Source organism: Zingiber officinale, chromosome 8B (assembly GCF_018446385.1).
Source record: "Zingiber officinale cultivar Zhangliang chromosome 8B, Zo_v1.1, whole genome shotgun sequence".
NCBI lineage: Eukaryota > Viridiplantae > Streptophyta > Magnoliopsida > Zingiberales > Zingiberaceae > Zingiber > Zingiber officinale.
In genome coordinates, this window is record NC_056001.1 from 90637408 (window position 1) to 90781586 (window position 144179).

The 144179-nt window shown below is 38.8% G+C and overlaps 2 protein-coding genes across 2 annotated transcripts; one reads left to right on the plus strand and one right to left on the minus strand.

Moving 5' to 3' along the window:
• The first annotated feature begins 32695 nt into the window (after nucleotides 1–32695).
• LOC122016611 (probable GABA transporter 2) lies at nucleotides 32696–79613 on the plus strand. Its single transcript, XM_042573974.1, has 7 exons — nucleotides 32696–32848; nucleotides 32965–33195; nucleotides 33292–33389; nucleotides 65603–65789; nucleotides 66590–66720; nucleotides 78728–78964; nucleotides 79110–79613. The coding sequence occupies exons 1-7, from the start codon at nucleotides 32743–32745 to the stop codon at nucleotides 79497–79499; spliced, it is 1380 nt and encodes a 459-aa protein (XP_042429908.1). The 5' UTR covers nucleotides 32696–32742; the 3' UTR covers nucleotides 79500–79613.
• Nucleotides 79614–80651: 1038 nt separating this feature from the next.
• Nucleotides 80652–88830, minus strand: LOC122015325 (CTP synthase-like). The gene is made up of 21 exons (XM_042572155.1): nucleotides 88525–88830; nucleotides 87345–87424; nucleotides 87087–87173; nucleotides 86870–86920; nucleotides 86663–86780; nucleotides 86489–86545; nucleotides 86329–86393; nucleotides 86136–86219; nucleotides 86003–86053; nucleotides 85840–85902; nucleotides 85702–85748; nucleotides 85545–85614; nucleotides 85390–85452; nucleotides 84469–84558; nucleotides 84356–84394; nucleotides 84009–84236; nucleotides 83836–83921; nucleotides 83676–83724; nucleotides 83513–83593; nucleotides 83340–83433; nucleotides 80652–81288 (listed from the first exon to the last, which is right to left on the minus strand). Exons 1-21 carry the CDS (start codon nucleotides 88640–88642, stop codon nucleotides 81095–81097), a joined length of 1815 nt encoding a protein of 604 aa, XP_042428089.1. The 5' UTR covers nucleotides 88643–88830; the 3' UTR covers nucleotides 80652–81094.
• Between the last annotated feature and the right edge of the window lie 55349 nt (nucleotides 88831–144179).

Below are 144179 nucleotides of genomic sequence, written 5' to 3' on the forward strand. Positions count from 1 at the left end.
GAAGCTTGGGATAAGTAAAATATTCTTTTCTTGCGATCCCTTATTACTTTGATCTCAAGAATATATTCATTCTCCCAAGTCCTTTATATCGAATTATTTGGACAACCATACCCTTACTTCTGACAACATTTTGATATTGTTGCCAACTACCAAAAATGTTATCTACGTATAATACAAGAAATACCACCACGCTTCCATCACACCTTTTGTATACACAAGACTTATCCGGTTACTAAATAAATCCATAGGTCTGAATTACTTTGATAAACCGGATGTTCCAAGACCTTGAAGCTTTGCCTCAGTCCATAGACTGATTGAGCTTTACACAAGATGCTCTTAGCCCTTTGCAATGAACCCTTCTGGTTGCTTTATATTGATGCTTTCTTCAAGACTTCCATTAAGGAATGCTGTCTTGACATCCACTTGTCAAATAGATAAAAGAATCCGGATAGACTTAAGCATGGCTACCAGTGAAAAAAGTTTCCTTTTTCATCAAGTCTTGCTTTGAAGGTTTCTACCTTCCTGTCTATCCCTCTTTTCCTATTATAGACCTTTTACACCCAAAGGCTTTTACACCACTTGGTGGTTCTACAAGCTTCCAGATTTTATTAGAATACATATATTCTAATTCTATTATTCATTACTCTTTGCCAAGATGCTGCATATTTATCTTGGAGTGCTTCGTCATATGTCCGGAGATCAGGTTCATGTCCTTTAGGGATCGAGTTCAAAAACTCTCCTAAAACATGAATCTTTTAAGGTTGCTTAACAACCCTCCCACTACGACAAGACATTTTCTGCAATTGTGTATCATTTGTGATACGTGTTGCAGTTTTTTTTGTGGTATCTCATCTTGTACAGTTGGTACTAGATTAGACATGTCTTTTATTATTTCCTTAAGAACAAATTTACTTATGAGCACGTGGTTCATTATATAGTTCTTTTAAAATCATTCATTGATGCTAACAATGACCTTCTGATTTTTAAGACTATAAACCTACTTTTTGTTTATCTAGGATAACTTACAAACAAGTGAACTACTATCCAACTTATCATTATCTCTCTTTAACATATGTGCTGGATTACCCGAATCCGAATATGCTTCAAAATAGGCTTACACCTATTCAGCAATTCTATATGAGTAGAGAGTTATGACTTTGGAAGGTACTACGTTCACTTCCGTTTCCAGAGCATATCCTTAAAACAAATTTGGTAAAATAACTCATCATCAATCTACTTATTTCCATAAGAGTCCTATACATTCTTTCTACTACACCATTCTGTAGAGGTGTACCAGGTGCAGTTTGGATTGAATCCCTACTTCTGATAAGTGACTCCTAAATTCTCCCAAGAGGTACTTGCCACTATGTTCTTACCATAGTGACTTTTACTTTAACATTTCTCCGCATCAGCCTTGTACTATTTGAACTAATCAAAGTACTTAGTCTTGCGGTACATTAAGTAAATTTATTTGTATCTTGAATAGTTGTCTATAAAATAGACGAAATATTCAATACTACCTCTTGTCTGGATAGTCATAGGATCACACAAATCAGAATGAACCAATTTCAACATATCTTTGACTCCATACCCCTTAGACTTAAAAGCTTCTTGGTTATTTTTCCTTCCAAGTAAGACTCGCAGGTTGGAAAGATTTCCACTACTAATGAACCCAAAAGTTCATCAGCTACCAATGAATCCTACTCAAGTATAACCTAGCTTTAGATGCCAAAGATATAATTGGTTCATTTCCGAAGGTTGCTTTCTCTTAAAATTAGAAGATGTGTTACTAATTTCCATTTGTTGCATCGTGGGAGTTATTGGATTATAAATTGTCAACCATCATACCAGAATAGATAACTTTCCTATTTTTCTTAATAACAACTTTGTTATCAAAATAGACATAATATCTATAATAGTTTAGAAACTGAAATCAGGTTCTTTCTAAACTTGGTACGTAAGGACAATTACTTAAAATCCATATTTTATTCTTATCAAAGATAAACATCTCCCACTGCAACAGCTACCATTTTTACAGTAGTGCCCATGTGGACAGTGTTTTAATTTTCATTTAGTTGCCGGGTTTCCTGGAACCCTGCAATGAATTGCAGACATGATTAATGGCATCTTGTATCTACACTCCAGGTTCTGGTAGATAACACCACTAGACATGTTTCAACTAATGAATTAAATACACCTAAATTGTTCTTAGATCTAAGAAGACAGTCTACCTTAATGTCCAAGTCCTATTTCCAATCATTACAATTGGGACTACTAAGTCTTTTTCTATAGTATGACTACTAGGGATTAACAAACATCCTAAGAATCACAAAAATATTTGGTCAAGATCAACTCCTTAAAATCTCCATGAATTTTGTGTATACAAAATCGAAGAGGAGATTTTATTCATTAATTTTATTATCTCGTCTACTTTACTTTATGACGAATAACATTAATAGTTGATCTGTCTTTGATCAAATATTTGGTCAAAACTCTTTGAATTTAAAATAACATTGATTCCTCAAACAATATTATTTAAATTCACCAACACCTCAAACACCGTGAATTTTGTATGCCACGTTAGTGTGGACGTATACAAATTCATCATTTGTAAGAGGAGGGTTTTACCCATTGACTATCTTGTCAATATAACTTTTTGACAAATAAAATTACCTCAAACACCATGAATCTTGTATGCCACGTTAGTGTGGACGTATACAAATTCAAACATTTGTAAGAGGGGTTAATTAATTTTATTATATTGCCAATCTAGTTTTATGACAAATCAATAGTTGGTTTCCCTTTGGTCACACAAGTGATAGTAGTGACTCCGTTGGGGAGGATACTATTAAATGTGTCTAAGTGTATACCATTACTTGACACTAAGTCCATTAATAAGATTATGCCCCTTCCGTTGGGGAAGATCACACGCTCTTAATTAACTTCCTATAGTCATCCAAAAATGGAAGTCTGTTCTAGTGATCCGCAAACAAGCTCATCCGTTATGGAGGAAGGCACTCAAAGCCAACGCGCAAGCTTGTTTGCATCACTTACAAACCAGTAATGGACACCATGGGATTTACTTAAAAATCCCTCTCCCACTTAGTTATTTATAAATGAGGAATTTTAACTATGCTAGCCTACTAAATATGTAAACCAACATGCACACACAGCACAATATAAAAGCAATAAATAGAAAATCTAATTTTCAACTATTATGGCTTTTATCTCTAGTTGTCCTCCGTGTGTTGTCATCCCAAGCTGCTGCCATATTTGGCCACCGCCACCGGGTCTAGCTGTCGCATCCATCTTGCTCCTAGTTCCGCTGCGCCTCTGGTCCTTAGAAGGTTCCACGCTTTGCAAGATTCGATCCGCGACATAAATAGAATTTTACATTTTGATCCTATATTCCATAAAAGGAATGTACATGTATCTAGAACAAAAATAAAATCCTAATAAAACTAAATACAGCTCCTGCTGTATTTTATAATACAATCATGCACATACAATAAAATGCCCTTGACATGTCCAAGGGTCCAATCACACACATAATAACTATAAGCCATAATAGTTGGATCCTGCATCCACAAAGTTAGCACATCCTACTATTATCCTCCCTAAATTATGTATGACATGTGCATAATTAAACTAAGACCAAATACACGGAGGCAAAACCCTAGCTCTGATACCAATTGTTGGTTGCTACTCGAAAAACCTAGAGGTTCCACTGTACAAAAATTTTGTACAAAGGTCTGAACCTTTTCCTAGCTACCATGTGTTCTTTTAAATTAAATTTTGGATCGCCTGCGGAACTTAACACGTTTGATCCAAAACTTAATCTATTTGTTCTTTTAGGTTTTGACTTGGATCTCCTGCGGAACTTAACACGTTCGACCCAAGTCACCTTAAGTTATTAATTCCATTAAATATTAATTTCCATAATTGGTTCCCAGTACTGACGTGGCGAGGCACATGGCCTTCTTGGATATGGGAGCAACCACCACCGACTAGACAAAACCTTTTATAGAAATCTAATATTTAATTTCCTAAAATAACTTTAGGTTAACCGAAAAGAACAATCAAATCACAAGGAAAAATAAAACAAAAGAACACAACTTCGAAAAACATATTCGAAATACTAGAATCGTAAGCCTCTTGTATTTGGTATTATTTCCATAAATAACTAGCATGATGCGGAAAGAAAAATTACTAGTTATACCTTTTAGAAAGACCTCTTGATCTTCTACCGTATTCCTCTTCTAACCTCGGACGTTGTATGGGCAACGATCTTCCGAGATGAGAAACCACCAAGCACCTTCTTCTCCTCCTAGCTAGGTTCGGCCAACACAAAGAAGCTTCACCAAGGACGAAGAACAAAAACACCAACCAAGCTCCAAGGGATACAAGCTTTCTCTCCTTCTTCTTCTTCTTCTTCTCCAAGTAGTATCCGGCCACCACAAGAGCTCCAAGCCAATAGAGAAGGTTCGGCCACCACCAAGAGGAAGAGAGGAAGAGAGATTGGCCGGCCACAACACCAAGGAAAAGAGGGAGAGAAATAATAGAGGTTGTTCTCCTTGAAGCCTCCTCTACCCCCTCTTTTATAATCCTTGGTCTTAGCAAATAAGGAAATTTAATTAAAAACTTCCTTAATTCTTTTTCCATGAAAAGGAAAATTTTATTTAATTAAAAACAATTTTCCTTTTCTCAATTTACATGGCCGGCCACACCAAAGCTACAAACAAGGAGAGTTTTAATTAATTAAAACTTCCTAATTTGTCTCCAGAAATTTATAAAATTTCTTCAATAATTTAATCCCTTCATGATTGGTTTATAAAAAGGAAATTTAATAAATTAAAATCTTTCTTTTAAACATGTGGATAAAAAGAAAGTTATCTCTAAAAATTAAAAACTCTTTTAATCTACAAATAAGGAAAGATATCAAATCTTTTCTCAATCTTTTGTAGAAACTAATAAAAGAGAATTATTAATTTTTAAACTTTCTTTTAAATCATGAACATGGTTAAAAAGGAAAGTTTCCTTAAAATTTAAAATCCTCCTTTAATCAACAAATAAGGAAAGATTTCAAATTTTAAACTCTCTTTTAAACATGTAGATGATTTACAAATAAGGAAAGTTTTACCAAAAAATTAAAACCATCCTTTTAAACTACAAATAAGGAAAGAGATTAATCTCTTCTCTTAATCTTTTGTAGAAAGTTATAAAAGGAAATTTTTAATTTTTAAACTCTCTTTTAAAATCATGATATCCACATAAGAAATAATTTTAATAAAAATCCTTTTAATATTCTAGTGGCCGGCCACCTAAGCTTGGGACCCAAGCTTTGGCCGGCCACCTACATGACTCATCCACTTGGTCTTGGCCGGCCCTAGCTTGGGTTCCAAGCTAGCTTGGCCGGCCCCATTGGATGGGTAAGAAGGTGGGTATGCGGTGGGTATAAATCTCTATATACTAGAGGCTACGATAGGGACCGAGAGGAGGAATTGGTTTTGGTCTCCCGATGAAATTAAGCATCCCGTGTTCGCCCCGAACACACAACTTAATTTCATCAATAATAATTCATTCCACTAAAGAACTATTATTGAACTACCGCACCAATCCCAAATTACATTTTGGGCTCCTTCTTATTATGAGTGTGTTAGTCTCCCTGTGTTTAAGATAACAAATGTCCACTAATTAAGTAAGTTACTGACAACTCACTTAATTAATATCTAGCTCCAAGAGTAGTACCACTCAACTTCATCGTCATGTCGGACTATGTCCACCTGCAGGGTTTAACATGACAATCCTTATGAACTCCTCTTGGGGACATTCTCAACCTAGATCACTAGGACACAGTTTCCTTCTATAATCAACAACACACACTATAAGTGATATCATTTCCCAACTTATCGGGCTTATTGATTCATCGAACTAAATCTCACCCATTGATAAATTAAAGAAATAAATATCAAATATATGTGCTTGTTATTATATTAGGATTAAGAGCACACACTTCCATAATAACTGAGGTCTTTGTTTCTTTATAAAGTCAGTATAAAAGAAACGACCTCTAATGGTCCTACTCAATACACTCTAAGTGTACTAGTGTAATTATATAATTAAGATAAACTAATACCTAATTACACTACGACCTTCCAATGGTTTGTTCCTTTCCATTATGGTCGTGAGCTACTGTTTATAATTTATAAGGTACTGATAACATGATCCTCTGTGTGTGACACCACACACCATGTTATCTACAATATAAATTAATTGAACAACTTCATTTATCATAAATGTAGACATTTGACCAATGTGATTCTTATTTCTAGATAAATGTTTATACCAAAAGCTAGGCTTTTAGTATACACTCTAACATTCCTCGCCTCGCCTTGGACGTCGTGTGGACGACGATCCTCCAAGATTAACAACACCCAAGAGCTTTCTTCATCCTCCTCTAATATTCGGCCACCACCACCACCAAGGAAAAGAGAGCAAGGGAAAAGAGAGAGAGAAGGGGTCGGCCACACCAAGATCTCCAAGCAAGAGAATAAGAATTGTGTCTCATGAGGCCTCCTCACCCCTTCTTTTATATTACTTGCTCAAGGCAAATAAGGGAAGAATTTTTACAAAAATTAAAATCTTCCTTTGTTTTTCCTTTTCCTTTTTTATTTTTCTTTTCTTTCCTCTTGATTGAATCAATCACTAAATCATTGGATGATGATTTTAATTTTATTTTTAATTTGGCCAGCCACCTTTCTTGGGCACCAAGCAAGGGTGGCCGGCCCCCTTAAGAGGAAGGAAATATATTTTTTTATATAAAATTTTACAAGAAGAAATCCTCTTATAAAATTTTACAAGCTCTCTTTCAATTTCCTAAAGTAGGAGTTAAAAAAGGAAAGTTTCAAAAATTAAAACCACGTTTTAAAATTTAAAACTTCTCTTATAAAATTTCCTTTTTTAACATGGTGATAGAAAATTTAAATTTTAAAACTTCTCTTCCTTTTTTCCTTAAACCATGAGGATGGTTAAAAAAGAAAAGTTTTAAAAACTTTTAAACTTTCTTTTAAAACATGTGGCCTAATTCAAATAAGGAAAGTTTTTAAATTTAAAATCTCTCTTTTAAAACTTGTAGTTTTCTACAAAGAGAAGATTTTAAAAATTAAAAACACCCCTCCTTGTTTGAATTATTGTGGCCGGCCCCTACATGCTTGGGCACTAAGCAAAGGGCCGACCCTTTAAGAGGAGATGTGGCCGGTCATTGCTTGGTCACCAAGCAATGGGCCAGGCCCCTTCTTGGACACCAAGATGGGTCTTTCTTTGGATGGACTTGAGGCTTTAATGAGGCTATGACAGGGACCTAGAGGAGAAATTGGTTTTGGCCTTCCGATGAACTTGAGTATCCCGTGTTCACCCTAAACACACAACTCAAGTTCATCGATAATAACTCATTCCACTAGAGAGTTATTATCGCACTACCGCACAAATCCCAAATTACATTATGGGCTCCTTCTTATCATGAGTGTGTTAGTCTCCCTGTGTTTAAGATAACGAATGTCCACTAATTACGTAAGTTACTGACAACTCACTTAATTAATATCTAGCTCCAAGAATAGTACCACTCAACTTCATTATCATGTCGGACTAAGCCCACCTATAGGGTTTAACATAGCAATCCTTATGAGCTCCTCTTGGGGGCATTCTCAACCTAGATAACTAGGACACAGATTCATTCTATAATCAACAACACACACTATAAGTAATATCATTTCCCAACTTATCGGGCATATTGATTTATCAAGCTAAACCTCACCCTTTGATAAGTCAAAGAAATAAATATTAAATATATGTACTTGTTATTATATTAGGATTAAGAGCACACACTTCCATAATAACTAAGGTCTAGTTCTTTTATTAAGTCAGTACAAAAAGAACTTACCTAAAATGGTCCTACTCAATACAATTAGAGTGTACCAGTGTAATTTATTAATCAAGATAAACTAATACTTAATTATACTACGACTATTTCGATGGTTTGTTCCTTTCCATCTTAGTCGTGAGCAACTGTTTATAATTTATAAAGAACCGACAACATGATCTTCTGTATGACACCACGCACCATGTTGTCTACAATATAAATTAATTGAACAATTACATTTAACAAATAAATGTAGATATTGACCAATGTGATTCTTTCATTTCAAATATAAATGTTTACAAAAGCTAGGCTTTTAGTATACACTCTAACAATCTCCCACTTATACTAAAAGACTAAGCTGCCATATCTGTTGCCATACATCTGATTCCCATCCCCTCCACATGCCGATCAAAAGCTTTCGCCGGAAGGGACTTAGTGAAAGGATCTACCAGGTTATCTGCTGATGTAATCTTGGCGACGACAACTTCTCCTCGCTTGACGATGTCTCATATCAGGTCGTACTTGCGCTCTATATGTTTACTCGCCTTATGGGCTCGTGATTCCTTCGAGTTTGCAACTACATCACTATTATCACAATAAATTGTGATGATTTTGGGCAAACCAGGAATCACATCTAAGTCTATTAGAAAGTTCCTGAGCCATACAGCTTCTTTGGCTACCTCAGAGACTGCCACATACACAGCTTCCATGGTTGAGTCTGAAACGCATTTCTACTTAACACTCCTCCATGCAATGGCTCCACCTCCTAAAGTAAACACATAGCCTGATGTAGACTTACTGTTGTCCCTATCTGATTGGAAATCCGAATCTGTGTAACCCATAGGGAGCAAATCATTTGCTTGGTAAACAGCATATAATCTCTAGTCCTTCTCAAGTACTTCAATATATGCTTTACAGCAGTCCAATGTCCTTGTCCAGGGTTACTCTGATATCTGCTAACCATGCCCATGGTAAAACAGATATCAGGTCTCGTACACAGCATTGCATATATAAGGTTTCTTATAGCCGAAGCATAAGGAACTGCCTTCATATCCTCCATCTCCTTTGATGTCTTTGGAGACATCTCTTTAGATAAGGCTACTCCATGCCTAAAAGGTAAGAAACCTTTCTTGGAGTTCTGCATGTTAAAACGAGAAAGGATCGTATCTATATATGAAGCTTGAGATAGGCACAACATTCTTTTCTTGCAATCCCTTATGACTTTGATCTCAAGAATGTGTGCACATTCACCTAAATCCTTCATATCAAATTGTTTAGACAACCATACCCTTACGTCCGATAATACCTTGACATTGTTGCCAATTAACCAAATATCATCTAGGTATAGTACAAGAAATACCACCACATTTCCGTTACACTTCTTGTATACACAAGATTCATCCGGGCACTGAATAAATCCATATGACTATATTACTTCATTAAACCGGATGTTCCAAGATCTTGAAGTTTGCTTCAGTCCATAAATGGACCGATTCATCTTGCATACTAGATGCTCTTTGCCTTTTTCAATGAATCCCTCTGGTTGCTTCATATGGATGTTTTCTTCAAGACTTCCGTTAAGGAAAGCTGTCTTGACATCCATTTGTCAAATCTTATAATCCATATGAGCGGCAATGGATAAGAGTATCCGGATAGACTTAAGCATAGCTATCGGCGAAAAAGTCTCCTCATAATCGATTCTCTCTTTCTGAGTATACCCTTTCGCAACAAGCCTTGCTTTGAAGGTTTCTACCTTCCCGTCTATCCCTATTTTCCTTTTGTAGATCCACTTGCATCCAACGGCTTTTACACCATCAGGTGGTTCTACAAGCTCTCAGACCTTATTAGAATACATAGATTCTATTTCAGAATTCATTGCCTTTTGCCAAGATACTGCATCTTTATCTTGGAGTGCTTCGGTATATGTTCGGGGATCAGGTTCATGTTTACCCGGGATCAAGTCCGAAGACTCTCCCAAAAACATGAATCTCTCAGGTTGCCTTACAACCCTCCCACTACAACGAGCCACTGTCTCTGGTTGTGTATCATGTGTGACACGTGTTGCAGTTTCTAGTGGTACTTCATCTTGTACTGTTGGTACTAAAGTAGACGTGTCCTTTCTTATTTCTTCTAGAACTATTTCACTCATGGGCTTATGGTTCATTACATAATCTTCTTCTAAAAATCGAGCATTGGTGCTAACAATGATCTTCTTATTTTTAGGATTATAAAACAAACCACCTTTCGTTCCCTTAGGATATCCCACAAATAGACAAACTTCTGTACGTGATTCCAACTTGTCAGTATCTCCCTTCAGCACATATGCTGGACTACCCCATATCCGGATATGATTCAGACTAGGCTTACGTCCATTCCATAATTCCATGGGAGTAGAAGGAACTGTTAGGACCAAAAGTAGCTAGAGGGGGGGGGGGTGAATAGCTCGTCGCGTTCGCTCGGTGCGCTTCGTTGCTTGGCGTTGCTTGTTTCTTCTTGGATGTGCAGCGGAAAATACAGAAACAAACACAAAACGCTAACACTAGGATTTTACTTGGTATCCACCTCACAAGAGGTGACTAGTCCAAGGATCCACACCAACGCACACACCCTCCACTATGAATAACACTCCTTTATGGTAACTACCAAAGGCGGAGAAGCCCTACAACACTCTCAATACAAGAAGAAGAAAGGGAAATACAAGTTAAGCAAAAGCTTACAAGATGTGCAGTAAAAACCCTAACCCTAACTTCTTCCTCTTGCAATAGATCCGCCTCTTGACTTGGAAAGCCTCCAAGAACCTTCAAGAACTGGCGATCACGTGCTAGAGCTGTGGAGGAGCTGAAATGAATCTAAGAAGAGCTCAAAGAGATGTCGAAGACAACGCTCGCCTGCGGCTTTAAACGCAACGGTCGGATCCCGATCGATTCGAATGTTCCAATCGATCGAGCTTTGATCGATCCACGGATCGATCCGGCGCTTATACTAGGCGCTCGGATCGATCCACGGATCGATCCGGCCACGAAGATCGCCCGATCGATCGGCCGATCGATCGGGACCTCGATCGATCCACGGATCGATCCGAGCTTTCAATGGAAGATGCGGATCGATCCACCGATCGATCCACGCCTGGATCGATCCACGGATCGATCCAAGACTTGGTTTTTGCCCAAACCAAGTCCCAAACCTCCCTAACCAACATCCGGTCAACCTTGACCTGTTGGTACATCATGCTTCGCATCTGGTCACTCCCTTGACCTGCCAGACTCCCACCAAGTGTCCGGTCAATCCCTTTGACCCACTTGGACTTTTACTCGTCGTTCCAAGTATCCGGTCACTCCATTGACCTACTTGGACTTCCACTAGATGTCTGGTCAACCTTGACCCATCTGGACTTCCTTCCTTGCCAAGTATCCAGTCAATCCTTTGACCTACTTGGACTTCCCAACACCAGATGTCCGATCATCCTTGATCCATCTGGATTTCCTTCCTTGCCTGGCTTCACTCACCAGGACTTTCACCTAGCTTCACTCACTAGGGTTTTCCATCTGCCTAGCTTCACTCACTAGGACTTTCATCTGCCTAGCTTCACTCACTAGGACTTTCACCTGGCTTCACTCACCAGGATTTCCTTCTGCCTAGCTTCACTCACTAGGACTTCCTTCTGCCTAACATGCCAGTTAGGACTTCCCAGTCAAGTATCCGGTCAACCTTGACCTACTTGACTCTTCTTCGATCAATATCTTATTGTCAAACATCTAAACCCAAACCAAGACTCAGCTTGGTTAACCAGGTCAACCTTGACCTGAGGGATGTTGCACCAACAGGAACTGTTTTAGAAGGTACCATATTCAGAATGTACACTGCTGTTTCTAAAGTATATCCCCAAAATGAATTTGGTAATTCTGAATAACTCATCATCGATCTAACCATTTCCATAAGAGTCATATTCCTTCGTTCTACCACACCATTCTGTTGGGGTGTACCAGGTGCAGACAATTGGGATTGAATCCCGACTTCTGATAAGTAATTCCTAAACTCTCCAAAGAGGTATTCGCCACCACGATCAGGCCGTAGTGTCTTGATACTTTTACCAAGACGTTTCTCTACATCAGCCCTATATACTTTGAACTTATCAAAGCATTCAGACTTACGGCGCATCAGGTAAATGTATCTGTATCTTGAATAATCGTCTATAAAGGAGACGAAGTATTCATAACCACCTCTTGCCTGGATAGACATAGGACCACACAAATCAGAATGAACCAGTTCTAACATATCTTTGGCTCTATACCCCATGGCCTTAAAAGGTCTCTTGGTCATTTTAACTTCCAAGCAGGATTCACATGTTGGAAAATTTTCCAACTCTAATGAACCCAAGAGTCCATCGGCTACAAGCCTTTGAATCCTACTTAAATTAATATGACCAAGCCTTAGATGTCAAAGATACGTTTGGTTCATTTCCGAAGGTTCTTTTCTCTTATTATAGTTAGAATATGTGTTATTAATTTCCATATTTTGCTTTGTGGGAGAAATTGAATTTAAAGTATATAAATTACCAACCAATGCACCTGAACAGATAATCACCTTATTTCTTTTTATAACCATATTGTTACTAAAGGAAACAAAATATCCATCCAAATATAGTTTAGAAACTGAAATTAAATTCTTTCTAAAACTGGGTACATAAAGACAATTTCTTAAAATCAAATTTCTATTCCTATCAAAAGATAAGTAGACGTCTCCCACTGCAACAGCCGCCACCTTAGTAGCATTGCCCATGTAAACGGTTATCTCTTCTTCAAATAGTCGACGGATTTCCTGGAACCTCTACAAAGAATTGCAGACATGATCAGTGGCTCTCGTATCTACACACCAGGTGCTGGTAGATAACACCGCTAAACATGATTCAACTACTAGAGCATGAGATATACCTTTATTGTTCTGATTCCTACAAGGACAGTCCGCCTTCCAATGTCCTGACTGCTTGCAGATGAAGCACTTGCCCTTCGGCTTCTTTATTCCAGCTTTCTGTCCTATACCCTGAGGTTTATTCACCTTCTTTGCTGAAAAGACCTGTTTCTTCTTCTTCTTGCCTTTCGACTTAGAAGTAGAACCATTTTCAGCATAGTGAATCTGAGAATTGTGACGAAATATTCCTTCTGCTGCCTGTAGTTCTGTCAGAAGTTTTGTCAATGTATACTCTCTTTTGTTCATGTTATAGTTCAGGCGGAAATGCTCAAAACTTCTGGGTAGCGTTTGGAGAATTATATCGACCTGGGTTTCCCCATCGATTTCTCCTCTAAGAACTTGTATTTCGTTCAGATAAGCCATCATTTTGAGGATATGATCCCTTACGGGTGTCCCCTTAGACATGGTGGCTATCATTAACTTTCTCATTGCCTCTTGCCTAGCAGCCCGACTCTGGTGCCCAAAGAGTTCTTTGAGATTGTTCATTATATCATAAGCCGTTGGTAAATCTTGATGCTGATGTTGCAATACATTTGACATTGAAGCCAAAATGTAACACCACGCCATCTCATCTGCTTTTACCTATTTCTTATGATACTCAATCTCCTCTAGGGTAGAGTCACCGTTAGGTGCATCAGGGCAAGCCTCAGTCAGTACAAACTTATAGCTCTCAGCAGTAAGAACAATGTCCAAGTTCTTTTTCCAATCAATATAGTTGGGGCCAGTAAGTTTGTTCTCTTTCAGTATAATGGTCAGTGGGTTGAAAGTCATCCTAAGAATCACAAAAATAAACTTTGGTCGGGACTCTAAATTTAGAATAATATTGATTCCTCAAACAATACTATTTTAAATTAACCAACACCTCAAATCATCGTGAATATTGCATGTCATGTTAGTGTGGACGTATACAAATTCAACATTTGTAAGAGGAGGGTGTAACCCATTAATTTTATTATCTTGTCATCCTAACTTTATGACAAATAAAATTAATAGTTGGTTTTTCTTTGGTCACACAAAACAATAGCAGTCACTCTGTTGGGGAGGATACTATTGAATGCGTCTAAGTGTATACCATTACTTGATACTTAGTCCATTAAATAGGATTGTGCCCCTTTAGTTAGAGAAGATCACACGCTCCTAAATAATTTCCTATAACCATCCATAAAGGAAGTTTGATCTAGCGATCTGCAACAAACTCATCCGTTATGGAGGGAGGCACTCAGAGCCAACACGCAAGCTTGTTGCATCACTTACAAACCAGTAATGGAGACCATGGGATTTATTTAAATCCCTCTCCCACTTAGTTATTTAAAATGAGGATTTTAACCTATGCTAGCATACATCACATGCACTTAAACATCACAGTAAATAAAAGCAATAAATTTGGAAATTAATTTTCCAACTATTATGGTCTTTTCCATCACTGTCTTCAGTATGCTCCAACCTTAGCTGCTGTCTTTTTTAGCCACCGCCATCGGGTTGAGTTGTCGCATCTATCTTGCTTCTTATTCCGCTGTGTCTCTGGTCCTCCAAAAGCACCATGCCTCGCTAAGATACGATCCACGACAAATATAGAATTTTACATATATCGATCCTATATCCCATAAAGGAGTGTACATGTATTCTAGATCGAACAAAAATAAAATTCTAAAAATAATACAGCTCCTGTTGTATTTGATACATACAATCATGCACACAAAATAATGCCCTTGACATGCCCAAGGGTCCAATCACACACAATATCTAAATGTCATAATAGTTGGAGCCTGCAACCACAAAGTTAGCACATCCTACTATTATCCTGTCTAAATTATGTATGACATGTGCATAATTAATTTGAAAACCAAAACACACAGAGGCAAACCTTAGCTCTGATACCAATTGTTAGTTAGTCCTAGGAAAATCATACCTGTTCCACTGTACAAAAATTTTGTATAAGTGTCGAACCTTTCCTTAAATAACCTATTGTGTTCTTTAGAAGTTAAATTAGGAATCGCAGACGAAACTTAACATCATTGATTCCAAATTTAATTTATCTGTTCTTAATGGTTTAGATTTGAATCGCAAGCGGAACTTAACACTATTGATTCAAATCCACCTATGTTATTAATTCCATTAAATATTAATTTCTAAAATTGGCTTCCAGGACTGCATAGCGAGGCACATGGCCTTCTTGGATATTGGAGCAACCACCACCACCTAGACAAAGTCTTTTAAGGAAAGCTAATGTTTAATTTCCTTAAATAACTTTAGGTTAACCAAAAAGAACAATCGAATCACAAATTCGAAAAATAAAGAAAATACAAACTCGAAAAACTAGATCTAATGCCTCTTGTGTTTGGAATTCTTACAAAAAGAAATAACTAGCATGATGTGGAAAACAATTGCTAATTATACCTTCTCTTTGTATGCTAATGACCTCGAGATCTTCTGTCGTATTCCTCGCCTCGCCTTGGACGTCGTGTGGGCGACGATCCTCCAAGATTAACAACACCCAAGAGCTTTCTTCATCCTCCTCTAATATTCGGCCACCACCACCACCAAGGGAAAGAGAGCAAGGGAAAAGAGAGAGAGAAGGGGTCGGCCACACCAAGATCTCCAAGCAAGAGAATAAGAATTGTGTCTCATGAGGCCTCCTCACCCCTTCTTTTATATTACTTGCTCAAGGCAAATAAGGGAAGAATTTTTACAAAAATTAAAATCTTCCTTTGTTTTTCCTTTTCCTTTTTTATTTTTCTTTTCTTTCCTCTTGATTGAATCAATCACCAAATCATTGGATGATGATTTTAATTTTATTTTTAATTTGGCCAGCCACCTTTCTTGGGCACCAAGCAAGGGTGGTCGACCCCCTTAAGAGGAAGGAAATATATATATTTTTTTTATAAAATTTTACAAGAAGAAATCCTCTTATAAAATTTTACAAGCTCTCTTTCAATTTCCTAAACTAGGAGTTAAAAAAGGAAAGTTTCAAAAATTAAAACCATGTTTTAAAATTTAAAACTTCTCTTATAAAATTTCCTTTTTTAACATGGTGATAGAAAATTTAAATTTTAAAACTTCTCTTCCTTTTTTCCTTAAACCATGAGGATGGTTAAAAAAGAAAAGTTTTAAAAACTTTTAAACTTTCTTTTAAAACATGTGACCTAATTCAAATAAGGAAAGTTTTTAAATTTAAAATCTCTCTTTTAAAACTTGTAGTTTTCTACAAAGAGAAGATTTTAAAAATTGAAAACACCCCTCCTTGTTTGAATTATTGTGGTCGGCCCCTACATGCTTGGGCACTAAGCAAAGGGTCGTCCCTTTAGGAGGAGATGTGGCCGGCCATTGCTTGGTCACCAAGCAATGGACCGGCCCCCTTCTTGGACACCAAGATGGGTCTTTCTTTGGATGGACTTGAGGCTTTAATGACGCTACGACAGGGACCTAGAGGAGAAATTAGTTTGGCCTTCCGATGAACTTGAGTATCCCGTGTTCACCCTGAACACACAACTCAAGTTCATCGATAATAACTCATTCCACTAGAGAGTTATTATCGCACTACCGCACCAATCCCAAATTATATTATGGGTTCCTTCTTATCATGAATGTGTTAGTCTCCCTGTGTTTAAGATAACGAATGTCCACTAATTAAGTAAGTTATTGACAACTCACTTAATTAATATCTAGCTCCAAGAATAGTACCACTCAACTTCATTGTCATGTCGGACTAAGTCCACCTGCAGGGTTTAACATGGCAATCCTTATGAGCTCCTCTTAGGGGCATCCTCAACCTAGATAACTAGGATACAGATTCCTTCTATAATCAACAACACACACTATAAGTAATATCATTTCCCAACTTATCGGGCATATTGATTTATCGAGCTAAACCTCACCCTTTGATAAGTCAAAGAAATAAATATTAAATATATATGCTTGTTATTATATTAGGATTAAGAGCACACACTTCTATAATAACTAAGGTCTAGTTCTTTTATTAAGTTAGTACAAAAAGAACTTACCTAAAATGGTCCTACTCAATACACTTAGAGTGTCCAATGTAATTTATTAATCAAGATAAACTAATACTTAATTACACTACGACTATTCCGATGGTTTGTTCTTTTCCATTTTAGTGGTGAGCAACTGTTTATAATTTATAAAAAATCAACAATATGATCTTCTGTGTGTGACACCATACACCATGTTGTCTACAATATAAATTAATTGAACAATTACATTTAACAAATAAATGTAGATATTGACCAATGTGATTCTTTTATTTCAAAAATAAATGTTTACAAAAGCTAAGCTTTTAGTATACACTCTAACAGGGTTTACATGATAATCCTTATGAGCTCCTCAAGGGGACATCATCAACCTAGATTACTATGACACAGTTTCCTTTTATAATCAACAACACACCATATAAATAATATCATTTCTCAACTTATTTGGCCTATTGATTTAACGAACTAAATCTCACCCATTGATAAATTAAAGAAATAAATACTAAGTCTATGTGCTTGTTGTTATATCAGGATTAAGAGTATACACATCCATAATAATAGGGGTTTTATTCTTTTATGTAGTCAGTATAAAAATAAACAACTCCAAATGGTCCTGTCAATACACACATAGTGTACTAGTGTAATTTTATAGTTAAGATAAAATAATACCAAATTACACTACAACCACTCCAATGGTTTATCCCATTTCATCTTGGTTGTGAGCTACTATTTATAATTTATAAGGAACAGATAACATGATCTTCTGTGTCACACCAAACACCATGTTATCTACAATATAAATTAAATGGGCAACTGCATTTAACTAAATGCAGACATGACCAATGTGATTCTCATTTCAAAATAAATATCTTATACCAAAAGCTAAGCTTTTAGTATACATCCCAACAATATCTCACTTATACTAAAAGACTATGCTGCCATATATGTTGTCATACATCTGATTCACATCCCCTCAACATGCCCATCAAAAGCTTTCGCCGAAAGGGCCTTAGTGAAAGGATCTACCAGGATATCTTCTGATGCAATCTTGGCGACAACAACTTCTCCTCGTATTAGGTGGTTCTTGTGCTCTATGTGTTTACTTGCCTTATGGGCTCGTGGTTCCTTCGAATTTAGTACTGCACCACTATTATCACAATAAACTGTAATAATTTTGGGTAAACGAGGAATCACATCTAAGTCCATCATGAAGTTTCTGAGCCATACAGCTTCTATGGCTGCCTCAGAGGTTGCCACATACTCAGCTTTCATGGTGGAGTCCGAAACGCATTTCTGCTTAACACTCCTCCATTGTTATGACTCCACCTCCTAAAGTAAATACAAAATCCCGAGGTCAACTTACTATTGTCCCATTCAGTCCGAATTCGTGTAACCCACAGGGAGCAAATTATCTGCCTTATAAACTAGCATATAATCTTTAGTCCTTATATGCTTTTACGACAGTCCAATGTCCCAGTCCTGGGTTACTTTGATATCTGCTAACCATGCCCACGGCAAAATAAATATCCAGTCTCGTACATAGCATCACATGCATTAGGCTTCCTACAGCCGAGGCATAAGAAACTGTCTTCATGTCCTCTATCTCTTTTGATGTCTGAGGAGACATCTCTTTAGATAAGGGTACTTCATACCGAAAAGGTAAGAAACCTTTCTTGGAGTTTTTCACGCTAAAAGGAGCAAGGACAGTATTGATGTATGAAGCTTGGGATAAAGACAATATCCTTTTCTTGTGATCCCTTATTACTTTGATCCCAAGAATATATCCACATTCTCCCAAGTCCTTCATATCAAAACACATGGACAACCATATCCTTACATCTGACAACACTTTGACATTGTTGCCAATGAGCAAAATGTCATCTACCTATAGTATAAGAAATACCACCACGTTTTCATCACTCCTCTTGTATACACAAGACACATCCGGTCACTGAATAAATCCATAAGACTGGATCACTTCATTAAAATGAATGTTCCAAGATCTCTTACTTCATCATATGTCTAGGGATCATGTTCATGTTCACCAGGGATCAAGTCCAAAGACTGTCCCAAAACAACCCACCCACTACGATGAGGCATTACTTATAATTATGCATCATTTGAGACACGTGTTGCAGTTTCTTGTGGTATCTCATCTTGTACAGTTGGTACTAAATTAGACATGTCTTCTCTAATTTCCTCAAGAATAATTTTACTCATGGGCTTGTGATTTATTACATAGTCCTCTTCTAAAAATCGGGTATTGGTGTTAACAATGACCTTCTGATTTTTTTTTTAGGACTATAAAATAATCCTTCTTTCGTTCCTTTAGGATAACCCACAAACAGACGAACTTTTATACGTGATTCCAGCTTATCAGTGTCTCCCTTCAGCACATGTGCTAGACTACCCCATATCCGAATATGTTTCAGACTAGGCTTACGCTCATTCCACAATTCTGTGGGAGTAAAGGGTACTGACTTAGAAGGTACCAAGTTCAGAATGTACACTGTCATTTCCAGAGCATATCCCTAAAATAAATTTTGTTATATCATGGGAGTTATTAGATTTAGAGTATACAAATTATCAGCCAACGTATCAGAATAGATAACTACTCTATTTTCTTTACCAAAAGAAACAGAATATCCATTCATAATTTTAGAAACTGAAATCAAATTCTTTCTAAAACTTGGTACATAAAGATAATTTCTCAAAATCAATATTTTATTCCTATCTAAAGATAGATAAACATCTCCCATTGCAATAGCCGCCACTTTTGTAGCATTGCCCATGTAGATGGTAATCTCCTCTTCATGTAGTCGTCGAGTTTCCTGGAACCCCTGCAATGAATTGTAGACACGATCAGTGGCTCCCGTATCTACACACCAGGTACCGGTAGATAACACCACTAAACATGTTTTAACTACTAGAGAATAAGATATACCTTTATTGTTCTCCTTTCTAAGAGGGCAGTCCACCTTCTAATGTCCAGATTGCTTGCATATGAAGCACTTGCCCTTTGGCTTCTTCACACCTGCTTTTGGTCCAGTCCCTAGAGATCGATTCACTTTCTTTGCTTGTTTCTTCTTCTTCATGCCTTTCGGTTTAGAAGGAGAAACATTCTCAGCAATGTGAATTTGAGAACTTTGATGAAATAGCCCTTCTGCTGCTTGAAGTTCTGTCAGAAGTTCCGCCAACGAATATGTCCTTTTGTTCATATTGTAGTTCAGGCGGAATTGCTCAAAACTTTTAGGCAGTGTTTGGAGAATGATATCGACCTGGGTTTCCCCATCGATTTCAGCTCTAAGAATTTCTATCTCATTTAAATGAGCCATCATCTTGAGGATATGATCCCTCATGGGTGTCCCCTCAGTCATGGTGGTCGTCATCAAGTTTCTCATAGCCTCCTGCCTAGCAGCCCGATTCTGGTGTCTGAAGAGTTCCTTGAGATTGTGCATCATGTCATAAGCAGTAGACATGGCCTGATGCTGATGTTGTAGCACATTTTACATATAAGCCAAAATGTAACACCGCTTCATCTCATCTGCCCTGACCCATTTCTTATGACACTCAATCTCCTCTTCACTAGAATCACTATTAGGCAAGCTTGGACAGATCTCAAAAAGTACGAACTTATAGCCTTCAGCAATTAAGACAATGTCCAGGTTTCGTTTCCAATCAATGTAATTGGGACCAGTAAGTTTGTTCTCTTTTAATATAACAACAAGGGGATTGAAGGTCATCCTAAGAATCACAAAATATTTGGTCAAGGCTTTAGAATTTAAAATAATATTGATTCCTCAAATAATATCATTTAAATTCACCAACACCTCAAACACCGTGAATTTTGTATGCCACGTTAGTGTGGACGTATACAAATTCAAACATTTATAAGAGGGGGATTTACCCATTAATTATCTTGTCAACCTAACTTTATGACAAATAAAATTACCTCAAACACCGTAAATTTTGTATGTCATGTTAGTGTGGACGTATACAAATTCAAACATTTGTAAGAGGGGGTTTTACCCATTAATTTTATTATCTTGTCAATGTAACTTTATGACAAATTAATAGTTGGTTTTTCTTCGGTCATACAAATAACAGCAGTGACTCTGATGGGGAAGATACTATTAAATGCGCCTAAGTGTATACCATTACTTGATACTAAGTCCATTAAATAGGATTGTGCCCCTTCAGATAGAGAAGATCACACGCTCCTAAATAATTTCCTATAATCATCCATTAAGGAAGTTTGATCTAGTGATCCACAAACAAACTCATCCGATGTGGAGGAAGGCACTCAGAGCCAATACACAAGTTTGAATACATCACTTACAAACCAGTAATGGAGATTGTGGAATTTAATTAATTCCTCTCCCACTTAGTTATTTAGAAACGAGGAATTTTAACATGCACACAAGCACACAAACACATCACATCATAGCATAAAAGGCAATAAATATGAAAACTAATTTTCCAACTATTATGGCCTCATCCATAGCTATCCTCCGTGTGCCACAAACCCTAGTCGCCGCCAATGGATCATGTCATCACGTCTATCTTTCTTCCTTTTTCCACTGCGCCTCTGGTCCTCAAATAGCACCACGCCTCGCAAGGATACGATCCGCGACAAAAAAATAAAATTTTATATTTATCGATCCTATATGTTGGAGGATCGGTGGCCGGCTTGAAGGGGGTTAGATAGCTAGGCCACCCCCGAATCCATTTCTTCTCTACAAAAGGTTAGTGCGTAGCGGAAATACCAAAACTAAAGCAATTAGAAACAAATAAGAATACAAACGCTAACACGCTCGATGTAACGTGGTTCGGAGATGATGCTCCTACTCCACGACGTGTCCTTGAGGTGGACGAGCCATTGATCCTTCGGTGGATCAGTCCCCGGCAATCTCCGGCTAGAGCTTCTCCTTCTCGGTGGAGCAAACCTCTCACAAGATGATCTCTTCCTCTTTACAAGATGGAATTTAGATTGGGAGGAAGAGAATTGAACTTGAAAGCTTTGGGCAAGACTAAGAAGGTTTACAATTAGCACCAGTAACCCTCTTCAAGCCCCAAAGCATTCCTTAAATAAGAGGAGAGAGTTGATCATAAATCAACTCAAACCCCGACACCAGTCGACTGGTCTAAGCACCAGTCGACTGGTGTGTCGTTGGATCCGGCCAACGGCTCTCTGCAGAAAGCCAAATTCCGCCAACGGCTATGTACCAGTCGACTGGTCCCCGTAGCCGACAAGCACAGAATGCTTCTGTGTATTCTGCGAAGCTGGATCAGTCGACTGGTCCCATGACCAGTCGACTGGTCCCAGTACATTCACTCCTCTCATCCTTTCCGGAGTCGCCTTTGAAGTCCTCTTCCTCGGCCTTCGTCTCTCAGATGTTCCCGAGCCCGCGGCTCCTCTCCGTGTCATCCTTCACGTTACCTTGAAGTCCACTTCCCTTGGCTCCACTCCATTACTCCTCGTCCTGTAGTCCCTCAGATGTCTTCAACACCATCCTTCACCGACTCAACGATCTGAGCCCTTGTATGAGCTTCCCACACTTGGACGCACCAAGTTCCACATGTATTCCTCCAAGTCCTGCAAGACTCAAACACATATCAAATACATATGAAAGCCTAACTTAAACTCTTTGACACACACATCAAAACATAGGTCAATTGCACCAACACTATATTCCACGAAGGAATGTACATGTAATCTAGATCGAACAGAATGTAAAATCCAAATAACTAATACAGCTCCTGTTGTATTTAATAATTACAATCATGCACACATATAAAATGCCCTCGACATGTCCGAGGGTCCAATCACACATAATCACAATAGACTATAATAGTTGGAGACTGCAACCACAGAGTTAATCTATTTGTACATCCTACTATTATTCTGCCTAAACTTATGTATGAAAAGTGCATAATTAACTGAAAATCAAACACACAGAGGCATAAACCTAGCTCTGATACCAATTATTGGTTGCTACACCTGGATTCCATTCTATTTCTCCTATAAAAAAATTTGTACAAGCACAGAACTTTACCTAGCTACCCATGTGCTCTACTGAAGTTAAACTTGGATTGCAAATGATGCTTAACATTATTAATCCAAGATGCTCTTCAGAAGTTAAACTTGGATTGGAAACGATACTTAACATTTTTACTCCAAGTTTAACCGATGTGATCTTCCTAAGTTAAACCATATTATAGAAGTTGATTAAATATCTATTTCAAATATTAGCTTCTAGGTTAAACATAGCGAGGCACTAGTCCTTCTTGGTTATGGGATCATCCACCACTTCCTAGACAAAGCCTTTCAAAAAAATTGGATATTTAACTTCTTACAGTAACCCTAGGTTTAACTATAGAGACCACAATAGAAACACAAAATCGAGACGCAAAATTGAAATACAAAATCGACAGCACAAAATCGAAACATAAAATCGCTAGCCTCTTGTGTTGGTGTTTCAGAATCCATGCAAAGAATCGGAAACCATTAATTAGTTATACATTTCTTTGTAACTAAAGGCATCTTGATCTTCTGTTGTATTCCTCTCCTCTTCTTGGACGTTGTGTGGGCAACGATCTACCAAGATGGAATCCACCCGAACCACTTCTTCTCCTCCAAGACTCTCGAGCCACCAAGAGATGCCAAAATAGGAAACTACCTTCTCTTCTTCTTCTCCTCTAAATAACCGGCCACCAAGGAGATGGAACTTCTTTGATGTGTTGTCGGCCTTAAAAGAAAGAAAACAAGGAGAAAGAAGAGAAGCAAGGGACAGCCAACAAGGATTAGAAGAAGAGGGTTTCGGCCACAATAGAAGAGGAGGCAAGGCTTAGGTTGTGTATCTCATGAGGCACCCTCTCCTTCTCTTTTATAATCCTTGGTCATGGCAAAAAAGGAAAATTTTAAACATAATTAAAACTTCCTTATTTGTGGTCTCTCATTAAAAAGGAAATTTTAACAATAATTAAAATCTCTCTTTTCTAAATTTCCTATTGTACATGGCAATAAAGGAAAGTTTTAAAATTAATCTCTCTCTTTTAAAACATGTAGACAACTACAAAAAGGAAAGATTAATTAAAACTTCTCTTTTTAAATCATGGTTACAAAAAAGGAAAGTTTTATCAAAAATTAAAATCTTTCTTTTAAACTACAAATAAGGAAAGATTTTAACAAAATTAAAATTTCTCTTTAATCCTTTGTAGATAGCTATAAAAGGAAAGATTTTAAAAATTTAAAAACCCTCTTTTAAAATCATGAGGATGGCTATAAAAGGAAAAATTTTACACAAAATTAAAACCCCCTTTTATTCTTATGTGGTCGGCCCTAGCTTGGACACCAAGCTTGGCCGGCCACTACTTGGCTCCAAATTAATGCTTGGCCGGCCCCCCTTGCTCCAAGCAAGGATGCATCCGACCCATTACTTGGGTAAGAAGTGAACTTTGTGGATACAAGACTTTATAGAGGCTACAACAGGGACCGAGAGGAGAAATTGGTTTTGATCTCCCGATGAGCTTGAGCTTCCTGTGTTCGCCCCGAACACCCAATGTAAAATACCAAAAATAGGTGAATATTAATAAGGGAATTTTCTGAAATATTTGGAAATTTTTCGGGAATTTTTCAGAGCTCGTACGGACGAGTTAAAGGGACAAAAATGGGGTCCGGGAAAGTCTGTTTAGGCTACCCTATTTAAGAGAGGAAATGTTTATATTTCCTTTTCTTTTGATTTTATTTCTTTCCCTTTAATAGTGTCGCCGTTCACTCCTTCTCCCCCGACACCCGACGCGCCTCCTCTTGCCCTAACCGCCCTCTTCTCCTCCGCCCGAAGCCGGCCGCCGAAGCCTTAACCCTCGGCCACTTCCCCTTCTTCTCGTTTTCTTCCTCCCGAGCCGCACAACCGAGACCCTCTTCCTCCTCTGGTACGACGAGACACCGCCGGCTGAACCCTTCTACCTCCTTCCTCGCGCCACTCCATCCGGCCGATTTCTGTGCCCTAGTTTGGGTTCACAGTAGCCGACGCCGACCACAGCAACGCCTGCTGCCGCCGCTGTACCCTGCCGGCACCGCTGTGTTCTCTCGACACGATCAGTGTTATCATCTTTGTGCCCTAGCGCCGGTTCACCAGCCATCTAGTGGCGAGTTCTTCTCCCTCTCGTGAGTTTCTTCCTCACTGAGTCGTGCCCTAGCCAGTCCTGATGCCACTGCCACTCTTCCTGTTTTTCCCCTGCGCCACGGCCGAACGACCGATTCTGGATCGAGCGACTCTTGCCTCTGTTGATCTCACGCCTAAGCGTTGCTGCCCTCTCCCGTGCCTAGTTTGGATCCACCGGGTCGCCGATGCCGATCACCAGCAATGCCGGCACAAGGAATTGGGTAAGACATTTTGATTTTTGGTTGTAAGTTTGTTGAGGTTTGGATGCAAAGTGTGTTCATTAAGTGAGGATTAACTCATTTACAGGATTGATGATGTTAATCTGTGCAGCTTGAGTAGTGAGTGATTAGTTGTTTGTTTCAGGTGATGGATCATGATTTGAGTTTTATGCTCAAGGGTTAATGTGTTGATTTTGATCCAGAGTGCAAATTTGGGAAATCAACAACTTCACCTTGCCAGTTTGCAACGACCGGCATCACACTCTTCGGCTGTGAGTCATTAGAAGTGGCTATGAATTGAGGTAAGAAGTAGAGGGTTGTATTCGTGTTGTAGATTGAGTTGGAATTAAGAATAGATTGTTATGTGTTGTTTAGGGTTCATTAATTGTGTTGGAAGGATTAGTTGGATCCAATTTAGAATTTCTTTAATTGGATTAGAATGTAGTTTGGCTAATTGTGGTGTTATAGAAATAGCTAAACTAGACATTATGTTTGCTATACAGGACCTTGACGCGAGACGAGTATCTCGACATCGGATTTGGACTGATTGGACTTTTCCTATTGGAGGCGGGTACTTTTGACGTATGTCATTTGATATACATAGTAGTGAATTTAACAAGTTGCATTAATTATGCCCTTTATTTCTTTCGGTTAGTCACTACCCATTATCTGATACATGATTGATTGATTACTTGATTTGCATCCCATGTATACTTTATTTGTTTATACATGCTTATAGGGGGTAGCGATATACCATGCTTCACCATGTTCAGGACCTAGGTTTTTATACCTTCTGTGTACCTTTAATTCGATATGATCCGTTGACCTAGGGTGCACTTTTCTATATATATGGATTAGGTCAGGATGTTTTTTTTTTTGCCATGCACCATTTGCATGATTGCATGCTGTGCGATAGTCCGCTCCATTATTGTTGAGCACATCGCCAGTTACATGGATCTGCACACACCACCACTCATGGGTTAGTGGTCGATTCAGGCAGAGTGTGTTGCAGCAGGGACTCTGTTAGGCACCGTTGGTCCACTCATGGATAGTGAGACACAACGTGTTATCCGGCAGGGATTCCTCCCCGTCACTGTGTACCGGGAGTTGAGAGCATTGCGCTCCCCCATTTATGATTTGGGGTAGGAGGATAGGTGTACTCCGACAGCATCCCGTCCACTCGGTCACTCATCAGGAGTAGTGACGACAGAGTGCACGGTTGTCACAGCCCTACCCACTCGGCCTCACTATTGTGTGAGATGATCGACTGGCGTGAGGGGTGACCAGGACGCATCATGGGCATCATATGCATGATGCATTTATTGCTTGTGCTTGTGTTTGTTGCATTTATATGCTGCATATTGTTTGGATACCTATGTTTGACATGCATACAGGATTTCCTTATCCCTCAGACTGTTTGACCTTATACTCAGGACCTGGTTAGTACAGTATTCTCCTGTTTACTTCAGAAGCATTTTTTTTTTATCTTTCTTGTCAGGAGACTGTACGCATGATTAGTGCTAGGTGTTGTTTCCCTACTTTGTATATCAATTGTACCTGCTGAGTGTTGGACTCACCCCGCCTCCATTGTTGTTATTTTTAGGTTGATGCTGTCCGGAGGGAGTTCCAGTCGCTAGTCCTCACTACACGTAGTGCTAGATCCCTGCAGACCTCGAGGATTTATTTACCATTTGGTTTGGTTTTTTTTTATTTGCTTATGTGTGTACTTGGTTATTTGGATACTTGGACATCGTATGTTTTCTTTTGATATTGATGGATGTTCTATTCGATATATTTTTTACTACATGCCTGCCTGGACGGCAGAAGAGGTGAGTTTCGTCGGATTTGAGTTTTACGAGTGTAGTGGAGTAGGGTGGATTTCGAGTCAGTATAATATTGTGATTACTATTATTAACTGTGTGGTTGTGACAGCCAGAGGCTGAATATCTATATAAACTGCATGGTGATTATTTTTTATTTATTGTTATTATTCCAGCCGCCTGTGGCTGAGGTATATGGGTTATGTAGAAATTTCAGATTGTCCGTCGTACAGGGGAGATGCTGCCGAAATTTCTTCGGACAGGGACTCCTCTGGGGCGTGACACCCAATTCAAGTTCATCAATAATAACTCATACCACTAAAGAGTTATTATTGAACTACCCCACCAATCCCAAATTACATTATGGGCTCCTTCTTATTATGAGTGCATTAATCTCCCTGTGTTTAAGATATCGAATGTCTACTAATTTAATGAGTTACTAACAAGTCACTTAATTAATATCTATCTCCAAGAGTAGTACCACTCAACTTTATTATCATGCTGGACTAAGTCCACCTGCAGGGTTTACATGATAATCCTTATGAGCTGCTCAAGGGGATATCATCAACCTAGATTACTAGGACATAGTTTCCTTCTATAATCAACAACACACCATATAAATAATATCATTTCCCAACTTATCGGGCCTATTGATTTAATGAACTAAATCTCACCCATTGATAAATTAAAGAAATAAATACTAAGTCTATGTGCTTGTTATTATATCGGGATTAAGAGTACGCATATCCATAATAACAGAGGTTTTGTTCTTTTATGTAGTCAGTATAAAAGAAACAACCTCAAATGGTCATGCTCAATACACACATAGTGTACTAGTGTAATTTTATAATTAAGATAAACTAATACCAAATTACACTACAACCACTCTAATGTTTTGTCTCATTCCATTTTGGTTGTAAGTTACTATTTATAATTTATAAGGAACTGATAACATGATCTTCTGTGTCACATCAAACATCATGTTATCTACAATATAAATTAAATGGACAACTACATTTAACTAAATACATGCATAACCAATGTGATTCTTATTTCAAAATAAATATCTTATACCAAAAGCTAGACTTTTAGTATATATCCCAACAGTATGATCCATGGTTCGAACCGAGCTAAAGTTATGGACATTTGAAATTAAGTCTGCGGTGTAGGCAGAGCATCACAGCTATGTTGGTTCGCATGGGTACCCATGTGAAAATGGTCGAACCCAACACGAGCCATGCCCAGCCACATAGGCTGGCCATGTGGGAGCTGTTTGGGGTCATTTTAAAACCATTTTATACCTAATTTCTTCCGTATGAGCATGCTCATGTCATGGGACATTGTCGGAGTGTGTTTCTTGATTAAAACTTTATTTTAATGGGTTTTTGAATCCTTTTTCTTTATAGGCACTTCGTGTGTTTAGCTCCTTACTCTACTCTACTTTCAATGATCCTTTTAAGCTCTAAATTTATGTCCTATCAGTGAAAATATATAAAGGGTAGTTCTTCAAACTAAAAGTAATAAAAAAAAAGCATACAAAGATAAAAACATAAAATATATGCATATAAAATGGGATAGGATGTGTTTCAAACTATGATAAAAAAACATATATGAAATGTACACATTAGCTATACCCTGGCTGTTATCGGGTGGGGAGGCACAGTTGTGCCTATGGGGCACGACCTGCCCTCAGGCTGGCACATGGTCGTGCCTCTGGAGCACGACCAGGTTATTGATTTTCTCTTTATTTGCTTCAATGTGCGTCTTTGCTCCATTTTCATTCCAAATTATGTCTTGTCAATTAAAACAAGCAAAGAACAGATTTCCTAACAAATAGAATGGGTGTATGAAATAATAATAAAATAGGATACAATAAATATAGATTATGTTCATGAAACACAAATAGATGTGTGTCCAACAATGCCTAGAAGCATATATAACCTATGCACATCAACTCATTAGGGCCTAGCTTCACTCACTAGGACTTTCATTGCCTAACTTAACTCACCAGGACTTCCACTACCTAGCTTCACTCACTAGGGTCTAGCTTCACTCACTAGGGCATCCCCTTGCCTAACCTCTAGTTAGGACTAGTCACTCAATAGACTTCTCACCTACCTAACCTCCAATTAGGAACTTACCCTTACCTAACCTCCAATTAGGACTAGTCACTTAGTAGACTTCTCACCTGCCTAACTTTTGCTAGTCATCTAGTCATAACTAGACTTCACTCTTTCAAACATCAAGTTCTATTTAAATTAACCCTTAGTCAACCTGACCCGACATTGATATATTATTAAACATAAAAACCCTAGAGGTCGATTACACTAATAATATATGTTCAAGCTTATTCATTTAGTTAAATGAGTTTTTCAAGCTTGTTCATTTAGTTGATCTTGTATATATTGAATGAACATAAACAAGTACTTACCAAGTCGAATATCAAGTTTGTTCACGAATGTTTAGTTCATTTATAGATCTACTATAAACTAAGTAAAACCAAATTATATTCTTATTTGCTTTATTTTATTATGTTGTTATAAGGTTTAAGTTAGAAACCTTAATTCTTTCCATTTGGTCAAAAGACTTATAAGTTGGGTTAAGTAATTAGTTTAACTTAAACATATTGTCAAACATAAAAAAAGGGATATTATTGGTGTAATCGACCTCCAAGTTTTAATATTTGTTTGACAATATGTTTAATGGAGTCTAGTTAGGTTTTACTAAGCATTATCCAAATATGACATGATATTTGAAAGTCTAGTCAAGTCAAAGTTGACCAAATGACTAGCAAGGGTGAGAAGTCTACCGAGTGACTAGCAAGTTCAAGCAAGTCAAGGTGACTAGATGTCTAGCAAGGGTGAGTAATCTACCGAGTGACTAATAAGTTTAGGTAAGTCAAAGTGACCAGATGTCTGGCAAGGGTGAGTAGTCTACCAAGTGACTAGAAAGTCTAAAAAGGTCAAGAGTAACCAAATGCTTAGTAAGAGGAAAATTCTATAGGAGTGAACCTTAAGTAGTGAGAAGTCTTAGAGGATTGAATTTCCAATAAAGGGAAAATCCTAGGAGAGTGAACCCTAGCAAATTGTGTTCTTATTTGGTTTATTTTATTTGGTTGTTACTTTGATTTAGTTTTATGAAAAGGAAACGATAAGTTTTAAACGCATGAGATTCACCCCCCCCCCTCTCTTGTATCTTTCGATCCAACAAAATCAAGGCAAACAATAGACACACACTTTAATAATAAAAATATAATTTTTATTTCTAAATTTCTCTTAGATAGAAAAATTTTACAGAAAAAATCTAAAAAATAAGCACAGTAATAAAATAAGGCAACACAACATAAATGAAAATGAATTCTTGATGTTGCCAATCAGAATTTAAGCGCAGTGTCACAATATGTTGCAGCATAAAAAGCACAAGAGCACTAGAGCATGAGAACAGAGAAGAATGGTCATGAATTGGTGATTGAGTGATTTGTAAGGTCAGCCTCGAACCTCTTTTTATAGTACTCTCTCAGTTGATTAGAGACTCTCTGATCGCCTGTATTTGTGCTAACATGGTTGAAACTTCTATTTGGTAGACAAAGTTAATTGAGCTACTCGGTCCATTAAAAGCCCTCCGGTCACCTGTAAAGGGGTCAAATCTGATCTTGACCCGACTCGTTTAGATTGCTGATAATGGTATCTATCGATCTCTTGGAAGCTACCCTAGTCGCTTGAACCCTCTGAAATCCCTTTGTCGAGAGTTATCACCAGCCAATTACCCCGCACTCCCTTTAATAGCTTAGAACCATCGAACATATTTTCTTGCAGTAGTTACCTATAATTAGTAAGATACACAATTTAAAGTTACTCACACGTACTTGACTATATTTTAACTCGTTTAGTTTGGGTTGCCAAGCAATCAGCTCCCAACTGATTCCACACACTTGGATTGGTCTTGTTTGTTTGATTTCCAACCAAGACTTAGCTCTTGCCTAATTCCAATCAGGTCTTCAGTTGGCTAGCTGCATTAGAATTTAGCCACTATTTGATTTCTAACCAGGAGTTCACTTGCCTAACTTCAATACAACTTTCCACTTGTCAAGTTACATACTCCTACATACTTGACATCAATTCATTAAATCTCAACAAATCTTCATCACCTCTGCGGGCCCCCACCGATGCACTTGCCAATTTAGTTTGTTGTTGAACTCCCTCTTAATGGCGTGGGACAGTCATAAAAGGGCTGCTAACATGACAGTACCATGTTAGATTTCAATAAATCTAATTTTAACTTTAGTCATATATCAAAATTTTGAATTAAATATTGTGCTCTCAACAATAATAGTCCTACTTTGTCAAGATTTTTCTCTTACCTAGGTCAATCTTGACGTATCAAAATTTCTTTCCAAACTGTCAAGTATTTAATCATACTTAGACTTTTCACTTACTTCAAGCATCTAATCAATTTTAACTTTCTTGAATACTTTCACCAAATCATGTTGTTTGCCAATCATCTCAATTTTAGAAGCTCATTACACCAATGGTATAAATTGAATTGAATCATCATTTGATTTAATTTAATTTAAACTATGTTTGGTTTGATTTCAAATAAATGGGTTGTGTTAGGACGGGAGCTTGGTAGAGACAAGAAAGAATAAAAATTTTAAAATTAGAAATAGTTTTAAAAAAATCAATTTTGAACTTAATATCTCTTTGTTTTTATTGTATTATTATATTTTATTTTTTTTTACTAAATGTTATTTCCTACAAAACTAACTTACAATTGTTTTTTTTCAAAAACACGACACGGTCACAAGATGCTAAATCCTTTAGTCCATAAATAAATGGATTAGAAGATAGATCATTTATAATTATCATCGTGATCTAATCATAAATAGTTATGATCTCTCTTTAAATTTATCATTCCCTATAAATTATAATTTGAATCGGAGCGGGAGATCCGAGGTCACCCAAAGATCACCCTCGCTCGGCGCTCGGTAACCTGGTCACTTGTCCACCGCCGACGACTTTCAATCATCCGTCTCGACTAAAATTATAATTTAAAGGATCAGGGACGGAACTAGAAAATTTTTTACAAGGGGCTGAATCCACCCTGCACAGGTCATCCGTCACTACCACCACCGATCGCATGCGTAGACGCGCTTCAACGTGTCCTTTTGGGTGGGAAGGACGGGGAGGAGACGGAAGGAGGAAGGCCTGGAGCTCAGGTTGACTCAATTTCTCCACCAACACCATCCGCTTCATCACCTTCTACATAAAAATTTGTCAAAGAAGAAAATTAGAGACTACAAAAGTAGCTCCCATAGTCAGGAACCGTCATACTAGATGGTTCGGTGAACTCGAGGAGGAGAAGGGAGGGCTAAAGTCTCCCTTAGCCCCTGTTTCAGTCCGCCCCTGTAAAGGATAATGAATCTAGAGAGATGACAATTAATTATGACGGATTTATGGTTACGATCCGATCATACGTCCCATAATTCTGGATTCGGATCCTAAATGGCACCACCCAACCCGTTTCAACTCCCTCCGACTCGAAGGGGCCCGCCGCACAATAGCTTGTGAGTTGTGGCCTGGTCGTGCTGTGGAGTCGTAGCAAATGAGCATGACATTTGGCCCTTCTGTTTAATTCTCTCTCTTTCTTCTTTCGTCCTCCTCCATGGGAGAAGAAGGCTCACAGAATTCCTATTCCATCGCTGTCAATAGCTCGACCGGCAGGGTTGCCCCCGTCGACGCCGGCGCTGCCTTCGTCCTCGAATCCAAAGGTGATACCTTTTTCTCCGCTTATCTCCACAGGAAGCCTATCCCCTCGCTGCTGGTGATTGCTTCCACCTTAGTTTGGATCAACTTTGCCCGCACTGTCTCTTAACTGGTTTTACAGGCAGCTGGTGGCATGCCGGATTCCACCTCACGACGGCCATCGTGGGCCCGACGATTCTGACGCTGCCCTATGCCTTTCGGGGTCTCGGCTGGGGCCTAGGACTGGCGTCTCTCACGGCTGTTGGCGCCGTCACTTTCTACGCCTATACTCTCATGTCCAAGGTCCTTGACCACTGCGAGAAGCAAGGACGGCGGCACATCCGATTCCGAGAGCTCACCGCCGATCTATTAGGTACAGGTGTAGTTTAACATTTCTTCTTCTTCTTTATTTTATTTTATTTTTTTGATCTCTTGGTTTCCTTATTGTTTAACCCTTTTTGTGCGGTAGGATTTGGTTGGATATTCTACCTTGTGGTTTTCTTTCAGTCGGCAGTTAACACTGGAATAAGCATCGGATGCATTTTGCTCGCTGGACAATGCCTCAAGGTAGATAATTTTGCTGTTACTTTCCCTTCGTTTCTTCTGCTTACTTTTTTTGTTTTCCTTTTGTCTTGTAGTTAAATATTGTGGTAGTTAACAAAGTGCTTATCGATTCATTCATTTAATTGAACTTTATATTGATAGATGAAGTCAATATTTAATGAGTTTCTGCATGTTCTAACTCGTGCACAATTCCTTGAGTTGACTTTAAAATTTTATTTATTTATTTATAATTTGTCAGCTTCTAGTTGTCATATTAAGGGATGCGAAGGAGCAAGAATGAGTCAAATAGGTGTTGGGATTTTTTATCTTTTTTCTTCCTGCTAAAAAAAGAGAAAGAATGAAGCACACCATATAGGGTTTTGCCTCCCCTTTTCATCAAAATATGAAGAATGGGTCAAACAGTTCTTAATGTTTATTTTCAGATGATGGTCAGTTACTTTATTGGACGAGTATAGTAGGTATTTTTTTCAATCGTTCAGACAATATTGTTTAATTTTCTTGAAATAGGTAGCTTTCATCAATCGTCATCCTCTTGCTTCCTTGTGTGCTATTTGACAGAATTTGCATAAAATCAAATGAATGCTCCAAATTCTGTGATTTTGTGATGTTCAAGAAAGTTTGCAGTGTTTCTTAATAATTCTCATGCAAGCCTAACATTCTGTTCCTAGGTAAGTTCGATCCTACCAGTAAAAATAGTGCTTAACCCACCCATTGGTCGCTATGCGTATATCAATTACTAACTTTTCTTAAAAAAGTTATTTGAATTATTAATTGATATACGCTATACCAATGAGTGGATCAGACACTACTCTTATTGATATGATGAAGATTGTCATGCTCTCATTTATAATATTGTTGATATTATATATATCATCCTTTATACTTTTCATGTTTTTCGTTGGTGTACCAGCTAAGGATTTTATTTTAATTTATTATGATAAATTTAGTTAGTCTCATTGATTAGTTCTGGGATGATCCGTCTAATCCTATAGAATTTTTCTATCGGCCATCAAGATAAATCGAGAAGCGCGCGCAGTAGACAGCCCAATATCCTTTGGTTGCACGTCTTATTTGGAGGAAAAATTCCTGCAAATATATCATAACTGGATATCGAACCACAGGTGCCTGGGTGATAACTTGGATATCCTATCGATGCACCATCGCCTCGGGGATATTAATTTTTTTTTATTTATTATGAGTTGCTATCGAGGTTGATAATTAATATTTTTGTAATCAATTAATTGAATAAGGACATTAATATGCTATTTCAATCATGGTACCTATCAAAAAAGTCAAAACATATCATTCCAAAAAAAATCACCGAAACTTAATACCATTGCAAAATCTCAAGTCATGTCGTAGTTTCAATCTTTACTTGTAAAGATATTGTTCTAGTATTATGTCAATGCTCCGATGTAGGTGCCAATGACAAATTAAAGGTTGAAAGAGAAAGGAGATAAAGTAAAGGAAGGAGATATTGGTTGTGCCTAGTGGTATTAAGTTTCAATAATTTATCAGAATTATATGTTTTAATTGTTATGCCTAGTATGATACAAGATTTAAAATTATGCTTGGCACAAGCAATGTCTCTTTCCTTTGCATCATCTCCTTCTTTCTTCAATTTTAATCTATTATTGGCACCATGCATCGACACAACGACACGATATACAAACAATATCGTTCCGGTCAAAGATCGAAATTTTGACACTGCTCGAAATTTTGACACTACTCGTTCGTTCCGATCATATCGTTCCGGTCTATTTTGACCTTTGATTCTAATTGACCATTGTAAATTACTTTCTTGGATGAACAAGCAATTAATGTCTCAAACTACTAGTTTGATGAAGAGTGTGCCTCACTTAATTGGACAAGGGCACGTGCTCATACATGAGCATGGTCTATGAATGTAATACTAACTTAAGTATGTGTGAATGTTAATTATTGTGGAACCAATTGTAAGTACCCCGTGGTGATTTTGATATGATCAATCAAGTCAAGTTAGGCTCTACGTATTTGATGTTTTGCGTCTGAGTGTGTAGGGACTTAGGAACGCAAGAAGTTAAGCAAAAGACACGGCGGCGCTTCCGAGGGATGAGAAGTCGGAGATGACTACTCGAGGAGAGATGGCTGGAGTTGAGTTCGGATAAGCTCAACTCTAGATGGCCGAAAAATCACCCAAGCGACCAAAGCAGTAGAACGGACAAAGTCAATGCTGAGTTGACTTTGTCCAGGCACCTGGATCAAGTCGAGGCATCCGGACTTCGGGCGTCCGGGGCTACTTCGAGCGCCCAGAGCTGGTTCGGGCGCCCGAACCAATTTGGTGTTGAACAGGTGCCCTGACGTAGACCGTTGTTGCGAATCATCTTTGGGTCCATGTCAGCAGCACTCCGGGCGCTCGGACTAGTCCAGGCGTCCGAACCGTGATAAAACTTTATCATCGCATTGTTACACAGTCGTTGCGAGCAGATAAGGCGCACAGCTAGGGCGCCCGGAGTGGGTCTAGGCGCTCGGAGTCGCCACGTCAACAAACAACTATTTTCGACCAGTGAGCTATAAATAGAGCCCTGGTCTTCTTCATTTATAAACAACACTTATACTCGAATTGTCTTATTATGTTTTTCAATTTATGTGCTTTCAACGTTTTGTAAGAGGCTTCTCTGCCTACGATAAAAGGAGAATTTTAGTGTGCTTCATTTGTCTTGGATTAACAACCTCCCTAGTTATAACCAAGTAAAATCCGATAGCCTCTTTCATTCTTGTGTAATTTATTTCTGTTTTAATAACAAGTGTTTATCAGCTAAAGTTAAAAGCCTTGAGAAAGGTATGTTTGTAATTTTAGGCAATTCACCCCTCCCTCTGCCGGCCATACCAGGACCAACAATTGATATCAGAGCAAGGATGTTTCAGAAAGACTAACCGCCAACTGAAACACATAAGAAATGGTTGGACCAAGCATCTATTCACCTAAATTCAAGGAGAAGTTCATGACTTGAAAAAAGAAGATGGAGGTATTATTCAAAATAAATTTTGAATTATTATTAATAATGAAATATGGTTTTGTAGCACATAAAGATCAGCAAGGAGCTAATAAAGAAGAATATCTGTGAACAAAGAAGGAGCAAGTTGACTTCGTAGCAAACGGTAAAGCAAAATTTCATTTGCTGAGTGTTTTACCACCACAAAAAGTTAATCGGATCGAAACCTATGAGTCAGCCAAAGAGCTCTGTGAGGTTCCTAGAGATGCACGAAGGGACCTCGGAGGTGAAACTAGCAAGACGAGATTTGCTCTAGAACCAACTTAGCAACATGGAGGAAGGTGAAACAGTCACACATCTATACTCAAGGATTAAGGAGTTGATCACCGGACTCATGAATCTCAGAGAAATGGTAACAAATTGAGATTCATTAAGGTACGCTTTAAATGTTTTTCCGAGAACGTCCAAGTGGACATCCATAGTTGACTTATTTTACATGTCTAAGGACCTTGAGGTTAATACATTAGAAAATTTGTTTTCTATTTTCAAACTTCACAAATCGAGATATGCAGGCTTAAGAAATACAGAAGAAAAGACGACCCATAACCTAGCACAGGGTGAACCAGATTCAGACACATCACTCGACGAAGACAAGGTGACATTTATGGTAAGAAAGTTTGGTAAATTTCTTAAGTCTAATAAGTTTAACAAGTCGTAGGCTAAGACACTTTTACGAAGCAAACGAAAGGTATGGTGCTATAATAGCCAAGAAGAAAGGCACATCAAGAACAACTACTCAAAACTAAAGGACAAGGACAAGAACAAAAGACCAACCGGACGAAGCACAAAAATCTAAAAGTGATGTGGAACGAATCATCGTCGTCAAAATCAAAAATTGAAGCCTACGCCGAACTTGCATTGATGGCAAGTCACTAAGAAGATGGCGAAGCAAGCTCATCCAAAATGAGCATCAATAGCATCAATGAAGGGGGAGCTACGTCAGAGGGAAGCAACAATGAAGGGGGAGCGTCGAATAACGAGATTGAAAGGTAAGTTAGATATTATTTTAAAATTTAAAATTTATTTACCACTATATTATTTTTTATGAATTTTTCAACAAATATTATATTTTTAAAATTAAAATTATTTCGCAGATTTATTTGTGAAACATTTCATTTTTCTGTGATAAAATATTATGTTTTTTTATAAAAAAATTATTTCAAAATTTTCTGAATGTTAACTAATTTTCTATGAATTTTTTGTCAAAATGATAAGTTTTAATATTGAAAATTCTCAAAAATGCAATCTTTAAAAATTTAATTTTTCTATGAATATACTTTTTATTTTACATACTTAGAAAAGTTACAAGATTTTTTAAGTTCGAAGTGTTGGTGCAACCTTAGGTCAAGGTTGACCTGGTTGACCCGACTCGAGTTGACTTGACTCGAGTTGTATTTTGATGTTTGACTTGGGAAGATTGTTGATGCAACTTTAGGTCAAGATTGATCTAGTTGAGTTGCATGTTGATGTTTGACACTCGTGAGAGAGTTCTATTCTTGATATGGGACAAGAATAGATGTTTGGGAGATTATTGGTGCAACCGTAGGTCAAGGTTGACCTGGTTGACCTGATTCGGGAAAAAGTCCAAGCAGGGAGCTTGGCACTAGAAAAGTCCAAGTATGGAGACTTGGCACAGGAAAAGTCCAAGTATGGAGACTTGGCACTGGAAAAGTCCAAGCAGGGAGCTTGGCACGAGGGAAAGTCCTAACTGGGATGTTAGGCAGTTGGAAAGTCCTGGTGAGTGAAGCCAGGCAGTAGGAAAGTCCTAACTGGGATGTTAGGCAGTATGGAAAGTCCTGGTGAGTGAAGCCAGGTGGAAAGTCCTGGGATGTTAGGCGTTGGAAAGTCCTGGAGAGTGAAACCAGGCAAGGGAAAATCCAGATGGATCAGGGATGATCGGACTTCTGGTGTTGGAAAGTCCAAGTAGGTCAAGAGAGTGATCGGATACTTGGCACGAAGAGGAAAATCCAGATGGATCAGGGATGATCGGACGTCTGGTGTGGAAAAGTCTAAGTGGGTCAAAGGGATTGACCGGACACTTAGCGGGGAGTGCTAGCAGGTCAAGGGAGTGACCGGATGCTAGGGATGATGTACCAACAGGTCAAGGTTGACTGGATGTTGGTGTGGAAGCCTTAGGTTTAGGGCTGAGAAGTTTGGATCGGTCTGGTGACCGATCCAGTGATACTGCGTTTGCCCTGATCGGTCTGGTGACCGATCAGAATCAGATCAGAGACGGGCAACGATCAGAAGCGGAGAAAAGAAGCTCCTGATCGGTCCCTGGACCGATCAGGTGTATGCCTGATCGGTCTCCACGACCGATCACGAGACGAGTGCGATTCTCTGTCTGTGAGAGAGCTGGGCGAGCTGGGATCGGTCCTCCGATCGAGGAATGTGTCGAGTGAGCACCGAATTAGGTGTTGTACCCCATGGGACCGAACAGGATCCTCCCGATCGGTCCACGACCGATCGAGCTATCGCGAGACCCATACAGGTCTTTTTGTACGCTTCTGAAAGTTTTGTCACTTCTTCGCAGGTATAAAGGATCGAGGGCATCTTCGTGCGACAACTCTTCTTCCTCCTTCCTGTTGCTAAGTCTGCTGTGCTTGAGTTTTGTTGAGCTCGTCCAAAGCTTCGCGTGAGCTTCACCGATCTACTGCTGTTAGAGTTTTTGAAGCTGCTGCTTCATCTGGACTCCAGTCGACGAGAAAGCAAGATTGGTAGAGTGCTTGTGTATTCTTATTGTATTTCTTGCTTACTCTTTGTTCTTGTACTCTTTGTTTGCTGTTGCAAACGTTTGTGGCGAGGTTTCTCCACCCACAAGGAGTATATTGTATTAGCCGGTTCTCCGGGGACTCATCCACCGACGGATTGACTGGACTCGTCCACCTTACGGACACGCCGAGGAGTAGGAGCCCTAATCTCCGAACCTCGTTACATCCTCGTGTTAAGGTTTGGTTTTCTTCTCTTTCGTTTCTTTGTATTTTCCGCTGCGCTAACGAATTGTAGGAAGAAACGCGAGAGATTTGGGGTCGGCTATTCACACCCCCCCTCTCTAGCCGTACGAAGGATCCTAACAAGTGGTATCAGAGCGAGGACGCTCTTCGTCGGATCAACACCCGTGGGAGCAAAGCTAGAGATGGATCAATTCGGAGAAGACATCACGATTCCACCCTTCTACAACGACAACTTCACATATTGGAAGGTAAGGATGATGTATTTTCTTAGGACTAATATGTTGAACTGGTTTTGTGTACAAGAAGGGTTTTCTCCTCCAATGGATAAAGAAGGAGAGCCTCTAGAGAAGAACAAGTGGACGAAGGAACAAGTCCACCAATCCACGATCAACAATGAGGTAACTAAAACAATTGAATTCTCATTACCTACTAATATTTTGTGTAAGATAGGTAAATACAACAATGCCAAGGAATTGTGGGATAACTTGGCCAAGTACCATGAGGAGAGCTCCACTTCAAGCCATGAAGAGGAGCCTAGTGAGCCAAGTAGCTCACATCATGGAGGGAGCGAATTGGGAGTTGAGGGCTACTCAACATCCAAGGAAGAAGAGGAGGAGAGTTCCTCTTGCTCAAGTTCGGAGCAAGAAGAGGAAGTTTCCACCTCCGGAAGGGTTGAAGAAGAAAGCTCATCTCCATCCACAACCCTAGGTAACTCAAACACTGTGATTTCAAGCAAATTACACATAATGTGTTTTGAGTGTAGGAAACATGGGCACTACAAGAGTAAGTGTCCAAGGAGGGTTAGGAAGACTCCACCGGCACCAAAAGTCAAGGGAGCCGGAGTCCCAACACGCAAAGGCAAGAAGCACGTGGTGTGCTTTCAATGCAAGCAAAGGGGACATTATCGGAGTCAATGTCCAAGGAGGAGGCAACCTCACAAGGGCAAGAGACCGGGCACATCGATAGGGGGAGCTAAGGCAAACCCTAAGGTACCTTTTAAGGTACACTATTGCAATTCAAATAAGAAACATGCTAGTAGTTTTATTGCTATTGCAAATAATGATGAGCATGTTAACACTAGAAATCAACACATGTGCTTAGGTGCTAAACATGTTAGCCTAGGTAAGGATAACACTAGAAATACCAACCCTAGGTTTAACGCTTCTAAAATTAAGGAAAACCTAGGTAGAAATCCCAAGAAGACTAGACACATGCTTAGGAATATCTCAAGAGAAAATGACAAATTAAAACTTGAGGTATTAGAGAGGGAAAATCAAGTCTTGAGGTCAAGACTTGATAATTTAGAAAAGGCTCTTAAAAACATGGAGAAGTCATCTCTAGGGTTTAAGGGTCAAAAACCAATGTCCAAGGACAAAAAGGGTTTGGGTCACAAACCTAAGTCCCAAATGGTCAAGCCCACTTATCACAATGTTCCATTCGATTATGGAACAAAACCTAGGGCTAGGAAGACCATTACCAAGGTTACAAGGAGTCACCCCTATAGTTGACCTTGATGAGACCCAAATGACCAAGGCTTCAAAGCCTAAGAGGGTCATTAGGAGGGTTGCTAGGGAAGTTATCCCTAGTGAATATTTAGTGAACCCAATGAGCTCTAATAGGTATTGGGTTCCTAGGAGCATTTTCTCTACCCCATAGATGGGTTAGAGAGTGTCAACTCCAATAAGGAGGGTAGTTAACCCAACTTTGAGGAAATTGACACTCAAGGAGCATTTTCAAGGTTTTGATAACCTTTGAAAATGAAATAGAATTATTATTTACTCCTTGAAGAGTAAATTGTGCCATATTTGAAAAATATCGATTTTAATCTTATTTGGCACAATCTTAGAAAACCTAGAGAAATACCATAATTGGGATTTTGGTTTTCTCTTAGGGACATATGGGCAATCTAGGGTTAGATTTTAAGTTAGCTAAGGCTAAGGATACTTAGATAGGGAATTTAGGTATTTTATTTGTGCTAACTTACCATGATTGGTTGCCATATGCCATGCCATGACATCATATTTATCTTATTATCATTTGAAATGTCATGATAATGCTTAGGTTATCTATATGTCATGCTCTAGTCAAGTTTCATACTTTATGCCATGACATCATGACTTTGGCACATGTTTTCCATTTATGATATCATTTATGCCATGTCATCATCTCTTGCATTAATAATCAATGAATTTGATTTAAGGATAAAAACACATTTTGATATTGAGATCAAAGTGTAGTTTAGCAAATGCATGAGAACTTAGTCTAAGATAACCTAAACCCATATCTCACATCAAAATTGACTTGGATGTGTTTGATACACTTTAGATGTGTGTGAGATATTAGGATCATGAGTTAGGATCAAGGTACATAGGTCTTGTACCTAGATGAGCCTAATTCAAGAAATGAAGGATCATAGGGAAAGCTTGTGTACAAGTCATATACATCTAGCCCTAAGATTATGGTCCTAAATTCAAATGGTTTTAAAAGCATTTTAAAATTGATTTGAAAAACCTTGATGAAGCTTTCCTAGTGATAGCATTCATCATTGGACATTGTGATACAAAATTGACTTAACTTTGAACTATTTCAAAGTTTTCGAATTTTGTATCAAGATTTGAAAATAGAAACTATTTTCATAGAAAACTATTTTTCTATGATAGTGTATGTTATGAGAAATGTATCCTCAAAATTTCACGATTTTTGGAATTTTCTGGAATTTATTAGGAGTTTCTGAATTTCCGGAAGGGGAAATCAGAAATTCTGATTTCAGTGGCTGGATCGGTCCGGGGACCGATCCAGGGAAGATCTGATCGGTCTGCGGACCGATCCAGATTGTGGATCGGTCACCGGACCGATCCAGGGAAGTTCTGATCGGTCTGGTGACCGATCAGTGACGATCCAGTGCGATCAGTGAAGCGTGGATCGGTCTGGGGACCGATCCAGGGGGATTCTGATCGGTCTGGGGACCGATCAGTGCGTGCCAGTTTCTGATTTTCAGCTGTTGGTCTGAAATTTCAGCTGGAAGTTGGGTTTTGTGGATTTCTAAAGGTTTGAAACTCTCCAAGACATTGTTGGTGCAATGGTCAAGGGGGAGTTGACCTTTAGGGGGAGTTTTTACCTAATTGTCAAGGGGAGTTGACTTTTAGGGGGAGTTTTTACTCTTAAAGACTTGAGTGATATGGAATTATCACTAAGTTGGTTGTTGAGTTTAGTATCAAGGGGGAAATTAAGAGTTTCAATGAAAGGTATGGGACTTTCATTAGGAAGAAACTCTTGACCTTGATATCCTCCTTTTCTTTTTGATGTGTGTCAAAAAGGGGAGAGTGTTCATTGGAGAATTATTGAAGAACCCAAGCTAGGTTATCGGGTTAACCTAAGCTAGGGGAAGAATGTCAAGGAATGTTCGAGGAAGAACATTGGAATACTTTTTGATGTGTGTCAAAAAGGGGGAGAATTATTGGAGAACCCAAGTTAGGTTATCGGGTTAACCTAAGGGGAGAATGTCCAGAGAATGTTCAAGGAAAGAACATTGGACATTGGAAGATGGTTGGAAAACCTAAGTTAGGTTATCGGGTTAACCAAACTTGATTATGGTTTTGTCAAACATCAAAAAGGGGGAGATTGTTGGTGCAACCTTAGGTCAAGGTTGACCTGGTTGACCCGACTCGAGTTGACTTGACTCGAGTTGTATTTTGATGTTTGACTTGGGAAGATTGTTGATGCAACTTTAGGTCAAGATTGACCTAGTTGAGTTGCATGTTGATGTTTGACACTCGTGAGAGAGTTCTATTCTTGATATGGGACAAGAATAGATGTTTGGGAGATTATTGGTGCAACCGTAGGTCAAGGTTGACCTGGTTGACCTGATTCGGGAAAAAGTCCAAGCAGGGAGCTTGGCACTAGAAAAGTCCAAGTATGGAGACTTGGCACGGGAAAAGTCCAAGTATGGAGACTTGGCACTGGAAAAGTCCAAGCAGGGAGCTTGGCACGAGGGAAAGTCCTAACTGGGATGTTAGGCAGTTGGAAAGTCCTGGTGAGTGAAGCCAGGCAGTAGGAAAGTCCTAACTGGGATGTTAGGCAGTATGGAAAGTCCTGGTGAGTGAAGCTGGGAAAGTCCTAACTGGGATGTTAGGCAGTTGGAAAGTCCTGGTGAGTGAAACCAGGCAAGGGAAAATCCAGATGGATCAGGGATGATCGGACTTCTGGTGTTGGAAAGTCCAAGTAGGTCAAGAGAGTGATCGGATACTTGGCACGAAGAGGAAAATCCAGATGGATCAGGGATGATCGGACGTCTGGTGTGGAAAAGTCTAAGTGGGTCAAAGGGATTGACCGGACACTTGGGGAGTGCTAGCAGGTCAAGGGAGTGACCGGATGCTTAGTATGATATACCAACAGTCAAGGTTGACCGGATGTTGGTGTGGAAGCCTTAGGTTTAGGGTCGAGTTTGGATCGGTCCGGTGACCGATCCGGTGATACTTGTTTGCTCCCGATCGGTCCGGTGACCGATCGGGCGTGCAGAACGATCGAAGCGGAGAAAAGCTCGATCGGTCCACGGACCGATCAGGTTATGCTGATCGGTCTCCACGACCGATCACGAGGCGAGTGCGATTCTCCGTGAGAGAGCTGGAGAGGATCGGCCCGGGACCGATCAGATAGCTGATCGGTCCACGCATCGATCGTAGTACGCATGTAAGATTAGACATCGCTGATCGGTCGGGGACCGATCAGCCTGATCGGTCCACGGCCGATCGAGCTCGATCGCGACACCGATCGGCCCGCACCGATCAGGTTCTAGCCGCGACGCAACGCCAGTTTTCTCGCTTCTTCGCAGTATAAAAGGATCGAGGGCATCTTCCGTGCGACAACTCTTCTTCCTCCTTCCTGTTGCTAAGTGCTGTTGTGCTTGAGTTTTGTTGAGCTCGTCCAAAGCTTCGCGTGAGCTTCCCCGATCGAACATGCTGCTGTTAGAGTTTTTGAAGCTGCTTCATCCGGACTCCAGTCGACGAGAAAGCAAGATTGGTAGAGTGCTTGTGTATTCTTATTGTATTTCTTGCTTACTCTTTGTTCTTGTACTCTTTGTTTGCTGTTGCAAACGTTTGTGGCGAGGTTTCTCCACCCACAAGGAGTATATTGTATTAGCCGGTTCTCCGGGGACTCATCCACCGACGGATTGACTGGACTCGTCCACCTTACGGACACGCCGAGGAGTAGGAGCCCTAATCTCCGAACCTCGTTACATCCTCGTGTTAAGGTTTGGTTTTCTTCTCTTTCGTTTCTTTGTATTTTCCGCTGCGCTAACGAATTGTAGGAAGAAACGCGAGAGATTTGGGGTCGGCTATTCACACCCCCTCTCTAGCCGTACGAAGGATCCTAACACGAAGTATATTTTTTTTGGAAAATTATATTTCTCTGTATTAAATAATTTATTATTACTTATATAAATCCTTGTTATTCGTGAAAATTTTATCACTATTCTAGATTATTATGTTTGATAGTGACAAAACTTTTCAGAATTTTTCAAAGAATAAAAATAATTTTAAAAAAGTTAGTTTTTAATTCATAAAAATTCAATTTTTCAAAAACAATCCCCAGAATTTTTTTAAATGTTAATAACGGTTTATATATCCATTAGAATTTTTTCCAAATTTATTTTTGATATTTACCCCTATTTTTAATGTGATTAAAAGGAGAGAGAAAATATTAAGTTTAGGGGGAGGTATAATATTAATTGTTTTAAATTTGCATATTAAATGTCTTTAATTTGCATATTCATTTATTTTACTGTTTTGATTTAACTGTAACTTAACTTAGGTTGATCCACGTCAAAACCCGTGGTGGTTTCGATGTGATCAACCAAGTCAAGTTAGGCTCTGTGTATTTGATGTCTTGCATCTAATTGCGCAGGGATTTAGGAACGCAAGAAGTCGAGTGGAAGAAATGGCAGACAAGAAAGATAGCACAAGAATTGAGTCGACGAGTTTAGTGCCTCCAAAGAACGAGAAGCTGCTGAAGAGTACGCCGATGGAGTGAGAAGGATGTGCACGGGCCTTTGAGGGACAAGAAGTCGGAGCGAAAGACTACTCGAGGAGAGAAGGTCGGAGTTGAGTTCAAGTGAGCTCAACTCTAGATGGTCAAAAAATCACCCAAGTGACCGGAGTTGAAGACCGGACAAAGTCAATGCTAAGTTGACCATGTCCGGGCACCTAGACCAAGTCTAGGCACCCGGAGTCTCGGTGCTCGAAGCTAGTCTGAGCGTCCTGACCAGTTTGGTGGCAAACAGGTGCCCCGACGCAGACCGTTGCTGAAGATATCATTGGGTCCACGTTGTTGATACAGTCTGACCTGGATGTTGTTTTGATGTTGACACTGATTTAAGTTTGAATCAGATATTAAATTAACTCAGATTAATTACTAATCAAGGTTGACTTGGTTAACCTGATTGACCTGAGTGGGAAAGTCCTAACTGGGATGTTAGGCAGTTGGAAAGTCCTGGTGAGTGAAGTCAGGCAGTGGGAAAGTCCTAACTGGGATGTTAGGCAGTTGGAAAGTCCTGGTGAGTGAAGCCAGGCAATTGGAAAGTCCTGGTGAGTGAAACCAGGCAATTGGGAAGTCCAAGTGTGGAAGCTTGGCATGTATGGTCGGAGAGGGTTCGGTAGCACGCTCTCTGGACCGTCAGGGGTGAGGGCAGCAAGCTTGGAAGCTTGACTCGAGACTCACAGCTTTGGATCGGTCTGCAGACCGATCCAGTGGCACAGTGGCACGGCTGATCGGTCTGTAGACCGATCAGGCAACACTCAGTAGCACACTGAGTGTATACTGATCGGTCCGGGGACCGATCAGGCAAAACTCAGTAGCACACTGAGTGTATACTGATCGGTCCGGGGACCGATCAGATAACACTCAGTAGCACACTGAGTGGATACTGATCGGTCTTACGGACCGATCCAGCTGAGTCCTGATCGGTCCACAGACCGATCAGGCTTCGGTGCCAGATTCGCGTGAAGGGGTGGATCGGTCTTGGGACCGATCAGACAAGCACCTGATCGGTCACCAGACCGATCAGTGACGATAAATAGAAGCGTGGATCGGTCTGCTGACCGATCCACAGTATGGCTTGTTTTGCATGCGCTTTCTCTTATTGTTTCTGATTCGCAATTGCTTTTACCTATTTCGTTTCTAACCATCTGCTGTAAGCTTTCTCGAAGTTACAGGTTACAGATTACTTGATGTTGGGTGATTTCAAATTAAGGATCATTAGTAGAAGGCGACGAAAAAGCTTTTGCTGTGTCTCGCTGCGGACAAACCAGTTTTGGTAGCAACGTCTCGTTTGCGATCTGCTGGCAGCCGTTTGGTCGAAATCAGCTTGACTTGTGCTGATAGGTTCAAGCTCAGAGGTACCAGTGGAAACGAGGATGCCATTGGTGGGAGCTGAGACAATCAGACAAGGAAGAAGCGTGATTGGCGACGTCGTGGACGGTTGCAGGGATTTGTAGGGATTTGCTGCAGGTTTGGCAGAGATCCATTACAGAGCAGAGAGGCATATGAAGGTGGAGAGGAGAGGCTCTCGTGACAATGCTTTTTGTGCTCTTGCTGTGAAAAACACTGTGGAGAAAAAACTCTCTGGAAGATTGAAGCAGTGTGCTTGTTCTTCGCTGATTGTGGCTGTGAGCTTCCTTTGATCATTTCACTTGAGCCACTACTGTAAGTCTTGTGCTTAATTTCTTACTGCTGTTAAAGACTTTGTGGAGAGGTTACTCCACCGAGAAGGAGAATCCTTTAGCCGGATAGCTTCCGGGGTGTGATCTACCGAAAGATCAAGAGGATTCGTCCACCTTACGGACACGCCGAGGAGTAGGGGCAAGTTATCCCCGAACCTCGTAAATCTCTGAGTTAGTGTGCTGTGCTTTCTTGTTTTAGTTTTCTAATTCCGCTGTGCTAACAAAGTTCTTGAAGAAATTTGTGTTTAGTGTTTTTCAAAGAGGCTATTCACCCCCCTCTAGCCATCTAAGGTCCCAACAAGTGGTATCAGAGCCTGGTGCTCTTTATTTCGGCTTAACAACCCGAAGAGCAAAACAATGGCCATGAAGGAGGGATTTAGCACCAACCGTCCACCTTACTTCGAAGGAGCAGATTTTCAATATTGGAAGGGCCGCATGGAGTACTACCTCAAAACCGACATAGCCATGTGGTTCTCAGTCAAGGAAGGTTTCACACCACCAAAGGATGAAGAAGGTAAGGAACTCGAGTCGTCAAAGTGGTCTACCGAACAACTCCGCAAAGCACAAGCCGATGCCAAGGCTATGGTCACCTTGCAATGTGGAATCGCCAAGGACCAACTCGTCAAGGTAGGTCCGTTCTCAAGTGCAAGAGACCTATGGAACAAACTCATCGAGCTCCAAGAGGGAACTCGAGATTCTCGGATTGCCAAGAGGGACCTATTCTTGAATCAGCTCCAAAATCTAACCATGAAGGACAATGAAACGGTGAGTGAACTTCATGGGAGATTCAAGGAGATCATCAATGGTCTCCACTCCGTGGATGAACGGGTAGAAAACCGTGACCTAGTAAGGTACGCTCTTAAATCTTTTCCTAGGAATGCCTTGTGGTCATCCATGGTAGATGCCTACAAGGTATCCAAGGATCTTTCCATTGTTAAACTAGATGAATTTTTCTGTGAGATGGAACTTCATGAGCTTGCTAACAAAGGTCAAAAAGAGAAGGGTATTGCTTTATTTGCAGGACCAAAGAGCAAGGATGGAAGAAGGAAGAAGGAAAAGAAGAAAGAAAAGGAGATTTCCTCATCCACCTCTTCTTCCGAATCCGATGATGAAAGTGGATCATCATCAAGCGAGATGGCGAACTTCGTAAGGAGGATTATGAGAAGAGGCCGAAGATACAAAGGAAAAGGTAAAACTAATGATCAAAATTTTGATAAATCTAATGTTACATGTTATGAGTGTAGCAAGAAAGGACACATTCGGAGCGAGTGTCCGAAACTAAAGAGGAAGGAGGAACGAGCCAAAAGGAAGGAGGAAAGAGCCAAGAAGAAGAAGGCTCTCAAGGCCACTTGGGATGAGTCCTCATCAAGCTCATCAGAGGAAGAAGAGAAGATGGAAAAGAGCACTCGGCAATTGGCACTCATGGCAAGGGAAGAGTCAGAATCCGAGAGTGATGACTCAAGTGCTTCAACCACGGCTTCATCATCTTCGGATGATGAAGAGGTAACCTCTTATCATATAGAAAAGTGTTATAAAACTATCACTCACTTATCTACATTGCTTAAAAAGTCAAAAACAGAAAATAAATTGTTGAAAGAAGAAGTAAAAACCTTAAGGACCCTTAGGGAAGATGAGGTCGATGACCTACATCTAGAAGTCCTTGAGGATGAGAACAAGGCCTTAAAGGGTGAGGTTGAGAAACTCAAGAAAATGCTTGAGAAATTCTCAACTAGCTCTAAGACTCTAGACATGATTCTAAATGCCCAAAGGGCAGTTTACAACAAAGCCGGGTTAGGGTATCAACCCAAGGAGTCGAGTTTCATTTCTCTAATGTCTAGAACTCAAAATAGTAGATCACATGTTTCTAGAGTTCATGGAACTAGGAAAGGTATGACCAAGGCATGGGTTCCTAGGTCTTTCGTTGTAGAAGCATTAGGTCCCAAGATTTGGGTACCTAAAACCTCTATTTTTCGTGTATTGTAGGCATTGGTCAAGGGGGAGCATCTATCAACTTGGTTTGTTGATAGTGGATGCTCCAAGCACATGACTGGGAACAAATCACTGTTTACTACCATTCAAAACAAAAGTAGAGGTAATGTGTCTTTTGGTAATAATGGTAGCCTTAAGGTTGTAGGAATTGGAGACATTCATATATCCGAATGTCTTCATATCAAGAATGTCCTTCTAGTCAAGGGGATGACTTTTAATCTCCTAAGTGTCAGTCAATTATGTGATACGGGTTACACAATTGAATTTCATTCAAGTCAATGTTTGGTTAAACACATTGACACACTTGACACGGTACTAGTAGGCACAAGGGTTGACAATATTTATCAAGTATCATTTAAAAGTGCTACTAATGCTTTGATTAAGTGTTTCATGTCGAAAGAAGAAGAGTCTTGGTTATGGCATAGAAGATTGGCACATGTAAACATGAAGAACATCTGGAAGTTGGCCAACCAAGGATTAATGCGAGGCTTACCAAGCATCAAGTTCCACAAGACCAAACTATGTGATGCATGTCAAAAGGCTAAGCAAACAAAAGCTGTCCATAAAGGTAAAAGCAATGTAAGTACATCTACTGCTTTAGATTTATTGCACATGGACCTATTTGATTGCAGTAGTGTAATATCATTGAATGGAAGTAGATATTGTTTGGTAATCGTTGATGATTTTACTAGATACACATGGACTTTCTTCTTGAAACATAAGGACCAAACTATAGATATTTTTATTTCCTTTTGTAGAAGAACTGAAAATGAAAAATCGACAACAATTAAAACCATTAGAAGTGATCATGGTGGGGAATTTCAAAATCATAGGGTTTTAGAGTTTTGTCAAGAAAAGGGATATAGGCATGAGTTCTCTACTCCAAGGACCCCACAAAAAAATGGGGTTGTGGAGAGAAAGAACCGAGTCCTACAAGAGGCTGCACGAAGCATGCTTCATGAGTACTCACTACCGAGCTACTTATGGGCTGAAGCTGTGAATACAACTTGCTATGTGCAAAATCGAGTTTTAATACATAGGTTTTTAGGAAAGACTCCCCATGAACTTTGGTTTGGGAAACCGCCTACAATTAAACATCTTAGGGTGTTTGGTTGTAAAGTGTTTATCTTAAACACCAAGGACCATCTTGGGAAGTTCACGGCTAAGGCTGATCAAGGGATATTGGTCGGGTACTCTCTTACCAGCAAAGCCTATCGAGTCTACAATGAGAGGACTAAATTGATTGAAGAGTCCTCAGACGTAGCATTTGAAGAAATCCCTAAATCAAATGATCAATCAAGGGATGTAGGAGAAATTCAATTCGAACTTAGAAATCTAAGTTTGAATGATCAAAACATTGGAAGAGTCGAAGTTGACTCTGAAGATGATGAGCAAAGGCAAGAAAGGGCTCAATCTGATCTCTTGCCTGTGCCGAGTGAGACCACTCATGAGGCACCGCCAACTCCAAGGCAATCTAGGATAGTCTCTAGTCATCCACAAGACCAGATTGTGGGAGACATCCAACAAGGGGTTAGGACTAGATCATTCTTCAGAAATGAGTCGAATGAGGTTGCTTTGATCTCAGAAATCGAACCTAAACTAGTTGATGAGGCATTGCATGATTCTGATTGGGTCATAGCTATGCAAGATGAGTTAGGTCAATTTGAAAGAAGCCAAGTGTGAGACTTGGTTCCTAGACCTAAGAAGACCACCATTATTGGAACTAAATGGGTCTTCAAAAATAAGTTAAACCAAAAGGGAGAGGTAGTAAGAAATAAGGCAAGACTAGTAGCCAAGGGCTATAGTCAAGTTGAAGGCCTCGATTATGATGAGACCTATGCTCCTGTGGCACGATTGGAGTCCATTCGTTCAATGCTAGCTTTTGCTGCACATAGAGGTTTCAAGCTCTATCAAATGGACGTTAAATCGGCCTTCTTAAATGGTTTCATTAAAGAAGAAGTCTACGTTGAACAACCACCGGGGTTTGTGAATACCGAAACTCCAAACCACGTGTTCAAGCTCAAGAAAGCTCTTTATGGGCTAAAACAAGCACCTCGAGCTTGGTACGAAAGGTTGTCAACTTATCTATTAGAAAAGGGTTTTGTAAGGGGTCAAATAGACCCAACACTATTTCTTCGTCGAGATGGTGAAAATATTTTTGTAGCCCAAGTATATGTCGATGACATAATTTGTGGCTCAAATAACAAGGGCTATTTAAATGAATTTATCACTCACATGGAAAGTGAGTTTGAAATGAGTCTTGTGGGAGAATTGACATTCTTCCTTGGACTAGAAATCAAACAAACTAGAGATGACATTTATGTCCATCAAGCAAAATACACTCAAGAGATGCTTAAGAAATTCAAAATGAGTGATTCTAAGGAAGTATCCACTCCTATGGCGACGAGCACTCGTCTTGACAATGATGAGAGTGGAAAATCAGTTGATCTAACGCAATATAGAAGCATGATCGGTAGTCTTCTATATCTCACAGCTAGTCGACCGGACATACTCTTTGCTGTGGGCATGTGCGCTAGGTATCAAGTCTGTGCCAAGGAATCTCACTTAATTGCAGTTAAGAGAATTCTGAGATACCTTAAAGGCACAATTAGAGTAGGTCTTTGGTACCCTCGTACTGAATCATTTGACTTGATAGGTTATACCGACTCCGATTATGCTGGGTGCAAATTGGATCGGAAAAGTACGAGTGGGGGTTGCCAATTTTTAGGTTCATGTTTAGTTAGTTGGTCAAGTCGGAAGCAACATTGTGTTGCTCTCTCCACGACCGAGGCCGAATATATTGCCATGGGAGAGAGTGTATCACAATTGTTGTGGATGATACACACCCTAGAGGATTATGGACTTTCTTATAAGGGTGTACAAGTGCTATGTGACAACATTAGCACGATCAACCTAACTAAAAATCCAGTCCATCATTCAAGGACCAAGCACATTGAAGTGCGTCATCACTTCATTAGAGATCACGTAGCTAGGGGTGACATTGTGCTCACTTATGTGGAGTCAAAGTCAAACCTAGCCGACATTTTCACCAAACCCCTTCCGGAAAATGAATTTAGTCATTTAAGGAGGGAGTTAGGGATGTGTTTGGCTCCTTAGGTCATTAGAACTTCACCATGATCAATAAGGACTATTAAAATGACAAGAGTAATTGGGACAATATTTTGGGCAACTTGGGAACATCTCACACAAACTATAAGGTTTAACAAAATATTTTTGTTTGCTAGAAATGGGGTGAGATGCTAGGAACAACCAAATTATTCAAAATGTATCATGCATCCCTTGAATAATTAGGTTGAAGAGACATTAATTGAGTATGGGGAAGACCATTACATAATTCATGTGTATTTGGTTCCTAGATCTTACTCATATATTCCAACCAAGGAAACTTGGTTGGACTTTTCTCTATAAATCATGTAATCTTGATAGTTGGAATGTTTGATACCTTTGATCGATACTTTTCGTGATTTTGATTGAAACTAGGATAAGTCATTGAAATAATGATAGAAATTTGGACATATTTTGCCAAATCTGGGACTGAACATAACAAGGTTGAAGACTTCAGTCTTTAACCTTGAGTTGTCTATTTTGACAAACTTGAAACTTGTCTGAAATCTCAGTGTTTGTGGTCGAATTTGAAAGTCTCAAGTTATAAAAAAAAAAATCACACCATAAGAGCCCATCGTTAGGACATAGTTATGCTTGTAGAATCTCAGGGTTCTAGATATTGATTTTGAAAGTTTTACTGGAGAAACTTCTACGAACTATCAAACTGAAATCACTGAAAATTTCAGTATCAGACACTGATCGGGCTACAGCCCGATCAGGAGTAGATGGATCGGTCGACAGACCGATCCAAAAACTTTCCAATCTTTCTGTCTGTAATCTGATCGGTCCAGGGACCGATCAGGTTATTTTTGTGCGGCTCACTGATCGGTCCAGGGACCGATCAGGATAATCTGATACGCATAAGGCTCTTCTGATCGGTCCATAGACCGATCAGTGGTTCCATTGGTTAAGGCTGTGACTTAGGGGCTTACTGTTCGATCTCTGATCGGTCTACGGACCGATCAGGAAGTTCCCTGATCGGTCTGGTGACCGATCAGGGGCTTCGCTGAATGCTACTGATCACCTTCTGATCGGTCCACAGACCGGTCAGGAGGTTCCCTGATCGGTCTGGTGACCGATCAGGGGCTTCGGATACCTTCTGATCGGACAACCGTCCGATCATTTCTTCACTGTACACCCATCTTAACCCTTAAAACCTCCCGATCCCCTCTTTCCCTCATTCACGCGAACCCTAGCCGACTCTTCCCACCAGCCCACCCTTTCTCTTCTCCTTGCACGCCGAAGCTCCAGCCCTCGGAAGCCCTAGCCGAGAGTTCCATGGCTCCAAGGTAACTCCTACCTCTATAGAACTTGGCATTGTGTTTTCATTTCTCATCTTCTGTTGTTGTGTTTGTCTCGGTTCTTATTTGTTGGTGGCTCCGGTGCTCACTCATTGCCCCATTTTACCACATTGTATCCCCTTAGGAAGAAACCCACTGATGGTGAGGGAACCTCTAAGGAATCAACCAAGAAATCCAAATCCAAAACTTCTCCTGCTCCCTCTCGACCCCAACCAGCTAGTTCCAGTAGATTCCCAAACCGCCAGTCTGAGCAAGCTTTTCAACAAAGGACTTTCAAATTACTCCCTTGTAGGTCCGTGGATAGAAAATTCATGGACGAATTTTGCCCACAAGTGTCCGAAATCATAGCATACTACAAACTCGATTCACTAGTCTACTTGGAACGAGATATCAACTATGACCTGGTCTCTGAGCTCTATAATAACCTTCATGAGACTAGTGATCAAGGTTTTAAAACAAGAGTTGCTAAGCGGACTCTTGATTTCAGTATCTCAACTTTCTTTGAGTATCTCGATTGTCGGAGGTGTTCCGGTGAGGTTTTTTCGATATTTCTTGACTTACTAGAACAATTACTTCCACCGTTTGATATCTCACCTGACGACATATATGAGTACTTCTTCAGACAGCCTAGACAAGGGCTAGATGAGCTAGATGTTGACTTCCCTACTTTTGCAGCCTTGAGATTATCTCCTCAAGATTACATTCTTTTTAAAATTGTCACGAACTGCCTTCTACCTATCACATCTAAACCCTTATCTGAGATCCGATCATATCATTGTCTTATGCTCTATGGTTTGCGTCGGCGTCTCGATTTTGATATCATGTCGAGCATCTACTCCTCAATCATATCCTATTCTCAGCCTAGCGGCTTCACTATTTATATGCCTTATGGGCATATAATTACTGATTGGCTTGAGACTCTTCAGGTTGATGTCTCTAAGGGTAGAATAATCAAAATGGTCAGGCAGGATTGCCGACTTGGGAAACGGGCATTTTCCAAGTCTGGAATCATAGGGCGAAATGGGGATGTTCAGTGGAAGGATGGGAGAGCTTTAGGTGAGTTACCACGGGGACCTCCACGACAGGTTGCAGCTGCTCCTCCTGCTGACATTGGCGAGGCGGATCCTGATCTGCGCTGGCAGATCGCCGAGCTGGAGAGTCGCTTTGACCGCCACGAGGAGATGGTGGCTGCAGAGTTCGATGGCCTGCGCCTCCAGATTGATCAGCGCTTCGATACTCTACAGAGACAGCAGTTGGCGACACATCAGGCATTTCTAGGATGGATGGCCAGCCATCCACCTCCTCAGCACTCCGCGGGCGAGCTACCCTCAGGCAGCAGCATGCCTCTTCAGGATTCCACTCTTCCAGCTGATGCTGCGGATGATCCTCTTGATGAGGATGTTGGCTGACATTCTCTATGTTTTGATTGTTTTGTTGATAATATGTCCTTGATACATTTATCTGAACTGGATATTAGCTGTGTTTCTTATATTCATGCTATTTATGATGCTTCACTATTCATGATACACTTATGATGTTTCATATGCCATTGTTTTTCATATACCGTTTTTTTATGTGGATTAAGATTGAGGCGTTATTGGTTAAAAGGGGGAGGTGCTTGTCAGTCTTATTCATTATTTTACACCTTTTCGGTGTTTGACAAAGGGGGAGAGAATAATTAAGTTTAGAGACGATTTGACCTCTTTGAATCAATATAAAAAAAAAGAGGAGAAGGTAACTGAGTTATATCCATCTTAGGGGGAGATCTTAATTTCCCTGAAATTATGGATATGAGAGTTTTTCTGATCTAAACTTAAATTGTGTTGTCAAACAACAAAAAGGGGGAGATTGTTGATACAGTCTGACCTGGATGTTGTTTTGATGTTGACACTGATTTAAGTTTGAATCAGATATTAAATTAACTCAGATTAATTACTAATCAAGGTTGACTTGGTTAACCTGATTGACCTGAGTGGGAAAGTCCTAACTGGGATGTTAGGCAGTTGGAAAGTCCTGGTGAGTGAAGCCAGGCAGTGGGAAAGTCCTAACTGGGATGTTAGGCAGTTGGAAAGTCCTGGTGAGTGAAGCCAGGCAATTGGAAAGTCCTGGTGAGTGAAACCAGGCAATTGGGAAGTCCAAGTGTGGAAGCTTGGCATGTATGGTCGGAGAGGGTTCGGTAGCACGCTCTCTGGACCGTCAGGGGTGAGGGCAGCAAGCTTGGAAGCTTGACTCGAGACTCACAGCTTTGGATCGGTCTGCAGACCGATCCAGTGGCACAGTGGCACGGCTGATCGGTCCGGGGACCGATCAGGCAACACTCAGTAGCACACTGAGTGTATACTGATCGGTCCGGGGACCGATCAGGCAAAACTCAGTAGCACACTGAGTGTATACTGATCGGTCCGGGGACCGATCAGATGATCCTCAGTAGCGCTGAGTGGATACTGATCGGTCTTACGGACCGATCCAGCTGAGTCCTGATCGGTCCACAGACCGATCAGGCTTCGTTGCCAGATTCGCGTGAAGGGGTGGATCGGTCTTGGGACCGATCAGACAAGCACCTGATCGGTCACCAGACCGATCAGTGACGATAAATAGAAGCGTGGATCGGTCTGCTGACCGATCCACAGTATGGCTTGTTTTGCATGCGCTTTCTCTTATTGTTTCTGATTCGCAATTGCTTTTACCTATTTCGTTTCTAACCATCTGCTGTAAGCTTTCTCGAAGTTACAGGTTACAGATTACTTGATGTTGGGTGAATTCAAATTAAGGATCATTAGTAGAAGGCGACGAAAAAGCTTTTGCTGTGTCTCGCTGCGGACAAACCAGTTTTGGTAGCAACGTCTCGTTTGCGATCTGCTGGCAGCCGTTTGGTCGAAATCAGCTTGACTTGTGCTGATAGGTTCAAGCTCAGAGGTACCAGTGGAAACGAGGATGCCATTGGTGGGAGCTGAGACAATCAGACAAGGAAGAAGCGTGATTGGCGACGTCGTGGACGGTTGCAGGGATTTGCAGGGATTTGCTGCAGGTTTGGCAGAGATCCGTTACAGAGCAGAGAGGCATATGAAGGTGGAGAGGAGAGGCTCTCGTGACAATGCTTTTTGTGCTCTTGCTGTGAAAAACACTGTGGAGAAAAACTCTCTGGAAGATTGAAGCAGTGTGCTTGTTCTTCGCTGATTGTGGCTGTGAGCTTCCTTTGATCATTTCACTTGAGCCACTACTGTAAGTCTTGTGCTTAATTTCTTACTGCTGTTAAAGACTTTGTGGAGAGGTTACTCCACCGAGAAGGAGAATCCTTTAGCCGGATAGCTTCCGGGGTGTGATCTACCGAAAGATCAAGAGGATTCGTCCACCTTACGGACACGCCGAGGAGTAGGGGCAAGTTATCCCCGAACCTCGTAAATCTCTGAGTTAGTGTGCTGTGCTTTCTTGTTTTAGTTTTCTAATTCCGCTGTGCTAACAAAGTTCTTGAAGAAATTTATGTTTAGTGTTTTTCAAAGAGGCTATTCACCCCCCTCTGACCATCTAAGGTCCCAACACACGTCAGCAGCACTCTGGGCGCCCAGACAAAGTCTGTTGTTGCAGAAATCGTTGGGTCCACGTCAGCAGCACTCCGGACACTCAGACTGGGTCCAAGCACCCAGACCGTGATAAAACTTTATCATCGCATTGTTACGTAGCCATTGCAAGCAGCCAGAAGCGGGTCTAGATGCCCGGAGTCATCACGTCAGCAAAGTGCTATTTTCAACCAGTGAATTATAAATAGAGTCTTGGTCTTTTTCATTCATAGAGAACACTTGTACACTTGTACTTCGCCTATGACAATAGGAGAATTTTAGTGCACTTCATTTGCCTTGGATTAACAACCTCCCTAGTTGTAACCAAGTAAGATCCGGTAGCCTCTTTCATTTTTATGCAATTTATTTCTATTTTAATAACAAGTGTTTATTAGTTAAAGTCACAAGCGTTGAGAAGGGTATGTTTGTAATTTCAGATAATTCACCCCTCTCTTTCCGGCTGCACCGAGACCAACACCAATAAGAGGTGCCAATTTGATTGAAAAGTTGGGATTGTTAAATTATAAGTATGGGCTATAAACAAAGACTAGATAAGAATTTGATTTAATAAGAGAATTAACTTTTGAGCCCAATTAAGTCAATTCATAATTGGGCATACAATCGATCAGTCGAAGCAACCAATAGGTTACATAGTCGATGTTGAACAACGTCTAGGAACACACTACTATTCTGATTGAGTGGTGCCGAAGGAACCTCATCCAGTATTGCATTGGAAAAATTAATATAGTGTGCCTTGTGCTTACTATTATGCTGCATAGAAGTCAAAAGGATGCTTGCCCACTACTTTGGGACATAATAATGGAACGTGCCCTTGTCTCATGCCTTAAATGGTGACGACAAAGTGACACATCCCTAGGTCATGCGTCCAAAGAGTGACAGACTCACCCTAGCATGCATGTCGATCAAACAATGGAATCATCCCTTGCTCATGTTCTGAATGATGATGGAAACACCCTTGGCTCATGCTCTGATCATATGGTTGCGCCCTAGCTCATGCTCATGTTGAACAAGGAGTCACATTGTGTATTGTAATCCTATACAATAAAATTTTTTTTTTCATTAGTGTCACACCTCTTCGAGCTTGAGGAACACCCCTTCATCTCTATAAATATATAAACAAAACCCCCTTCCTTTTGCTCAAGTCAGTAAAATACTCAAGCAACAATCTATCCTCTTGAGTTCTCCTTTTCCCCACTCTTAAGAGTTTCAAGATGTTGAAAATTCACTAGGACTCGAAATTTAGAGAATTCATGTTTTGAGTTGAAGTTTGTCGTATCTTGGAAAATGATTGTCAATAAATGGAAAGAATATGGGTGGGGTAATAAAAATAAACTGTTACACCCTTACCTCGACTCTACCTAGTGGGATAAGACTTTGATTGTTGTTATCGTGCACCCTTACCTCAACCTTATAATTTATTTTAGTACCCCAAGATAGTTTTGATGTGATCAACCAAGTCAGGTTAGGTCCTGTTAATTTTTAACCCCTGTGTCTAAGTGTGCATGAACTTAGGAGCACGCAAAGTCGAGAAAAAGACGCAGCTAGCGAGAAGAACGACACGGAAGAGAGCCGACGGGCTCGGTGCATCGGAGGGACGAGGTGCTGCAGAAGAGTACGCGGGTGGACGAGAAGGAGGCGCGCAGTGTTTCCGAGGGAAGAGAAGCCAGAGCGGAAGATTGCTCGAAGGTCGGAAATTGGGTTCGGGTGAGCCCTATTTCGAATGACCGAGATCACCCAAACGAGTGGAGCCGGAGCGGAAGACCCGGATCAAGGTGAGCGAAACCGAAGCGGAAGACCCGAACCAAGACGAGCGGAACGGGAGCGAAAGACTGGGACTGAAAGTCAACAGGATGTTGACTTTCTTGGTTCGGGCGCTCAGACCCAATCCAAGCGCTCGGACTCGCCAAATTCCGAGTGCCCGGACCAGGATTTTTATTCGGAATGTGTCAAACGTGATCCGTTGCGACGGAAATAAAATTTTATCCCCCTCCAGGCGCCTGGAACCCTTCCAACCACCCTGACCAGGGCTATAAATACAGCTCTGGTCCTAGAAGCTAGAAACAATACTTGTAATCGATTACTTTTGAGTTTAGCTTTCTAGTTGTGAGATTTAATTGCTGTAAAAGACTTCTCTATCTAGAGGAGGTATTTTTACTAAACTTTTCATCTTCCTTAGATTAACAACCTCCCCGGTTGTAACTAAGCAATTCTTTCTGAGCCTCTTCCGTTTTTAGTCTTTCAATATTTTTTATGCGAGTGTTTATTTTGATAAAGCTATAAGTCGAAGAAGGTCTTTTCGTTTTATTGTGCAGCCTATTCACTCTCCTAGTCAGTCACCGAGGGACCAATAAGTGGTATCAAAGTCCAACAGCTTCAAAAGGACTAACCGTCGAACGAAGCATTCGAGATGGCCGGACCGAGCATATTCCCACTAAAATTCGAGGGAGAATTCATGAGCTAGAAGAAAAGGATGGAGATATTCTTTAAAACAGATTTTGATTTTCTCTTAATAATGGAATTTGGTTTTGTAGCACCCAAAGGCAAAGAAAAATACCAATGGTCTAAGAAGGAGCAAGCATACTTTGTGGAAAACGGCAAAACAGAATTTCATCTGCTAAGCGTCTTACCATCATAAGAAGTCAACCGGATCGGAGCCTACGAGTCTGCCAAGGAGGAGAAATTCTTGGAACTACACAAAGGAACCTCAGAGGTGAAACTCGCGAGACAGGATCTGCTCAGAAACCAGATTAGCAACATCAAATTAGAAGAAGGCAAAACTGTTGCACACCTTCACTCAAGGATCAAAGAGCTCATTACCAAACTCACGAATCTCAGAGAAAAGGTAAGCAACCGAGATTCGCTAAGGTACGCGCTTAACACATTCCCTAGAAATACTGAATGGGCATCATTAGTAGATGTTTATTATATATCTAAGAATCTAAAATTAACTACTTTAGAAGAATTATTTTCAACATTTGAAGTCCATGAAACAAGATGTGGAAATCTGAAGAAGGAGTCAAAGCACAACATTGCCTTAAAGGCAAAGATGGATGAACGAGATTCTGAATCGTCTCTCGATGACGATGAAACATCATTCATGGTAAGAAAATTTTAAAAATTATTTAAAAATCTATAAATTTAATCAAGTGCAGGGTACAAAAAGAAAAAGGAAAGTAAGATGCTACCACTGCAATGAAGAAGGGCATGTCAAAGATAACTGTCCAAAGTTGAAGAGCAAGGACAAGGACAAGGACAAGAAAAAGAACAAGAAGTCAGTCTGACCCAAGGTTAATCTAAAGGCGACGTGGGATGACACGTCATCCGAATCGAAGATAGAAGCCCTTGTCAGACTTGAGCTATTAGCAAATCACCAAGAAGACGAAGATGAAGCAAGCTCGTCCGAAATGAGCATCAAGAGCATCGATGAAGGGGGAGCGACATCGAAAGAAAGCAGTACTTCAGGGGGAGCTTCGGATTACGGAATCGACAAAGTAAGTCAGGTACGATCTCTACCTCCGGATAAAAAAACTATTATAAAAAAATGTTGTAAATTAGAGAAAGAAAATATGGATTTAAAATCAACCTTAGTTGATTCTTGCCAATTAGAATATTTCAACAAAATAAACTTAGAAAATGAAAAATTGAAAAGGGAAATAGAAAATTTGAAAAGTCATACATGCTCAATGCTCAAAGTTTATTCCTTCTAATTTTAGAAATTATTCAGGACTTAATTGGTATCTTAAAAATCATAAGGGTCAAATTAGAAAATTATCTAGAAAGTATACTCCTAAAATTTTTTTAATTAACCCAGTAGGAAAGAACTTATATTGGGTGTCAAAAACATGCTTAAGTTGATTATTTTTGGACTTAGGGCTTTCAGAGAGCAAATTAAATATTCAATTTCTTTAAAAGGTTTTGTCTAGAAAGTGGTTGTTATTCTAATATCCAAGAAGGCCTAGTGCCTCGCTACAGCCTGGAAATTGATTATTGAAATAAGTATTTAATTGACTAACTATTAAGCATTTAGTAGTTATAAAAATACTTTAAATTGTCTATCAATTTCTGATCATAAAAAATTTACTTAATAAAAAGCATATTTGTTAGAGTTACTTTAGCAAATTTATTTTTTTTTGAGAAATCTTATCTAATTTTTTTTTTCTTTTGAAAATTTTCCTTTGGAAAATTTTTCAAAATGCAAAATTCTTGAAATTTTACTAAAACTTCCAATTTTACTTAAGAGTTTTTTATTTCCGTTAGACTTTAAATTTAGATTTTCCAAAATCATTTTAAAAGTACCCTATTTAATGTGATCAAAGGGGGAGAAGAGAATATTAAGTCTAGGAGGAGGATAATTTAATTTTTTTTTGCAAATTCTTAAGTTGCAAATTTATTACTTTCTTATTTCTTTATGTTTGTTTGTCCTAACTTAACTTGGGTTTGATTATATCAAAAATGGGGAGATTGTTAGTACCCCAAGGTAGTTTTGATATGATCAACCAAGTCAGGTTAGGCCCTATTGGTTTTTAACTCCTGTGTCTAAGTGTGCAGGAACTTAGGAGCACAGGAAGTCAAGCAAAAAACGCAGCTAGCAAGAAGGACGACACAAAAGAGAGCCGACGAGCTCGGTGCGTCTAAGGGACGAGGTGCTGCGGAAGAGTACGTGGGCGGACGAGAAGGAGGCCGGCGACGTTTCCGAGTGACGAGAAGCCGGAGCGGAAGATTGCTCGAAGACCGGAAGTTGGGTTCGGGTGAGTCCTATTCCTGATGGCCGAGATCACTCGAGTGGAGCCAGAGCGGAAGACCCAGACTAAGGCGAGCGGAATCAGAGCGAAAGACCCGGACCGAAAGTCAACAAGATGTTGACTTTCTTGGTTCGGGGACTTGGACCCAGTTCGGGATCACGGACTCGCCGTACTCCGGGCGCCCGAACCAAGATTTTTATTTGGAACGCGTCAAACGTGATCCGTTGTGATAGGGATAAAGTTTTATCCTCCTCTAGGCATCTAGAACCCTTCCAAGCGCCTCAACCAGGGCTATAAATACAGTCCTGGTCCTAGAAGCTAGAAACAACACTTATAATCGATTACTTTTGAGTTTAGCTTTCTCGTTGTAAGATTTAATTGTTGTAAGAGGCTTCTCTTCTAGAGGAGATTTTTTGACTAAGCTTTTCATCTTCCTTGAATTAACAACCTCTCCGGTTGTAACCAAGTAATTCTTTCGGAGCCTCTTCCTTTTTTTGTCTTTTAATATTTTTTATACGAGGATTTATTTTGATAAAGTTATAAGTCGAAAAAGGTCTTTTCATTTTATTATGCAGATTATTCATCTTCCTTCTAGCTGATCGCTAAGGGACCAATACTTATATGAGAGGGTGTGTCAATATTGCAAAGAGGTGACTCGATAACTAACAACATTACAATTAAATCTAAAGGAGTGTGTTGGCAAACCCGTATAGGTGTGTCTACTAGTTATGGCCCACAATGTAATAACGACAACTTTGTTGGATTATTAACAACCCAATGAGTATGGGTGTAAATGAGCCAAGCCGCTCGTGAGCTATTTGAGCTCGTTTAATGAGGCTCGTTAAGATAAACAAACCAAGCTCAAGCTTCATAATACTTAGCTCGTTAGCTCGTGAACATGTTCGTTAAGCTCATGAATCAACTTTTAAATAAAAAAAAAATAATAGTTTTGATATTGAATTTATAGATTTTGCACTCTACTTATGAAAAACATAGACAAATATATTAAATTTATTTATTAGAATAAAATTATAAATTTTAACAAGAATATTATAATTTTTTTAAAATATATAATTTAATTTTTAATGAATATTTAAATTTATAATTTATATTTATTAAGCTCGTTTAGGCTCGATAAAAGCTCGAATAAGCTCGTGAGCCATGAATATATTCGTTAAATAAAGCTTGAGCTCGGCCCGATTATAAACAAATCAAACTCAAACATCCAAGAGTTCGACTCAGCTCGGTTCGATTACACCCCTACCAATGAGCTCACTTGTGTGACAGCAAAAAGTTAGATCAATAATTACAAATTCTAATAACAATTTTAATATGATATTAGTTGTCATGGTTGTTGTGGACCCAACTTCCATAGCAGAGAAAATTTTACCGGATCAACTTTCAAAAAGCGGTAGCAAAAAATGTTATTCTAGCAGATGACACTAAACCTTGTGGAATAGAAGAACCACATGCTAAAAGAGATGATGAATAGGATATTAATTGTCATGGTTGTTGTGGACCCAACTTCCATAGGGGAGAAATTGGCAAACTTTTCTAGGATCAACTTTTAAGAGGCGGTAACCGAAGATGTTATTCTAGTTGACGGCACTAAACCTTGTGAAACACATGAACCACACACTAAAAGAATTTATGAATACAATATTGATAAAGTTAGGTTTACTTTAGATCATATAGAGGAAAACTTTTCTTTTGACAAACCACATTCGAAACAAGGGACTCCACCATGATAGGGACAAAACTCCTTATGATTGGTGGGATGGTCACAAGTCTTCCTATAAGTGTGTTTGGCCAAGGGAGAAGTACCTAAAATTTGTCTTTTATCTAAGAATGAAAAGTGATTTAAGATTAATTAATCTAATGACAGTCATTGTGTATTGATTCTTATGGATTGGAACATTGTTTGAGAACTGGGTTTTAATCAAATATAAATTTGAGCACAAAATAGTCAAATGTATATTATGTGAGCAATAGTCGTGCATTCAGACCTTTCTAATCTATAAGGTAAAAAACAAACTAAAGATAGTTAAGGAGACATTGTCGAGTCTATAATCTCTATTCTAAATGGAGGTTGAAAATGACAAAATAGGATCCATAATGCAAAACTATACAAGTCTCGACTTGCATGATTGTAGCCAAGGGCTCTTTAAAAGGAAAGTCTTAACTAGTTTAGTAGCTACTCACTTGTGATGATGATCACATCAATTAGAGTGTTTAACGTTGATTATCATAACACTAGTACATAGCCTTAAAATTCACCAAATGGGTATGAAAACAACCTTCTTGAACGGAGAAGTTAAGGAAGAGATCTACATGGAACTATCAAATGATTTGTTGTTCCAGGCCAAGTGACCAAATTGCGCATATCGGTTAGTTTATTTGTTTGCTTGTTTCTGTTTTGGTATTTCACTGTGCACTAACTGGATGGTAGACACAAGCATTCACCCCCTAGTTGCAATCTTGATCCAACAACTATTCTATGGGCCAAAACAGAAAGGTGCACCTCTCACTCATTGTTGCGTCACACTGAAGTAGGAGGAACACCTCCCAATCCTTTTGAGCGGCATCCATTAAATGCACCTTTGGCTTATGCATTCAATGGAAACAATTGAGGGGATGTGCCCTTGGCTTGTGTAGAATGAGTAATAGACGTGACCTTGGATTGTGTGCTAAACATGCAACCCACTCATCCCTAACTCACATGCTAAACAATGATGGTCACACCCCTAGCTCACTCTCCAATAAGATAGTCGTGCCCTAGTTTGCACATCGATCAAACAACCATAAACATGTAATTGCCCACTTGCACATGTCGAAATAAGGAGCAACATTGTGTCATGCAACCCTACAAGTAAGGGGTTATTGTAAAAGTGTCATCCCTTCAAGCTATGTCATTTCACCCCTTGACCTTATAAATAAGTGGGAAAACCCTTCATCCTTATAAATAACACTCATCTCCTCTTGATCAATTCACTAAAAAACTCAAGCAACAATCTCTTCTCTGCTCTAATAGTTCTAAGGCGTCAAAAGTTCTCTGAGACTTCAAAATTTTGAGTGCTCCCATTTTGAGTTGAACGTTGTTGTATCTTGAGAGACATTTGCCAATAAAATGTAAGCACATTGGTAAGGTAATATCGTCTTAAAGAAAACCCTTACTTCGACCTTACCACTTACTCGATTAAGTGTGTCGATATCCTGAAAGACATGACTAAACTTGAAGGGGTGCATCAACAAACCCGAAGGGGTTCGTGGACAAACTTGAAGGGGTTTGTTGACAAACCTAAAGGGGTGCATCTATTAGTTGTGACCTACATCGTCACATTGATGACCCTGCCAATTGAGCCACTAGCTGCATGATAAGCTCACTCTCCTACCTGAAAAGGTTGATTGACAATGATAAATTCCAACGACAATCACTTGGTCAAATCATCATCCAGTCTAAAACTCTTGTTTGATTGACAACAATACAACAACTAACACTTTCTTTTGAGGAAGTCCAACACTACTAACATCTATTAGATTCCAAGTGGTCACTGTCCTGCTGTTCAACCAAGAAACATAGAATATTGAAATTTGCTTTTCTTGTTGTGATCAATAACAAGAAATGCTCAACTTATTGTAGCCACATGATTAGTATTGAGTAATTACCCTGATATATAGTAGTTTTCGCAATGATATGCCAACAAACATTCAGGAGCTATACTAACATTTTTCACTGCTTTGTCATTGTTTCATGGAACTATTGGACTGAGAAGACCATGTACTCCAATCTATCTCCTGATGGTCCCTTGAGGTTGTATCATTTTATCATCATGGTGACGGTTGTGTTGATACTTCTATCTCAGCTACCTTCTTTCCATTCCCTTCGGCATATCAACCTTGCCTCTGTAATTTTAAGCTTGGCATATAGTGGTCTCGTCACGGGGGGCTGTATTTATGCAGGTTATTTTCAAACTGAATTCTCTTTCTTGTTCCCTTCTTATATGTCACCCTTCCATATAAAGGAACATTTATAATTATAGTGGTGTGCAAAGAATAAATTTTTCCATTTCCAACTGAAGACCAGGATTAAGATTTAAAGGATTAAAGTGATAGGCTAACTACCAAGGCATATGGACTTGAACTTTCACTCTGCACATTCTAGTAGGACTGCTGTTAACCTTGAAATCCTTATTTTTAAGGAACTGAATTTTCTTTGAATTACACACATGCTGAAACATCTAAATGGTACTTTGTTTTGTGTTATCACACTGAATTTTTTTAGACAATCTTATTCTTCATCTGCTTAAAGGCTTGATGCTTTTCTTTAATGAAGCCTAACACATATGATAGCATCAATCAAACTTTGTTGGCTCTAGCAATTTTTAAATTTGGTGGATCTAAATATTGATTATGTATAGTGATTGAGACTCAGATCTGTAATTTGATCAATACTGCAGAAAAATGAGAAGGTGAGTTGAACATTTCTTAATGGCACACTGTTATATCCCCTAAAACAGTTAACATGTTTGACTGCAATAATTACTTACAACTATAAATGATGCTCAAATTATTTAGTTAGAACCTTTAACTGATTGATCAATGACAATGAAGGGCAAAATCACGCACCCAACAAATTTCTCAAAATTCTATCTTCCTAAGAGTATTTGCTACTTCCAATACTTATGCTTGCTTTGTAACAACTTTTGAACCAGAAAACTAAATTGCATGCCCATATAACTCTTGCTGTTTGCTTTTCTCAGGTTACTCCAAAAATGCACCTGAAAAAGACTATTCGTTGGGCTCCTCAAATGTTCAGCGTACATACGAGGCTTTCACATCCATCTCCATTTTGGCCTCTCTTTATGGAAATGGGATATTGCCAGAAATTCAGGTAAACAGTGCCTTATTAGCAAATGGATCTTATATATTTACATAGCGTAAATACAAACATAACCTCATACAAAATAAAGACTCTTACACAGAGAGAAGCCAGCATAAAGCTTCTTGAGCAAGTTTTTAGGGAAATATTTGGAGCAGATACAAACAAACATATAATTTATTTCATTATAGTCTAGGTTTACAATGTGCATCAACTTGAATTTTATAACTTTCATTATTGAATACAATTTTCTTGCAGACATTGGCATGAATCTTTCATATGAATTGAAAGTGGTAGATAGAGGAATCAAGTCAACTAGCTATTGAACTTTTGACCTATATATGATTTCAAATAAATTGCAACCACAAGACCAATTTACCAAATTCTTGTATGCAAATTCGGCAAGTGATAGAATGGAATCCCCAATTTAAGTTTTTCCACATTAAATAACTAAGCAAGTGTCACTGTGTTTAACCTTGGTTTGCCCATAGATGGAAAGCAAATAGAAATTTAAGGGATCCCTAAATAGCCTTCCATATGGTTTTCCCAAAATATGTGATAGATTTTTCATTCCTATCTAAAAACTATAGAGGTAGGTAATCCACGTAGTCTAATAATCTTCCTGAAGAACAACTTAACTATCAACTATATGTGAGACATCATTAGTCTTATAACACAAAATAAAATGTTTGAATTGATCTACCACTACTAGGATAGAGTCATGGTTCCATTTAGTCTTATTATAACACAAAATAAAATGTTTGAATTGATCTACCACTACTAGGATAGAGTCATGGTTCCATTTAGTGTTATGATAAATCTAAAATAAAATTCATTTCTATGGAGTCTAGTTTAGATTTGTAATGCATGTTCAAGTCATAATATTTGATCACGCTTATGGATGATTATTCCAAGTTGATTCACTTGGTGTTTTGTTGAATTTTTAACTATGTTGTGATGTACTTGTAGAAATTAAGAAAAATTAAAAAAACTAGCTATATTATTGAATCCAAAATTAATACTTAAAAATACAGAGTATAAGGTCTTATATAATTCAATTAAGAAACCTTAAACTCTAAATATATAAAAAAAAAGGATCAAATTGCCCTAAAAGCTATAAATAAATAATTATATATAATCTAACATCCCCCTCAAACTCACGATGCTACAGTTAGAAGTATTGAGAGTTTGTCAGATAAGGAGAATGTGACTTGGTAAACATATCAGCAATCTGTAGTTTTGAAAGAATAAAAAACAATATGATGGTGTCAATTTAAAGATGGTGACGAGTAATGTGACAATCAATTTCAATATGTTTTGTCCATTCATGAAAAATTGAATTGTGTGTAATTTGAATAGCACTCTGATTATCACAATATAATGGAGTAGGTTGATGAAGAGAGATACCAATATCCACAAGCAACCAGCACAACCAAACTATCTCATAAGTAGTTGAGGTCATGACACGATACTCAGCTTCCGTGGAAGATCTAGAAATAACATCTTACTTCTTACTCTTCCAAAAAAACGCAAAAGTCAGTGGTAGATTTATAATCCTTAGGACCACCAGCCCAATTTACATTAGAGTATACACGCAATTCAAGAGATAAAGTAGAAGGAAATAAAAGGCTTTGAAATTGAGTGCCCTGAAGATACCTAAGAATACGAAGAACAACAACCCAATGAGCGACTAATTGACTAACCACATGAACAACATACACAATATATGGACGAGTCATAGTGAGATAAACCAAGCTTTTAACAATAGTTCTGTACAAATTATGATCCGACAAAGGTGAGCCATTAGATGGAGAATATCGAGTATTAGTCTCAATAGGAGTACCAACGACTCTATTGTTAGCAAGACGAGCTCGCTCAAACATATCAAATATATACTTTGACAGGGATAAAAGATAACCTTTCGAGAAATAAATAACCTCAATGCCCAGAAAGTAGCGTAGTATACTTAAATTTTTCATAGCAAAAGAATGAGTCAACTCAGACTTAGGAAGCAATTCCATTAGAATCATCACCAATAATAATCATGTCATCAACATACGATGATAAAAGAATATGGCTTGCACTCGTACATCTAACAAACAATGTTGTATAATAATTACTAGGATGAAAACAGAACTTCTTGGTTAGAACTTCTCAAACCAAGCATGAGGTGCTTGTTTGAGACCATAAAGCGCTTTACGAAGCTTGCAAACTTCACCAAGTTGGTGTGAAATACCAGGAGGAGATGTCATATAAACTTCTTCATGAAGATCACCATTTAGAAATACATTCTTGACATCCATTGAGATATTCTCCATCGACGAACAGAAGCAACAACAATCAGAGTATGAACAGTCATCATTTTTGCAACAGGAGCAAATGTTTCCTCATAATCCATATCATACTCCTAAGAGTAACTTTTAGCAACAAGACGAGTTTTGTATCGCTCGATAAATCCATCAAATTTAGTTTTGATCTTATACACCCAACGAGAACCAATAGTGTGTTTTCCTAGTAGCAGCGGAACCAAATCCCATGTATGAGTATGATACAAAGTAGTTAGTTCCTCAGTCATAGCACTTTGCTAAAGTGGGTTACAAACAACTTCTCTATATGATACAGGCTCAGAAAGACAATGAATAGATACAACAAATGAAGCAAAAGAATGAGAATAACAAGAGTAAGTAAAATCTTGTAGTTTAGTAGACTTACGAACATGAGTGGATTGACGACGGTGGAGAGAAGGATCATTCGCAACCTCAAGAGATGATTGGTAGTGACATAAGGATGAGCATGTGGAGCGGATATCTCAGAAACCAAAGTACCAAATTTGATTGAGCTACCAGTAGGAGCTGTGGGTGAAACTTCCTTAGTGCCGGTATTGAAAGGATCAATATAAAGCAGATCTGACTTTGTCATATTTTGTGAACTAGCTGGAATATAAAAGAATGGAATATGCTCAAGAAACACAACATGATGAGAGACATACAATTTTTAACTAACGGGATCAAAGCAACGATATCCTTTTTTAGTAACACCATAATCCAAAAAGATACAAAGAGCAGACCGAGAGCCTAATTTATTACGCTCAACATGTGGACGAAGGACAAAGCAATTACAACCAAAAACACGCAAAGAGGAATAGAGAGGAGCATGCCCATACAATGTCAAAAGGTGACAAGCCTAAATTGTGTGAGGTTGGAATTCTATTAATCACGTGAGAAGTAGTAAGGATTGCTTCCCCCCAAGAGGTACTAAGAACACTGGCAGACAATAAAAATGAATGGGTTGTTTCAATAAGATGTCTATGTTTTCGTTTAGCCATATCATTCTATTCAGGAGTATCTGTACAAGAGGTTTGATGAATAGTATCACCAGAAGCAAGTAATTGTGAAAAATGATTCGAAATATATTCACCCCCAAATCACAACGAAAACACTTTATGACACTAGAATGTTGAGTTTTCACAAGAGCTCTGAAGTTGTTAAAAATGGTAAGATAATCAGACCTGTGTTTCATAAGATAGACCAAAGTGTAACCAATACAATCATCAATAAACGAAACATAATACCTTGACCCTCCCCCCCTTTTGTAGGAATAGGAGAGGGTCCCCACACATCAGAATGGATAAGATCAAATGGAGCAGGAGAAAAAGAAAAACTTTTAGAAAATGGTAAGACAGAAAATTTAGTCAGTTTACAAACACTATAATTAAAAATATCATAACTTTTTAAAGGTCCTAATATTCCTGTAGAAGCTAAAAACTGCAAACGAGATGTTGAAACATAACCTAAACGAGAGTGTCACAAATAAAAATTAGAAGATAAATGATTCAGATGAAAAGATGATAAATCTGTTGGAGGATCGGTGGCCGGCTTGAAGGGGGGTTGGATAGCTAGGCCACCCCCAAATTGTTTTCTTCTCTACAAAAGGTTAGTGCGTAGCGGAAATATAAAAACTAAAGCAATTAGAAACAAATAAGAATGCACACGCTAACACGCTCGATGTAACGTGGTTTGGAGATGATGCTCATACTCCACGATGTGTCCTTGAGGTGGACGAGCCCTTGATCCTTAGGTGGATCAGTCCCCAGCAATCTCCGGCTAGAGCTTCTCCTTCTCGGTGGAGCAAACCTCTCACAAGATGATCTCTTCCTCTTTACAAGATGGAGTTTAGATTGGGAGGAAGAGAAGTGAACTTGAAAGCTTTGGGCAAGACTAAGAAGGTTTACAATTAGCACCAGTAACCTTCTTCAAGCCCCAAAGCTCTCCTTAAATAAGAGGAGAGAGTTGATCAAAAATCAACTCAAACCCCGACACCAGTCGACTGGTCCAAGCACCAGTCGACTGGTGTGTCGTTGGACCAAGCCAACGGCTCTCTACAGAAAGCCCAATTCTGCCAACGGCTATGTACCAGTCGACTGGTCTCAGGACCAGTCGACTGGTCCCCGTAGTCGACAAGCACATAATGCTTCTGTGCATTCTGTGAAGCTGGATCAGTCGACTGGTCCCATGACCAGTCGACTAGTCCAGTACATTCACTCCTCTCATCCTTTCCGGAGTTGCCTTTGAAGTCTTCTTCCTCGGCCTTCGTCCCTCAGATGCACCCGAGCCCGCGGCTCCTCTCCGTGCCATCCTTCACGCTGCCTTGAAGTCCACTTCCCTCGGCTCCACTCCATTGCTCCTCGTCTTGCGGTCCGTCGGATGTCTTCCACACCACCCTTCACCGACTCAACGATCCGAGCCCTTGGATGAGCTTCCTACACTTGGCCGCACCAAGTTCTCATGTGTTCCACCAAGTCCTGCAAGACTCAAACACATATCAAATACATATGAAAGTCTAACTTAAACTCTTTGACACACACATCAAAACCTAGGTCGATTGCACCAACAAAATCCTCACTCAAAGCTATAACTTTTGGTACTTTGAGTTGATCTAAAATATAGAGTCCTCCTTACCTACAACCTGTCCCAATCAACCTCTGAGATTGCGGGTCTTGAACATAACAATTGGATGAAGAAAAAGAGACTAGGTATCCAGACTCACATTATTGACTAACAGAAACAAGATTTAAAGTAAGACTCGAAATATACTAGACATCAGTAAGAGATAAACAAAATGTAACAATTGAATCGACACCTACTAATGACATAGGAATATCATCAGCAACCACAATAGATATAGATGAACGAGGAGAAAAAGAAACAAAAGATGATAAATTAGATGACATATGATGGGAGGCACTAGAGTCCAAAATCCATAAGGATGAAGATATACTTGAAATATCAAATGATGACAAACCTATATGAGAGGAAGCTAACATGGCAGAGGACTATGAAGTAAGGAACTGTTAAAACTGCTCCAACATATACGGATTAAATTTTCATGAAGCATCTGCACGATCAGGCATGATGAAAGAACGAATAATGCTCAGAATAACCAAACTATAAGGATACACATCTATACGATACATAAAATCTGGTGTTAGGATGACCGTGGTCACACAAAGATAGAAAAGGATGTCAAATGTAGAAATCGATAGCACAGGGCGTTGGTGTCGAAATCAGTAGAAAAGAACATTAATGCCAAAATCGGTAACATAAGGCGTCGACACCGAAATCGACAGAAAAGAGCATCGGCGCCGAAATCAGTAGCATAGGATGTTGGTGTCAAAATCGATAGAAAAGAGCGTCGGCGTCGAAATTGGCAGGACAGGTCTTCGACGCCAAAATCAACACAATAGGTCGTCGATGCTGAAATTTGAGAAAAGAGCATCGGTGCCGAAATTGGCAGCATAGGGTGTCAGCGCCTAAATCGATAGCAGCAGTAGGAGACAGTAGCGGTAACGGGTAGCAATAATAGGGGCGGCAAAAAAAATTAGGTCAGAGAAGGAAAATCATGAAGAAATTAAGAAAAAAAAAACTAGCCATATTATTGAATCCAAAATTGATACTTAGAAATATAGAATATAATGTCTTATATAGTTCAGTTAAGAAACTTTAAACTCTAAATATATAAGGAAAAAAAATCAAATTACCCTAAAAGCTATAAACAAATAAATATATATAATCTAACAGTACTTTCTCATCAACTTGCACTTCATTTCTACACGGTTGTGATGAGCTTGACTCTTGGCGTCATAGTTGTCTTGGACACTTGGTTAGTCGGACTTTGATCTTTATAAAATTAAGCTCGTTCAGTTTAAGTAGTCTTTGAGTTCAATAACTCAATTGAGGAATATGTTTGAGTGCGATCAATCATCGAAGCTAGGTGCTTCAAGTATAACCAATAATTAAGGTTGTATCAAGCTCATGTCTAGGTTAGGTATGAGGGTTAGAAAAATCATCTTCTTCCATAAAAGAATACTAAACATGATGCAAATGATGCTTAGGTGATCGTTGTGAGGCTACATGAGATGTAAGATCTACTTAATCAAGTCCCTTAGCTTTTACTAGCTTGTCGATTACGCTAGCAGCATAATCTCTAATCTATCCTAGGTTTTTCATTCTAGATCATAGACTCTTAAACTCATGTTCCACTTGTTCACATCTATTATCTACGCCTCTCTAATAGTGGAGTTTCTCATCATGGCTGATGTTGGAGATTTGACAAGTAATGAAGATTATAAAAATAAGTAACACCATAAATCAAAGAAACAAATAGGAAAGTAAGCAAATAAAAAAAATGATGAATCAGGTAACATCGAACCTGGGATGACTGGCTCGGCTCAAGTTTTCCATCGACCGCAAACTGAGAAGCACTTACGGCGGACGGCCCAGAAGCCCAACATCCCGTGGTTGGACGTTCCATTTGGAGGAAAAATCCCTCAAATGCACCATAGTTGGGGATCTAACCATGGGTTCTTGGATAACAACTTGGCGCCCTTCCACTGCACCATAGCCCTGGGGACAAAAGTAAGCAAATAAAGATGATGGATAAAATAGAAAACTAAGTGAATAAAATGATGATGGTATAAGGATCTTGAGTGCAAAACAACAACGAAATATATTTTCAAGATCCTTCCAGAAGATCCATGCGAAGGAAATCGCATACCAGTTGGATTTAGAGTTCTGCCTTTGTTGCGTAAACACGAACTCCCGACAACAACTTTGTCCTCGTTGGATCTCAATATGATCAAGTGTTCACACTTCTTTCGGTATCCACACGAATATGTTTCGTCCGTCTCACAAACTCACAAACTTGGAGAAGAAAAACCACCTAAGATTGTGCTAGCAACCAAATAAGGAGGTTTCGGCCAAAGAGGAAGAAAGATAGGAAGAAGAGCAAGAACACAAGTGTATCTTTATAAAATGAATCAAAACCCCTTTAGTACTCATTCAATCAATTGCCTTAATGTCAATTGCCTTAATTGACATTAATATTTATCTTCATCCAATGCATGATCAATTCGAAATTGACCACATTTTTGCTTTTCATCCAATGCATGATCAATTCTAAATTGAACACTCCTCGTCCTTGATGAATTCAAATTCACCAAGTCACTTAATGAGTCTAACTCATTGATCCTCATCAATCCGAATTGACTCAATGAGTCTAATTCGAATTGGACTTAATCCAATAGTTGGAACCAATTCTAACTCAATGAGTCTAATTCGGATTAGACTTAATCCAATTATTCATTATATGAACTCGCCTTCAAATTAATATGTTCTTGGTGTGTCTGACCCAATGGTTCTCGTAACGTTGGCAATGTCTCTAAAACCATTTTAGATACATAAGCAATGATTGACATCTAGCAAGGCATTATTGCTACCCAAGTGGCAAGGATATCAAGATCCGACCTAACCTTTCCTTGTCTATTATCTTGTATGACTCAATCATTCTATCCTTGATATCTAGATTGATTAATGAGGCATAGACCGTGTCATCTTTTTATCAATCTATGTGTTTCTTGATATCTAAGTAGACACACTCAATCGAATAAGCTCAATATCTCATATTGACTCATTTGAGCATGATCATGCATTCTTGTGTCCTACTAATCAAGGGACCCACAGATATCGTTTCCGTCATATGAAAGGGATATATCTCATCTACATCACTCATATCTTTCCGCATAACTTACTGCATACCTAGTGATAGACTTTATAGTCCACCTTGTTACAGGTAACATTTGCCTATACCAAAGTATACAACTTCTTATGTAGGAAACCGTAGTGACTTCAGGTCTAAAGACTATTCATACTAATAGTCATTATAAGAATGTTTATGACACTCATATAACGATTCATGAAACATTCTCATGGTGGGTCATTCCGTATATATTCTCTAATATATACTCATATGTCAACCTGATATCTTATATCCATGGTTGGTGAGATTAAGTCATCTGTTGACCTACATGTTAGGATCGGTTGAGCTAGAGGGGGGGGGGGTGAATGGCTCACTTCGTTTTCTTGACCAATTTACTCTTTCGCAACGGACACTTGAAGGCAATGCTAACTCTTGTATTTACTTGGTATCCACCTCCTCAAGGAGGTGACTAGTCCAAGGATCCACACCACTCACCACTCTTCCACTATCAAAACCTCCTTCTCGGAATCACACCGAAGGTGGAGAAACCTTACAAGATTACAACTCTCCCTCTCCAAAGTAAAGATCACAAACACTACAAATAAGAAGAGAAGAAGGATCACAAAGTTTAACCAGCTTCTTCTTTGCAAGTGAGTCTTCAGAAAATGGCGGAGAGGAGAGCTTGAACACTTTTCAAAATCTTGATCACTTGAAGGATCTCTGAAAGCCTTTGAGAGCAATGGAACAATATTCTTGGATGATCATGTTTTCTTTTTGTTCCACGCTTTTAAACGTCGAGAAAACTAGTCGTTTCTCACGTAGCCGTCGCCATGAATCGATTGGGCTTGTATTCCAATCGATTCAAAGGTATCCGTTGAGTGTTGTCACGTTAAGATTAACGGCGTAGATCATCTGATTTGAACCTTAATTGATTGAGATTTTGCCTTGATCGATTCAGACGTGCAGTGCTTCATCACAGAATCCGTTGAGTGTTGTCACGTTAAGATTAACGGCGTAGATCATCTGATTTGAACCTTAATTGATTGAGATTTTACCTTGATCGATTCAGACGTGCAGTGCTTCATCACAGAATCGCAGAGCCTCTTTGAATCGATCGGCTGATCGATTCAATACCTTGAATCGATCGGCTGATCGATTCAGGAGGAATCTGTGCTTCGCACAGATCGTTCACCGATCGATCGGCCGATCGATTCAATACCTTAAATCGATCGGATGATCGATTCAGGACAATTCTGTGCTTCGCACAGAACCTTACTGATCGATCGGCCGATCAATTGACTTCCCTTCAATCGATCGGCTGAATGATTCAGAGGCATTCTGACTCACAGTTATGTCTGAATCGATTTACAAATCAATTTCTGACAGTGGGCTTAACACACATCCAATCTTCTAATTTGCAGGAGCTTCTCTTGCCAAGAATTCGATCCCTGACCTTCTTGGACTTCTCTTGCCTTGCATCTGGCCTTCTGACCTGCAAGAACTTCCTTTTGCCAAGAATCCAGTCCTCCTCGACCTTCTTGGACTTCTCTTGCATCTGGTCTTCCGACCTGCAAGAAACTCCTCCTGCAAACTCACAATGCATGTTAAATCCAACGTATTAACCTAAACTTAAATAATTGTCAATACATTGAAACTTCCAGGGCATGATTGCACCAACACTACATGCTAGTCTCAACGCATTAATATTGTCCTTGTATGTTAATGCATGACTAGGAATAGTTAAGAATAGAGTTATATATATATATATATATATATATAAAATATTCCACTATCAATTCAACCAATTGATATGTTGTAGACTATAATATACTACCCAGGACATTATACTTATTCATTCGGTACTGAACTAAAGTAAATATAATAACTAACTTTATATTTTATTAATTAATGAAATATGATACAAAAAGTGCCCTTATCAATCATCTCATAATTGATAGTAGGGCTAATACTAATAGATTAAACATGTAGGAAACTAAAAAAATAGGTGGGATCATGATTTAAAATCTCATGCCATAATAGACGGCACGGGCAAAACATTTCATTTTGCCCATCCACTAGTATGGCACAAAGACCGACACATCCTGCAAAGGCCTCACACAACCTCCGCTCTAATGCACCGGAGGGGTTGTGCAACCCCCTTGGTCGTGCAAAAGGGATCGCCCGACCCCCTTAGTCGTGCGGAGGGGTCGCAAGGGGGTCCCATCGAGAGGATTGCATGAGCTGAGGTTGCGCGCCGATGATAATTTTAATTAAAACTATTTAATAATTTAAATTTAAATTATTTAATAATTTTAATTAACTCACAACTATAGTAGGGATAATTTAAAAAGACTTTTAAAAATAATTAAAAAGATTTTATTAAACCCTAATAAAACTATTATATTAATTTAATACATATATATTATTTATTTTAAATCTAAAAATATATTTAAAAATTTATCTTATTTTTTTATTTAATTTTTTCATATTTTTTATTTTTTAAATGTTTAAGTTAAATTTTTTATTTTTATTAATAGATTTTGAAACTTCATTACAACGTAAAACTTTAAACCATGGTGAGATACATTTTTTTTTTAAATAAGCAAGAGTAGATGTTACGTGAAAAATGATAAATGCACAAAAATTAACTTAGCTGACTAAATTCAATAAAATAAAAGTTTCAATGAGGGAACAGATTTGATGCAAGCCTCTCTCGTGCTGAATTTGCACCGTGAGTTCCTTTAACGTAATGAGTCTCCTTCTCAAATTTAAAAGTGACCCCTGGATAAAATCCAAAAGAAATAGGATTGTTTACTCTCTTTTTTCTATTTTTTATTTAATGTTTGCTGCGATAGCTTGTTTTTTTAATCAACTATATTTAATCCTGGTTTATGATTCAATCAGAGAGAGAAGTGGTGAAGATAGAGCTCACAAAGTAGAAGTTGTTGCTTGATGTTGACTTGGCGTGTGACCATCTAGGACCAACGTTAACATGGTGGCAGATAGGGAAGAACAATGCAAGTAAAGTTGAGTGGCGCAGAGATGATGTTGGAGTATATCTAGCATGGAAATGGTGGCTAGGTGGTGGACCAAGATGGCATCAGGACAGCAACAACTTAAGGCTTGGATTGGCAGTAAATTATGGAACACAATAATTGACTCCCCCAAGAAAATTGGAAAACACAATACTGAAATTAATTTACTACTCAAAATAAAATATAGCAAGGCAAACTACTAAATAATTAAAATTATTTTTCAACACTTGAAATTTAAACTCTGAAGGGGAGCCTTAGCACAATAGTAAAATTGTTACCATCTTATGGTCACAAGTTTGTACCTTTCCTCGGGATCCTATATTGATGGGAGCTTTGTGTACTAGAATGCTCCTTATTTGAAATTCAAACTCCAGTCAAATAAAATTCCTCCCAATCTACTACGTTGTTAGGTCATTCGATCGGACATGCAACCTACACCTTATGAAACTTTATATATCAAAATACTTAATCCACTCATACAGACTTTTTTCAGACCGTGTAGTACTTGCTTACAATTGTGTGTTTGGCTTAGACTGGTTGGCCTTTCCTTTCTCATTAGGTTTATGATGGCTAACAGTTTTTTGATAGTGAAAGCATTGAGATAATCAAGGGAAAAAAATGCAGAATACAGTGCACACCGCATTGTACATATCGACTCAAATCTTGGGTCTATGTAGAGCTTATGTTAGGGCATTTACTATTTTAGCTTTATATATGAAAGGGAAAATGTTATTGAACTTTGTGATTATAATCTTAGCTTTTGAAGAAAAAACAAGAGGTGCTCAAATCGGAAAACTAGCTTGAGTTATTGTTTCCTAGATAATTATAGACTTCATCCTTACTAGCTATTATATTAATCACTTAATAAACATTATTTTCATGTCTAGTTGATCTTCAAGCCAATCCTTTCCTCTTTTTTAGCCCTAATCATCCTTCTTGCCTAATCGTAGGCTACCTTGGCGCCACCAGTTACTGGTAAGATGGTGAAAGGGCTGATGTTGTGTTACACAGTTGCTTTCTTCTCATTCTACTCGACTGCAGTGTCTGGTTACTGGGCATTCGGGAACATAGTAAACTCCAATGTTCTTAACAGCTTATTGCCAGACTCTGGACCTTCCTTGGCCCCTACATGGTTACTTGCCCTTGGAGTCATCTGCGTGCTCCTTCAGTTATTTGCTATTGGCTTGGTAAGACTCTTAATTCTAGGAACAAAGATGTCTTGATTCTAAAAAGCTCATTTGTCACAGTTATGTTTACTTTGAATCTTGAAGCCGAAGTCAAACAGATTTAGAAAGTCATTGATGCTTTGGCATGTTGATGTTCAAATTCTAGGTGTACTCCCAAGTTGCGTATGAGATATTGGAGAAGAACACAGCTGACATCGAGCAAAGCAAGTTCTCAAAGAGAAACCTTGTACCTCGGTTGATTGTCAGAACTATCTACATGGTTTTGTGCGCATTCATAGCTGCAATGCTTCCATTCTTCGGGGACATTGTTGCTGTTGTAGGCGCGATCGGTTTCATTCCTCTGGATTTCATTCTCCCCATGCTGCTATACAACATCACCATTGGCACTTCAAAACGCTCGGCAGTGCACTGGCTCAACATCTTCATCATGATTGTCTTCACTGGAGTGGGTGTTATGGGCGCATTCGCATCTATCAGGAAGATGGTTCTTGATGCCCACCATTTCAAGCTATTCAGCAATGATGTAGTGAATTGATGAGGAATAAAACTTCAAGTGTACATTAATCAGGAAAGCTCACAGTCCCAGTTCTGCCTTCTCAATTGTTTGCAATTAAAATTGGAGCTGTGAATAATTGTTGAGATAACTATTCTATGGACTTAAACCGTAATAAAAAGTTTTTTTTTTTTAGTAATCTAAGTTTTCGGACTTCACTTGATTAATTCTAGAGATAAACAGTCTTCTCTTCTGATTTGCTTATTGAATAAATGCGGAGCATAAGTTAAGAAGTCGACTTTTAAGATATTTATCTCATTTGAGATTTAAATTTTGATTATTTTTTTTTACTCCTTTGAGTACTTTACCATTGCACCACGTAGTAGGAGCAATAAAAAGAGTATTTTTTTTTTTGTCTATAAAAGATGTCGGGGGCAATAAAAAGAGTTTCTTGTGTGTTATGTTAAATTCTAAAACAAAATTATAAATGAATTTGGATATATCACCCAAAACAAACTTAATCAACTTAACATTGAGTGAATTTGCATGTGTTAGAACTGAATATTGACTCAGTTGGATTTGATCAAGTTTTTTTTTTTTGGATAATGATACCAAAAAAAAAACAAAGAAAGAGTCAGATTTCAGAAGGTGCAAATTGGAAGAAAGCCTAAATTGATAATCCCAAGGCAATTTTTTTTTCAGGTAGATTACATTTTTTATCTTCTGTTCCAAGTTATAACGATGTTTAGCATTGTAATCGACACTACGGATAAAAGTTTGTCCTAGACACCTTGAATTTCGGCTAAGCAAAAAATAAATTGTGAAAAAAGTTAAATATAAGGATTAGATATTGCTATTTGAGCAAATAGTTAACAAATTCTTTGACAACTCTAAACTGGAGATCGCTCTATCTATTGCCCCCTCAGTGAATGAGACAGCAGGAGTTATCAGATAATCCAAACGGTTGAGAAATTCTTGTGACCAGAAGGATGGTCGATATGAGGCGAGAACAGGCATAGCATCTAAGGAATGAGAGACTGATGATACGGAGGAGGCGACCTTGATCATTTGGTGTCAAGTCAAGGGGCAATGCACTAGTTTCCATAGGTGAGCGAACCAAGGAAGAAGACACTACAGTCACATACAAGGATCCGCTGGGCGCATGATCGCCAGTGGGATTTACAAGTTCTTGCAGAGCAGTGAAGCCGCTGGAAATTAAAAGCTAACCACAGTTAGACAACGATATTTAATGAGTTCTTACATCGCCAAAACTTGGTTTTGTTCAGATAAAAAAATATAACTTACATATCTTTTGCATTTTCTTTTTCTACTCATTTCACTCCAACTAGATTAATCTCCCAGCGAAAATGCACCATAAAACAGAAACACATACTATAAAGACCTGCAGGATGCAAAACCTCAATGCAACAAGAAAAGGTTGCTCCCTACTAAAATCTTGGAACAACACCATGCCTCTCCCACGGTCCTTCTGTTGGGAAACTTCTCCTTCCTCGACTGGCTGTGGAGTAGTTTCGAGATGAAAGAAAACTTGAGTGGCCAAAATGGCAAAACCACACTCATTGGCTGCCAAAGCATCATATGTTAATTGGCCTCTCATATGTTAATTGGCCCAAGATTCACTCGTGCTGGCCATTGTCATCCGCATGGTAGTTTCCATTTGCTAGGCCATTGCTATGTTCCTTCAAATTCCCATGCCGGTAAGGTCCTGGTGTCATGGGACCATCAGTTAAATGGCATCTTGGAGTTGTGTTTTCGGAACAAACAGTTCTTAGCAATGAACCAAGCTGCCCGCACGAAGCAGCGATTAGTCCTGTCAAACATTTAATGGAAGAAACATCGAAATGAGACAAATTACAGAAAATAGTTCTGTTAGTATAGTTTAAAAAAACCCAAAGAAAAACATGAACAAAACTTAAGGTGGAAAACAAATTGCAACGGAAATCACAACAAAAGTGGTAGAATGAAAATATTGGAGGCCATGTACCCTGAATGATGGAACATTACAGTAAAAGACACATATCATATATTGATCCTTCACAGAGGTAGACAATCCAGTCCATGTTAGTTTTGTTATCATGGAACATAAAAATTCAAGAATTTGCAACAAATCAGTTAAACTGACTTATTGGTTGTTCCAGAGTGAGAGGCATCTGGTATCTAATAGTGACAAAAAAAAGACTGAAAAACGTAGTTTGTTGAATTAACATCCATATTTGTATCAGTATGGACACAAAAAAAATGTATATGACAAGAAAAGGTTCAAAAATTCCAACGAGGATAACCATTATGCTTCACCAAAATCTATCAATTTTACAATGACATAAGAAGTTGAGAACAATAAATAAAGTCGATCCTACCTTATAATGAGGCAACAAATTCTTCATAAATATTAATCATGAAACTCATGAATGAAAACAATTCTAAGAATTTCCCTATTCTTTATGTGTAAATAATTGCTAATATTAAGCAAATCCAAGTTTTTCATGAATCAATACAACTCTTTGTAAACTAATATTTGTATTAGCTTAGCATGAATAATAATATTTTAATTAAATCTGTTTAATTTTTGCCATTTGAATTAAATATTTCATTTATTTTATAAAATGCTAATTGTAATGAATAAACTATTTTATGTTAGGTAGTAATATGGCTTTAATGACAAGTTTTCCCTGAATTACTAATTTATAATAAAAGATACTAATTTATATGTAATATAATCAAAGTATCAAACCCTAACATAAATTTAATACCAGAAGCCTAATGACCCAGTTCACCTCCCCAGTCCCCACCTTCCATCAACATATGCTGCCACGCCCTACCACCTACACCTCAGCAATCAGCATTTGACAAACTAAAGGTTACCTCACTCTCGTGTAGTAGTAGACCAGGAGCTCCATCACACCTTGTGCAAGCAACAAGTCTCTCACACTGAAAACTATTCCTCATCGATGCTCCTGTTTGCTGTCACAACTCCTCTGACATATTGCACCTAGGTTTCCACTTGTTCTCACTTAATTCAACTAAATATCATGATTTTCATGGATTCCTATCCGATCTTATTAGTTCTGGGACTTTGATTGCATTATTAATCTCCTAGGACTCCAAAGATATGCTCAAGAAATCAACCAAAATCAAATCAGACCCTTTGAACTGTTACTCTCACTAAAAAAGAAAATGAAACCTGATTCGGATCTGCTGAGTTGCATAACAGTACAACTTTGCACATCCAAAGGTTTTTAATTAATAACTTATGCAATTATAACCTTGAAGTCTGAGATAACCAAACTAGTAAGAATACCAGCTCCAATGAATTTGAACTTCAAAGATAAAATCCAGTATCTGTAAATGCTATGGGAGATTAACAACTAAGTATTGGAGTTGATTGTTAACTTAGTGAATCAATCAATTTTTGCATTTATATTCTTATTAGTTACTAGTAACAGTGGCAGCTGTACAATACAGGAACAAGTAGCAAGTGTGAAGTACAAAGAACATGACCTTAAGACATTTGCATCTACTAAAAACAAAGTAATGCAATGGAGATAGGAGAAAAATATAAAAGAGGCCGAGTGTGTTCTTTTTCAAACAAAAAACAAAAGAATGAGAAAAATTGGCCATTGGCTAGCTACCTATAAACCTTGTTAAACACTTGATATGTGTCCATGAACACAAATCCAATCTCAACATAAATACATAAATAAAACCATCGCCTAATGTGAATACATGCTTTCTCATTAGACAGTTCTGAATGAAAAAGTGTTAATTGTGAATTGCCAAAAGAAAAACACATGGAATCCATAAACTCTCAGTTCAGAACTCATTCAGACAATAATACCAGAAAATTTCTAGATGTGGAATTACCTAAGAAAAGGGCAGATGGGTTTCCAGGTCTAGATTTGAATTCTGGATGAAATTGCACTCCAATAAAATACGGATGATCAGGTAACTCAATAATCTACATCAAAAAGTACTGTAATAGATAACAAAGCAGAATTTGAAGAAACATTTGAATGTGAGAATCATCTACTGCACACCTCCATTCGCTTTCCAGTTTCATCTTTACCAACAAAAGTAAGCCCAGCCTTCTCAAATTCTGGGACCATATCTGGGTTTACCTGTAAAAATCAGAATCAAAATATTTAGTGTTTGTAATACAACATAATACAAGAATGTCATCTAATTTAAATTTTAACTGACCTCGTATCTGTGTCGGTGCCGTTCATCAATAAAATTGGCATTGCCATACCTACACACCAAAGGTAAAATCAGCGGTTTTCATTCCCAGAAAGAAATAAAAAAAAATGGAAAATTTAAATTTGACAAATGAATAAAAGTTGGCAAGAATATCTGTGCTCACAGCCTTGCAGCTTTACAGTTGGTGGTCACAAAATGTGTTCTCCTAGATCCAAGCCTCATTGTACCTCCCATATGAGTTTTTGAGCCCTTCAGATAAAATTCAAGATTTGTAAGGCAACAGAAATTTGACGATTCTGCTGAAAGTAACATACAAAGATTGATACATTTATTTACCTCAGGCATGAAGATAATGCATGGTGTCTTTGCATCAGGGACAAACTCTGTACTGTTTGCATGGGGTAACTTCAGGACAGAACGAGCAAATTCAATCACAGCAATTTGCATGCCAAGACAAAGGCCAAGGTAAGGCACTTTGTTTTCACGGGCATATTTAGCAGCAAGTATTTTTCCTTGCACGCCTCTGTCTCCAAAGCCTCCGGGAACTAGAATGCCATCAGCTGCCTGGATCAAGACATTGTCCATACAATTGTACACAAACAGCAAAACACTTGTCACATAAAAAGAAGGAAATTTTTTTATCTTTAGTTAAATTTGAGAATTTCAAGGCAGTCTCAACTCACCTTCAATAGATCCCATGCTTTTTTATGAAGTTCAGGTTCCTATATCAGAAAAAAGAACATTAAATAAAGCAATGGAACAAAAAGGGATGAGAGTGGCGAGAAGGTAAATGAACCTCTTTTTCCATAGTTTCTTCAAGGTCAGTGGATGCTACCCAATCAACAATCAATTTCTTGTGGCATGCAACAGAAGCATGCAAAAGTGCCTGACAAAAGGGTTCACAAGCTAATCAACAATAAGTTAATATCCATCAAGAAAGCATGTGTGGGTATATTGGATGCTTAAAACTTGGTGTTTTATTCAGGTGGTAGATTCCTTGGTATTGCTGATGCTATATCCTTCTAGGAAGCTTAATTGTGGGAAAAGATATTGCAAGCCATCACCAAAAGTTGTGACTTGGGAGTTACAAAGGATTTACCATCAGTAATGCAAACAAAGGTTTGCAATGCATGTATGATAGATATGTCAATAAAAAAACATTAGTTATTAAACTCAAATGATCCCAGAAAACAGTAACAAAGGATGAGTTGTTAACAAATTATCACACACTAGAGGCATAATAACAAAGATACAACAAAAACCTGCAACTTTCCCCAAAGGATGAGTCATTAACAAGCAATCATAATACACTAGATGCATGGTAACCAAGAGACACAGGACACAAATCTGCCAATTCTTGCCAACCAATTACAGTAAAGGCACTCAAAATGATTAAAGCAGTCACTAGGGACATAAGCAGAAACAATTACTCCTGAAACAGAACTTGCTCTTCAGTTTTAAGAACTGGACAATAACAAATTACAAAATATCTAATCAAGGGCAGCCCGATGCACGAATCTCCCTCCAATGTAACGTCCCAGGGAAGGATCTAGTATGCAACCTTACCCTACTTCACAAGAGGTTGTTTCCAAGACTTGAACACATGACCTCTAGGTCACACGGTAGCAACTTTACCGTTGTGCCAAGGCTCCCTTCAAATTACAAAATATCTAATGAAGAAACAAAATGGTACAATTTTACTAGTCATATATCTCACCTTCAAGACAGAGAGGTAAGAATCAGAAAGCCCAGTATATTTTCCGACCATCACAATTCTGACCTACAAAATCAATAACAAACTCATTCAGTGATCAATAAGACCCACGAGTGCAGAACAGAGAAAAAACATTTGAGCAGAAGAAAGAAACTCACAGGATCCTGCAGAGTGTCGCAGATATTTGCTCTTCTTGTCCATTCATCCAACTGAGGCTCCTTAGCAAATCTGTATATATCAAAAAACAAAGGGACAGAAAGAAAACCAGTAAGGTGCCTTGGCAATAACAAAAACTTTTGGGTCCAAGATACAAACCCTTTAAGTTGCAAAACTTCTATGAGAGCTTCATGTGCCTTTTGCTTCTGCAAAAGAATGTTAAAGAACATACTTTGTCAGCTAAAAAAGCTGTGTGCAGAATTTGGAAACTCACGATCTTGAGAATTATGGGCTTACCTTTAATAGTAAAGGAATGTGCCAAATATTAGAAACATCATGAAGGGTGACAATATTTGATACCTGCAAAAGTTCCATTCATCAATTAGAACCAGGGTTATGCAATATGTTTTTTATAAAATCAAGATTTTAAGTAAAGAATGTCATGGTAATTTTACAATACCGGGACATGACAGAATTGTGAAAGTTTTTCTTTAACATTTCCCTCCAATGGCTGCCAAAAGCAATGACATAAACAATAATCAACAACCTTGATGAAGCGAGAACCACAATGAGGAGAGAGTGGATGACAAAACCTTTACACTGCGGCAAGCAAGAATATTTGGTGTCAATCCAAGTCCTCTTAGACCACGAACACTATGCTGGGTTGGCTTAGTTTTCTAAATAGATGCACAAATATTTGTAGGCATAAAATATTATCTATATTAGGAAATATTAATTATTTTGCATCAGTTAGGGTATGGCAACTAGAGTAGCACTAATTTTTACCTGCTCACCAACTACGTTTAATACTGGTACAAGGCTGACATGAACCAGACAGAAATTACCAGGACCTGTACAGGAACGGATAACAAAGGATCATATCCTCCAACTAAAAAAAAGCTCATGTGAAAGACATCATAAACAGAGGCAGGTAGGGCTGGCTCACCAACACGGTAAGAAAACTGGCCCAAAGCTTCAACAAATGGCATTGATTCAATATCACCTGCATCGACATGGTATTGCCATTACTACCCATTCATGACATATAACTTCAACGCAAGTACATCTGTCATATTGTCTTATTCACCCTTTTTGAAAACCTTGAAGGAAAACATTTTACCTATAGTGCCACCTAGCTCTATGACACAAACATCAGCTGGTCCTTCTTTGCCATCCACAGGTACCATAGCTACTCGTTCAATCCACTCTTGTATGGCATCTGTAATGTGTGGAACAACCTAAAACAAAGAAATGATGACAGGGATGATGATTAAGAAAGCATCGACAGTTTCAATGATCAAATGTTTGCTCCTAAGCAGACTTGCACCTGGACTGTTTTTCCTAGATAGTCACCCCTCCTTTCCTTATCAATCACAGACTGCCACCGAACATGACAGGAACCAAATTAAACCATAATAAGCTTACAAATAGAAACATGAAATGATGAAGGGAAAATTTGATGAGCATAGGCAAACCAATGTTCACCTTGCAAACTTAACATAAATCAGTATACCTTGTATATACAACCATAACTATATAAGTACCTGATAAATCTTCCCAGTTGTGATATTATTATCACGAGTTAATATGATATCAACGAACCTTTCATAATTTCCAAGATCCAAATCAACCTTCAAACAAGAAAGTAGCAAAAGTAGAAGAATATCAACCATAATATCTACAAAAATAAAGTTGTGCTCATATTTGACAACCAGTTACCATTCGTAAAGGCTATTGTATCACTAAATCGTTAGTGATAAACTAAGTGTAGAAGGCATATGCGAACATAGAAAACGTTTTACCTCGCCACCATCATCTAAGACAAACACTTCCCCATGCTCAAACGGAGACATAGTTCCAGCATCGGTGTTTAAGTAGGGATCTGCATATGTTCAATTATCAGCAACAAGCAGAAGCGAGCCCGGGCATAGTACAGGAATCAAGTAACATAAAACCAAAAAAAAAAAATATTACAGTTAAAGATCTTTTCGTTTGAAATAACAATAAAGATGTTGACTAAAGCTAATAGCACATGAAAAACTTTTACCCAAACTGAAAATTAAAAGTTGAAATGAAGATATGCCTACGAAGATCGTGAAAGTTTATTTCCTCAAGTAAACGGGAAAGACTAAAGTCAGTCAGATCCATTTCACCTGGTTGACCGCAAAGAAATCATAGAAGTCCTTTATGAAAGGTGGGCAAGCGAAGCAAACATTAAAAAAAAAATCATGTCGTCTTTGGATTGACCCCTTAACCCCTTTTACATTTTAAGGGAACTTTATTGCATCAAAAGGATTATTTGCGTGTCCTCGAGCATATAACGTGCGAATAAATCAATAGAGTTAAATCCAAAACAAAGGAGATGCAGAAACAAAAGTCAAAGCAAATCCAAGAATCAGGTGTCGGCAGCAAATAAAGAATGAAAAAGAGTGCCACTGGAATGGTAAAAGCGCCAATCGATGACCTGAAGAAAAAAAAAATCTGACATTTATCACCGTGACGGATGAAAATACGAAAATCCGTAAAAACAAATTTGTAAAGCGACCTTAGGGATAAATACAAGGCCACTTTTGAGAAACCCTACATCCAAACAAAAAACTTTCCGAAAAATCTACAAGATAAAAAAGCTAATTTCTGGATGGATTATCAAACAAAGCCCGACTACAGAAACACGACAAGGAAAGCACGGGCCAAATCGCAGTTCCCGTTTATCGCTATCGATAATCACTCCCCAAATGAACCTCATTTACGAAAAAAAAGAGTTGTTCCAAAAAGAAAGCGGACAAATAGATCAAACAAAAGCAGGCAAAGGTGATATGCACGTCGCATGCAAAACTCGTAAAGAACATCCACTTTCTTCCCAGAAGACATAACAACAACGGGAAAAAAAAAAAGGAGGCGATCCGGTAAGCGCCACCATTTGAGATGCACATATCCAGGTAACACTCAGGCGATTTTGAGAGGGAAAAACAAGGCTAGTACCGATCTTTATTAAGGTAACGCGGAGGCCGCATGCCTTGAGGAGGACCCCAATACTACTCGCCGTCACCCCTTTCCCCAATCCACTCACGACTCCCCCGGTCACCAGCACATATTTCATCTTCTTTTCCACAAAAAAATCCGCACAAGGAGCGCGAGACGAGTCCAAGATTTCCCGCTTGCTCTTCCTCCCTCTCTCAAATCTCTTCTTCCCTGCGCTTCGCAAAGTTCGGAGTCGCCGAAGATGATTGCGAAGACGCAGCGGAGGCGGGGATTAAATAGTTCAAGCGACCCAAAACCCTCCCTCTCCCGTCAATTCCATCATTTAATGTCTTCCGAAAATCATAAATTTTATATATATATATATAGCCATGTAAGACACAGTTTTATTAAAATTTATTGATAAATTTTAAAAATATATATAAAGAAATTATTTTTATTAAACCATATTAATTTGATATAAATTTCGATAATTTATCAAAATTATTTTTGTATTTATCAAAAATCACATGTTATTTTATTATTTATCAAAAAAAATATTTTTATGTGTTTTTTTTTATTTTACCCTGAAATTATTTTTCTTTTTATTTTATTTATTTATTTATTTTTTATTATTATTATTATTTTTCTGTCATTTCTCCCTCTCTTCTCTTTCCTCCCATAAATGTTTTTCTCTTTTCTCTCTTTTTTTCTTCATTTTTGCACGTCGATTCTTCAAAATTATTTTAACACTTCTAAGAAGTTAAAATAAACAATGGATAGAATATTTGAACTCTTTGCAACCTCAAAAATCCACAAGAACTGAAATAAATACAAACCGAATTCTCTAGGACCATCAGTGGAGTTTAGTTGAAATACACTTATAGACCTAGAGAACTTCAATTGCATCCATTTCAGTTCCTGTGAATTTTGGGAGTTGCAAGGAGTTCAAATATGTTATCCATTGTTTATTTTAACTTCTCAAATGTGGTAAAATATTTTTAGAAGAATCGATGTGCAAAAAAGAGGAAAAAAGATGAGAGGAAAAAGAAGAAATATTGCATACATAAGAGAAAAGAGAAGAGAGAAAGAAATGACAGAGAAAATAAAAAGAAAAATAATTAGAATGATAGAATGGGTAAAATACTGAATAAAGATATATCATTTGGTAAATAACAAAGTAACATGTACTTTTTTATAGATTCGAAAACTTATATACACCTTTTGATAAATTGTCGTGTATATATATATATATATATTTTTATCAAAAGGTCTATATATAGATATATATATATATATATATATATATTACATGATTATAAATCACTTCTTTTATATTAAAATTTTTGAAAGACAGTAGAAGTCACTAAGATAATAAATTTATTTATTTTATATTAAAAATTTTATAAAATGTTTTAAATTTTATTTTTTTATTCATAACTTTTTTAAAAAAAAATTATTTATTAAAAAAAATTGAGTTGTCATCAATCAATGTCTTTTATATGAAAATATTAAGTTGGTTCGATTTATTTTTTTTTTTTAAAAAATAACTTTAAGTTAGGACTGAAATAGATTGAAAGAGAAATTTAGAAAATTAAATACATCTTTGAAAAAAATACCACACGTAGTATGCGACAGTTTGTTCTCTCTATTTTTTTTCTTTTTAGTATTATAAAAAAATTAGAAAAGTGGGAGGATATTTTTTAGTTCCGTTGTCAAATTGCTGAGTGACTTGCTAAGTTGATGGTTATTATCAAGTTACGAAGAGATAGATTTGGATAGTATACAGTTGACTAATAAGGTTAAAGAGAACTATATTAAAAAACTATCTTAATGAATAATGGAAACATATAAGAGAGCCATAAAGCATAACTCAAGGATAATTAAAAAAGTAAAAGAAAAAATGATATTTTAAATCGAGTGATTATATTTGCCCTAATAAAAAAGGTCATATATAAAGCTAAGCATATGTTTCCGTTCAGATAGTTTTATATAAATTAAATCGAGTGATGTTTTAGTTTTGAATTGAAATTTTTTAGATCTTATGTAATTCAAATTAGTAATAGAGTTTTGGATTCATAAGCTAAGCATATATAAAAGCACTTTAATTTTAAAATAATATTTGTGAGCTCTCATGTAAGGTGAATTTTAATTCGAAGTGGTGATATAGAGTTTAAGGTTCATTAGCTAAACATATCATGACCTCCTAAATGTTGGGAGATACCACAATTTGGTTTGGAACAAAAAGTTCAAAATGTCTTTTTGACATAGGAGGGATCTATTACTTGAATTTAGCTTGGGATAATAATTATAAAGAGGGCAATGTACTTCTTTAAGCACGAGACGATTATATATAAAAAAAAATTCAATAGGGATATTTTAAAAAAGATAACTAATGAGGTTCCATGCTTAAAAAAATAATAAAAAAGTCACTCAAAAATAAATATATAATATATATTTTGATATTTTTTTTATAAAAAAAGACTTAAAACTTATAACTTAGTAGAACCTTGAGTGGTTAAAATGATAATTCTTTTTCTTTTAATAAAACAAATAATTGTCCAAGCTTGATTGAAAACATAAATTAATACTACACATTAAAAAGGCAAAAGACCAAGCTAAGCCATGAGATTTTTGTTTTGTTTATTTACTTGTTAAAAAAAATGCATGTATTCGATATAAATATTACCATTGATAAAGAGTGATATGAATTAGTAGCCTAAATTGTGGAGAAAATGACTAATATCATCTTTAATCATGAGCGGTGTAAATTATTTGGCAACGATATATATAAATCTACGATTAATTTATCATTTTGTAGTTGTTATATGTTTATTGATTGTTTTCAAATAGCTTGTTTTTTATGGTATAAATATTGCCATGCAAAAATTTTCCCAACCCAAAAAATAATAAAAGTAAACAAAAAGGCAAAAATCCAAGGACATCTCATATTATGCAAATAGTCAAAAAAAATAAAAAAAATTATAATAATAAAAAAAGTTAAAAGGACACCCTGTCATATATTTTATAGTAACTGTTACTAACTAGTATAAGATACAATAATAACAAGAACAAAGTAGCTGTTAAAGAATATCTATTATAATATTATTTTTTATTTCTAGTATTATTGTTGTAGCTACGATTAGCTGTTACGTGTACCAATTAATACAAGATTATTGTAGCTATTAGTAGTTGTTATAATTATTTTAAAGTAATTTTGATTAAGTCGGTAAAAAATATATTGTTTGATATATTAGTATTCAAAATTTATGATTCGAGGTTTAGGTTTTAGGATTTGACTATAATTGTGTAGCATCCAGGGACAGAGTCAGGAATTTCATATCGAGTGGTGAAATGTACATATTTATATTAAAGGGAAACGATCATGTCGTTGTCTCTCATTAACCTCTTTTTCACCCCCCGATTCCTATATCTCATACACTTCTTATATTTAAAAAATTGAAAAGAGATTTTGATAAAGTTTATATAATTTTAATCAAATTGATAAATAATATTTTAATATAATAATAACTTTGTGTATAATGATTTTGATGAAATAATATTTTTTTTATATTGTAATAATTACTGAGTAACTGTTATACATTGTAACAATTATAGAGTAGCCACTGCATAATTAAAATTAGAGGTATATATTCTAGGAATGAAATATTCGATGAGACACTCTTTTGACCTTTTAAATTTAAAAGAGTGTCTTTTGACAATTTACATATATAATGCAGAACATCCTTTGGATTTCTGTAAAAATAAAATAGTTACACCTCAAATTCTCAAATAAATATTTATTGCTTATCAATAATTATCTTAATACTAGCGTCTAAGAGGAAATTTTAGAGTCTTATATCAAATATATTATAATATTAGTAATAATAATGATGATATTAATGACGGTCCAAAATGTGTCTAATAACGAATAAAAAGCCACATCAGCTTTTGCCAAATGTGAAGGCATATATTCTTAGTTTCTGTATGTTTCTTCGACACACTTGCGTGTATCAATCATTCGTGCAACTTGTCCTTCCTCGTTTCGCATTTAGTCCCAATTTCCTTTTTCTTTCTTTGTTTTTTTCCTAACTTTAACATAAACTTTGTACATAAAATAACAAAAGTAAAGTGTTTAATGGTGGAATTGAAATATACTATTCAAAGTCTTCTTTGACTTTTCGAAATCAAGAAGATTATGAATCGGAGGAAAAGAAAAAAGTGGAGGTCCATTTGTAGCTCCCATGAATGGCTATTGGGACCGAGAATAATTCTTTCTTCCATCGAAAGCAAAGAATTAAGTTCTCTTGTCCAACGATATGAAGACAAGCTAGCCATGGAAGGATTCTATGTTAAAGTAGGCTTACGAGGAAACTAATAATCCTTAAGTTTTAATAGATTAATTTTTTTACAGTTGGTTGTTAGGGAATAAAGTATTTTTTCGAAACTTGAATTGACTTTTATATATCTATATGAATATGAATGGAGAAGTGATGGAAGAGACATGATGTTCTATTATGAATGAGATTTTAGTCTAATATTGGGAGGGTATATTAGTTGGTTTATATTGATTCATATGTATTAATGATGTAAATAAATATATAGGGAGAAACTCTCTCATGTGTGAGTGTGCAAGAGGTGTAAATCTAGGGTCTAGATTGCACTGAACCAAGTTGACTCGGTGCAAACATGACCTGTATGCGTCGAATGCCGAACCGATTGGGGCAAAATTTATCGAAATGGAACAACCAATATTTTGCCATATAAATCTTTTTGATACTTATTTAAGTGTGTAACGAATTTATTAAATTAAGAATTAATGCAGAATATAAACGCCCAAGTGAAAAGTGGGTGTTTCATTGCTCGGTAAATAATGATCATTAATCGATCACTGATGTTACCTTTCGTCCGCTCTGCTACACGCTCGCTTGGTCGCTCACCCACTCAACCTCTTTGTTCGCTCAGCCACTCACTTGCTCGTCCTCTTCGTCTGCTGGGCTGCACGTCCATCCGGCCACACACTCGCTCAGCTTCTTCGTTCACTCAGCTGCTCACTCGGTTAGCCTCTCTACCCACACGGCTGATCTGCCTACTCGATAGCACTATCTGGTTGGCTATTTTGTTGGTCAGCCACTTAGCCTGATCGGTCTGTTCTACTACTCTACTCGCTTAACCGCATTGTCCGATTGACCGCTTCACCTGTTCGGTCGTCTCCACTGCTCGGTCGACTATCAGCTCTACCACATGTCAGCTCTACCTCATGACCCGCTCGACCGATCTGCCCACTTTGCCAATTTGCGGTCTGCGTTCAGCACTTGGCAGAAAACCAACCTCTACTGGCAGCGAGATTATCAGCTCAGGTCATCTTAATAGATAAATTAATTTAATTCAGCTAATTCTCAAAATCTTCGGTAGATTGTTTCTCAAACAATCTTGAAACTGATTCTGATTCTGTTGAGATGGCCACAGAACAAAGTGTTGAGGTGCAACAGACTCAACACATGAAGGCCCCTTTACCCTGATTAGAATTGTGCCAATAAATCATGAGAAAAATCAGAGAAGTTCAGTGGACTAAACTACAAGAGGTGACAACAAAAGATACTCTTCTACTTGACCACGCTTATCTGGGTCGATTCTTGACCGAGGACCCTCCCAAGCGTGATGAGGATGCTAATGCGTAGACCATTAGTGTAGTGGAGGCATGGACTCATTATGAGTTCCTTTGCTGAAACTACATCTTCAAATACTTTGCGGACTTACTGTATGCTGTGTATAGCATGAAGAGAACGACTAAGGAGCTGTGGGAGTCCCTAGACAAGAAGTATAAGATGAAGGATGTAGAGGCCAAGAAGTTCATCGTAGGTCAATTCCTAGACTACAAGATGGTTGACTCTAAGACGACGATTAACCAAGTCCAGGAGCTTCAGGTGATCTTGCACGAAATCCACTTAGAATGGTTGGTTCTGAGTGAAACCTTCTAGGTGGATACTATCATTGAGAAGTTGCCTCTAGGCTGGAAGGAATTTAAGAACTACCTGAAGCACAAGTGGAAAGAGATGAATGTGGAGGAACTCATTGTTATACTTCAAATTGAAGAAGACAACAAGAGTTCAAAGAGAAAATTGTTCTCTCGGGCTACTGTGAAAGCCAATGTGGTCGAGCATGATCAAAACTCAAAATGGAAGAACACCAAATCTCCAAGATGGGACCCAGAGGAGGCATCAGCAAGAAGAAGTTTTCTAGGAAGTGCTTCAACTATGACTGAGTCGGTTACAAATCTTCAGAGTGCAGAAAGTCGAAGAAGAAGTAGGAGGCCAACCTAAATGAGGAGCCAGAAATAGATGACCTCTGCGTCGTGGTCTATGAATTGAACCTAGTGAGTTCAAACTCGCGATAATGGTGGATCGATACTAGAGTCACCAGACATGTTTGCTGCAATAAGGAGCTGCTCCAGAACTTCGAAGAAGTCAATAGAGATAAACTATTCATGGGGAACTCAGCAACCTCAGACATCATGTGCTAAGGAAAAGTGGTGCTGAAGATGACATCAGGCAAGAACCTTACTATAAACAATGTATTGTATATCCCAGAGATTTGAAAGAATCTAGTGTCCGAATCACTGTTAAGCAAGCATGGTTTTCATATTATTTTTAAGTCAGACAGAGTTGTACTGTCCAAGAATGGAATGTTTGTAGGAATGAACTATATATCTGATGGGCTATTCAAGCTCAATCTAATGGCCATTAGGCCTAAGATAAATAAAAATGAAAGCTCTTCCACTTATATACTTGAGTCTTCATGTTTGTGTCATGGTAGACTAGGATAGGTTAACTACGATACGCTACGTAGATTAATAAATATGCAAAGCATACTTACATTCCACCTTGACCCGAAACACAAGTATGAAATTTGTGTTGAAGTTAAAATGACAAGGTCATCCTTTCAACATATTAAAAGAAGTAACGAACCACTTGACCTAATCCACACTGACATATGCGACCTAAAAGGTATGCTAACATGTAGTGTAAATAAATACTTCATCACTTCTATAAATGATAACACAAAATACTATTATGTGTATCTTCACAAAAATAAGGATGAAGCTATAGAAAAAATTGTTCTCTATAAGAATGAGGTTAAAAAATTAACTTAATAAAAAGATTAAGGTGGTTTGAAGTGACTGAGGCGGTGAATATGTATCACCATTCGCTGAGTTATGTACTGAACATGGGATCAAACATGAAATAGCAGTTCCTTATACACCTCAGCAAAATGCAATTGTTAAGTTAAAGAATCAAACTCTAAAAGAAATGATGAATGCTCTTCTATTGAGCTCTGAACTACCAAAGTTCATGTGGGGAGGCTGTGTTAACAGCTAATTATCTTTTAAATAAGGTGCTCCGGAAGAAAATAGATAAGAGCTCTTATGAGTTATGGAATGGAAGACAACTATCCTATAAATATTTATGAATGTGGGGGTGTCTTGCCAAAGTGTTGGTGCCCGATCCTAAAAGGATTAAGATAGGACCAAAAACTGTTGATTGCATATTTATTGGGTATGCACATAACAGCAGTGCGTATCATTTTTTTATGTATGAGTCACAAATACCAGATATATATACACAAAAACTCGATAATATAATTGAGAAATATCTCGTTCTTTGAGCATGTATTTCGAAGTATAAGACTCGAGAGGAAGCTAGATCCTCAAAATGAGCATATGAAACACGAGGTGAAGATGATGATGAGGAACCAATCGAGGTTAGCTTAGACGGAGTAGAAGAGCTCGTGTGAAAAAATCCTATAGATAAGATTTTATTACTTTCATGTTGGAAAGTGAGCCCTGAAGTTACTCAGAAGTAGTAAGCTCTTTTGATGGACCTCACTAGTGTGAAGCAATTGCATCTGAGATATAATATATTTTATAAAATTACACTTGGAAACTTGTGGATTTTCGTCCGGGAAGTAAACTACTAGGTTTCAAGTGAATCTTTAAGAAGAAAATAAAGTCAGATGACACAATTGATAAATATAAGGCCAGATTGGTAATAAAAGGATATCGATAATGAGAATACCTTGATTACTTTGATACGTATCCTCCGATCTCGAGAATAACTTCCATTAGAGTATTGTTGTCTATAGTTGCTCTATGGAATCTTGAAATACACCAGATAGATGTAAAAATAGCCTTTCTAAATGGGAATTAAAAAAAATCTACATGGAGCAACCTGAGGGGTTTTCTGTGCCAAGATAAAAAAAATATGGGTTTTAGATTGGTGAAGTTATTATATGGCTTGAAACAAATACTAAAGCAGTGACATGAGAAATTTGATAATGCCATGAAGAAATATGGATTCAAAATCAATGAGTGTGATAGATGTGTCTATATGAAAGCCACAGAGAATGAATACGTCATCTTGTGTCTATATGTAAATGATATACTTATCATTGAGAGTAATGATAAGATAATCAAATCCACTAAGGGCATGTTAAACTCAAGATTTGACATGAAAGATATGGGGTCTAGTTGATGTTATTCTAGGAATCAAAATTTTTAAGACAACAAAAGGACTTATTCTTAGTCAGTCTCATTATGTGGACAAGATTCTTAAGAAATTTACCAAGGGGGATATTGCATTGGCATGAACGTCGATAGATACGAGTCAACATCTATCGAAAAATTGAGGTGAAAATATCTTTCAGATAGAGTACTCTCGAGTGATTGGAAATCTGATGTATCTGATGAGTTGTACATGACCAGACTTGGCCTACGCAGTAAGTAAACTGAGTTGTTGCACGAGTAATCCTGGTATTGAACACTGGAAAGCGATAATAAGAGTACTGAGGTACTTGAGGTATACTCATGAAAATGGACTGCACTATACAAGATATCTTGCTGTGATTGAAGGATATAGCGATGTGAGTTGAATATATGATATAAAAAACTCTAAGTTTATGAGTGGATATGTATTCAATCTGGGAGGAGCGGCCATTTTTTAGAAATCTTCTAAGCAAACGGTGATAACCAGATCCACGATGAAATATGAGTTTGTAACTTTTAATAAATGTGGTGAAGAGGTTGAATGACTACGACAATTCTTAGAAGATATGTCTGTTGGTGCAGTTTTCACTAACGGTCTAACTCAGGTTTTGATAAATGAAAAATAAGTTAAGTTAGGTATAATTGTGATTAACCACTTTACCAAGTGTGTAAGAATTAACTAGATAGGTCAATAGGCCGACCGAATATCTGGTGAGAAGTCCAAATAGATTGATGGGTCGACCGGATATCTGGTGGAAAGTCCGGCTAGGTCAACGGGCTGATCGGATAGCTGGTGCGAAGTCCAGCTAGGTCAATGGGCCAATTGGATAGTTGGTGCAAAATCCAGATAGGTCGACGAACTGACCGGATATCTGGCAAGAAGTCCAATTGGGTCCGTGGACTGGACAACTGACAAACTGGAAGTAAAGGTAAGTCACTGGGGGAGAGTGAATAAGTGAGGGCGCGTCCTAGTTAAGGGGACAGTAGGCGTCGGTCTAAGTTAGGCCCATTTCAGATCCCTAATTTGAGACCTTGATTAGTTCCTTGTCTTGGGAGGACATGAACTAATTACTACTGCTCATTATTATTATGCTAACACTTGTCTTGCAGGTCATTATTTGGTTTATTGGACTAACGTTGTTTTGTAGGACAAAGGAGCAAATTTGCCTTCGGATGAACAATGTCCGAAGGCGCCTTCAAGTAGCTGAAGTCGCCTTCAAGCAGCTGAAGGTGCCTTCATACTATTTATGGAAGGCACCTTCCAAGGCTATGGAAGACGCCTTCCGTAGGATGAAATTTGGACATCGTCATAGATAAGAGCTGAACTATTTGAGATAAACTTTATCCCATTGAAGGCACCTTCTAAGGCTATGGAAGACGCCCTCAATGCCCTATACAAGGCAGTCTCGAGGAAGCTTCAAACAAGAACACATATACGAGATGCTAAGCATCCATTTGAGGTTCCGATGCTCCAGGCTCCTACTACGACTCTGCTATGAAGCTGCTGCGCTTGATGACTGCTCCGAAGACTTCTGATCGTAAGTGTCGGTAACATTTTTTTTGTACTTAAATTCTACAAATGGGAAGTGCAATCTGTTGCACTTCTATGATCTTCTTTGTACTCAATTCTTTCTTTTGGAGGTACTGGAAGAGGCTTTTAGTGGATTACCCATCGATAGGTTCACGGGACTTGGGTCCTGGAGTAGGAGTCGCCGAAGGCTCCGAACCAAGTAAAACCGCCTGTGTTTTCTTGCGTTGTTTTTTAAATTTTCGCTGCGTATACTTTGATTTCAAAATGAGAAAATGAGTTTTCAAAAACCACGTGATTCACCTCCTCTCACGTACGTATCGATCCAATAAGTGGTATCAGAGTAGGTTTTGCTCTAAATTGGTGCAACCACCAATCAAGCCTCCTCGAATTTCAGTTTTTCTCTAAATTGGTGCAACGACCAATCAAGCCTCCTTGAATTTCAGTTTTTCGTATTCAATTTGAATTAGTAAAACTTTACCTATTCAGATAATATTTTCTCATTTGGTTTTAACTCGAAGGTGGTGCAACACCACTCGAGCTCTTCGATATTTTATTATTTCTTAAACTCTGCTAATCCAAGACTAAGTCTTGGTACCCTCTTTAGTTATGTCTTTTCAGTACTCAAATGACCCAACTTGAAGGATACAACACCACTCGTCCTCCCCTGTTCAAAGGAGACGACTTCCCCTACTAGAAGAGGTGAATGGAGGTGTATCTAAAGACTCACTTTGACCAATGGTTCAACGTCACCAAATGATACAAGGCACCCGTCGACAACTCTGGAATTCCAATAGACCCAAAAAATTGGAATCCAGAAATGAACAAGAAGGCCCAGATCAACTTCAAGGCTCTTAACACAATCTAGTGAGGGCTAACCAAGGAGGAGCTGAACCACGTCGGCCCACATGAGAATGAAAAGGAACTATGGGACAAGCTCATAAAACTGCATAAGGGACCAACGACGCAAAGGTAACGAAGAGGAATTTGTTTTTAAACAAATTATTTAATGTTAAAATGCAGGAAGGTGAGACTGCCAGTCAGCTGCACGCGAGGATAAAGGATATCTTCAACAAACTTCACACAATCGACCACCAAATGGAGAACAGGATCTAATAAGGTATGCTCTAAATGTATTTCCTCGAAATGCACTATGGGCATCCATTGTGGATGCCTATAAGATTTCGAGGAATCTGTCTAAGTTAAAATTAGACGAACTTTTTTGTGAATTGGAGCTACACGAATAGACTAACGCCAAAACTGAGAAAGGTATTGCTCTTGTTACAGGAACATCGAAAGAAAAATCTAAGACTAAGCCGGAACCTAAAGTCGAGTCTAACTCAGACTCAGATGATGAAGAATACCCGGTGAATTTGGTAAGAAAAATGTTCACAAAGAGAAAGAAAGACTTCACCAACAAGGACCTGCAGAAGATCAACTCCACCTCTAACTCAAACAACAAGAATGTGACATGCTTTGAATGTAACAAGAAGGGGTACTACAAGATCGACTGTCCGAATCTCAAGAAGAAGAAAGCCCTTAAGGTGACTTGGGACTAATCGTCCATGGAGGAATCGGACAACAACGAGCCAAGACACACCAACAACCTCGCACTGATGGTGTACGAATCAGAATCATAGAGTGAATCGGAAGACGGGTTCGAATCCAAGTCTAGCCACGAGTCTGCACTCGTTTCCGAAGGTTCCGATGAGGTATATTTTAGTTTAAGCAAAAAGTTTTTTTAAAATTATTGTATGTTTAAATAAGAAATTAACTAACTCTGAAAATAAAATAAATGAACTAACAAAAGAAAATAGAACACTTAATGAACAATTAAAATCAAATTCAATGACTGAGCCGATTCAACCTGAAATCCCAACTCAAGTTACAAAACTTGAGGAGGACAATTTTAGATTGAAAATCGAAATAGTTGAACTAAAAGAATTACTAGAGAAATTCATAACTAGATCCAAGTACCTCGACATGATACTTGAGTCACAAAGAGCTGTATACAACAAGTCCAGACTCGGATACAAGTCTAGCTCGACTAACAAAACCTTTATATCCTTAGTTAACCAAAGTAAAAATCAAATTAAGGTTTGGGTTCCAAAAGTGTGTTTAACCACACAAGTAGGACTCAACCAATACTACGTACCTAAAAATAAAATACACTATCTAAAACCAAATAACTCAAACTCAATTACTCCCTCTAAGATAAATCCAATAAAGCCACATAAAATAAGTCGAACTAAGTCTAGATCAAGTAAAAATAAAATTAATTCAAACTCAAACTATAATCAAGTCTATTATAACTATAAAACAAAATGGCACAAACCCAAAACTTAAAATCTAAGCTCAATAATTCAAGGGGAGACTCTAAAATAGTTGGCACATCTAAAAATAACAACTTACCTGGATATGTAATTAGGACTAGTCTAAAAAGGGACAAAAGTTTAACATGACCTACGGTACTGGTGAAGTTTTGGATGATAGTAAGTTAGCAAAAATTTGTCTATGCATGTCTAGAAAGATATGACTTCGACCTGGTATATTTGGCTTAGTAGAACTAACTGAAGTTACCCCTTACAGATCCTAACTAGTTAGACCAAGGTTTTGTACTAAGTTCAGTGGATAGGACTATTTGGAAAACCTTGAAGGCATGGTTACTCTAATGATGTCCAGGTGACCACCATAGCTTAGAAGTTTATCCAAAGAATACATATTTGTTGAACCCAAAGCTAAACTTGAATCTAATACAAAGTTAAACCAAACCCTAAAATTGAATTTAATTCATCTCATAAAATCATAGGATTCCCTGATGAAAAATATAAATCGGGTGACATGACTAAGGAAAAATATTAAAATAAAAATAAAATAAAATAAAATAAAATCAAATCAAATCAAATTAAAATTTAATTAAAATTAAATTCAAGTAAAATATATAAATAAAAATAAATTAAGTTAACTTAAATAATAAGTTAAAACTTAAAATTAAATCTAAACCTTAAAATTCAAATTCAACTTAATCTATCCAATTAATAAAGAAATTCCTACCTCTTTGTAGGAAATAAAGTAGATATTGAACAGTGGATGTTCTAGACACATGACTGGAGATCACACTAAATTTACTCAATTAACATACAAAAGCTTAGAAACAGTTGCCTTTGGGAACAACGACAAACACAAGGTAATTGCGATAAGTAATATCGAACTCAAAACTTATTTTATTGTTAAAAAAGTGTTATTAGTGATAACTTCAAATATAATCTACTTAGAATTAGTCAACTGTATGATTCTAGATATAAGGTTAAGTTCTTATCTTCTGAATGCTTAATCAAGCTCTTAGATAACCCTAAAATAAACCTAAAAGGATTTAGGAAGGACAACATCTATGCAATCAATCTGTCTCTTCACTTAAGTGTCACTTGACACAAAAAGAAGAAACTTGGTTATGACATAGAAGAATGCCCCACACAAACTTTAGAAACTTAACAAAATTAAGAGAGCAGATCCTCTAGACCACTTTTTGTGGTCCAAGGGATAGTCCCTTCACATATATTGGTGGGATGGATAGTCCCCACTTATAAAATAGGTGGGGACTATTCATCCCTGTTGGTGTGGGAAGTATCCGATGACCGAACCTATGTTTTGATTATGTCAAAGGGTTCAAAGTTAAGGTGTTTTGGTTTCTAATATGTTGAACAAGTTTGCAGAAAAGTCCTAAGTGTACTTAGGCAAAAGTCCTAGCTGCGGTTAGGCAGGTGGAAAACTCTAGGGGGCGGTAACCCTAAGTCATAGGGGGTGGTAACCCTATACGGAAAGTCTTGGCGGATCGAGAGCTTCAGGCAAAAGTCCTAGGGGGATAACCCTAGGTGGAAAGTCCTGGTATCGCGAACCAGGTGAAAGACTGGACCAGCCGGGAAGCAGAAGTCCAGCAGAAAGTCCGGAAGCTTCGAACGCTGAGCAAAAGTCTAGTCGATCTGGAGGATCGTACTGGCAACAGGTAAATCTCCTAAGTGGAGTAGGTGAGGACGCGTTCCCCACAGAGGGAATAGTAGGCGTCGGGTCGACCTAGGGTTTCCGGTTAGACACCCGAAGTTAGACCCGGACTGTCCGAAGGTTGTCAGTTTATTTGCTCATATATTATCGATTGTGTTCTAACTCTGTTTTACAGGAGACTAACATTTTTGTGCAGAGTTAGAAGTGATCAGGATCGGTCGACCGAACCTTGGGATCAGTCGACCGAACCCACAAGTCAACAGATCAGATCTCCAGAGGTTGGACCGGGCTCGACCAGGGGATCGGTCGACCGAACCTTCGGATCGGTCGACCGAACCTGGGTTGGGTGTCGACTGGATCAGGCTGACTGAGCGGAGTCAGAGCAGCTTATCAGTCGACCGAACCTGTTTATCGGTCGACCGAACCTTGGATGGAGTTTTGACCGGAACGAAACAGAGCGGGAGGATCAGGCGGATCAGATAGGAGGAGATCGCCTGATCGGTCGACCGAACAGGGGATCGGTCGACCGATCCACCTTGGGTCAAACTTGATCCCGAACCTTGGGGATCTGGATCATACTTTGCAGAGCTATAAAAGAAGGTCTCGGAGTACAGCTTACAACAATGCTCGAATAGAACAACCTGTGCTCCTGTGTGCTGCCCTGTGCTCTTCAACAACGCCCTGCTGCTCCAACGAATTAAAGCTCCAAAAGTTCATTGTTTTCCTTTTCGTTGGTATAGTTTCTTTTACTGCACTTAATTGTAATTCATATTATAATCATCTTTTTCGATATTATAGTTGTTGCCTAACGTAAACACTCAACGAGTGTGGGCCTTGGAGTAGGAGTCGCTACAGGCTCCAAACCAAGTAAACGACTGTTTCCTCTTTGTTTGTTTCTTTTTGTTTCTTATCTTCCGCTACGCTACTCAAGTTTTTCCGATTCTGAAACGAGTGAAAGCCACGAGTGCTATTCACCCCCCCTCTAGCGCTTTCGATCCAACAATTGGTATCAAATCGGGGTCGTTTTGAATTGGTGAAACCACCATTCAAAGCAATTTTACGTGGTCTTTTTAATCTTTTCGGAGTCAATTAGAATTAGCTTTATAGCTACATTCTAATTCTTTTTACGAATCAGTTTTGCTCGAATCAGGTGCAACACCAATCGAGTTCGCAATATTTTTTTTATTTTCTCCTGCACTACTAATCCAAGACTTAGTCTTGGAATAGATTTTCTTTGTTTTTGACACGCAAGGTTTCAATGGCCTAACAAGAGGGTTATAACACCGTTCGTCCCCCACTTTTTACCGGAGAGGATTTCGAATACTGGAAGGGACGGATGGAGAATTTTTTGAAAATCTAATTCGAAACTTGGATGATCGTCAAGACCAGACTTCAACTACCAACCGATGAAGATGGCAAGCCAACACCCTATGAAAAATGGGAACCGACCCTAATCAAGAAGGTGGAAGCCAATGCAAGAGCTACCTGCACCCTCCAGTGTGGACTGACCAAGGAAGAACTCAACTGAGTTGGTCCGTTCTCAACTGCAAAGGAGCTGTGGGAGAAATTAATTGAACTGCACGAGGGCTCCTCCGAAACCAAAGTAAGTAAGCGTGATCTACTATTTAATAAACTGTATAATCCAAAAATGCAGGAAGACGAGACGGCCAGTCAACTTTACGCTCGTATTCAAGACATCCTAAACTCCCTCCACGCAATCGGGCAAAAGGTCGAGAACAGGGACGTCATAAGGTACGCACTTAATGCTTTTCCAAGGAGCACATTGTGGGCATCAATGGTAGATGCCTACAAAGTCTTCAAGGATTTATCTTCCATTAGATTAGACGAGTTATTTTTTGAATTTGAACTTCATGAGCAGATTAATACATAGCCACCCGAGAAAGGTGTAGCTTTGCTTGCAGGTACCAGTAGAACACGCAAACAAAGATCATGATGAAGAACTGAGCCGGAGTCGGAACCAGAACCAGACTCAGACGATGAATACGACGAACTAACAACTGAACTCGTCAATCTTGTAAAGAAATTGTACAAGATGAAGAAGGACCTCAAGAAGGCAGTTCAGTCCAAGGAAGTTCAATCAAAGGTGAAGTTCGAAGTAACATGCTACGAATGCAATCAGAAGGGGCACATCAAGGTGAATTGCCCAAATCAGAAAGATCTGAAGAAATCAAGGAAGAAAAGGCCCTGAAGGCGACATGGGACGAATCTTCAGAAGAGGATACCGACGACGAGCTCGAACAGACGAGCCTTCTTACCCTAATGGCCCGAGACCAGATCGATGTGTCCGAGAGCGAGAGCGAGTCAGAAGCAGAATCGGAAAGAAGCCACAGATCCGTATCCATTTCCGAAGGGCCTGATCCCTCTGTAAGTATCCCTCGACTAAACAATCTAGTTAATTACTTGTTACGAAAATTAGCTAAGTCTCATATTAGAATTAAGTCACTTCTAAAGGAAGTAACTATCCTTAGAGAAGTGACTAACTCCGAATCTTTGACTGAACCAGTTCAGACCGAAAACTCGACTCAAGTCCAAAAACTTGAGGAAGAGAATTCCAGCCTGAAAACTCAGGTCAAGGATCTGGAGAAAACATTAGAACGATTCTCTTTGGGTTCCAAGAACCTTGACCTAATTCTTGGAACACAAAGGGCAATCTACAATAGAACTGGACTAGGATTCAAATCGAAAAAGAAATATAAATCATATTTATCACTTATACAAAGAATAAATAGAAAAATAGTCCAAGCATGGGTCCCCAAGTCCAACCTGATCAATCAAGTTGGACTTGGACAATATTGGGTCCCTAAGGATCAAATACATTACCTCGATAAACCATATCGAGGCTATGATCCAGGGGGAGCTAGAAGAAAAATAATAAAAATAAAACTACATTCAAATTAAATTAAAAATAAAATTAAATTCAAATTAAATTAAATTTAAATTAAATTAAATTAAATTTAATTAAAATTAAATTCAAAATAAATTAAATTCAAATTAAATTCAAATCAAATCAAATTAAATACAAACTAAATCAAAATCCAAAGGAAGGCTCTAGAATAGCTGGCACCTCCGAAATTAATCCACCCGATAAGGATAAACAAGAGTAGACTACCCGACCGGGTAATTAAGGTTAGATTAAAATGAGCTAGGTTTAACTTGACCCACGATACTGGTAAAGTATTGGATGATAGTACGTTGGGGAAACTTAGTCATCGCATGTCTAGGAAGATATGGTTTCGACCTGGTGCATTTGGCTAAGTGGAACTGACCGAAGCTACCCTTTATGGATCCTAACCAGTTAGACCAAGGTTTTGTACTAAGTTCAATAGGTAGGACTATTTGGAAAACCTCAAAGGCATGGTTACTCTAATGATGTCCAAGTGACTCACCATAGCCCAGAAGTTTATCCAAAGAATGCCTATTTGTTGAACCCAAAACTAAACCTGAATCTAACACAGAGTTAAACCAAACCCTATAATTGAACCTAATTCATCTCACAAAATTATAAGATTCCCTGATTTGAAATTTAGATCGGGTGAGATGACTAAGGATTAAATTAAATTAATCAAATCAAATTACTAATTAATAATTCAAATCAAATTAATCAAATCAAATTACTAATTAATAATTCAAATCAAATTAATAATTAATAATTAATAATTAAAATCAAATTAAATTAATTAAAAATCAAATTAAAAACATATTTTAAAAAAAACTTTTAAAAATTATTTTGAAAAATCATTTTAAAAATCTTTGAAAACTTAATTTCAAAATGTTTGAAAAATTATTTAAAAATCATTTTAAAAATTTTTGAAAACTTAATTTCAAAATGTTTGAAAAATTATATTCTTAATTTCAAAATGTTTGAAAAATTATTTTAAAAATCATTTAAAAAAAACTTTGAAAACTTAATTTCAAAATGTTTGAAAAATTATTTAACAATTATTTTAAAAATCTTTGAAAACTTAATTTCAAAATGTTTGAAAAATTATTTAAATTTCAAAACCTTTGAAAAGTTAACTTCAAAATTACTTAAAACAGTTAATTAATTTCAAAATATTATTCAATTAAGTTCAATCAGTTTAAAGGGGTTTAAAATATCTTTCAAATTATGATTACAAATGTTAACTCTAGTTAATTTTTAATATATTCTCAAAAGTTTAATATTTACTCATTTGAAATTTAAACTTATATGTTCAATAGTTTTATTGACAAAGTTAACTTTATCTCACACTCACTCATAAGCTAAACATGCCTGAAAACCTAGAATGGGTGAGATGGAAAATTAGGCAAAATATAAAAGACCTATTATATTTTATACATGCTTGGACTCTAGGATCCTAGGGATTCATGTTTGCATTAATTAAGGGGGAGTGAGTGGAGTCAAGCTAATTATCAAATAACCTTTGAAAAGCTTTTCAAATTTAATTAAATATCTTTCGAAAAACTTTTCAAATTTAACTCAGTATTAAATGGTCTTCCAAAACTATCTCTAAATTGGATAAATTTTTTATTATCCCCTATCAAACTCCCTACTTTTCAAACTAAGAATTTAACTAAGTATTTAAAAAAAAAATAAAATCCTTATTAAAATCGTTTCCTAATTTAAAAAGTTAACTAAATATTTCTTTCAAGAAGTTTTTTAAAAGTTAACTAAATATTTTTTCGAAAGCTTTTCAAATTTAATTATCGTTCAAACAACTTTAACTAAGTCTTCTTCAAAACTACTTCAAATTTGACTAAATTTTCTTTGAAAAATCAAGTTAAAATACTTTTTATTTTGACTATGTTATCTAACCTGAAGTGAAGTATTTCTCAAGCTTAATCAAGTTTTATTTAAACTAAAATTATGTTCTAAACTTAGCTATCTGGCAAAGTGCTTTTTCAACGCAATCATTTTAAAAGCTAAAAATATAGCTAAGTCGATTTCTTTTCGAAAAATATGTGCTATCCTTCAGGGGGAGTTTTAAATCGAATATTTGTTTTTCTCTTTTCCTAGTTTTCTTTTTGATTTATGTCAAAGGGGGAGAGAGAAAAGTTAAGTAGAGAGTAAACTTAAACATAATCAAAGGGGAAGCATAAAGTTTTTTATTTATGCTCATGTTTAAGTTTCTGTACTTACTGTCATACTTTTTACTTAACTTTGAACCGTATTGCCATAATCAAAAAGGGGGAGATTGTTGGTGCGGGAAACATCCGACGATCGAACCTATGTTTTGATTATGTCAAAGGGTTCAAAGTTAAGGTATTTTGGTTTCTAATATGTTGAACAAGTTTGCAGAAAAGTCCTAAGTGTACTTAGACAAAAGTCCTAGCTGCGGTTAGGTAGGTGGAAAACCCTAGGGGGTGGTAACCCTAGGTCATAGGGAGTGGTAACCCTATGCGGAAAGTCTTGGCGGGTCGAGAGCTTCAGGCAAAAGTCCTGGGGGGGGGGGGGTAACCCTAGGTGGAAAGTCCTGGTGTCGCGAACCAGGTGAAAGACTGGACAAGCCGGGAAGCGGAAGTCCAGTAGAAAGTCCGGAAGCTTCGAACACTGAGCAAAAGTCTAGTCGATCTGGAGGATCGCACTGGTAACAAGTAAATCTCCTGAGTGGAGTAGGTGAGGACACGTTCCCCGCAGAGGAAATAGTAACCGTCGGGTTGACCTAGGGTTTTCGGTTGGAAACCCGAAGTCAGATCCGGACAGTCCGAAAGCTGTCAGTTTATTTTCTCATATATTATCGATTGTATTCTAACTCTGTTTTGCAGGAGACTAACATTTTTGTGTAGAGTTAGAAGTGATCGGGATCGGTCGACCGAACCTTGGGATCAGTCGACCAAACCCACAAGCCAGCAGATCAGATCTCCAGAGGTTGGACCGGACTCAACCAGGGGATCGGTCGACCGAACCTTAGGATCGGTCAACCGAACCTGGGTTGGGTGTCGACTGGATCAGGCTGACTGAGCGGAGTCAGAACAGCTTATCGGTCGACCAAACCTGTTTATCAGTCGACCGAACCTTGGATGGAGTTTTGACCGGAACGAAGCGGAGCGGGAAGATCGGGCGGATCAGATAGGAGGAGATCGCCTGATCGGTCGATCGAACAGGGGATCGATCGACCAATCCGCCTCGGGTTAAACTTGATCCCGAACCTTGGGGATCTGGATCAGACTTTGCAGAGCTATAAAAGAAGGTCTCGAAGTACAGCTTACAACAACGCTCGAATAGAACAACCTGTGCTCCTGTGTGCTGCCCTGTGCTCTTCAACAACGCCCTGCTGCTCCAACGAATTAAAGATCCAAAAGTTCATTGTTTTCCTTTTCGTTGGTATAGTTTCTTTTACTGCACTTAATTGTAATTCATATTGTAATAATCTTTTTCGATATTATAGTTGTTGCCCAACGTAAATGCTCAACGAGCATGGGCCTTGGAGTAGGATGTTAGTTAGAGCCATAGAGCCAATCATTTGATGATTGCTGTATGGACTCATTGTATCATATTCTTGTATATAAATAAAGGCATTTGTTTTTAGTTATTATATTAACTTGTATTGGTGCCAAATAACTAAGTATAATAGCGTCCTTGAGTAGAAGGTTCTTACCTATATCAATCGATTGGTTGAATCGATAGTGAGATGATATAGGGAACACTACTCTTAATCATTCCTAGTCAAGTATTAACATTCAGGGACAATGTTAATGTGATGAGACTAGCATGTAGGCCAACTCGATGACTTGATCTCACAAGTCATGGATATGGAGATATCAAGTTGACACATGAGTATGCATTGGAGAATGTATACTGAATGATCCGCCATGAGAAAGTATTATGGATCGTTATATGAGTGTCATATACTTTCTCATGTGGCTATTAGTATGACTACTAGTCCTTGGACCTGAAGTCACCATGGTTCCCTACATAAGGAGTTACGTACTTTGGCTTCGTCAAACGTCACCCGTAACTGGGTGGACTATAAAGGTGATTACTGGGTATGTAACAAATTATGCGGAGGGATGTGAGTGATGTAGATGGGATCTATCCCTCCTATATGACGGGAGTGACATTGATATTCTTGATAGAGTGAGACCACCAAGTGCATGACCATGCCCAAATGAGTCAATATAAGATATTGAGCTCATTTGATTGAGTGAGTCTACTTGGAGTTCAAGATTTAGATTGATTAGAGGATGACACGGTCTATGCCTCATATTGATCAATCTAGATGTCTAGGATAGAAGGACACTTGTCATATATTGTGAGGAGTAACAATTAGTAGTCACAAGGTGATGTTGGATCTCAACATTCTTGTAACTTGGGTAGTAATGATGTGTTGCTAGATACCGCTCATTACTTATGCTTCTAAATGGTTTTAGGAGCATTGCCAACATTACAAGAACCTATAGGGTCACACACAAAGGGCAATTAGATGGAGATTATGTTCATTTGATGAACCTAAATGATTAGGTTCATATGATGAACCAAATTGGATTAAGAGTAATCCAAATTGAGCTAATTGAGTTGGACTCAATTTGGTTCATGTGTTAAGTGAGTCTAATTTGGGCTTAGACTCATTTAATTAATTTAATTCAATGAATAGAGATTCATTAAATTAAAATTGGCTTGAACCAATGGTTAGATTAGATCAACCAAGGGAGAGAAGTTGTCAAGTTCGACTTGACTTAAGTAGGAAGATGAAGAGTTAAGTTTTGACTTGACTTTGACTTGACCAATGCCACATCATCAAGGCTTCTTCATTTGGTCAAGTTTGACTTGACCAAATGCCACCTCATGGAGGAGATCAAGAGACTTGACTCTTGATATTCCATGGGAGTTTATAAGCCTAAAGTGGCCGGCCACTTGGGAGTTACACAAGGTGAGAATTCATTCTCATTCATTTCTTCTTCTTCCTCTCTAGGTTTCTTCTCGCCCTCTCCTCCTCTTTGGCCGAACCTTACAAAGGTGCTAGCACACCTTTGTGTTAGGTTTCTCTATATCTTGCTTGTGTGGATACACATAGAGGAGTATCTACTTTGATACTCTCGAGATCCAGCGAACCTTAGACGAGCGGGATTTAGCGAAGGGCTTCGCATCAAGGGTAACCTCTTTTCCTTTGTAGATCTAGTGTAGATCTAGGTTAGATAAACTCGTACATGAAATTTTGTTTTATAAACTTCGCACAGATCCGGTGGCATGGGGATTTCGGTGTTTCCGCAACGCAAAAAGTAGTTTTTGCGGCCCGAAAAACCCAACATAGGAGTCGCCACAGGCTCCGAACCAAGTAAACGGCTGTGTCCTCTGTGTTTGTTTCTTTTTGTTTCTTATCTTCCGCTATGCTACTCGAGTTTTTCCGATTCCGAAACGAGTGAAAGCCACGAGCGCTATTCACCCCCCTCTAGCGCTTTTGATCCAACAATCCCCACCAATACATGCAAAGGGACCATCCCCTGGTCCGCAAAAAGTGGTCCAGAGGATTCGGTCTCCAAAATTAAATGGTTTAGTTAGAGGCTTACCAAAATTATCCAACTTAGATGCAATAATCTATAATGTTTGTCAACAAGGAAAGCAAACCAAATCAACCCAGAAATCAGCTAATCAAACTCAAACTAACTCGATACTAGAACTATTGCATTTGGACTTATTTGACTCCCATGGAATCAAATCCATAAATGGGAGTCTTTATTACCTAGTAATAATAGATGATTATTCTAGATTCACATGGGTAAACTTCTTAAAAAATAAAGATGAAACATTTGAAGTCTTTAGTAATTTTTGCAAACAAACTGAAAATTAAAAAGGCCAAAAAATAAACGAATAAGAAGTGATAATGGAGATGAATTTAAAAATAATAACTTTAATCTATTTTACTTTGAAAATGGTTATCATCACGAATTTTCATGGCCTAGAACACCCCAATAAAATGGAATAGTAGAAAAAAAAGAATAGAACTCTACTTGAAGCCTCCAGGACAATTTAAACGAATATCAACTTTCAAAATATTTTTGGGCAGAAGCTGTTAGTACAACTTGCTATGTATAAAACTGGAAAAACCATAATAAAACTTTATTTGAACTTTATTATAATAAAATATCCAATATCAAATACTTTAAAGTATTCGAGTGCCCAGTGTATATTTTAAACACAAGAGAACACTAAATTTACCTCAAAAATAGAAAATGAAATTTTTATAGGTTATTCATTAAACAGTAGAAGTTACAGAGTATATAACAAAAACACTTTAAGAATAGAGGAAACCATAAATGTAAAATTTGAAGAATCCAACCAAAACTTAGAATAAACCTCGATTCAAACAATTGACTTTGTTCGAGGTAATACTAGTCAAGGGGGAGTAAGTGAAATCCTAAGTCATGAATATGAAGAAGAACATCAACTTCAAGAGAATGAACCTACTAGAATCATAAGAGTTAACCCAAACCATCCAATTGACTAAATAATTGGTGACCTAGACCTAAAAGTCCAAACTAGATCAACTTTTAGAAATCTAAGTCAAATTGCCTTAATCTCTAAAATTGAACACAAAACGATAGAAAAATCTCTAGTTGACCCAGACTAGATCATAGCCATGCAATAAGAACTAGCCCAATTTGAAAGAAATAAAGTTTGGTACTTAGTACCACTACTTGTTAATAAAAGGTAATAGAAACAAAATGGGTATTCAGAAATAAACTAAGTGAAAATGGGAAAATTGTTAGAAATAAGGCTAAACTAGTGGCTTAAGAGTTTAGTTAAGTAGAGGGACTTGACAATGATGAAACATATGCCTAGTAGCCAGACTTGAGTCCATTAGAATGCTATTTAGCTATGCAACCCATAAAGGATTTAAGCTTTATCAAATGGATGTTAAGTCCATCTTCTTAAATGGGATAATAAAAGAAGAGGTTTATGTAGGTCAACCACCAGGGTTTGAGAGTTTAGATCAACCTGACCATGTCTTTAAACTTAAGAAAGCCTTTTATGGTCTGAAATAAGCACTTAGGGCTTGGTATGAGAAGTTGACCTCTTACCTAATTTCCAAAGGATTCAACCAAGGAAAAATTGATCCAACACTATTTGTAAAATCAATCAAACAAGATATCTTTATAGCCCAAGTATATGTAGACGATATAATCTTTGGTTCAACTAATTCAGAATTTTTACAAGAATTTATAACCCTAATGGAACAAGAATTTGAAATGAGCATTGTAGGTAAACTAACTTACTTTTTAGGGTTACAGATTAAATAAATTAGTGAAGGAAATTATGTTTATCAACAAAAATATATCAAAGAATTACTTAAAAAATTTGGAATGGAAAATGTCAAAGAAATAAAAATACCAATGACAACTAACACAACCTTAGATAATGATCCAAATGGAAAACTCGTAGACCTAAAATACTATAGGAGTGCCATAGACAACCTCATATACTTAACTATTCTGTAAGTCGACATGATATTTTAGTATGTGTGATAGATACCAAACCTGTGCTAAGGAATCCCACTTAACTAATGTAAAAAGAATTTTTAGATATCTAAAAGGAACACCAAATGTAGGAATTTGGCATCCAAGAACAACTAACTTTAAACTAATAGATTATTCTGACTCAGACTATGCTGACTGTAAACTAGATAGAAAGAGTACAAGTGGTGAATGTCAATTACTTGGACCATCACTTATCAGCTGGTTTTGTAGAAAGTAACACTGTGTTACTTTATCTACTATTGAGATAAAATATACAACAATAGGAGAATGTGTTGCACAATTGTTATGGATGATGCACACCCTAAAAGATTTTAACTTAGACTTCAAAAATACAAAAGTACTAATTGATAATATTAGCTCAATTAACCTAACAAAAAATCCAATGCATCATTCAAGAACCAAATACATCGAAATTAGACACCACTTTATCAGGGATCATGTAGCTAAAGGCGACATTGAACTCAATTACATTGAGTCCAAGTCTAACTTAGCTGAGATATTTACCAAACCTCTCTCTGAAAGTGAATTTAGCAATTTACGTCGATAACTAGGAATGTGTTCTCTAAAATAGGACTATCATCTTCAAAAATAGTTTTCAAATGATTTGCAAATTCTAAGGAAAAAACCTTACCTATATTTTTCTAAAAAAATTTCCCCCCATTTTCTTAGTTTTTCAAAATAAATTTTAGCCTTAGTCTAGATCAAATTCATAGAAAACATGTTCCTATAGATTTAAGACTTGAGTATCTCACAAACACAATAGATCTACCTTGATTGTGTATTTTCAAACTTAGAACGACGTGAGATGCATAGGCCCTTTGCTTGAACTTAAGATGCTTATTTCAGTGCATCAACATAAGTTTGGGCGTAAAATACCAAACAAAACAATGATCAGGTTAAGTAATCCACTTTTAGTCAAACACTAACTGGATACAATCACTTAACCTAACTAACCAAGTGAACACTGATATCCTCTAATAGTTAGTTAGTAACTAACGGTTAGATACTTAAGGACAATTTCTAGTTGATTAGATTATTTTTAAATAATATCAGGTTCAGGGGGAGAATACTTAAAAATGACTTTTAAAATATTTTTTAGTGTTTACACATCCTTTGAAAAGATATTTTTAAAAACTCTTTTTCAAAATGCTTACTTTGAAAATCATTCTTAACACATTTTGACAAATCACATATTTTGAAAAATTCTGATACTTATAAAATCATATGTTTTGAAAAATTATTTTGAAAACTATTTAATTTTTTGTAAATTGATTTTAAACCAACTTTAAAAGATGTTTTTGAATAGTTTTTGATAAAGTTTCATTCTTGCAAAACCTAGTTTTTTAAAAGTTTCATCCTTGAAATTTTTTGAAAAGTTTCATTCTTACAAAACTTATTTTAAAATTTCCTTAAAACTTATTCATATTTTAAAGAATCTTACAAATATTTTCTAAGCTCAAAATTCTGTCCAAATTATTTTGAAAAGTTGATAGATCTTGAAAATTATTTTGAAAGTTTCTTAACAACTATTTAGGGGGCGTTTAGTTTAGGGGAATAAGAGTGGGGAATGAGAATAACAATCATTGATTGTCATTGTTGATGTTTGGATTATAGAAATGAAAATACAAATAAGGGAATGAATCCTTATAATTGGGTAATGACTCATTCTCATGTCTCCTCCCTTCATTGAGTCATTACTTTATTTTCAACAATCAAAATATTTCCTTATTTAAAAAATACCCTTGACCCAAAACTAAAATTTTTCCCCTTAATATCAAATATCAAAATATATTTATTTCATTTTTCTTTCATATCACTTTCTCTCTCCTTGTTCTCTCTCATCATATTTTCTCTCTCCTCATTTTATCACCCACTTTCTCTTTGCTTAATCTCTCTCATCACATTTTCTTTCCTCTTTTTCCTCATTACACTTTCTCTCTCCTTAATATCTTCCATCACACTCTCTTCCCTCTTTTTTTCTCATCACACTTTCTCTCTCATCATACTCTCTCACTCATCATACTTTCTCTCTCCTCAATCTCTCACATCACACTCTTTTTTCTCTTTCTTCTCATCACACTTTCTCTCTCCTCAATCTCTCACATCACTCTATTTCTCTTTCTTCTCATCACACTTTCTCTCTCCTCAATCTCTCCCATCACTCTCTCTCTCTCTTTTCTCAACACACTTTCTCTCTCATCATACTTTCTCTCTCCCATCACATTCACTTTCCTATTTTTTCTTATCATATATTCTCTCTCATTATACTTTCTCTTTCCTCAATTTCTCCCATCACACTCTCTCTCCTCATTTTTTCTCATTACACTTTCTCTCTCTTTATCCTCTCTCATCATATTTTTTCTCTCATCATATTTTCTCTCTCATCTTCTATCATCATGGTCTCTCCCATCACACTCTCTTTCCTCATTTTTTCTCATCATACTTTCTCTCTCTTCATTCTTTTCCATCACACTTGCTCTCTCATCATACTTTCTCTCTCATCATATTTTTCTCTCACATTCAACTTTCTCTCACATCTAATTTTTTTCTCTTATTTTCTTTTAAGGGTAAAAAAAGAAATTTTAATTTATTCCAATAGAAAATATTCAACTAACCAAACATTGCTTTTATGAATGATATCCATGCTCATATCCATTCTCATTCCATAATACTATGATTCTCATTCTGATTCCTATTTCTAGGAAAGAACCAAACACCCCCTTAAACTTAGTTGTGTAAAGGTTAGCTTTCAAAACCTGGTATAAATCTTCAAAAGCCTTCCTTTAAAAAAATTTGTTATTTTTTTTTGGTTAAAAAAACTACAAGTGTTTTACAAACTTCGTTTTTTGATTAGTTTGAACAAGTTTTCTTTAAACTCCCCCAGTAATTCTGAAATTTTTCTTGTTGTTGCCAAAATTTCACTACTTTCCCTCATTACTTTACTTAGCATTGTGTTACTTATTTACTCATATTTTTTTGATGAATGTCAAAAGGGGAGGGTTAGGAATTAAGTTAACAAACAAAAGAAATAAAAATGATTGTTAATGAAAATCGGAATAAATTAACCCTAAAAATTATTATGTTCGAAATGTGCCAGAGGGGGGGGGGGGCGGTGAATAGCTCGTTGCGCCTCTAGTAGCTTGCTTCTTGGTGATGATATGCAGCGGAAAACACTCAAAGCAAGCTCCAATGCTAACAACGTAGATTTACTTGGTATCCACCTCAAGAAGAGATGACTAATCCAAGGATCCACACACGACGCTCACTACACTAATAAAATACTCCTTCTTGGTAACTACTGGAGGTGGAGAAATCTCGTACAAGACTCACACACGCATACAACTCAAAACAAGAAGAAATACAAACACAAACCTTACAAGGTTTACAACACTTATGCTCTCTACTTGTTTGGGAATGTCTCTTGATACTTGGGAATGCGACTGCACTTCACTCCAAGATCCTTCAAGAACTAGTATGTGTCACTAAGCTTGGTGGAGAAGAATCGCTGAAAGTGGAGACCAAGATCTGGAAGTCGTGTCGAAGAAATCGCTCGCTAACGACTTTAAACCAGCACAACGGTCGGATCCCAATCGATTGAATGACTCTCAATTGATTGGGGAGGCTTTGAATCGATCGGTCGATTGATTCAGAGCGCCTCTATGCTCTCTGGAAATCGTCTAAATCGATCGACCGATCGATTCAACCTCTATCGTGTAATTTCCAGTTCCCCAATCGATTGACCGATCGATTGGAGCTTCCCAATCGATCGGGGGATCGATTGGAGGTTCCTAATCGATCGACTGATCGATTGGGAATGCTTCTGTGCGTGCGATATAAGCTCCGAATCGATTGACTGATCGATTGGGCCATAGCTCTTCGCGGCGAACATCTAATCGATCAACTGATCGATTGGACTTCGGTTCAATCGATCGGTTGATCGATTAAACCACCTTTGACTTGCGTAAAACCAAGTCCAAGGTCTCCAATTCCAACATCTGGTCAACCGTGACCTGTTGGAATATTATGCTTAGCATCCGATCAACCTTGACTTGCTAGGACTTCTTCACTAAGTGTCCGATCAATCCCTTTGACCCACTTGGATTTTTCTCCTCATGCCAAATGTCCGGTCAACCTTGACCCACTTGGACTTATTCTCTCGTAACAAGTGTCCAGTCCTCCATGACCCACTTGGACTTCCACCAGATGTCTGGTCACCCTTGACCTATCTAGATTTCCTTGTGCCAAGTATCCGGCCAATCCTTTGACCTACTTAGACTTTCCAATATCAGGTGTCCGGTCAACCTTGACCCACCTAGATTTCCACGTGCCTAGCTTCACTTACCAGGACTTTCCATCTACCTAGCTTCACTTACTAGGACTTCCCATATGCATGGCTTCACTCACTAGGACTTCCACCTAGCTTCACTTACTAGGGTTTTCACCTAGCTTCACTCACCATAATTTCTCATCTGCCTAGCTTCACTCACTAGGACTTCCCATCTGCCTGGCATCACTCACCAGGACTTTCACCTAGCTTCACTCACTAGGATTTTCACCTGGCTTCACTCACTAGGATTTTCCCACTGCCTGGCTTCACTCACCGGGACTTTCACCTGCCTGGCTTCACTCACCAAGACTTTCACCTGGCTTCACTCACCAGGATTTCCAACTTTCTAACCTCCAGTTAGGACTTTCTCAATTAAGTATCCAGTCAACCCTTTGACCCATTGACTCTTCTTCACATCTAACTGGTCAACCTTGACCAGAGGGGAATTGTATCAACAATCTCCCCAAACGGACGATTGCATCTGCAATCTCCATGTATTTTCAAACATCGAAACCCAAACACAATACTCAAGCTTGAACCAACTCAAGCTTAGTCAACCAAGTCGACCTTGACTAAAAGGATATTGCACCAACAATCTCCCCCTTTTTGATGTTTGACAATACCTTTTAGTTAGGCTAATCCCATAGCCTCAACTTCCTTTCATGCCAAAGTATGAGTGAGGGTTTCCTTCATTCTCCCCCTTTCCTAGAGGGCAAACTATCTCTTTAGGTAATGAAGGCCTAACTTAAACCCTACATCTTCCCCTTATTGGCACACATAAAAAAGAACTCTCCCCCTGAAAAGTTACTTACCGTTCACAACTTCACTCGTTGTTCACAACACCACAATGAAGGTCTCATACCCTTCATTATCTCTAATGTTCATTCTTGAGCATACACAACTAAACAATGAAGATATCCACTCTCTATTGTGTTTAAATGCTCACCCTTGAGCATTTATGCTAAGGAAAGTTAACCACCTTCCAAGGTGTATGAAAAATTAATTTTCATGTCCTTAAAGATTGACTCCCCCTAAAGACATGCTCCAAACTTCTGCCATTGCACCAACAATGATTTGGGATCCCTAATGTTGGTTGCTACTCAGAAAACCTAGAGGTTCCACTGTACAAAAATTTTGTACAAAGGTCTAAACCTTTTCCTAGCTACCATGTGTTCTTTTAAATTAAATTTTGGATCGCCTGCGAAACTTAACACGTTTGATCCAAAACTTAATCTATTTATTCTTTTAGGTTTTGACTTGGATCTCCTGCGAAACTTAACATGTTCGACCCAAGTCACCTTAAGTTATTAATTCCATTAAATATTAATTTCCATAATTGGTTCCCAGTACTGACGTGGCGAGGCACATGACCTTCTTGGATATGGGAGCAACCACCACCGACTAGACAAAACCTTTTATAGAAAGCTAATATTTAATTTCCTAAAATAACTTTAGGTTAACCGAAAGGAACAATCAAATCACAAGGAAAAGAAAAAAAACCAAAAGAACACAGCATCGAAAAACATATTCAAAATCCTAGAATCGTAAGCCTCTTGTATTTGGTATTATTTCCAAAAATAACTAGTATGATGCGGAAAGAAAAATTACTAGTTATACCTTTTAGAAAAACCTCTTGATCTTCTACCGTATTCCTCTTCTAACCTCAGACGTTGTGTGAGCAACGGTCTTCCGAGATGAGAAACCACCAAACACCTTCTTCTCCTCCTAGCTAGGTTCGGCCAAAACAAGAAAGCTTCACCAAGGAAGAAGAAATACACCAACCAAGCTCCAAGGGATGCAAGCTTTCTCTCCTTCTTCTTCTTCTTCTCCAAGTAGTATCCGGCCACCACAAGAGCTCCAAGCAAGAGGGATGTTTCGGCCACCACAAAGAGGAAGAGAGGGAGAGGATGTTGGCCGGCCACACCAAGGAATAAGAGAGGGAGGAAAAATAATAGAGGTTGTACACAATGAAGGCACCCCCACCCCTTCTTTTATATTCCTTAGCCTTGGTAAATTAGGAAATTTAATTACAATAAAATTTCCTTAATTTCCTTGACATGATTTAATTGAGAAAAATAAAATAAAATTTTCCAATTAAACTCTTAATGGCTGACCACATCATAGAGAGGCAAATTAGACAAGTTTCAATCAACAAATTAAAACTTCCTAATTTGTTTCCGGAAATTTTAAAAATAAAATTTCTCTTCAAAAATCCCTTCATGGTTGATAAAAAGAAATTTCTATAATTTTAATTTTTCAACATGTGAATAATTTTCAAAGAGAAAATAAAATATATCTCCAATCTACAAATAAGGAAAGAGATCTAATCTCTTTCTTTAATCTTTTGTAGATCCTTTTTAAAAGAGATATTTTAATTTTAATTCTCTTTAATAAATTATATCTTCCACATAATAAAAATTAAAATTAAAATTCTTTTAATTTAATTATGGTCGGCCCCCTCTAGCTTGGGTTCAAGCTAGGGCCGGCCACCCTAAACCATGCTTAGGCCGGCCCTAGCTTGATTCTAAGCTAGCTTGGTCGGCCCCCTTTAGGTGGGTATAGAAGGTGGGTATAGGTGGGTATAGTACTCTATAAATAAGAGGCTACGATAGGGACCGAGAGGAGGAATTGGTTTTGGTCTCCCGATAAATTAAGCATCCCGTGTTCGCCCCGAACACACAACTTAATTTTATCAATAATAATTCATTCCACTAGAGAACTATTATTGAACTACCGCACCAATCTCAAATTACATTTTTGGGCTCCTTTTTATTATGAGTGTGTTAGTCTCCCTGTGTTTAAGATATCGAATGTCCACTAATTAAGTGAGTTATTGACAACTCATTTAATTAATATCTTAGTCCAAGAGTAGTACCACTCAACCTTATCGTCATGTCGGACTAAGTCCACCTGCAGGGTTTAACATGACAATCCTTATGAGCTCCTCTTGGGGACATTATCAACCTAGTATCTCTAGGACACAGTTTCCTTCTATAATCAACAACACACACTATAAGTAATATCATTTCCCAATTTATCGGGCTTATTGATTCATCGAACTAAATCTCACCCATTGATAAATTAAAGAAATAAATATCAAATATATGTGCTTGTTATTATATTAGGATTAAGAACACACACTTCCATAATAACTAAGGTATTTGTTCCTTTATAAAGTCAGTATAAAAGAAACGACCTCAAATGGTCCTACTCAATACACTCTAAGTGTACTAGTGTAATTATATAGTCAAGATAAACTAATTCCTAATTACACTATGACCTTCCAATGGTTTGTTCCTTTCCATTTTGGTCATGAGCTACTGTTTATAATTTATAAGGTACTGATAACTGTTAGGATCGATGGTCGCGGCTAGAGAGGGGGGGTGTGAATAGCCGCCCCAAATCGTTCGTTTCTTTCTACAAATCAAGGTTAGCGCAGCGAAAAATAAAACAAAGAAACAAAGACAAGAAGATCAAACCTCAATACGCGTCGATGTAACGAGGTTCGGAGATATACTCCTACTCCTCGGCGTGTCCGTAAGGTGGACGAAGCCTATCAATCCGTCGGTGGATGAGTCCCCGGAGAACCAGCTAATATAAACTCCTTATGGGTGGAGAAACCTCGCCACAATGTTTTGCAAAAGCAATACAGGAGTAGAAAGCAGCAAGAAGCAAAATACAATACAAATGTATGAAACACCTTCGCTTACTTGCCTTCTGTTCGACTGGATGAAGCAGCAGCTTCAAGCGACGCCTACAACAGCAGGAACCCAGCCGAAAGGAAGCTCACGCGAAGCTTAGACGAGAGCTCAGCAAAGCTTTAGAGAAGAAACCAGGAAGAACTTGCAGAAGCAAGAACAAACAGAGAAGCAGAAGTAGGCAGTAGAAGCCCTCGATCTCCTTTTATAACCTGCACTGCACCTGCGAAGAACAGAAGACAGAAGACTATCTGTTGTGAGCCAACGGATAGTTCTGGACCGATCAGGCTTCAGCCTGATCGGTCCAGGGCACCTCTGATCAGTCCTGGTGACCGATCAGGCCCCAGTCTGATCGGTCCCCGGACCGATCCCACCTCTCTTACAGAGAGGTGGCTGCGTCTCTGATCGATCATGGAGACCGATCAGACTCCCTGCTGATCGGTCTCCAGACCGATCAGATGACTTACAGAACCCTTCTGTTTGTTATCTGATCGGTCACCAGACCGATCTGATACTCAGGCGTATCGCTGGATCGGTCACCAGACCGATCCAGGTTTAGAGCTCCTGCCCTAAACCCTAAATGGTCATGAGAACGAGCTACCGAGCCCTCTCTTGACCTAGTCCGGAGAACGAGCTACCGAGCCCTCTCCGACTTCGTCCGGTCTAGAGAACGAGCTACCGAGCCCTCTCTGACCACAGTCCAGAGAACGAGCTACCGAGCCCTCTCCGACTTTCCGTGCCAAGTCTCCAACTTGGTCTTCTCCGTGCCAAGTCTCCATACTTGGACTTTTCCCGTGCCAAGCTCCCTGCTTGGACTTTTCACCAGATGTCTGGTCAACCTTGACCCATCTGGATTTCCCTTGCCTGGCTTCACTCACCAGGACTTCCAAACTGCCTAGCTTCACTCACTAGGTCTTTCCCCTGCCTGGCTTCGCTCACCAGGACCTAGCTCCAACTGCCTGGCTTCACTCACCAGGACTTTCACTTTCACCTAGCTTCACTCACTAGGATTTTCACCTGGCTTCACTCACCAGGATTTCCTGACTGCCTGGCTTCACTCACCAGGACTTTCTCCAACTGCCTGGCTTCACTCACCAGGACTTTCTCCAACTGCCTGACATCCCAGTTAGGACTTCCCAGTCAAGTATCCGGTCAACTTTGACCTACTTGACTCTTCTTCATCCAACCTGATCAGACCCTGATCAGTATCTCTCCGCATGGACAACTGCACCTGCATTGTCCATGTCTACATGTCTTTCTGTATTGTCAAACATCGAAACCATGACCAAGGTTTACGCTTGGTCAACTAGGTCAACCTTGACCTACTGGAAATTGCACCAACAATCTCCCCCTTTTTGATGTTTGACAATACCTTTAAGTTAGGCTAATCCAATAGCCTCAACTTTCTTCATGCCACTAGGTAATGAAACATAAGTTACAACCTTACATTCTCCTTCTAAGAAGGTACCCTCCTTCTTAGATAATGAAGGCCTAACTTAAACCCTTCATTCTCCCCCTATTGGCACACATCAACAAACTCTCCCCTTGAAGAGTAAGTTATCGTTGTTCATAACTTCCTTTGTTGTGATCAACAAACTCTCCCACTCACTCCAATGTTCTTCCTTGAACATTCTCTCCCCCTTTTTGATACACATCAAAAGGAGTAAATCAAGGTCAAGAGTTTCTTCCTAATGAAAGTCCCATACCTTTCATTGAAACCCTTAATTTCCCCCTTGATACTAAGGTTAACAATTAACTTAGTGATAATCCCATATCACTCAAGTCTTTAGGAGTAAAAACTCCCCCTAAAAGTCAACTCCCCCTTGACTAATAGGTAAAACTCCCCCTAAAGGTCAACTCGCCCGTGACCATTGCACCAACAATGTCTTGGAGAGTTTCAACCCTTTAGAAATCCAAAACACCAACTTCATTGCTGAAATTTCAGAAATTTCAGACAGCACAGTCGAAACTGGCACGCCCTGATCGGTCACCAGACCGAACAGGTCTTCCCTGGATCGGTCACAGTGACCGATCCACAACTTCCTGGACCGATCAGACTCCCTTCTGATCGGTCCACAACCTCTGATATCTGACTTCTGAATTTTTCTTCTCCCGAAATTCAGAAACCTCTAGAAAATCACAGAAAATTCAAAAAATCGTGAAATTTTGAGGATACATTCCTCATACCACATACTATCATGGAAAAATAGTTTTCTATGAAAATAACTTCCATTTTCAAAACTTGATACAAAGTTCAAAAGTCTTTGAAATAGCTCAAAGTTAACTCATCTTTGTATCAACTTGTTCAATGATGAATGCTATCACTAGAAAGACTTCATCAAGGTTTTTCAAATCAATTTTGAAATGATTTTAAACCATTTAATTTAGGACCACAATCTTTGGGCTAAATGTACATGACTTGTACATAAGCTTTCCCTATGATCCCCAATTTCGAATTAGGCTCATCTAGGCACAAGAACTATGCACCTTGATCCTAACTCATCATCCTAATATCTCACACACATCTAAGGTGTATCAAACACATTCAAGTCAATTTTGATGTGAGATATGGGTTTAGGTTAGCTTAGACTAAGGTCTCATGCATTTTCTAAACATCAATTTGATCTCCATATCAAATTGTGTTTTTAACCTTAAATCCATTTCATTGATTATAAATGCAAGAGAAGAGATGATGACATGGCATATAATGATATCATAAATGAAACATGTGCCAATGTCATGATGTCATGGCATAAAGTATGAAACTTAAATAAAGCATGACATATAAATAACCTAAGCATTATCATGACATTTCAAATGATCATAGATTAAATATGATGTCATGACATGGCATATGGCAAACAATATATGGTAAATAACATGTAAAGGTATAGAAAATACCTAATTCTAGCCTTAGTTGCCATTTTTGATAATTTCGACCATTTTGCCATAAATTCTATATTCCTAAGTGTATTAGACCTAAAATCATATCCTCAAGACTTTTAGATCACTATGTACCAACTAGATTGACTCTAGAAAATTCCTCAAATTTGATTGGCACATCCTAATCACCTTAGGAATAATTCTTAATTTCATTTTCAAGGCTTGATCACACCTTGAAAATTCCTAAAGTGCCACCTTTTGCCATGATTAGGTTAACTACCTAGTCAAGTAAGGTTGGCACACCCTAACTCATCTAGTGTGATGAAATCACGCTCCTAGGAACCCAATACCTATTTGAGCTCATTGGGTTCACTAAATATTCACTAGGGATGACTTCCCTAGCAACCCTCCTAATGACCCTCTTAGGCTTTAAAGCCTTGGCCATTTGGGCCTCATCAAGATCAACTCTAGGGGTGACTCCCCTTGTGACCTTGGTGATGGTCTTCCTAGCCCTAGATTTTGTTCCATAATCGAATGGAACATTGTGATAAGTGGGCTTGACCATTTGGGACTTAGGTTTGTGACCCAAACCTCTCTTGTCCTTTGTCTTTGGTTTTTGACCCTTAAACCCTAGAGATAACTTCTCCAAGTTCTTAAGAGCCTTTTCCAAAGTATCAAGTCTTGACCTCAAGACTTGATTCTCCTTCTCTAATACCTCAATTTTTAATTTTTCATTGTTCTTTGAGGTACTCCTAGGCATATGTCTAGTAGTTTTGGGATTCCTATCTAGGTTTCCCTTAACCTTAGATGGGTTAATTCTAGGGTTGGCTTTCCTAGTGTTATCCTTATCTAGGCTCACATGTTTGGCACCTAAGCATGTGTATCGATTTCTAATGTTATCATGCTCACCATTATTAACAATAGCAATAAGGCTACTAGCATGTGTCTTATTATTATTGCAATAATGTGCCTTAGAGATTACCTTAGGGTTTGCCTTAGCTCCCCCTATCGATGTGCTCGTCTTCTTGTCCTTGTGAGGTTGCCTCCCCCTCGGACATTGGCTCCGATAATGTCCCCTTCGCTTGCATTGGAAGCACACCACGTGCTCCTTGCTCTTGCGTATCGGGACTCCGGCTTCCTTGACTTTTGGTGCCGGTGGAGTCTTCCTTATCCTCTTTGGACATTTACTCTTGTAATGTCCATATTCCCTACACTCAAAGCACATTATGTGTAATTTATTCGAAATTAAAATGCTTGAGTTACCTAGGGTTGAGGATGGTTGTATGCTTTCTCCTTCATCCCTTCCGGAGATAGAAGCTTCTTCTTCTTGCTCCGATCTTGAGGAAGAACTCTCCTCCTCTTCTTCCTTAGATGTTGAGTAACCCTCAACTTCTAATTCCACATCTCCATGGTGTGAGCTACTTAGCTCACTTGACTCCTTTTCATGGCTTGAAGTGGAGCTCCCCTCATGGAACTTGGCCAAGTTGTTCCACAATTCCTTGGCATTGTTGTAACCACCTATCTTACACAATATATCGTTAGGTAATGAGAATTCAAATATTTTCATTACCTCGTCGTTGATTGTGGATTGGTGGATTTGCTCCTTCGTCCACTTCTTCTTCTCAAGAGGTTTTCCTTCTTTATCCATCGGAGGAGTGAAACCTAATTGTACACAACTCCAATTTTCAATGTTAGTCATAAGGAAATACTTCATCCTTACCTTCCAATACGCGAAGTCGTCGCGATCGTAGAAGGGTGGAATTGTGATGTCTTCTCCGAGTAGATCCATTCTCTAGCTTGTGCTCCCTTGGGTGTTAATCCGGCGAAGAGCGACCTCGCTCTGATACCACTTGTTAGGATCGATGGTCGCGGCTAGAGAGGGGGGGGGGTGAATAGCCGCCCCAAATCGTTCATTTCTTTCTACAAATCAAGGTTAGCGCAGCGGAAAATAAAATAAAGAAACAAAGACAAGAAGATCAAACCTCAACACGCGTCGATGTAACGAGGTTCGGAGATATACTCCTACTCCTCGGCGTGTTCGTAAGGTGGACGAAGCCTATCAATCCGTCGGTGGATGAGTCCCCGGAGAACCGGCTAATATAACCTCCTTATGGGTGGAGAAACCTCGCCACAATGTTTTGCAAAAGCAATACAGGAGTAGAAAGCAGTAAGAAGCAAAATACAATACAAATGTATGAAACACCTTCGCTTACTTGCCTTCTGTTCGACTGGATGAAGCAGCAGCTTCAAGCGACGCCTACAACAGCAGGAACCCAGCCGAAAGGAAGCTCACGCGAAGCTTAGACGAGATCTCAGGAAAGCTCTAGAGAAGAAACCAGGAAGAACTTGCAGAAGCAAGAACAAACAGAGAAGCAGAAGTAGGCAGTAGAAGCCCTCGATCTCCTTTTATAACCTGCACTGCACCTGCGAAGAACAGAAGACAGAAGACTATCCGTTGTGAGCCAACGGATAGTTCTGGACCGATCAGGCTTCAGCCTGATCGGTCCAGGGCACCTCTGATCGGTCCTGGTGATCGATCAGGCCCCAGTCTGATCGGTCCCCGGACCGATCCCACCTCTCTTACAGAGAGGTGGCTGCGTCTCTGATCGATCGTGGAGACCGATCAGACTCCCTGCTGATCGGTCTCCAGACCGATCAGATGACTTACAGAACCCTTCTGTTTGTTATCTGATCGGTCACCAGACCGATCTGATACTCAGGCGTATCGCTGGATCGGCCACCAGACCGATCCAGGTTTAGAGCTCCAGCCCTAAACCCTAAATGGTCCTGAGAACGAGCTACCGAGCCCTCTCTTGACCTAGTCCAAAGAATGAGCTACCGAGCCCTCTCCGACTTCGTCCGGTCTAGAGAACGAGCTACCGAGCCCTCTCTGACCACAGTCCGGAGAACGAGCTACCGAGCCCTTTCCGACTTTCCGTACCAAGTCTCCAACTTGGTCTTCTCCGTGCCAAGTCTCCATACTTGGACTTTTCCCGTGCCAAGCTCCCTGCTTGGACTTTTCACCAGATGTCTGGTCAACCTTGACCCATCTGGATTTCCCTTGCCTGGCTTCACTCACCAGGACTTCCAAACTGCCTAGCTTCACTCACTAGGTCTTTCCCCTGCCTGGCTTCGCTCACCAGGACCTAGCTCCAACTGCCTGGCTTCACTCACCAGGACTTTCACTTTCACCTAGCTTCACTCACTAGGATTTTCACCTGGCTTCACTCACCAGGATTTCCTGACTGCCTGGCTTCACTCACCAGGACTTTCTCCAACTGTCTGGCTTCACTCACCAGGACTTTCCCACTGCCTGGCTTCACTCACCAGGACTTTCTCCAACTGCCTGACATCCCAGTTAGGACTTCCCAGTCAAGTATCCGGTCAACCTTGATCTACTTGACTCTTCTTCATCCAACCTGATCAGACCCTGATCAGTATCTCTCCGCATGGACAACTGCACCTGCATTGTCCATGTCTACATGTCTTTCTGTATTGTCAAACATAGAAACAATGACCAAGGTTTACGCTTGGTCAACTAGGTCAACCTTGACCTACTGGAAATTGCACCAACAATAACATCATCTTCTGCATGTGACACCACATACTATGTTATCTACAATATAAATTAATTGAACAACTACAAATAAATGTAGATAATTTGACCAAATGTGATTCTTTATTCAAAGCAAATGTTTACAAAAGCTTAGGCTTTCAGTATACACTCCAACACCTAAACCTTTAGGAAATCCAAAATTAGAAGTTCTGAGGTTTGAGTATCAATATTTGAATGTAAACCTCAACCTAAACTTCAACTTAGTCTTCCTTAACCAATCTATCCTTGCTTTCATCATGAAAACTCCCTCTAAATGTATACAAATGTGTGTCAAGGAGTTAGGAATGGTTACCTATACTAAAAATGGTTTAAAATGCTTAAATTAGGCTTTCCTAGCCAAAATCAACATTTTCAATCGATTGGGTTGGGTCTCAATCGATTGAAACCATTTCAATCGATCCACTGATCGATTCAGAGAGGTTCTGTTCGCAGAACCTGCCTCTAAATCGATTGCTCGATCGATCCAGGAGAGAATGGATCGATCGATTGATCGATTCTGTGAGCTACTGCTCACGAGAAATACCTCCCAATCGATCTACTGATTGATTGGGGCACTCCAATTGATCGGCTGATCGATTGGAGCTCTAATTTCCTGAAATAAAATTTCAACAAAATTCAGAAACTCCCCAAAAATTCTACAAAATTCTAAAAATTATAAAAATTGTTGTATACATTATTTAGGGTATATACTATCATGGAAAAATGGTTTTCTATAAAATACTTCCTATTTTCAAAGATTGACACAAACTTGAAAACTTGTAAAAACTTTAGTGTTTTCTTCTAGTTTGTGTCTAACTTTTCAATGATGATTACTATCAAAAGATAGTCTTCACCAAGGTTTTTCAAAAGCATTTTAAAATTATTTTCAAAACCAATTTCTAACCATATTATTTGGGCTTAATGCACATGACTTGTACATTAGCTTTCCCAATGATTGGAGTGCACATAACTATGTGTTTTGATGAAACCAAAACTCAACTAGATGCACTAAATCAGTATCTTGAGTTGTGTTCATCATCCTATCATCCCACTTGTATCTAATGTGTGCTAAAACACATACAAGTCACCTTATAGTCTTTGTGAGATGTAAATTTTTATTTTGTCCTAAACTGACATGCATATCTATCTAGGCATTTTGAAAGTTATGAACATCCACCTAGGATATTACTTGATTGTAAATGTCATTGTCCTTAATTACAAGGAAATTAAAATAATGCATGATAATTTTTATGGAATACATCAAAATGAAAATAATTTTCAAAAGAAAATATACTATAGCTACATGATGTATGTATGACATGCCATGGTATTTTTGTTATTTTTCATAATAAGCATGAATGCAAACTATGATGTCATGGCATGTGATGGGAAAACAAAGCATGACAATTAGCATAAATAAAATATACCTAGATTATCTATCTAAGTGTTAGAGTATATACTAAAAGCCTAGCTTTTTGTATAAAACATTCATTTAAAAATAAAGAATCACATTGGTCAATTGTCTACATTTATGCTAAGTGTAGTTATTCAATTAATTTATATTGTAGATAACATGGTGTGTGGTGTCACACACAGAAGATAATGTTATCAATTCCTTATAAATTATAAATAGTAGCTCACGATTGAGATGGAAAGGAACAAACCATTGGAATAGTCGTAGTGTAATTAGGTATTAGTTTATCTTGACTGATAGATTACACTAGTACACTCTGAGTGTATTGAGAAGGACCATTTAAGGTAAGTTCCCTTTATACTGACTTAATAAAAGAACAAGACCTTAGTTATTATGGAAGTGTGTGCTCTTAATCATAATATAATAACAAGCACATATATTTAGTATTTATTTCTTTGACTTATCAAAGGGTGGGATTTAACTCGATAAATCAATAGGCCTGATAAGTTGGGAAATGATATTACTTATAGTGTGTGTTGTTGATTATAGAAGGAAACTGTGTCCTAATAATCTAGGTTGATAATGTCTCCAAGAGGAGCTCATAAGGATTGTTATGTTAAACCCTGCAGGTGGACTTAGTCCGACACGATAATAAGGTTGAGTGGTACTACTCTTGGACTAAGATATTAATTAAAGTGAGTTGTCATTTACTCAATTAATTAGTAGACATTCGACATCTTAAACACAGGAAGATTAACACACTCATGATAAGAAGGAGCCCAAAATGTAATTTGGGATTGGTGCGGTAGTTCAATAATAGTTCTTTAGTGGAATGAATTATTATTAATGAAATTAAGTTGGGTGTTCGGGGCGAACATGGGAAGCTTAATTTCATCGGGAGACCAAAACCAATTCCTCCTCTCGGCCCCTATCGTAGCCTCTTATTAATAAAGTATTATACCCACCTATACCCACCTTTATACCCATCCTAAGGTGGTCGACCAAGCAAGCTTGGAACCCAAGCTTGGGCCGGCCAAGCAAATAGGATAAGCCAAGTTGTGTGGCTAGCCCTAGCTTGAATCCAAGCTTGGTGTGGCCGGCCACATTAAATTAAAAAGGATTTTATTTTTTAAATCTTTCTTATATGGATACCATGGTTTTAAAAGAGAGTTTAAAATTTAAATATTTCCTTTTATAGCTTTCTACAAAAGCTGAAGTGAAAGGTTTGATATCTTTCCTTATTTGTAGTTAAAAGGAAGATTTTAATTTTTGATAAAACTTTCCTTTTATGAAACCATCATCATGATTTTAAAAGAGAGTTTTAAAATTAAATCTTTCCTTTTATAGTTTCTACAAAAGATTAAGAAAAGATTTGATATCTTTTCTTATTTGTAGATTGAAAGGAAGATTTTAGTTTTTGATAAAATTTTCTTTTATGAAACCATGTTCATGATTTTAAAAGAGAGTTTTAAAATTAAAATTTTCCTATTATAGTTTCTACAAAAGATTAAGAAAAGATTTGATATCTTTCCTTATTTGTAGATTGAGAGGAAGATTTTAATTTTAAAGATAACTTTCCTTTTTGGAAATCATCCACATGTTTTAATAGAGAGATTTTAATTTATAAAATTTCCTTTTATAACCAACCATGAAGGCAAAAATTATTAGAGAAATTTTTATTTTAAAATTTCCGGAAGCAAATTAGGAAGTTTTAATTCTTGTGTTATTAAAACTTTCTTTGCTTGGAGCTATGAGGTGGCCGACCACTTTAATTTAAGAAAAGGAAATTATTTTTAATCAATTAAATTTTCCTTTCCATGGCAAAGAAAATAGGGAAGTTTTTATTAAAATTTTCCTTATTTGCCAAGACCAAGGATTATAAAAGAGAGGGAGGGGGTGCCTTCATAAGAGAGAACTCTCTTCTATTTTTCCTCTCTCTTTTCCTCCTTGGTGGTGGCCGGCTCTAGCATCTTCTCCTCCTTTTCTTCCTCCTTTGCGGTCGAACCTCATCAATCTCTAGGAGCTTGTTTTGGTGGCCAGATCTAGCTTGGAGAAGAAGAAGAGAAAGGAGGATTTTGTTTCCTAGTTTTCCTTGGAGCTTGGTTGGTGGTCGAGACTTGTTTTTCTTGGAGAAAGTTGCTTGGCCGAAACTTGGAAGAAGGAAGAAGAAGGGCTTGGGTGGTTCTCATCTCGATAGATCGTTGCCCACACAACGTCCGAGATAAGAAGAGGAATACGATAGAAGACCAATAGGTTGTTGCTTACAAAGAAAGGTATAACTAGTAATTCTATTCCGCATCATGCTTGTTTTCTTTGTATAGATTTGAAATACCAAACACATAGGGCTGTAAACAAGCCGAGACGAGCCGAGCTTTGGGATGTTCAAGGTTCTTTGATAAGGTAACCAAGCTGAGTCGAGCGGAGCTTAAAATGAACCAAGCTTTTGAAATGAGTGTTCAAGCTTGGCTTGGTTTAATTTTTATGAGCTTGAGCTTGTTTGAAGCTTGGCTTGAGCTTGATTCATTTAGATGTTATCAAGCTCTCAATTCAAGCTTGGCTTGAGCTTGGTTCGAGCTTGGCTTGAGTTTGGTTCGTTTAGATGTTATCAAGCTCTCAATTCAAGCTTGGCTTGAGCTTGGTTCGAGCTTGGTTTGAGCTTGGTTCGTTTAGATGTTATCAAGCTCTCAATTCAAACTTGTTTGATTGTTTGAAACTTTTAGTTGTTTGATTGATTATTGAGCTTGATAATTTAAATTTATTTATTTATTTTATTATTTATTTAACATATTGAAAAGAGTTTTATTAATGAATATGGTTCATGAACATTGTTCACGAATGTTGTTCACGAACGTTAACAAGCTGAACACATATGTGTTCAAGCTTGTTTGTTTAGCTTAATGAGCTGTTCAAGCTTGTTTATTTAATTAATCTTATGTATATTGAACGAACATAAACAAGCTCTTACCAAGCTGAACACCAAGCTTGTTCACGAACGCTTGGTTCATTTATAGCCCTACAAACATAAGAGGCTAGAGATTCTAGATATTTGGATTTGTTTCGAGTTTGTGTTTCTTTGTTTTTCGATCTTGTGATTCGATTGTTCTTTTTGGTTAAACCTGGGAGCCGATTTTCAAAATTAATATTTAATTGAATTTGTAACATAGGTAGAATTGGATCTATAATGTTAAGTATCGTTTGCGATCCAAGTCTAAACCTCTAAGAATAGATAAGTTAAATTTGGAATCAATAATGTTAAGTTCTGTTTGCAATTCCGAATTTAATTTCTAAAGAACACAATAGGTTGTTAGGATAGGTTCGGGACTTGTACAAAATTTTTGTACAGGGGAACCGATACGATCTTCCTAGGACCAACCAACACTAAGTGTCCTTAAATCCTTAGCTAAACCTAAAAGTAATCCTAGATTGCCCATATTTTCTTCAAGAAAATGCCAACCCAACTTAACATTTCTTTTGTACTTGATTAATTATTGTCAATATAAATTACATTAAGTTTCTCAAATAATGACACATTTTACTCTTACAAAGAGTAAATAAATAATCCGTTTCATTTTCAAAGGTTAACAATAACCTTGAAAATGCTCTATGAGTGTCAACTTCATCAAGGTTGGGTTAACTACACTTCTAATTTGAGTTGACACTCTCTAACCCTCTAGGGTGTAGAGAATATGCTCCTAGGAATCCAACACCTATTGGTGCTCCTTGGATATTGTAGGTGTTGGATCGAGAAGCGCTAGAGGGGGGGGGGGGGGGGAATAGCGCTCATGACTTTCACTCATTTCGGAATCATAAAACTCGAATAACGCAGCGGAAATGAATAAAAGAAAACACAACATGCTAACATAGGTCGTTTACTTGGTTCGGAGCTTGTGGCGACTCCTACTCCAAGGCCCACGCTCGTTGAGCGTTTACGTTGGGCAACAACTATAATTTTGTTAAAGTGTTTACAAGATGAAGTACAATAGTTAAATAGAAATAACTAAATTATACCAACGGCAATAGAAAATAAAGATTCTGAGCTCCGGGTCGTCGGTGTCAAGTTGTGGCTTCGTCGGAACGTCTCGTTAGCAGCTCGTTGCACAAGGATCGCTTAGAAGGTGTTATATGGAGTGATGCCTTGAGATCTTCTTTTATACACTGCTGAAGGCGCCTTGAAGCCCATCCGAGGCACCTCCAACCCGCCGAGTCAGCCGCGTGGATCATCACTGATCCGGTCGCACCTCATCCACTTGAAGGCGCCTTCAAGGCTGGTCCAAGGCGCCTCCAAGGCCTGGTTCAAGGCGCCTCCAGCCTAGTCCAAGGTGCCTCAAGCTCTGCTGCGCTGACTTCTTCTGGCTTGCACCCGAGGCGCCTCCAAGCTCCATGGAGGCACCTCGAACATTGTTCATCCGAGGCCAAGTGTGCTCTTTTGTCCTTGCACAATGTGTTAGTCCATAAAATACACATATACCCGGCAAGACAAGGTTAACACACATAAATATGATAAGAATAATGTTTGATAGTCTCTGAATAGTCTGGGTCTGACTTCGGATTTCCGACCGAAAACTCTAGGTCTACTCGACGCCTACTGTTCCCTCTGCGGACGCGTCATCACCTACTCCACTCAGGAGAGTTACCTGTTGCCAGTGCGATCCTCCAGATCGACTGGACTTTTGCTCAGCGCTTTATGCTTCCAGACTTTCTGTTGGACGCCCGCTCCCCGACCCGTCCAGTCTTCCACCTGGTTCGCAACACCAGGACTTTCCACCTAGGGTTACCACCCCCTAGGACTTTTGCCTGAAGCCCTCGACCCACCAAGACTTTCCGCATAGGGTTACCACCCCGTATGATCTAGGGTTACCACCCCCTAGGGTTTTCCACCTGCCCAACCTCAGTTACGACTTTTGCCTAAGTACACTTTGGACTTTCCTGCAAACTTATCCAAACTGTTAGATCACAACATAACCTTAACTTTGAATCCTTTGTCATTATCAAAACACTGGTTCGATCGTCGGATGCTTCCCGCACCAACAATCTCCCCCTTTTTGATTATGACAACTTAAATTCAAAGTTAAGTAAAACAGGCATAAGTAAACGAATGTATCAATAAACATAAGCAAGATTTTTAAGTAAAAAGTTCAAGTAAGAACGTAAGCAAGCTAAATGTCTAAGGCTCCCCCTTAATAAGACTCCCCCTTAATAAGAGCTCTCCCTTTTCTTATCCTTAATTTGAATTTGTCCTACTCTCCCCCTTTGCCATATATCAAAAAACTTTTGTAGGGAAAAGACAAGATGAAAGGACTAAGTTTTTAAAAGCAACATTTTAAAACAACTTGTAAGTGAAATTGTCTAAGTAAAAACTTGTTTTTGAACACGAAGTTGGTTTAAAGAAAAGTTTAGTAATTTAGCTAAAAAGATTTTTCTTTGAACTGAAAGATAGCTAAATTGACATTTCTTTAGTTTTGAACAACTCCTTTTACTTAGCCAAAATTTGGGCAAATTGAGGTTAAATTTTGAAAAATTAAAACAAACGATTTTCGAGAGGCAAGTTAAAATTTTTGAAGCCTTTTAAAAAATATTAATTTTGAAAATCTTTTTGAATAATTTTTAAAATCTTTAAAATGCTTGAATAGAATATTTTAGAAAATAGTTAGTTAAGTTGGAATAAATATAAAAAAAATCTTTTGATTTGACTTAGTTAATTTTGAAGATGGCTATAGAAGTCATAAAAATATTTAGACGAATAAGGAATTTTAAATTAAAGGCAAAGGAGGAGGAAGAATTTAAGAACCTAATGTCCAAGCATGAGTTAAGTTAAATGGATTTTCAAATTAACCAATTTCCTTTAGTGAGGTATCAGAGCCCTAAGGTGCAAGCATGAGTCAACTTGAAATTTTAATATCCTTAACCAACTGTCTAACCTTTAGCTACTGGCTGAATACCTAGAGGGCAACAATTTTCACTTGGTTAGTCAAGTTAAGTTAGTAATCTAGTTAGATTTGACTAGGGCTGGATCATTTAACTTGATTAATGTAAAGTTAGTTTTTAACGCCCAGACTCACTATGATGCACAGAAATAAGCATTTTGGAGTCCAGACTGTACCCTATGCATCTCACACCGTTCTAAGTTTCTTTCAAACACAAACAAGTTATGCCTAGTGTGTTTGTGAGATGCTCTGGCTGAAACTAGGGGAACATGATTTCTAGGGGGAAGATCCTAGGCTAAGTCCAAACTTTGAAAGTCTAATAAAATTGGGATTTTTGAAATCATTTTTCCTAGAAGTTTTATAAAGGAAACTAAGCAAGAGTTTAACTAAATGTGCAGAACAAAAAAAACTAGTAAGTAGAAAGTTAGGTTGTGTAACTAAACTCTAATCGGCAAAAGTTTAACTAGATAATAGTAGCAGATGAAAAGTTTCTGTGTCAATAAGTACAACACATGAGAAGACAGTATCAATAGGTAGGATCATCGGCTGGAGGGTCATCAGCTGGAGGTGGTGTAAGAGGCTGCTCGGGAGCAGACTGTCCCTGACGAAGAGAGGCAAAGCTGGAAGTTATGTCTGTGCGAAGCATGCAGAACTAATCCAACATAAGCCATGGTGTCTGAGCGGAGTAAGCCTCGAGACGTGCGAGTCGATCCTCGACAGATAAGGAGGTGGATGGTCGAGTTGAGGTCTAGGGCCCTGCCGAAATGGAGGGCTGTCCATGAAAGTCCTCGGCTGTGAACTCTTACACGTCCTCTCCCGCGGCTGGAGCGAAGAAGGCCTGAAACTCATCGTCCGTCTCGGCCTCAATCGGAGCGGCAGCTGGCTGTGGCCGACCTCTCTAGGCTAGAATCCCCTCAGCGGTGACCTCTATACGGGCTAATCGAAGATTGCGTTGCCCAAACTCGTCATATAGGGTAAGAGGGATAACTGTCCCTCTGGTTGTGTCTATCCTAAGGGTCGAAAAGATGTAGGTCAAAACATGGCAGTAGGGCATCTGGACTACATGGGATGTGACTGTACTAGATGCATAAATAATGTTCTAGAACATATGTAACGTTATGTCTATGTCTAAACAGTGACTCAAGGCATACAAGAGGAATGAATTCTAGGGTTGCATCTTCGAGACGCCCTGAGATGAGATCGGCAAGATACAGGCTGTCAGGACTCTATACATAACATAGTCCTGAACCCTAAGAGAGATTTACTTAAACTCAGTCAAGCCAAGTGGTCTCTCCTCCCCGAAAAAGTACATATAGATGGTATCTAATGTAATATGGGAGTTGGGATTGCCAAATGGCAGATCCCTACTAGGGTAGTATAGAAAGGTACATGTAGATGCCCTAAGCTCTAAATTAGTGCGGATGAGTGAGGGGGTAAACTGGATGTCCGTCCCACCAACTCTGGTAGAATAGGTACTATCATCAACCATATCGAGGTTGTGATAGAACTGTACACATAAATCATGATTTACTGCATTACTGCAGTAAACCAGTCTACCCAGTTGGTAGTACTCTATCATCTGGACTGATGGGTGACAAAACTGATCAAAAAATGACCTTCTTAGGTACCAAGGTTTAATGGGTTCAAATGTGTATCTAGCAAAGTTAATCCTATGCTGTTCTGAGGGGAATCAGAGATCCGTGGATGGGGTTCTAGCCGGAGTAGGATCAACATTGCGAAGTTTCCTATTTTTGACAATATACAGAAAAAATAGCAAAACTAGCACTAAAATCATGTAAGAGATGGGTAAGAATAGTTTAGAGTATACCTAGGAGGCATTGCTAGGTGTAGAAGGGGAAGAGTTGGGTTGAAGGCGCCTTGGCTGATGGATTAGAGGTGAAATCAGCACGGGAAACTTGTGGAAAATTCGGCAGAAGACGAACAGAAGACTTTCTATTCGTGGCAAAGACTTCGGGTTTAAGGCACCTTGTATGCGTGGGAAGGCGCTTTAAACAGGCTCTTCGAGGCGCCTTGGAGATGATCCGAGGTGCCTTAAACAGAGGTGGCGGGAGTTTTCCTGCTGTTGTCGAGGGCGCCTCCCTTGTGTGGGAGGCGCCTCAGATAGGCCTCCCTTTTTTTTTAAAAAAAATGTTAAGTTAATTAAAATTTGAAAAATATTAAGTTAATTAAATTTGATTAAGTTAATTAAATTTGAAAAATATTAAGTTTGAAAAATATTGAGTTTGAAAATATTAAGTTTGAAAAATATTAAGTTAATTAAATTTTGATTTAATTTAATTTAATTTTAATTTTATTTTTATCTAATTTTAATTATTATTTATTTTTAATTTAATTCTTATTTAATTTAATTTTAATTTTTATTTAAATTTAATTTAATTTTAATTATTATTTAATTTAATTCAATTTTTATTTAAATTTATTTAATTTTAATTATTATTTAAGTTTTGTCCTTAGTTATCTTACCCGGTCTAGATTTTTCAATCAGGGGATCCTATAATTTTGTGAGATGAATTAGTTTTATTATAGGGTTTGGTTTAACTTTGTGTTAGATTCAGGTTTAGCTTTTGGCTCAACAAATAGGCATTCTTTGGATAAACTTCTGGGCTATGGTGAGTCACTTGGACATCATTAAAGTAACCATGCCTTCGAAGTTTCACAAATAGTCCTATCCACTGAACTTAGTACAAAACCTTGGTCTAACTAGTTAGAATCCATAAAGGGTAGTTTCGGTCAGTTTCACTTAGCCAAATGCACCAGGTCGAAGTCATATCTTCCTAGACATGCATAGACTAAGCTTCCCTAACGTACTATCATCCAATACTTCACCAGTACCGTGGGTCAAGTTAAACTTAGCCCTTTTTTATTCAACCCTAATTACCCTACCGGGTAGGTTGCGTTTGGTTACCTTGTCGGGTAGATTTCTTTTTGAAGGTGCCAACTATTCTGGAGCCTCCATTATTGATTTTCTTTTAACTTGTTTTTAAAGTTTTAATTTTGAATTATATTCCTTTAAATTTATTTGTTAAGATAATATTTAATTATTTATTTGTTAAGATAATTTTTATTTACTTATTTATTAATTAAAATAGTTTTTCTTTTTGCTCCCCTTGGATCATAGCCTCGATAAGGTTTATCAAGATAATGTACTTGATTCTTGGGGACCCAATACTTACCAAGTCCAACTTGATTGACCAAGTTGGACTTGGGTACCCATGCTTGGACTAGTTTACTATTTGGTCTATTGACTAAGGATAGATAGGATCGATATTTCTTCTTGGTTTTGAAACCTAGTCCAGTTCTATTGTAAACGGCTCTTTGTGTCCCAAGAATTAGGTCAAGGTTCTTGGACCCCAAAGAAACCCGTTCCAAGGTCTTCTCCAAATCCTTGACCTGAGTTTTCAGACTAGAATTTTCTTCCTCAAGCTTTTGGACTTGAGTTGAATTTTCAGTCTGAACTGGGTCAGGCAAGGTTTTGGAGTTAGTCACTTCTTAAAGGATCGTTATTTCCTTTAGAAGTGATTTGACCCGAATGTTTGATTTTGCTAATTTGCGTAATAAATAATTAACTAAATTATTTAATCGAGGAATACTTACAGTGGGGTCAGGCCCTTCGGAAACGGATACGGATCCGTGGCTTCTTTCTGATTCAGCTTCCGATTCGCTCTCGCTCTCAGACACGTTGATTCGATCCTGGGCCATCAATGCAAGGAGGCTCGTCTGGTTGAGCTCGTTGTCGGTAACTTCTTCTGAAGATTCCTCAAAAGTTGCTTTTAGCACCTTCTTCTTTTTCTGCTTCTTTGCTTCCTTTTGATTTGGGCAGTTAGCCTTGATGTGCCCCTTCTGATTGCACCCGTAGCAAATTATCTCAAACTTGACTTTTGAGCTTGGTTGGCTCTCCTTGGATTGTACTACCTTCTTTAGGTCTCTCTTGTTGAAACCCTTATTTTTGTTGTACAATTTCTTCACAAGGTTCACAAGTTCTATTATTAGTTCGTCGTCTTCATCGTCTAAGTCGGGTTCTTCTTCTAACTCTGGTTCGGTTCTTCGCTGTAATGACCTGACCCTTTGGCCTCTTGGGCGGCCCTTGTGGCAACCCAACTGGCGGCCCTTGTGGTGGCCCAACTGGTGGCCCTTATGTCGTCGGCCCATTTGACGACCTCTAATGTCGTCGACCGACAACTCTTTGGCCGTGCCGTTACTCACTAGGACTTTCCACCCCTGGCCAGTGGATTTTTGCCTCCCCCAGGATTCGAACTCTAGACCTCCAGGCTTAAGTACTAGAGTTTATGAATCTTGGTAGCCAAGTGAGCGGTGCTCACTTGGCTACCAGGATTCATAAACTCTAGTACTTAGCCTGGAGGTGAGAGGTCGCCAAATGGGCCGGCGACATAAGGGCCGCTAGTTGGGCCGCCACAAGGGCTGCCCAAGAGGCCAAAGGGCCGGGTCGTTACAATAAAAAGGCTCCTTTTATCGTAACGACCCAACCCTTTGGCCTCTTGGGCGGCCCTTGTGGCGGCCCTTATGTCGTCGACCCATTTAGCGACCTCTAATGTCGTCGACCGACGACTCTTTGGCCATGCCATTACTCACTAGGACTTTCCAACCCTGACCAGTGGATTTTTGCCTCCCCCCAGGATTCGAACTCTAGACCTCCAGGCTTAAGTACTAGAGTTATCCACCCCTGGCCAATGGATTTTTGCCTCCCCCAAGATTCGAACTCTAGACCTCCAGGCTTAAGTACTAAAGTTTATGAATCCTGGTAGTCAAGTGAGCGCCAAATGGAGGTCTAGAGTTCAATTCTTCAAACGCCCGATCACATTCCTCGTCCCAATGGAACTTGGTAGCTTTGCGCAGGATTTTGAAAAAAGGGAGGCTCCGGTCGGCAGTCTTGGAGATGAATCTGGACAACGCAGTTATCCGACCGGTCATGCGTTGTACTTCCCTTAGATTTCTTGGGGGCGACATATCTTGCAGCGCTTTGACCTTGCTGGGATTTGCCTCTATGCCCCGCTCAGTCACTATATAGCCCAAAAAACGCCCGTCTTTTGCTCCGAACAGACACTTCTGAGGGTTCAGCTTAACTCCATACTTCCTCAGCATTCGGAAAGTCTCCTCCATGTCTTTAAAGAGATCGGCCACTCGGATGGACTTGATGAGAATATCATCCATGTATACTTCTAAGTTACGTCCGATCTGCTCCTTGATTACTTTATTCATCAAGCGCTGATAAGTTGCTCCTACGTTCTTCAATCCGAACGGCATTACATTGTAGCAGTAAGTGCCGTCGGCTGTGACGAAGCTTACTTTCTCTTGATCCTCTCGGGCGAGCGGCACCTGGTGGTAACCTTGATAGGCGTCTAGCATGCATATTAACTCGCACCCGGCTATGGAGTCCACCAGTTGATCGATCCGAGGCAGAGGGTAGAAATCTTTTGGGCATGCTTTGTTGAGATCTCGGAAATCAATACAAACCCTCCATTTGTTGCCCGGTTTGGAGACTAGCACCACGTTCGCCAACCAGCTCGGAAACTGTACTTCACATATGTGGCCGGCCTCCAGGAGTTTCTCGACCTCCACTCGGATGATGGTGTTCTGTTCGGCGCTGAAGTCCCTCTTCTTTTGTTTCACCGGCCGAGCGTCCGGTCGAACGTGAAGCTCATGCAATGCTATTCTTGGTGAAATTCCCGGCAGCTCATGCGTCGACCAAACGAAAACGTCACAATTTTTCTGAAGACATTTGATTACCTCTTCTTTCTGGCTTGTCTCCAGATCAGCCGTGATGAAGGTGGTTGCTTCCGGTCGGGTCGGGTGGATTTGCACCTCCTCTTTTTCTTCATAAACTAAAGAGGGTGGTTTTTCGGTTATGGCGTTTACCTCGATCCGTGGCGTCTTCTGAGCGGAATTAGCTTCGGCTCGGACCATCTCGACGTAGCATCGCCGAGCCGCCAGTTGGTCCCCCCCTACTTCTCCAACTTTATCTTCGACCGGGAACTTGATTTTCTGGTAGAAGGTGGAGACAGTTGCTCGGAACTCACTGAGCGCCGGTCGCCCCAAGATAACATTGTATGCGGAGGGAGAGTCAACCACAACGAAGTTTGCTGTCCGCGTCCTTCTGAGCGGCTCTTCTCCCAGCGAAATAGCCAGTCTGACCTATCCGACCGGCAGAACTTCATTGCCCGTAAACCCGTAGAGGGGGGTTGTCATGGACAGCGGCTCAGCTCGATCAATTTGCAGTTGGTCGAAAGCTTTTTTGAATATGATGTTGACCGAGCTGCCTGTATCAATGAAGATGCGGTGAATAGTATAATTAGCTATTACCGCTTTGATGAGGAGGGCGTCGTCATGTGGCACTTCGACTCCCTCCAAGTCCTTGGGCCCGAAGCTGATTTTGGGCCCGCTCGCCCGCTCTTGGCTGCAGCCGACCGCATGGATCTGGAGTTGTCTGACACTTGCCTTCTGTGCTCTGTTGGAGTCACCTCCGGTCGGCCCTCCAGCGATGATGTTGATTTCGCCGTGGGACGTGTTGCTTCTATTTTCTTCTTCCTGGGCAGACGGCCTAGGTCGTTCCTTGGACACCCGGGGATTGTCCTCATGCCTCTGAGGGTGATACCGCTCGGGAGACTGGCGTCGATCGGCTTCAAGGTGTCGCTGTCGCCTATCGGACGATGGCGATCGACGGTGGCCACCCCGGGGCACGGGGTGGGCGATCAGGGGAAGGCTCCGGCAATCTCTTGTATTATGCGTGTCTGTCTGGTGGAATGAGCAAAACATTGGGGTCCATACCTTCATTTTAGGTTTGGGCCGCTCGGCAGATACTTCTTGAATGGCGTGGGATCTTGCATGTTGCTGGGGGCGGGCTACTTCAGCTCGCGGTCCTCTAGGCGGCTGATGAGCAGTGTGCGGCTTCCGCTCGGCAGGGGGTGGACGCTTGGTTGGAGCTTCCTTCCTTCGGGCCGCCTGGGCTTCCTCCACATTGATGTATTCATTAGTCCGGTGTAACATATGATCGTAGTCTCGGGGCGGCTTTCGAATAAGTGAACGGAAGAAGTCACCATCCACGAGGCCCTGTGTAAACGCATTCATCATCGTTTCTGAGGTGGCCGTTGGAATATCCATGGCCACTCGGTTGAACCGTTGGATATAAGCTCTGAGCGGTTCCCTGGGCTCTTGCTTGATGGCAAATAGGCTGGCGCTAGTCTTCTGATAACGCCAACTGCTTGCAAAATGGTGGAGGAAGGCCGTGCGGAAGTCCTTGAAACTTGTGATAGATCCGTCCGGCAGCCTCCGAAACCACCGTTGCGCCGATCCCGAGAGAGTGGTAAGGAATACCCGACACTTTACTCCATCTGTGTATTGATGTAGGGTAGCTGTGTTGTCGAACTTACCCAGATGATCGTCCGGGTCGGTGGTTCCGTTGTATTCACCGATCGCCGGGGGCACATAGTGCTTTGGTAGAGGGTCCCAGAGGATGGCCTCTGAAAATTGCCGGTTGATCCGCTCGGGGGAAGCGTCCGTTCGGGGAGCCTTGCCTTTTCTGTTGTCTCGTACGGGTGCCTTGTCAGATGAAGATCCTCGATCACGATGAACTGTTGTGACTTTAGGAGGCGTACGGAATAGGGCCCGATGAAATGGAACCGTGGCGGGCGGTGCTTCCGCTCAGCCTCCCGACGCGGACGTCGCTTGCTGCTCCATCCGCTCGGCTTGCGCTTTCTGCTTCTGTTGTTCCACGAGTTTAGCTGCTCTTGCCTCGATTAGAGAGTTGAGCTCCTCTTGGGAGAGCATCACGGTGTGTGGTCGTCCAGCTTCGTCCATTGATTCCGCTCGGATGCAGGTGCGTTCCCACAGACGGCGCCAATTTGATCCTGTCCAAACGCTGAATCGATGGATGCTGGGCACGTGGCACTCTCCGAACTGATGACGTGGATCTATGACCGGCCGTATGGAGCTCCGACGAACCTGCAAAGAAGTCGGGCCGGGAAGGGGTTCCCGGCGACGACCCTCCGACGCTCAAGTAAGGCAAGAGGAAACTAAGGAAGTGGCTTCGAAGATCCAAGATTGCGTACCTCCCGCGTAGTATGAGGACCCTTATATAGAGCTATGAGGAGGCTGATGCACATATATCGAGGCGAATACGTGTCCTCTTACCATACCTCAGTATGGGCTTGTCAGAGGAGCTTGCCTGACACCATACCGCTACAGTCCGAGCACCTCTCTGATGGGACAGTAGAACATTCTATCGTAAGATTTTGTGCATGGCTTGGTCTTCGACCATGCTGGTTGTCAGAAGGTGTTTCCCGATGTTTCCCTTGTCCTTTTGTCTCTTTTGTTCCTGTGCCGAGCGGCAGGCCGCTCGGCAATCCCTCTCATCCGACCGGACGTAGGTACGGATCTACTCGGGAAATTCCCAGTCGTGTGCTCGGATGAAACTGTTCACAGCATTGCTGCTTTATGCCTCGGCCGAGCGGGCTACCCGCTCAGCCCGGCGACCCTGTTCACCATGAGCGTCGGAGACCCGACTCCCCGTAGGGTTATCTTTGCTTCCGCTTAGTCCCCGTTCGACCGGTCGGCCCCCCCTTTCTCGGTCGGCCGTTTGACTTTTGACCTCCACGTGGCGTTGACTTCCCTCAAAGGGGGTCCCCCGTCGTTACCGCCGGATCAAAAGCAATGCCCTTCTCGATTGGCTGTGCATTATTCTATTCATGTAGTTCGAATTCAGAAAACAACTCATCTAGTCTAATGGAAGATAAGTCCTTGGAGACTTTGTAAGCATCTACCATTGATGCCCACAATGTACTCCTCAGAAATGCGTTGAGAGCGTACCTTATTATGTCTCTGTTCTCGACCTTTTGCCCGATCGCGTGGAGGGAATTGAGGATGCCTTGAATCCGTGTGTGGAGTTGACTTGCTGTCTCTCCTTCCTGTATTTTTAGATTATATAATTTATTGAATAACAGATCTCTTTTGCTTACCTTGGTGTCGGAGGTGCCCTCGTGGAGTTCAATCAGCTTCTCCCATACCTCTTTTGCGCTGGAGAACGGTCCAACTCTGTTGAGCTCCTCCTTGGTCAGGCCACACTGGAGGGTGAAGGTGGCTTTGACATTGGCTTCCACCTTCTTGATTAGAGTTGGTTCCCAGTTTTCACAAGCTGTAGGCTTGCCGTCTTCGTCGGTTGGCAGTTGTAATCTAGTCTTGACGATCATCCACGTCTCAAACTGGATTTTTAGGAAAGTTTCCATCCGTCCTTTCCAATACCCGAAATCTTCTCCAGTGAA

Coding starts and splice junctions, on each gene's coding strand:
- LOC122015325 (XM_042572155.1), bottom strand. CDS start 88,642: ATGAAATATGTGCTGGTGACCGGGGGAGTCGTGAGTGGATTGGGGAAA. Junction 87,174..87,344: donor TCTTAGATGATGGTGGCGAG/GTAAAACGTTTT, acceptor TCTTGTTTGAAG/GTTGATTTGGATCTTGGAAA. Junction 83,922..84,008: donor GCATTATCTTCATGCCTGAG/GTAAATAAATGT, acceptor TTTTATCTGAAG/GGCTCAAAAACTCATATGGG.
- LOC122016611 (XM_042573974.1), top strand. CDS start 32,743: ATGGGAGAAGAAGGCTCACAGAATTCCTATTCCATCGCTGTCAATAGC. Junction 33,196..33,291: donor GCTCACCGCCGATCTATTAG/GTACAGGTGTAG, acceptor TTTGTGCGGTAG/GATTTGGTTGGATATTCTAC. Junction 66,721..78,727: donor GGATATTGCCAGAAATTCAG/GTAAACAGTGCC, acceptor GCCTAATCGTAG/GCTACCTTGGCGCCACCAGT.